Source organism: Alexandromys fortis, unplaced genomic scaffold (assembly GCF_014885135.2).
Source record: "Alexandromys fortis isolate MF-2015 unplaced genomic scaffold, M_Fortis_MF-2015_v1.1 scaffold_322, whole genome shotgun sequence".
Classification (NCBI taxonomy): Eukaryota; Metazoa; Chordata; class Mammalia; order Rodentia; family Cricetidae; genus Alexandromys; species Alexandromys fortis.
In genome coordinates this window covers 232,228-372,503 of record NW_026068222.1, presented here as the reverse complement: position 1 = coordinate 372,503, position 140,276 = coordinate 232,228, and the positions used below count along the sequence as shown (strand labels likewise).

The window sequence follows — 140,276 nt, the reverse complement described above, 5'->3', positions numbered from 1 at the left end:
TTTTTTTTTTTGTTTAAACAGAAAAAGGGGAAGTGATGTGGGAGTGTCATATCAATCTGTTGATTTCATTGGCTGAGCAATAAAGAAACTGCTGGCCCTGATAGGTTAAAAGATAGGTGGGCAGAATAAACAGGATAGAATTCTGGGCGGAAGAGGAAGTGAGGTCAGACTCTGCGCTGCTTCCAGAGGGACTGGACAGCCGCCATGCTCTGCTCTCCCAGGCAGCTGCAACCCACGATGGACTTAGGCTAGAATCTTCCCGGTAAGCGCACCTTGGGGTGCTTACACAGATGATTAGAAATGGGCTAGTCCAGGTGCGAGAATTAGCCTGTAAGGGCTAGAGTTCATGGGCCAAGCAGTTCTTAAATGAATACAGTTTGTGTGTTGTTATTTCGGGCGTGAGCTAGCCAAGCGGCTGGGGTGTTGGGGACACAGCCCCGCCGCCGCTCATATTTCAACAGAGCATGAGATCCAGTTGTGACAAGTGGATGGCTCAGTGCTATGACAATAGGCAGAACAGTGGGACTCTGGTGGTAAAATGTCACCCTCTCAGAATATAACTGCAAAGTTCACAGGAGTGGTATATAGAATCAGTGCTTACCCTACTAGAGTTTCTCATCCCTGAACCAATCTGTCAATTCTGAATGTAAAAGGGATGATAATTAACTCTTTTTAATTGATTTTTTATTGAGCTCTACATTTTTCTCTGCTCCCCTCCCTGCCTCTGTCTTCCACTTCAACCCTCTCCCAAGGTCCCCATGCTCCCAATTTACTCAGAATGTTTTGTTTTCTTTTCTACTTTCCATGTAGATTAGATCTATGTATGTCTCCCTTAGGGTCTTCATTGTTGTCTAGGTTCTCTGTGATTGTGAATTGTGTGCTGGTTTTATTTGCTTTATGTCTAAATTCCACTTATGAGTGAGCACATGTGATAATTGTATTTCTGGGTCTGGGTTACCTCACTCAAAATGATGTTTTCTAGCTCCATCCATTTGCCTGCAAAATTCGAGATATCGTTAGTTTTTATGCTGTGTAGTACTCCATTGTGTAAATAAACTACAATTTCCTTATCCATTCTTTGGTTGAGGGACATTTAGGTTGTTTTCAGGTTCTGACTATGACAAACAATGCTGCTATGAACATAGTTGAGCACATGTCCTGTGGCACCTTTGAGTATTCTTTAGATATATACCCAAATGTGGTATTGCTGGGTCTTGAGGAAGGTTGTTTTCTAATTTTCTGAGACATCGCAACACTGACATCGAAAGGAGCTATACCAGCTTGCATTCCCACCAGCAATGCAGAAGTGTTCCCTTTACCCCACAACCTCTCCAGCATAAGTTCTCATCAGTGTTTTTGATCTTGGACATTCTTACAGGTATAAGATGGAATCTCAGAGTTATTTTGATTTGCATTTCTCTGATGATTAAGGATGTTGAGCATTTTCTTAAGTGTCTTTCAGTCATTTTAGATTCCTTTGCTGAGAGTTATCTGTCTAGGTCTGTACTCCATTTTTTATTGGATTATTTATTCCTCTGATAACTAATTTCTTGAGTTCTTTGTATATTTTGGAGATCAGATCTCTGTCTGTTGTGGGGTTAGTGAAGATCTTTTCCCATTCTGTAGGCTGTCGTTTTATCTTGTTGACTGTGTTCTTTGCTTTACAGAAGCTTTTCAGTTTCAGGAGGTCCCATTTATTAATTGTTTCTCTCAGTGTCTCAGCTACTGGGGTTATATTTGGGAAGTGTTATTTTGTGCCAGTGTGTTCAAGTGTACTTTCCACTTTCTCTTCAATAAGGTTCATTGTGCTGGCTTTATGTTGAGGTCTTTGACCCATAATCAACTCTTTAGAATCTTTGTCTAGATACTGGCAGATGAGTTAGCAGTAAAATATTTTTCCATACAAACCTGTTGGTTGAGTTCAATCCCTGGAATCCATATAAGCACAATGGCGATGGCATAGACGCATCTCTACTCCCACAATCATCATAGCTTTCTCTTCCTCCCTCTCTTTCCCTCTCTCTTTCACACACACACACACACATACAAGTGTTAATGATAATGTTTTAAAACATCGGCTCCTAAATGATGCATGATTAATCAAAACTCAGGGTCAGAAAATGGGGTTCAGCCTGAAGATCCAAAAAGCAAAACAGCCAGCTGCTGGCTCTTACCTCGTCCTCAGTCTGAAATGGCAATCCTGTCTCCAGGAATCTCAGAATCAGACTGTGTTTTGAGAGCTGTTCCTCCCATTTTATAATCTTCTCTAAATCTGGATTTAAAGGTGTGCACCACTGTGATTAAAGGCATGCACTGCCCAGTTTCTATGGTAACTATTGTGGCTACAGGGATTAAAGGTGTGTAACCTGGTCTGTAAGGCTGACCAGTGGGACTGTTTTACTCAGGCAGTCTTTATTTATTAAAATACAATTGAAATGCCACTACATCTAAACCAAATGAATTTGGGTTTTGATCAGAAATCCTGGGCATGATTAGTAAAATAGTCGTTGCCATGAATACTAATTGAGGAGTTTTATACATCAATTACTTTAATTCTATGAAGATTACAGGAAGTAGGTATTATAATGGCACATGCTTCATAAGTGAAGAAAGGAAGACTTTGAGAAGTTGTATCAATGCCTAGTGATAAAAGGGCTTGCTTGGTAAGTCTGCTGGGAGCTGACAGTTGAAGGAAGTAAGCTATGCATTTCCTTCCTTCCCGTTGAGCTTTGTTTAATCTGAGATTTCATGTGCAGTCAGCGTTTTCTGCTTTCCAGGTCAGCAGCAGAAACTGAAGGTGTGATACTGTGAGGAAAGGAGCCGGTTGAGCTGTGGGAAATGGTGAGGAGGAAGTGGAATTTATTCTTCCTGCAGATTGCCTTTGGGGAGAGGATGCTTCAGTGAACTAAACTGAATCTCATAAAGTCAGATTTGTGAAAGAATTAAACTACATCACCTGATCTTCAAGTTGCATAAAGAGCCACACTGTTTAATGTAATTATTTTGATTGATATTTCTGTAAGCACATTATTATTGATAAGTGTCATCAATCATAAACATGTTAAAACATTCAGATAAACTAGTCCATTATTTTATGTATCCCCAAGTAAGATTATATAGCTATGATTTGTATATTGTATTTCCTACAATTATGTTGCAATCTATATCATAATAGATACTCAACTACCAATTAAAATTCCAAAGCCTGGAGAGATGATCCAGTGTATGTGAGCGCTTGTGCTCTTTCAGTGGACTCAGGTTTGATTCCCACATCCACTTGGAGTCTCAAAACCATCTGTAACTCCAGATGCAGGGGATCCAACACCCTCTTCCAGCCTGTGGCACACAGGTATCTATGCAGACAAAACAGCTATATACCCATAATACGTAAACTGAAAAGGAAGTATAAATAATATACCAAGTTAAAAGAGATTTTATTGTTACATCTATTTTTTAAATTTATTTCGTGAGAAACAGTAAGGTGTATTCTTGGGGCTGGAGAGGCGGCTCAGCTGCTAAGAGCATTTGAAGCTCTTGTAGAGGGCCTGGGCTTGGCTTCCAACAGCATCTGGTACTTCATGACCAGCTGTAACTCAGATTCCCGGGGATCAAATGGTCTCTTCTTGTCTCCTCAGGCACTTGGATACATGGAGTGCACTTACATGGAAACAAAACACTCATATACCTAGGATAAAAATAAATAAATAATTTTGAAAACCAAGATATTCACTGAAAACGGATTTAAATTGAAGTCTTTGTTAAATGCTTTGTTGCGAAAGTTATCTTTGATTAAATATACGCCATGCTTTCTACTATTGTGACTTGAAGTTCTCTAATGTGTTATAATAAAATTATTTCTAAAGAAGTGCCGATATATAGAAATAAATTCAGAAAGATAATGACAGATTGGTATATAAAAGCTCTTTAGATGAAAACTGTTTTAGATTTGAAAAATTTATGATTTATATTATTAGAGAAAACACTATTTGGGGGAAAAGAAGTCAAATTCATGTATTATGAAAAAATATTGCAGGTATGTTTTTCTTTCTGGGCAACAAAACAGGAACTGGATTCCCTTTCATTCTCCAATCCACCATGCTTCTCAACCAGGAAGCACCTCAGCCAGTCCACCCCACTTCTCTACCAGGGAGCACCTCAGCCAGTCCACCCCACTTCTCTACCAGGGAGCACCTCAGCCAGTCCGCCCCACTTCTCTACCAGGGAGCACCTCAGCCAGTCCGCCCCACTTCTCTACCAGGGAGCACCTCAGCCAGTCCACCCCACTTCTCTACCAGGGAGCACCTCAGCCAGTCCAGTCTGCCCCACTTCTCTACAAGGGAGCACCTCAGCCAGTCCGCCACGCTTCTCTATCAGGGAGCACCTCAGCCAGTCCAGTCCGCCCCACTTCTCTATCAGGGAGCAACCTCAGCCGGTCCAGTCTGCCCCACTTCTCTATCAGGGAGCATCTCAGCCAGTCCAGTCCGCCCCACTTCTCTATCAGGGAACACCTCAGCCAGTCCGCCCCACTTCTCTATCAGGGAGCACCTTAGCCAGTCTGCCACGCTTCTCTGTCATCAGTGAGCACCTTCGCAGAGTAACTGGTGTTCCATTGAGCTGATGATACAGTAGGTATCTACAAAGTGTTTTACTCCTATAGAGTTTTGATTTATTGCTAGCTTTTGTTCCTTTATCTAAGTGTCATTTTCCCCTATGTGTTTTCCCAAAATAAACTAAATTAAAATATAAATGGTATATTCAGGAATAGTAATAGGTTTTCCATTTGGTCGCCACCTCACATTTCAGCAGTTAAACCCCTCCCTGAACTCTTAGAAACTCCTCTGAAGGTAAACTTGTTTCGATCTAGACGATTTTGGAAACTCTGTGTGTGCTGAAGACTAACTTGCTTTCTTACTAATGAACAAACCAAGCATTACCCTTGCCTATCAAATTTAGTTATTTACATTCTGCATCTGTGTTACTTTATGATGTTGAGTTCTAATTCAGTAGGTTAGGGTTTGCCAAAATTAATGTTTGTGGTACTTCTATAACAGAATTCTTTTGTGTAAGACCTTTATGACAGAACTCTATGTATAAAGTACATTTGTGTCCTACAAATAAATTACTTTTTATTTGTAATGTCTTTCTTTAATAGGTTAGGAAAATCCCCTGGAAATTTAGATTTAGAAAACTCTTCTGAGATATAGAGCTATAACTAAACCAGTAATTAAGATGTTGTGGTACAAAGTCTTGGTTTGGCATCAGTGTTCAAAGGTTGTCCCCCGATCAGTAGCAGAATGTCCGTGGCATATTCTCATTATACTTTACTTTAAAAACCTACTGGATAAACAAATAGTATGATTTCAGAAACAAGATTAAATTATAGGTATGAAAATTAAAATGTGATTGAAAAAGTAAATGGTCCAATTACATTATTTTAAATGTCAATCTCATGATTTTTCTAAGATATCATGTTTTATTTTCATCATTTGCTAAATGGCTGAAGTGCGAACATGAAGGAATTCACCCAGATGTGGTCTCATTGTGCCTTGACTGCACCCTGGCATGCTGCAATAAAGCAAGAGGTCTTCTCTGTGAAGAATGCACTGCAGGTTTTCAGTGGAAGAAGCTGCCACACATTAGTAGCTTCAGGGTAAGAGCAGGCCACGGGCCAGCTGCCAAGAAGACAGCAAGGAAATATCCACTGCTAATATGGCATGTGGGCTTCCAGGGACATGCACAGATCTGTTTGATTATGTCCCTAATTTTTACAAGGACTAGTCTAGAGTTTACAAATCCTGATTCATATTTATGTCCCTTCTTCCCACATGGCCAACAGATAAAAGTGTTTCTTATTTATCAACTTATCTGTGAACTATGCCAATAGAATACAGATTATAAAATATAGAATATAGATTATATACAAAATTACCATCTAAACAAAGCATGAATTTGGTAATTTATATTGAACACTAAGAAATCAGAAAGCAAATAGGACAAATTCTAAGCATTCATGCTTCTCTATCTATTATTCTTCTGTTTTCCAAAGCCTGCTGGTAGAATAATAAAGTCATTCAAGTCAACCCAAAGATTTTTATATTCTATATCTTTTTAAATCTATGTTTTATATGATGTGACAGGCATTTTGGGAGACATGGAAGGTCTTCAGCAACTATTTTAATCCTTTAGTAATTTATTACCTAATAAAAATGTTAAAATATCAATTAAGATATATTATCAAATGCAGTGGGTTGTCAAAGGCAGAAACAATGTGCTGTGCAGCACAGTATGGGTTTCAGATTGTTGTGCTATTTTGCCTTATTTTAATTTGACAAGGAGCTGTGCCAAAACTGACATCTGGGCTTATTTTCAGTAGCAACTCATACTTAAATGAAAGAAACAGAAGTAAATAAAACAAAATAAGTTATTCTCAATGCTGTCAAAAACAACTATTCCAAGCACTCTTATTTGAGAGTAGTTATGCATTAGTTATATGGAAAATTCAGAATAGGAAGAGAAAATTTGTGAGCCTTATGAATTTTAATCCAATTATTTTAACGGCACATACTAACAGAAATCACATTGTTTTCCATCAATAGTAAATATCTATTGCTTTTAGAGGGTGGTAGATTTTAAATTTTCTTTTCTTTTTGATATTGTTATATAATTACATATTTCCTCTTTCCTTTCCTCCCTTAGAACTCCCCCATTCATCCTCTTTGTTTTTTTTAAACTCACAGTCTCCTTTTTCATTAATTCTTGTGACACAAACTCATTGATGCCATTGCCAGTCTAAGACTTGAAGCTCACACTAGAATGTCACTGGCCAAGGTATTCCACAGCTCTGAAAATAAATAACAAGATGGCTATCTGGGCATTGTATGCAGGTATGTGTAGGGCCTTGATAAAGAGTGCTGAAATTAGTAAGGATGTTAGTGATCTTCTAGCTTGACCCTTTTCTTTTTAAAGGGACGAAAAAACTCAGAAGAGTAAAAACATTATTCAGGGGCATCAAGCAATACATATAGAAGCCTGAACCAGGTTTCTTGGTGTTCTGAGTCCACCCAGTCCTTTCCATGGAGAACTTTAATGATTAAAAACATTGAAGGCTGAATTTTTAACATATATTTTGTATAAAAATTTTGATTTATAAATTTATAGAACAAGTTAAATCCCATTTTCATGTTAATTGTACAGAAAAGTAAATATAAAAAGCATTAAACCAGTATTGATGGTAATTTCTATTTAGTTATGATTTGAAATTTGAAAGTACAAATTGGTATATCTCCCTTTTCAAGACTGGGAGCCAAAATATACCATAAGATAGTTAAAACATGTTTCCTCAAAGAGGTGTGTGTGTGTGTGTGTGTGTGTGTGTGTGTGTGTGTAGCTCACTTATCACTCTAGATCAGCGTAATTGTGCAGAGAACACTGTAGTAGACAAGGCTGTTGCTTCATCCTTATCCCTATAATTATTACTTGGCTTAATTTCCTGAAGTTTTAGATGAGAAGCTAATTTCCTTTATTTTGTCCTGAATATAAATGAGATTATCATTTGCTTATATTTGATTATGATTAAAACTAATAACTATGTAAGTATGACTATATAATCTAGCTTTGATCAAATCACTTATCCAATAAGATAAATTTTGTAATATGATATATTTACCCATAATTCTGTTTGGTTCAAACAAGGAAACAAATATTATTTTGAATATCTTTAAAAGTACTCATGTTTTGTTTTGTTTTTGTTTTTATAAAACAGACCAGTACTGTTTCATCCCCCAGTGGACTTGACCATTCAATGAATGGTTGCTGATAAGACATGTATTTGCCTTAAATATAAAATTAACCCAGCAGTAGATGAAGTGAAGAGTAAGAACTTTTACATTGGAAGCTTTATATTACCCATTAGGTGTGGAAAATATAAAAATATATGAGGTATAAACAAAAAAACCTATTATGAGTTAGTGTAAGATCCATAAAAGAGAAATGTAGTAGTCCTGAGTCATGAGAAGTGAAAGAATTTGTTTGTGAGATCAGAATAGAAAGAGAAGCTTAAGAGAGCAGCAGACAGAACAGCAATAGAAGACCTGCAAGCAAGGCAACAGTGGACTATGGTTCTTTTTAAGAGGAAAAAACCTTGCTTTAGGTTTTACTATACAATAAAAGACTATCATGGCACTTCTGAATGTGTGTTATTTGACTGGTTAGAACATGGTGTTAGGGCAGCTCTTTGACATGACAACAGGTTAATTTTGATTGATTGCTTCAAATGAAGGGGTGACTGTCATGCTGTAGTGCTCCCCAAACTTATTTATTCCCCCACATTTTTCCATGACAAAGCAGCAAGGCCAAATCTTAGACATTAGAGCAAAGATCTTTTCTAGAAGTTCCCAAGGCTCAATGGGATAATATTACTGTCCTTATATACTGTTGCTAATCTGGCAGGCATGGGACATCAGGGAACAATGAAGGAGAAGTTGATTAAGAATAGCTAGCATAAACATCTGGCAGTCTGTCCTAATAGCCTTATGTGTCATGGTATTTCATAGTATTGTTTGGATTCATGTTGAAGCATCATCGGGACCTGGAAATGTTGGTCCTGAGAAGGAAACTTGACACGTTACAATAGTAAAAGCACAATATGAAGAAGAGCAACTCCTGGCAGGGGATTATTCAGGAGTGTCAGTCTCTAAACCAGCCATTTTGTGAAAGTATTTCTTTATTCTCTCCACCCCATCAATGTTTGTCCCTCTCAAGTTCTATCACTCTGGATTCAGTCTTTCTACCATACCCTGTACTGCCCCTGGCTTACCTGCACAGATACAGCATATCTCCTCTAGACATAGACAGCAGTTGGTAAATCATGACCACGTTGGTTTGTGGGGACTACAGACACTGATCAATCAGTTTGGTCCAGTAGTTCCTCAAAAGCATTTGAGATATAGTCACAAAACACAGCAGAAAGGGATGATGGGCAGAGGATGGAAGAACAACACCAGCTGTCCCTGTACCAAACCCCACACTCTATTACCAATCTCACAAATAAAAGAATTAATTGAATAACTTGTTTTGGTTAGCTGAATAAAAGAGAGAAATTAAGACTGATTGATTGGCAGGAACAACTTGGATGTCTGCTTTACTATAAATTGAGATACTGGTGTCAATTCATTTGAAAAGAAGGGAAATTATAGTCTTACCTGGGGTCATCCTTGTGGATTTCCAGTAATTTCCCTTGTGTCATGTTTCTCTCTAACCCTATAATGGCTCCCTCAATCAAGATAGCTCTCCTTTCTCTCCCCCTCTGTCCTTCCCCTTCTTGAGCATCCTATTCCCTCATGTTCTCTTCCTCCCTCCTTTTCTCCCTTTGCCATCTTCTTTCCCCTTCCCTTCTTCTTCCCTCTCCATACTCCCAATTTTTTTTTCAGGAGACATTGTTTGTGTCACCTTCCCAGGGGGATCCATGTGTGTCCCTGTTAGGGTTCTCTTTGTTACGTAGCTTCTCTAGGATTGTGGACTATAGCCTGGTAATCCTTTGCTTTATGTCTATTATCCACTTATGATATTATGGATACCATATTTGTCTATCTGGGTCTGGGTTACCTCACTCAGGATGCTTTTTTCTAGTTCTATCCTTCTGCAAGCAAATTTCAAGTTGTCATTGTTTTTTATTGCTGAGTAGCACTCCATTGTATAAATATATCATATTTTCTTTATCTATTCTTTGGTTGAAGAGCACCTAAGTTGTTTCCAGGTTCAGGATATTAAGAATAATGCTGCTATGAACACAGTTGAGCAAGTGTCCTTGTGATATGAGTGAGCATCCTTTGGGTATATGCCCAAGAGTGGTATTGCTAGATCTTAAGATAGATTGATTCCCAATTTTCTGAGAAACTACCACACTTCATTTCCAAAGTGGCTGTACGAGCTTGCACTCCCACCAGCAATGGAGGAATGTTTCTATTACTCTGCATCTTCTCCAGCTTAAGCTATCAGTGGTGTTCTTAGCCATTTTGACAGGGGTAAGATGAAATTTCAGAGTCATTTTGATTTGAATTTCCCTATAGCTAAGGATGTTGAGCAATTTCTTAAGTGTCTTTTAGACATTTGCATTTTTCTGTTGAGAATTCTCTGTTTAGATCTGTTCCCCATTTTGTTGGAGACAGTTGTGCAGATTGGGTAGTCTATAAGACCACTGTCAGTGGGACCTAGATCTGTCACTAGCATCTTGGAGCACATTCTCTTTGGAGGAAAACCTTGCTCAGCCTAGATATAGGGGAGAAGGCCTTGATCTTGCCTCAAAGTGAAGTGTCAGACTTTGTTTACTCCCCATGGGAAGACTTACCCTTTTCAAGAAGTGGATGGAGGAGTGGGGTGGGGGAAATCTGAGGGAAATGGGAAGAGGAGAGGGAGTGGGAATGAGGATAGCTATGTAAAATGAGAAAAGATTGTATTAAAAAAATTTTAATAAAAATTTAAAAATAAACAAATAAAGAAAGAAAAAGAAAAGAAGGCAAAATTATGCACAGAAAAATTAAAGACCTTCAGAGTAGGGAAGGTATTAAATTTGAGCAGAAGAGTTGACTGTAGGGACAAAGGATTTTCATGGGGTTTCAAAAGTAAATGAAAGACATAATGATAAGGTAGTGCTGCCCTGGGAAGAGCTGCATAGGCTATGTCTGTGGGCCAGCTGATAGTGGGGTGTGTTTTCAAAGAGATAGAATTGACTGAGGTCAAAATGTACTCAGTATTACAGATCCTCAATAGCATGTTTTGTAAGCAATTGTTCAAGGACTTAGAATCTTTGTAGTGATACCATTGTGATATGTCCAGGTAGAATTTCATTAGAGGTGAGAATTTTTATTTCATCGGTTCTTCACCTTGAGATGAGTAGGACTTTCTCACTTTTAGGTTGCTGTGGAGTTGAATATTGGTTAACGTGAATATTTATGAAACCAGTACCTTAGAGTCAGAATTTATTACTGAGTATGTTAGGAAAACTATCGAGAACAGAGAAAACTTCTCTGTCTTCTACAATAATACACATTGGAGCTTGACGTTCAAACTTAACATGGGAAAGAATCAGGTCACAAATGAATATGTGGCTATAAGCTGACGTCAGACAGTCATATTTTAAAAGTTACTATGCTATTTGATGGGTGACTAGGGCCATTTTATTTGATAAGCATTGAAGAATCTCTTTTTAGTGATGGTATAAGTTTGTGTTGAGTTATATCCATTTAAAGGGTGTAACTGTGTGTTCCTATTCCTGTTAATTGGAAAGCTGAGACAGGCAGCACCTTCAGAAGCCACTTGCTTAAGAAAAACATTAGATTGGTTAGGAGTTTATGAGATATTTTGGGTGACAAGACATTAGAGAAGTTTAAGGGAGTCATAAAGCCCTAGAAGCAAAGTGGTTGTTAGGAGTAACTTAAGAACATAGGAAAGATATCAGGCTATTTGCACGAGTAGAAAAAATGATCACACAGACACCAGGATTGAGATCCACTTTTATTTTAATGAGAGACATAATCCATACTTTTACTGAAGTTCCAGAAACTCTAATACCTCATCCCAAGTGAAATCCACAAGATCACCCTGAAGAAAGAGATCAAGAATGAAATCTCTAAGTTGGGTAACAGTGATCTCTTTAGTGTTAGAAGGAAAATATGAGGGAAGATTCCGGAGGACAATATCAAAAAAGTGGTGAGCATGATGGATAGAGCTTGATGATGGATTCATGAGCTTGAGACTTAGTGATCGGTTTTCGTCACAACTGCTGATAACAGGCAGGCTCAAGTTGGTGGAAGTTGGTTCAGATAGTCTTCAGAAGTCTCTCATCCTGTGAAAGAACCTTGAGATATTACTTAATCCTCTAATCTAAGGAGAATTTTTCCTTTAGTGAAAAGAGATCTGGTTGAAGATTACCCTAGGTCTCTACTTGATCTTGTTCCTGCAAGTATTGTTTTAGTTCGCTGTCATCCTGAATTTACTACTAAATATCACTTCTAACAACTATATTGCTTATTGGGATAGGTCACACTTTTGTCACTAATGGCTTTGATGGTTAGTTCCAGAGATGTCCCATACAGCACAAGTCAATGTGTTCCACAGTTCAATTAAAAAAATCTATCTCAAGAAATGTCCTTTTATATGGGACCCTAAAAGGGCTGAGAGATATTTGTGGGGGGATAGATATATGACTTGAGAAGTACTACTGTGAAAAAAAAAACTATTATCCAGGACCATTAAGACTATTATATTACCTGAATACAGAGCTCTTTAATATTTGTTATTTCAAGAAAGAACATGAAACCGTGGATATAAGGGACATCTAAACATATAGAAAAGACTTTAAAGAACAGATCAAGCTGTAACGCAGCATTCAGTTGAGAGTATTGTTCATGGACCATGAATCTTCATCCCATAGTTTGCACATTTAAATCACATCACAAATGAACACAAGGCATTTCATTTCAGACACTGTACTGTCTCCAAGGGACTTGAGACAAGGGACTTCTTGGTTCTAAAACCAACAGTGAGAGAGTAAGAACATTGGATACAGAGACTAGATTTTCCAAGGATAAACTTACCAATCTGTGACCTCAGATGAACAAATTCAGTCTCAGGAGGGCTGGCCAAAAGAGAAAAGAAAGGTGAGTAGAGAACAAAGTAAAACAACAGATGCAAATTTACTGAAGACAACTTGGCATGGTCTGCTGAGTTACATTTTGGGAACTGATATTGAAATGAGAAACAGAAACATTTCTTTTTCCCTTGTGTGCTAAGTAGTTAGGCCACTTTGACCTAGCCATCCATATCTTATCAGAGAGTTGTCATATTTTTTCAGGAATTCTCAATGTCCAGGGAAAGAAGGTACTTCTACAAACAGGCCTATGATTGAAGGTCTGCCTTACTGTTTTGAGCTATCTCATGGTCCCAAGAAAGACATTAAAAAATGAAATGCCGTTGTTAACAATATGAACCCAGATGCCAGTTATGCATAGCAGTGTGCCCAATTGTTTAAGATAGATAATCTTTTAATGTGCTTATAAAATACACATGAACAGAGGATAAATTATAAAATAAATAATTCAGTATTTTAAAAATTAAAAATTTTATACTCCATTACCAAAGTGAAGTAAACTTCAATGATCAAAAAATAAATATATCTAGAAAATCTCGCTATGTATCTAGACTTCATATTAGGTAATTCAAAAACCAATAAAGAAATAACACACTCACATAAAACTAGAAAAAAATGGGTCTGGGTCACCTCACTCAAAATGATGTTTTCTAGCTCCATCCATTTGCCTGAAAAATTCAAGGTGTTGTTGTTTTATTCTGCTGTGTAGTACTCCGTTGTGTAAATGTACCACATTTTCCTTATCCACTCTTCAGTCAAGATGCATTTAGGTTGTTTTCAGGTTCTGACTATGACAAACAATGCTGCTATGAACATAAGTGAGCACATGTTTTTGTGGCATGATTGAGCATTATTTGGATATATACCTAAAAGTGGTATTGCTGGGTCTTGAGGAAGGTTGTTTTCTAATTTTCTGAGACATCTCCACACTGACATCCAAAAGGTTTGTACTAGTTTGCACTCCCACCAGCAATGCAGGAGTGTACCCTTTACCCCACAATGTCTCTAGCATAAGCTGTTATCAATGTTTTTGATCTTGGCCATTCTTACAGGTGTAAATGGAATCTCAGAGTTGTTTTGATTTGCATTTTTCTGATGACTAAGGATGTTGAGCATTTCCTTACGTGTCTTTCAGCCATTTAGATTCCTCTGTTGAGAGTTCTCTGTTTAGGTGAGCACTCCATTTTTTATTGAATTATTTGTTCTTTTGATGACTAATTTGAGTCATTTGAGTTCTTTGTATATTTTGGAAAACAGACCTCTGTCTGATGTGGGGTTAGTGAAATATCACATGTACCCACTCATAAGTGGTTTTTAAACATAAAAAAAGAAAACCAACCCACAAATCACAATCTCAGAGAACCTAGACAGCAATGACAATTCTAAGAGAGATATATGTAGATCTAACCTACACAAGAAGTAGAACAAAAGAAGATCTCCTAAGTAAATTAGGAGTATGGGGACCTTGGGAGAGTGTTGAAGGGTAGGGGAGAGATAGGGAGGGGAGCAGATAAAAATGTAGCGCTCAATAAGAATCAATAAAAAATTAGAAAACAATTTGAACCAATAAAAAATATAAACATCATGTTTTAGAGTGTAATTAAAGTGAAACAGAAATTTTAGTTTTGAATGAAGTTAAAAATAGAAAATCTTATATAGACAGAGAACATTTTAAATCAATGGTCTTTTTTTCATTAGAAACTAGAGATGGTAGCCAATTGTACTCAGAGCAATGGGAGAGAAGAGAATAGTAAATATGAAAACAGAAAGCAATGCTTTAAAAATAGAGGTTCAAATGTGTCTCAGTCCCCAGAGCACGTGCCTAGCCTGCTTGAGGCCCTGGGATGATGTCTACCACTGAATGATCTGGGGACAAAGCTGCACAAGTGTAATCCTCACTTTTGGAAGGTAGGGTACAGAAGATGTTCCTCAAGGTTATCTATGAATACATAGCAAGTTGGGGAAAAACTTTATCTTGTTCTCAAAAGACCAGAATGAGACAAATAAAAAGAAAATTTCAGTGCAAATGTATTATTTGCACACAGATCAAACTGTGCCTACACTTGAGGGGCTCTCCCACTTGGATGGTGATTTCACTCTGCTACCACTGCGAATCAAAGTACAGTGAGTTGCAAGGACAGTCTGGCCAGACTCATGCCCACCATGTCAGTTGCCACCTCAAACTGGTGGACCTGATATCACGTGTCTTTCCACTTCTCACTGCATGAAGGGCAGCAGCTTGCTACTTTTCTGATGGCTCTGGGACTCGGATTGGATTTTCAAGCTAATGAGCTTCAGATGAGCTCTGGGCTTAAGCCAGTGTTATAATGGGGTGAAACTCTTGGAGCCCTTGGCAAGAGAGGGAATGAGCTGTGCTTTGGCAAGGACTTGAATCTTTAAGGGCCAGATGGTATCTTGTGGCAGACGATTTGCAAGCTAAACTCAAGGATCTTGACCATTCTGAGACATGTTCTGCATAATCCCTGCAATCTTGAATATGACAGATTTTACCCCAGTGGGTAACCTAGGTTATCGGTGAAGTTATCCTTAAAGTGCAAGTGTAGTTACTTGAATCTGATCAGATCACACGTACTTTTAGAAGTAAAATATGCCCCCAAGGAGAAAAGAAACAGATTTTCCACTACAGGGTCTGGTGTGGCACCGCTAGCCTGGGAGTTGTGAGGAGTGTCTGACAAGGAGTGAAGCTGGCCTCTATCTGCTGAGTGCAGCTCCACCCTGACCATCAACAAGGAAAAAAGGAACACAAGAGAACAAATTCTGCCACAAACCTGAATCATTCTGAGACTGATTTTTCTCTTGAGTTTCTAGTAAAAAATGTAATCTCACTGAAACTGGCCTGTCAGACCCGGAAACCCAGAGAAGTCATCCATGCCATAAGTTCAGGTGCCTCAAAACTATGAAATACTTCCTGATCAACTAAGTTGGTGAAACTTTTAAAATTTTCCTATGGAAAACTAAGATAGAGCCCTAAAATATTAACAAACTAACTACAGAAAAAAAGGAAAAATAATAATACATTGCCAATAAATAAAGAATATAACACCATGGTCAAAAGAGGTTCAGTTTGCATTTGCTAAGTTTGCATTAGAAAAGGAAAAATCAACACAATTTTTTATGTTAACAGACTAAAGAAAGTCTCAACATTGAGAATGAAAAGTAAACACAAGGTTCCACCCTTCCCAAGATGCTCTTTGCAGTTGGTTGCTGCTGGGAAAAGGAAAATTTGTTGTCTCCAATGCTTGTCAGGTATATCAACCACAACCCTGGGAAGGCCGCATGCCCAGGAGAAGTTAGCCATCAGAAAATGGTTTCCATATGTGTGTGCTTTGCTTTGTTTGGGTGTTTTTTGTCTTGCTCGGTCTTTTCGTTTCTTTGTATTGTATTACATTGTTTTTGACAGAGAGAGACATGAAGTTGTATGGAGAGGAAGAGAATACAGGAGGAGCTGGGGAAAGGGAAGAGATATGATCGAAATACACTGTCTAAAAAAACTAAACAAAGAAAAAGCTATCAGATCATATCAATTAAAGTTTAAAATAACAATATTTAACATTCATTCATATCACAACTCTGGAAGAGCAAGACTAGAAGGGCATTTCTCATTGTAACCAAAAGCATGTGCACACACTTAAAGTCAATTTGGTGCCTAATAACAAATACTGAATATTATCCCACTACCAGGGAGACCTAGACAGTCTCAGCTCTGAGGATAATGAAACATTTGTGAAAGGTCACATCCACTGCAATGGACAGATAAAGGAGATGCAATGAGTAGAGCTAGCAAACTAGACTATTCCTAACTATAGTTATAGACATCATTGTTCATAGAGAAAACCCTAGAAATTCTCACCAAAAGGTAACTGTAATTGAAAATCTAGTTTAGCACAGTTATAGAATATAAAGAAACATGCAGAAATTGTTACTTGATGCACAGCACTGAGATGGAAAATGGACTTGGGCAAATAATTCCACACAAAGCGATAAAGAATACTATAAATATTCTTACAGGATGTTCTCAGAGAAGTAGTTATGAATTTATATGTAAGGATTATCTGCATACAAAGATTAGAGTGCTTGAGGGAAGCAAAGGGTACCTGGTTAAGAGGGCTGACTCAGCCAAAGACTGAGTTAAGGCCTTTAAGAAAGTAAGTCTGTCTCTTTCAAGTGGGTCTACATTGTCAAATCAATCCAGACAAAAATTCCAGAAAATTTTTCATACAGATTAATAAGCTGATAATGTTTTTGTTAACAGAAAAGATACCTATGATAATTTTGAAGTAAAAAAACTAGATTTGGAAACCTTTTATTTCTTTCAAACAAACACAGATTAAATAACATCACCAATTGGAACAAGGGTAAGCACATATATAGATCAAAACAGAAGAACATGGAAGAACATAGAAGCTAACACACACATATATATAGTCAATTGATCTCTGACATAAATGTCAAGGAAGTCAATGAAGAAAATACTTTCAATATTATATTCTATGTATAGAGAAACACTCAACTTTTAATTCACATTATTCTTGAGAGTCTAATTCAAAATTGTTCACTGAGTGACCTAAGGCTAAATACTAGAAGTAAAATACTATTGGAAGGAAATGTAAGAGTTAAGTTCCATGACTACAGATAAAAGTTTAACACAATAAATATTAAAAGTACCCACCAAAAAGAAAAATGATTAACAAGACTTTATAAAAGTTGTTAAAATCTGTTCCTAAATGACACCACAATTTTTAAAAAGCTTTATTAGATTATAAAAATGTTATTAATTCATGTGTTGATTATGAACTTAGAAATAGTTTACTATAGCTAAGTAATAAGAAGGTAAATGGCTCAATCTGAAATTAAGCATAATATGTGAATTGATCATTAGAAAATGCCCGTTATCTAAGAGACCCCTACACCATGCACTATACCAGTGTTCACGAAAAGAATGCAAATCAAATTACAGTGAAGATGTCTCCTCACTTGCAGAATGACTGAAAGGGGTATAATGGGGAAAAGTAGGGGCTAAAAAAAATGTTTTAAGTCATGATTTTGTTGATTGTTACATAAATAATTGCATTTTTCAAAACTCATCAAACTCTGCTATTAAATGAATATATTTTCTTTTAGGGATAACAGTGTTACAAATAAAAATAAAATATAAATTATGATTAGGTATAATATATGACATAATAATGTAATAAGTATATTTAATACATAAAATTTAATTTAAAAGATCTTATTGGGCCATATGGTACAAAAATGTATTGAAGCACATATTTGATGTTATTAAGTTAACTTACTAAAATGATCAAAAATAGAAATGAACTGGTAAGGAAATGAACGAGAAAATTGACTATGATATAATACAATTATATGTCAAATCATGTGCATCTATGTGTACATTTTTCCAGGGGAAAGAATATAACTAAAATGTATTGTATGAAAAAATTGACAAAAATTGAAAACTTCCAATGAAATTTAAGTGGCAAATATTAAGAGTTGAAAACTTTCTGATATTTAAATATATTAATATTTTGATACATTATTTACTTAGTATTAAATATATAAAGTGCTTTTTTCTGTGGCAAAACTTAACTTTAAGTATATTTATGTTAGCAAATAGCAACTACGGAAGGGTACAAACAAACAAAGTGTGCATGATATCAGGATGGAGGTCTTTACAGTGGGTCTATCTATCAATCGGTTCAAATTAAACAGTCGATTAAAAACTAGCAAAAAATATGAACAACATTTTACAAAAATAAAAATCCCATAGAACACAAGCACAGAAAGCACTCTGGCCATTGTATAAATGGAAATGAACCGCTGTGTTATTTAATATTCCCAGACTGGCAGATTAAGTAAAGACACATACTTCCGAGTTTGAAGATATTATACAAAAATAACAACTCTCTTATACATAGACGGAGAAAACATAAATTAAAAATAATTTAAGATATGTGAGGATTTTCAAAACCCATTTCCTGTAATCTGTTGAAAATAGTCTCATGCCATGCACATGCATATTTATCATGGCATTTTTTGTAAGAGCAGCAAATTGACAACAGAGTGAACAGAGGATAAATAATGACCATCCGTCACGCTTGTGCCATGGATACAAATATAATTTAAAGTGAGTAAACCAAGTGTCACATTTTTTCATGTAGGGATAGATAGATAGATAGATAGATAGATAGATAGATAGATAGATAGATAGATAGATAGATACATACATACATACATACATACATACATACATACATTAGATAGAGATAGATAGATAGATAGATAGATAGATAGATAGATAGATAGATACATACATACATACATACTTACATACATACATGAGATATAGATAGATAGATAGATAGATAGATAGATAGATAGATAGATGATAGATAGATAGATAGATAGATAGATAGATAGATAGATAGATAGACAGATAGATGATAGATAGACAGACAGACAGACAGACAGATAGATAGATAGACAGATAGATGATAGATAGATAGACAGGCAGATAGATAGATGATAGATAGATAGATAGATAGATAGATAGGCAGATAGATGATAGAGCAAGCTCAAATTTTTCATAATATAAGCTTAAAACATAAAAATGTATTTTTCTAAACTTTTGCTAATAGTAGTTTTTAAAATAGAAAGATATCTTTCTTTATTTATAAAATAGAAAGATATCTAAAATCACCTGATAAATATTGAACACTGAAGCTTCCTTTGTGTTATTGATTGAAACTGTCAATGTTCTGTTCTGTGTAATTAGTCTGATCATAATTTTATGAGGGATAGATTTTTTAAGATTGAATCCATATCTAAGAATTGATCAAACTACGGCATAGTTGAACTTGTCATGCCAACCGTCTTCAAAGTCAATACCGATCACTACATTATTGTCATGTATAGACTGTGAAAGTGGAACAAATTCTTGGCTCAACTCAATTCCACAGCCAGCCAGCTCCTTTGAGGTTCATGAATAATGTTATTTCTGAAACTTTCCTCTGACCAGCTTCCAAAGGTAAAACTATAGAGCTGGCAGAGCTTGCCCATAGTGAGTTAACAGCAAGAATAGAAAAATTCAGAGAGGGGAAATTGGTGGACTCTAACAGTCACAGGGGAAGAAACAATATAGCAACTGGAAAATTCTATGACAAATATTATATTCTTATCTATTATGCATCCGCTGACATTTGAACACTTTTATAATGAATGGATGCTTTTAAACAAACACTCTGTGGCAAATTTTCATTTCTTTCTATATGATTACAGTTAATTACTATAATTTGGATGAATCAGAAGTATGACTGTTAAGTGGCTGGAGGGGGCACTGTACTTGTGTGAGCATTTAAAACATGTAGACAAAAAAAAATGAGATTTAGGTTTATTATTTTCCTTAGCCAGTTCCCACACTGTCACATGGAACTCAAGAATGCACCAATTGGTCATCAACAGAGAAGAGTGAAATAACACACTCCACATATTTAACAGAGCAGAATTCTGAATAGCCTCTAAACTTTTGCTTTTAAGTAGTGCCCTTTGGCTCCTGCTGCTAGAAAAAGAAGCAAATAGCCTTGTAATTGTGAAGGCAAGATGTTCTTTCAAAGTAGGCTTTTCCAAATTAGACAGAAATTGTAAAGGATTCTTCTAGAACGTTTGAAATAGTGTCTAAGTCAGGGAACAGCAGTGTGAGAGAGGGGATCAAATGAGATCCAAAATGGAAGAGACTAAGATCATCTTGCCCATGAATATCACCTGCTGGTGGATATGTAGTGAGCTACACAGTGAGAACACAGGGGAGAAACTGGAAGTCAGAACCTACTGCAAAGAATGGCAATGCTGTTCGGGAATGGTTGGGTGAGGGTGAATAGACTTGAGAGCAAGCTGGGTACACTGTATGCCTTCAAGTACTCAAAGTACTGGGTTGGACATGAAGTCATTGTCATATCTGTTTTGACTTGGTTGAATTTATTTGTTGTATTTATTTATTAAGACAAGTTCTTTTTATTCTGAAGTATAGTCTAGGCTAACCTTAAAACCAAGATCTTTCTGCTCCAGGCTTTCAGCTGCTGGGAATACAGCTATGTGCCACTACATCATACCTCCCAAGTTCACTGTTCATACACTGATGGCAGCGCTTCTTAAAAAATATTGTTTTATGCCACCATCACTCTAGGCAACTCTTAGAAACTTTCATCTCCTTTAGAATTCTCTACAGATTTTTGAAAAAAGGCAATCTTATTAATGGCTAGCCCAGAAAAGAGAGAGAGAGAGAGAGAGAGAGAGAGAGAGAGAGAAGGAGGGAGGAAGGAATTTTAAAAAATCCTATAGCATGGAGACCAAAGCTACTCAGTAGACAAAGGTAGACCAGGATACACTTTCTAACCCAAAGAGATAAAAATATAGCCACTTAGAAGGAAGAGAGTGTATGCATGTTATAGTCAGTATAGTCAATACTCTTGCTACTCACCATGCTGTGTTCATAAGTAGATGTTGAAGAAGTAAATGTGCAATAATGAAAGAACACAATGCTCCTGATGCTCCATGGTGAGCAAATTAATTCTAGTGACTTCTGCCACTTCCTTCTCAAGAATCTAAAAACCCTGTCTCCTATTCACCATCTCATGGTAGCACTGGAAATGACTGAGAATGACTAAAAGCCTAGACAAGAATGTTGACATCTTAGGTGCTGGCAAAAAGAAGTAGTGATATGGAAGCTGTGCTCCTGATGATCAAAGCCAGAAGATAGAATCAAGGTGAGGGAGACAAACGTGAACCTGGTGATGCATTCATCACCCTGTGGACCTGGGAGGAATACAAACTTCAAGGAGACTGCATGGGTGTTCTGCAGAATATTTTTCATATCACCTCAACTGGTGTGCTTCTAACAACATTAGAATTTTCTCCTTCTGAATGTCATCTCCTAACAGTTCCACAACCTGACAAAAAAAAAAAAAACTCCATGCTTGGAACAATGTGTTAGCATATAGGCCTTGAGAGACATGTACCCCTCCACAAAAGGCACACCGAAGGAAAAGACAAGTTAGCAGAGAGGTCCTAGGCATAGAGCCTTGTAAACTAAACAAAAGGAAAATAAAGTTCATGGGTCTTATTGTTTTAGAAAGTAAGAAACTGAGAAGGTTTGAATTAAGTATTTGAGCACTATAAAATAAAATAAGAAAGTTTTAAGGATGTGTTTAAAAACAAAACCAAAAATAGAGGAATCATTTTGAGGGTTCAATCATCTACTAAATCTACCTATCTTTATAAGCATCTGGGTATCAAATAAATAACCATAGGTTCAACCGTGAATTCAGTGAACACACTCTTACCTAGGTCTGAGCCAGATGTCTCTCTATAGCAACTAACTTTAATATACCTTCATTCTAACAAGAGGGTTCTCACAGCATTGAGGTCTCTAAGACAAGGTCAATCAGTAGTCTATTATAATGCAACAAGCTACTCCCAAATATTAGTGCTTGAAAATAACGAAATGCCTGAAGTCCAAATACAGTATAGATACGTGAATCTAGATTAGAACCTTTCATGAGCTTGTAGTCAATATGTTTGTGGATTAGTCATCTATGGACATGCAATAAATGGTTATTGGCATGAAATCCAGTTTTCTTGCCAAATATACATGCACAGAGTGTGACAGATAGCTTTCTCTGGAACAGGTGATCCAAGAAGAGTAGGAAGGGACCCATGATATCTTACTTTATACACAAACCACTATTTTCATGGTATCCTGTTACCTAGAATTAAGTCACAAAGTCTAGGTGCAATAAGGTAAGGAATATTTGGACATTGATGATTAGCAGCTGGTCACAACGATAACTTTTGAGAATGAACTCCATATCCCTGAACTGGGAAATCAATAATTTGTAATATACTCACAGTACACGGGAGTCCGCTGGAAATATTCCTAAAAGAGAAAAGAAAGTAACGTAAGAACTTTTGGTTCATAGGACCTGATGGGAAAAAAAATACACCTAAGTTTTTTCTATACCTCTTTTCCTTTACTGATGAATCTTAGGTTGCTTCATCTCATACCAATAGATTATCATTACCCTATCACTTTCGTATTTCTCATATTGATAACCACAACAAACACAACACACACACACACATATTTTCTCTCTGCCTACACATAACTTTAAAAGAAACAAGGCCTAGAATTTTTCTTACCTGTCCACGAATATATCTATTTCCTAAACAGAGGCACATCACTGATATCTATTGAGGCAGAGTTTACGTGGAAACAATCTCTATTCATTGCACTTGAAAAAGCCTAGACAGTACTAAAAACCAAAACCAAAATCAGTCTCCATTATTTACAACTCTTCTATAGGAGATGTACCTGTACAATGGGTTTCTCTATTTTTCTCATCATGTTGCATGTATAAAAATGTGTTGTTTTAGCTTCCAAAGATTCCATCACTAACAATGGAAAAGATGAGATGTTTCCAACAAATTTAAAGAAAGGAGAGAGAATGCTCCATGATCATTATCTATTCCATTACACGTTTTATGAAATGGAAGTGGCTAAAATTAGTGTTTCCTTTAATTAAAATTAAAGTAATTATATTCTGTCCTAACCCCCTTTAAAATTTGAAATACCAAAGAGAAAACTATTAATCTTCTAAAGCATTATCCTACAATTTTGTGTGTTCTCAGAGATATTCAAAGTTTCTCAGTCACAAAATTTCAGAGAAGTCTTGACTTTTGATTAATAAAACTAAGTGTGAAGCATCATATACAAGAAACTGTAATTAGAAGTTGTGTCAATCAACACCAGTGTATTAGCATGGGGTTGTTATGTGCATAGAAAGATGTTGTCTTCATCTATATTCTCACAAAATTACCACCCAAATACAGAAAACTATAGCAAGATTCTCTTCTGTAAGAGAGAGGAAATATTAGCCAAGACCTGGAAATTTAAGACTGATTTTCTGATAATAAAAAGCAGAACTGATTCTATAGAACCCAACATTGAGGCCAGACAAAAGTGGGTGAGTTTAAGTGACTATTTCATGACTTGCCTCAAAGTTTTCTAAGCAATGTTCATTACTGAGAAAAATATATTCCTTCCTCAATTATTCCTCACACTGTCATTTCATCTGTCAATATTATTAATTGCGGTTTATGAAAATATTCTGTTCTAATTTGCTTCGTAGGTCATCAATTTGTGTGTTGTTTGCTGACAAACTTGTCATTTCTTTTTGTTTCCTGTCAGCCATCCTGTTAGTTGAAGTGTAGAAACACAATTAGTTTTTTCTAAATTTTCTAAATTTCTAATTCACATTGCTAAAGTTTATTCCATAGTTGTGAAACTATGGAAATTAATCCTTCCATGGGTTGAGTTCTTTTCCAAATTCTTTATAGTAAGAATGAAAGGGTGATACAGAAAATATATAATAACACAACTTGGGCTCCAGCTGTTACAATGGATAGATACTGTGAGTGACAAAAAAGGATAGACACAGATAATGCACTGGAATCTGTGCCTACTAACGAACCATATATCTTGATATTGGCCATCACCAGAACTTGGAAATAATGAGGAAGGCACATGGTTTTTGCCAGCTATGGTGATGCATGCACTTGTAATCCTCATACTCCAGAGGATAAGGCGCAAGGCCAGTTTGAGGCCAGCCTAGTCTATAAAGGAAGATTCTGTTTCAAAAAAGTAAACAAACAAATATTTTACCAAAGTTAGAATAATCTGGGGGCTGATGGTAATGGAAGTCACCAACTTCCTTTCCTTCTCTTACCAAGAAAACAATTAAGACACAGTTAGGGTACTGATACCCGATCCTGAGAACATAGGAAATGCTAAATAATTACAATGGGAAAATAGGAGTGTCTTCTTTTTCTTTAAGTTTGCATTAAAAGATTTTATTTTGGAGGCAATGCATATATCAATGAATTCATGTTCCACATCTATAATTACTCCTCCATCAGATAGCAGGATTTACACAAAGATGAATTTCATAACAACTGGGGTGTATATAATTGCTAGAAATAGATCATTTGGAGCCATCACTAACCATGCAAAGGAGTCACCATGATGGAAAGGGTGCATTAATGTCCCTTACAGTGCATAGAGTGTTTAGTAGTACTGAAAAACTGTTTATATTTTAAAATAGAAAGGCACAGTGGCCCTGGAGAAAAGATATATATTGGGAATTTGTTTCAGAAATGAAAATGCCCTAATCTTTCCTTTATGTACCCACAACAAAAAAGAATTCTATACAATACTTAAGTTTTTTAAATTATAAGATAAGATCTGATATTGTTTACTCTACTCATTGAGTAATCTTAACTTGATATAATTTTCATCTTAACTTAATTGCTTGTCTTTTAAGAAGCTAGTATCAGAACCTATCTGTAGGTTCTATTCTTCAATTTAAGAAATTCTGTGCAATGAAACTCAAAATTCGGATACCATGTTCAAGTAAGAGGAGAAGCCAAGAAAGAGAACTCTTCTCTAAAAATACCAAGTTCTTTTGTAAAAAGAAATATTCTGTTTCTTCTTGGACAAAACCTAACAAGCCGGGTAAAACCGGCAGATGTGTCAGACACAAACACATGTGCAACCACTTGTCTGTAAGCCACATGTAATGTTTGGTGCCAGAAGACCAACATGCCACACAGCTCCCCTTGCACTTCCTGAGGTGTAGCTACAAATTAAATGCAGGCTGAAGGAGTAATTGTGTCTTTGCCTGGAATAGGGCCTTGAGGGAGAACACAGGGACATCTTTAATGTTGTAAGATGCCAGTGTGAGCCTGACGTTGTGACAATATCATTCACCTGATGATATCATTATCAGTATCAGCTAGGATGGGCGTCAGTGTGATTGCTGAAGGAACAAGAGTCACAAAAGGTCCAAAGATGGGTGAGCCGGTCAGGACATAATATCTTTCCACTAAAATTATCAAGAAATGTTTTATTACTAACTAAATGATTAGCATTTATTTCATTTGAATTTTGATTTTGTTTTGTGTGTTTTTCTATAGTTGTTTTGCTATCTTCTTTTGCCATCAATTCCCAAATAATCTCCTTTGTTTTGTAGTGCTGTACAGATGTACATATTCTTTTAAATGAAATTCTTTCCCCTGAAAGCGAGCAGGAGAGAAAAAAACGCACAGCAGACAACATTATCCCTCTCTTACTAAAGAAAATGTAACAAAACACAACGAGGAGGAGATTTTTCCTCACTTAAAACATTTTTCCTGAGAAGAGCATTGTGTGTAAGGTCAGTGCAAGGATTTATTGGCATGCCTTAGCTGATGTGATCCATTGCCCAGCGTTATGCATTATCTGTCTCCAGATTATATTCTAATAAAAGGGGAAATAGAATGATCACTTTTTAAGACCACATTATCTTATTCAATCTGTGGAAGTGTTCATGCATATTGAAGAGAGAATTTAGAATCCCCAAAGTTTTAATGCACCCATATTAAATAAAGAATAATCTCCTTTTTTCTGATGGGTTTAATGTGGGAAGAAGAAAGACTGAAATACAAAGAAAGAAAAACCAATTACATAAGCTGCACTGTCCTTAATATAGAACATGTCCACTTACTCTTAAAAAGCACATTTTGATACACCCTGAAAAATTATATCCAAGAAAACACATATACAAATAGCAGAATCATTTTACTGCAGTCCTATTTTCTTTTTGATATAAAAAGAAGATGTATAAAAGGCATGTGTGTGTGTATATATATATATATATTTTACATATATATGTAAAATGAATATGCCTTTATTCCCAAGTAAAAGATAATGACCTGTTATTTGCTGTTTTTGTCTTTGTGAAGACTAAGATAGAAATATTACTTAAATCACATTTAAAATTTTATATTTCATCTTAATTTGGTTAATAAGACCAATTTGGTTAAATCTACTTACATCACATCTTACCTACTTTTTTGACAATTAATATATTTATATCATTTCTTAATCCATTTTTATCATGTATTATAATGAGAGCCACTTTAAGTTATAATAATACTAGGCAGACTTTTGTGTACAAGTAATTAGGGTAAACAATAGTTTAGCACAAACTGGACCTTACATGTCTGTACCACTGGAATATATGATGAAAGCTTTAGTAGCACTGGCTTGCTTTTTGTTTTGTTGTGTTTGAAAATAAAAAAAAAAAGAAAATTTAGTTAAAAATAGCATTAACAATTGTGATAGTGCTGAAGTTAAATATTCTTGAAAGCAAACCTGAGAGTAAGCTGGAAGCTGAAAAAGCTTAATTATTCCAGTCCTAAAGGACTCAGCATCATTTCTCACAGAGGCACTCCAGTCATGTGTGACTGTGTTCCCAACATATAAATCTATATTATTAATCTTCGGATTTCTGAGATGAAATTAGGATTAAACACCTATCAACCACAAACCTTTCCTTAATCACTATCAGATGTTTATAAGATAAACTTTATGAAAACCCATTTGCTTTTACTCATCATTTTATTCTGTATAATTCAAGCTGTCACGAAGAGATACCCACTTCGTGGACAGAAGTGTTCCCATGCTGCCGTTTGACCTGAGAGGGTGGTGGCCAAAGACTGAGCAGATACTGACTTCACATGGCCTCCAGGAGGACTGTTTGAGGTTGAGGAAGAGCATAGGGAGAGACTGTATTTTGACTAGTACTATTATGGTATTCACTCTAAACATGCATCCAATGTTGGGTGATAAACTTAGCAAGCAGGTACACACCTAGAAATAGACATTTACAGTAAAGTTACTATATTCACATAGTCTGATTAGGAGGGAGCTTTTTATTTTAAAACGTTAAAATGAAGTACAGCTTTTGACACTGGAAAGATTTGGGTATCCAAATGATTCTTCCAGCTGAAATTTAGAAGACCACTTAAAATTTTGACAAACAGGAGCTGGAGAGTTGGCACAGAGGTTAAGAGAGCTTGCTGCTCCTGCGGAGGACCTGAGTTCTGATGCCAGGACCCACACTAGCAGTTTCAGAGCAATCCAGCATGGCCTTGGAGCCTCTGCATCATTTTGTGCATACCCATACAGAAACAAACATAAGTAAAAATCAAAACATCTTTAAAATATACTGCTGAATAAACAAGCATCCCCTGCAGGAAAAGAAATCTAGCCACGTATAGCTGCGGTGTGTTTGGAAAACGATACAGAACTTATTCTTAAGCCTTCAGCCAAGTGCTCTGAATCCTACATGGAGTCAGAAAAGCTTCTGGAGGTTAAATTATTATCAGGGATCAAAGGCTCGTGCTGTCTAAAGTCAATAATTCTCAAGGGGTGGGGAGAGAAGCGGACAAAACATGGCAAATCTGGAACAACTAGGACATGAACATTGATAACTTATTTCACTGTTTTTTTTTTCTTTTTTTTTTTTAATTATCCCTGAGAAAGTTCATCTTTATGTTAGGAAAGATTTAGTAGCAGAAGACTAATGTATTCTACTAAATAGTTTTTCATATAATCCACAAATATTTATTCAGCATCTGTTATATTCTAAATTTGATATTTTCATTCAAAACCCAGGAGCAGGATTAAGAGAAGTGAATAGCAGGGACACAGAAGGAGCCTTGCACAGGGTACTGACTCTGGTTTGTCCCTAAGGAAATTTTTGGAGCCCAGATATTGGCATCAGACATATGACAGACTCTTTAGGATTCAAAGCTTTGTTAGGAAAACTGGAGGACAGTTTTTTTTTTCCTTGCTGTGATTAAAGATCTGGCAGAAAGCAAGTGAAGAAGGAAGGCTTCCACTGTGTTCACAGATTGGAAAGGTGCAGTCCGTCTCCCTGGAGAGTGCATGACAGCGAGTGTGTAACGCTGCTCATACAGCTGAGTATTCAGTCTGGCCCCTAGCCCCTGAGATGATGCCACCAACTTCAGGAAGCGTTTTCCTTCTTCATTTAACCCTCCCTGGAAACATCTTCAGAGGCATGTCCAAATATGTATCTTACTAAAGCTAAATTCAAGATTTATTTACCTAATTAAAATTAACCATCATAACAGCACAACTAGAAATTTTTCTCAACTGCCTATTAAAATCTATGTGATTGAGTGACAACCCCAGAAAGCTAAAACCATCACTGTGTCTCTGTCTTTCCCCTCCCCTCTCTCTCTCTTTCTTTCCTTCTTTAAATTTTTTCTATGTTATTCTTTTCTATATTATTTCTCCAATATTATTACTGCTTGTTAGCTATTATTTTCAGTCTGGACCTCATTTAGCTGACAAAAACCCTCCTTAACTTGTAAATTATTTGCACAAGACAAGCAACATTTACTTAGAGAGCAAGTTGCTGCTTTTGATGTGGTGATCTTGATTGATTCTAGGGAATTTAGAGATAAGCTACATCACTTACATGGTTATTCAAATACTCTTCTTTTATGTTTATGCCAACATCTGAAACCACAAAAATTAGAATACACTGCAAAAACTCCAAGCATCTTTGAAGAGTCAGAGCTAACTGGATGGCTTCTTTCTATTCCATGTGGTCACATGTAGTCACATTTGGCTCTCCATGAGTATGTGGTCAACTGTCAGGTTGACTGATGGAGAAAGGACATTGGTTAATTATAATAAAGGAACTGCCTTGGCCCATTTTATTGGTTAGAACATAGGTGGGTGGAGTACACAGAAGAGAATGCTGGGAGAAAGAAGCTGAGTCAGGGAGTCGCCATGGTTCTCCCACTCCAGACAGATGCAGGTTAAGATCCTCCCTGGTAAGCCACCTCGTGGGCTACACAGAATATTAGAAATAGGTTAGAACAATATGTAAGAGCTAGCCAATAAGAGGCTGGAACTAGTCGGGCCAGGCAGTGTTTAAAAGAATACAGTTTCCGTGTAATTATTTCGGGGCATAACCTAGCCATGCGGGTGGCCGGGTGCCGGGGACGCAGCCCTGCCGCTCCTATCACTACAGTTGACCAGGGACTGTCCTGTCCCAAATGGCTTCACTTATATAGATGTATCTGGTTGGAGCAGTTAGCAGAGGCACTAAGCTCAGCCCCATCCATGTGTTCAGGGATGTGTTCACAGCCTACATCACATATTCTGATGCTCAATGGAATGAAGTAATGAAGACAATCCCAGAGTCAGTATGGAAAGGAAGAATGAAAGAAAGAAAGAAAGAAAGAAAGAAAGAAAGAAAGAAAGAAAGAAAGAGAAAGAAAGAAAGAAAGAAAGAGAGAGAGAGAAAGAAAAAGAAAGAAAAGAAAAAGAAAGAAAGAAAGAAAGAAAGAAAGAAAGAAAGAAAGAAAGAAAGAAAGAAAGAAAGAAAGAGGGCACAGATGGTTAGGACCGTGACTCTTTGGTGCCATTAATGTAAAATTGTGTCCCATTGTGATGAAAATAATCTTTTTGTGACTGTGAAGAATCTACAATAATTCAGTGACTCTTAGCCAAAGACACATAAGACAGAACACAGTCACCTTGGTGAAGTTCTTATGGGTAGAGAAGAAAAAATTCTAAAGGAAGAACACTTGAACTATAATTCTATCATAAGGAAAGAATGGTGTATTTATAAAGCCTATTCCTAAGAAAACTAATCTACCCTGTTCTGGGGAAATATGAACTTTCTTGATAATTAAAGGGGTACATTAATTGGTCTGTAGTACCACCGATTTCACTGTATGACACTCACAGGTGCTTATAACTTATAGGTAGAAGTACTGGTGAGGTAGAAGAGAGACAATATGGCAAATTCTTGACTTGCTGAAGTTTCTAGGGAGGTTATTAAAATAATGCCAGAGTATCATGATCAAAGTATGTCCACAAAATTTTTGATGGCATTTCTTTTACGTGGTAAAGTTCTACTTCCCTATCTTGAGAGTGAGCTGGATATACACACTCACTTCTGAGCAATGTTACACAGCAAGAGTGAAGGACTGTCTCCATGGGAGGCATCTTGTGTTAAGCATTGGCATCTCCTCTTGGGTTACACATTCCAGCTGACATCATCAGGACTCTCAGGCTTCTACAGAGCAGCTACTGGCTTGACTAAAGTCTCCAGCCAGCAAACAACAACTGATTGTCATGAAGTTCAGCCCTCCATCCAGCCAAAGTTCCCAGGGACTGTGGCACTAATTTAAGAATAACCTTATGAGCTGGACTGGGTGGTGGTGGCACCCATCTTTAATTCCAGCACTCGGGAGGCAGAGACAGGCAGATCTCCATGAGTTCAAGACCAGCCTACAAGAGCTAGTTCCCAGACAGGCCCCAAAGGTACAGAGAAACCCTGTTTTGGGTTTTGTAAAAAACAAAACAAACAAACAAAAACAGAATAGCCATATGAAAAGCTCAGAACCACAACTATCCAGTCTTGCCATTCCAGCAAAAAGCTATATGAGAATATAAACACTTCTGTTTGAAGTGTCTATGCTCTCTGATCATTTGTAACCCAATAATAAACAAAGAATATAGAGGATAGCTGCTAGTATCATTAATCACAAATTCACAAAGTAAAGTGGATCTTCTAAAAGTGCTGAAAATAAAGCTCCCTTAATGGTTCAGGTACAAACTGCAGATGTTGCTAACATCTTCCCCTAAGAGCAAGTCCACTGATCACAAAGGTAAGTTTTCACTCCACAGAAGTAAGAGAAGAAAGATAGGCTGGGGCAGAAGCTCAGCGGTAGGGCACTTGCACCTGGCATGTCGGAAACCCTAAATTTGGTATCCACACAGATACCAAATACCAAATAGAGAAAAGGAGCTTTTCCATGAAGTTCATCCTAACTACCAGAGCTTTGCATGGAGTTCTTGATCTAAATAGCTGGAAAAAAAGAAGGCATCACTTCTGTGTGTGTGTGTGTGTGCGCGCGTGCGTGCGTGCGTGCGTGTGTGTGTGTGTGTGTGTGGTGTACACAAACATGTAGGAGTAGGTGTTTCATTTATCTCTTGGTTTGTGCAAGTTTCAGGACTCCCTGCAAATATAAAAATTTGAGGATGTTCAAGTTCCTTGTATAAGATGCACAGAATTTTTATACAACATATACATTATCCTCATGTACCCTTGTAGTTATTTTGTTACTTATAATACTTGACACAACAAAAATTATATATAAATCATTGTTATACTATACTACTTAGGAAAAATAGCAATAAAAATGTCTGAACATGTTCATAATAATGCAATTCTTTTCAAATAGTTTTAATTCAAGTTTTGAGTGAGTACCTAATAAAGCAACCACAGGTATGGAGGGATTATCATATGCATGTGTCATGCAGAGAGAGAGAGACAGACACAGACATACAGACACACACCACCACCAACAACAACAACACACCTTTATAGCTTCCAGAGAGGCTAAAACATTATTGAGATGATAGTTCGTTCTAAGTGTATTCTCATTTTATTGTCAGTAATATGCAAATATTATATAAAATACTAGAGATGTTTCTTTAAATTAATTGGCAGATCTAGTAAAGGATTGGATAAAATGCCAAGTCAAGCTAAGGCCCTGTAAAATGTGAAGCAATGAAACATTATTCCAAGAAAAGTTGGGCTCTAATAGCAGGAGAAATTCTTTGGGTTCAAAGTAAGACACATTGGAATAGCCACGTATCATCCCTTGTTCCAGTTTTGTAGGTCTGAACCCTTTTTCCTTTATTGAAGAAGGAAGTTTTGCCAGAGTATGAAATGTGGAATTGGATAACAGCTGATAAACTGTGAAATAATTTAACCACTTGGAATATAAAAAATAAAAAAAACCATAGTTATCATTCCCATGACAGCTTAAGGAAGTCTAGTGTGTGTTTTGTGAAAATTACTTTAGAAGGTAAAATTGTAGCTGGTTTAATATAATGAGTATTACATAAAAAATGTGCAATGATTGTTGGTCTATGCCAAATTCATTATATGATATTATTTAATTTTCACTTTGAATATCTGAGGAGGCAGGTATTTAAAATATTGCTGTTAGCAAACTTAAAATCATTACTACTAACTCTATTTTACGTATAAAGTAACTGAGGCTTAAAGAGCTTTAGTGTTCAGTCCTGATTATATGAGAATGCTCCCTTTTCACTGCGTCACTATTCACAAGACAGATCACTGGAAATGCTGAATTACTATTAAAAACCACTGCTAAATTCTTATGAACGATTGAGAGATTTCACCCATAGAAATACTTAAGCTGCAATGATTTCAAATGAGAAAATCGGAGAATGTTGCTATTTTATTTGTATTTTCTGAGTTATTAGCAGTACTCATCATTTATTTTTTATGTTTCCCTTCCCCCTCTCCTCCCTACACAAAATTTCCAGTACTCTCTTTGTCCCAAGTCTAAGGGTGTGGAAGACATTCTTTGTGTAACCTTGAAGTGCTATTATTTCCATCTGAAGTACTATTATTCTCATTCAAAGCACTGGGCCCCAGTGGTCTCATGTCTAAACAATAGTATTCAGCATCCTGGAGACTATAAACTGTGCCCCATCATGATTGCAAAGGATGTCATTGTACAGTCCTCGCTTTTACCTACCTCCCTAAACAGATGGCTTTCCCATCCACTTCAACTGCTCTGCTACACGTACACAAAGACAGCAATGCGCAGAGTCCTTGGTTCTGCACAGGAATATCAGCGACATCTGCTGTTTGCCTCTACGCAATCCCCTTTATGTAAGGTTCACCGGTAGCCTGAGGGAGTTCCACTAGCAATCTGAACATCCTTTCACCTCCACAAAATGAAAGTGTGCTCTGCTCTCCTGGGACCATGAACAAAATGCCTTTGAGAGAGCTCCTATCATGTTGTCATGATTATTAGGTGCAGGGAGCAGGGCTGCTCCTCAGCCCCAGAAGGAGCCCAGTTCTCTCCCCCAGTAGACGCTACAGCTCTTGATGAAAATAGTTTTGGGTAGGTCTTCTCTCACAAGGTATTATGGAATTTCTAAGGAGTCAGTAATTCTAAACTTACATTCAGATGGATATGTATATAAGAAATAAAGATCGAAAACTTAGTGTTTAAGGGGACCAGAAGCACATTAGAAATGGTGGTGAAAATGGAAAGGATAACAGCACAAGCTGTGGCAGAAGTCAGATGAAGTGGGACAAGTTCTCCTTAGTGAGAAATACCGATGTCTGTGGGAAGGGGCGAGGTACGTGCTCAGGGGAGTCAATGCGAGCAACAAGCTTCAAAGGATTTCCTAGTGAGTAAGGTTCAAGGACAGAGGCATTCTTCTTCCCAACAAGGAGAGGAGTTTTGTCATATTAAGTTCATCACTGCTTTTATTTTAAATTAAATGGCCTTATAACTTATGCTCCACTATATTTCCGCCATTAGTAAACTGGGGTCTAGTTGGTTAGTAGATTTAAATCCAGAAGTAAGAAGCTGTAGAAATTCCCATCAATGGCTTGGCAAAGGACTTAACATATTGTTAAGCACTTGATATTAAAACAGCAGTGGAGTGGTGTAGTGACTGGCAAGGCCAATGATTTTTCTCCCCGGCCCACCCCCTCCCCCATCCACCCTCTCTAGTTGCTATAACAGAACACAGTTGTATTTAAGTGAACAGTTCTAGCTAAAAGACCATATTGTGCAATTTTCTTACAAAATGATTGAACTGTAACATGAAATAAACAGAAGGTATGTGTGAGATTATGGGAAAGTATAGATCACCTCCAAGAACTCTAATGACATCAGAGTAGCAACAAAAGGGGAGACAGTGTTCCTAATAGCCCAGTAGGTCATCACAACAGCAAGGTCACCTTGCTTACCTCTGACTTCTCTATGACTACATTAAGACTTGCCTTGCTTTGTGTATTTTTGTCTTTTTTTGTTTTGTTTTGTTTGAGATAGGGTTCTGTGTTGCTTTGGAGCCTGTCCTGGAACTAGCTCTGTAAATCAGGTTGGCCTTAGACTCACAGAGATCCTCCAGCCTCTGTCTCTTAAGTGTTTGGATTAAAGGTGTGCGCCACCACCGCCTGGCACCCGCTATTCTTTACTTTGGAGTTTTCCCAGTTTGTGTATCAAACTCTTAATATGCCCAAAATGGGGATGTTACATTGAATAATTATTAGCTGGAGATATTGCTTAACATTCAATATTAAGTTGGAGTTGAAGTGAACAATGATGCAAAAAATTCAAATAACTTTAAAGTTATAAGTGAAGTTTATCATTAAATTTGGTCTATGAATATCAAATACACTTATTTAAAAGTTGAACTAGGAAGAATGGACCAATGTTAAGTGACAACAGATAAAAATTATCATGAATTTCTCCACGTTTCCAATATTTCATGTCAAAAAAACAAGTGATGTTCTATAAAAAATGTAAGTGCTCAAATGTAACAGAAATATAGGAAGCCATTTTAATTTACCATTTACACTAAAGTGTATATAATTTTCTTTAAAACATATTGCTAAGGAAATATGCTACTTCCAAAAGTAATATTCTTGAGAATAACTCTAATGGTAATATGATATACGCAATATTAATATTAGAGAGTAAATTGTGGAAAAGCATATATGCTTGTTAGAAACACTTTCTAAAATAATTCTACATTTGGTTTCAGCATCCCTGGTCTACTTTCCATGTGGGATACCATGTATCCTTTAGAAAATGTCTTGTGAATGCGAAAAAGAAAATGGCATCAGTGGTAAGATGTAGACACTGATGTAGGAACTGATATAGGCACTGATGTAGGCAGGTTCAATTACTGTCAGAGAGTGGAGAGAGGAGAAATGAGCCTCACACAGAAACTCTCCTGGCCTCCAAAGGGAACAAACCCATACTGGAACATCTTTCTAGTCAGATTGCCACTCATGTTCACTTTAGTCTGTATTAGTAAGTGTTCACAATTTCCCTAAACCTATAGTTTCTATCAGGAAAGAGTCTCTTGGGACTGGAGATTCCTTAATAGTTTAGAGAACCTTCCAGACAACTTTCATTCTGTTTTCAGCATCAACACGAAACTACTTAGAACTGCCTAAAACTCTAGTTTCAAGGGATCTGACACCCTCTTCTGGCAGCCTTGGACACATACAGACATAGACATAACCCAGACAAGATCCACACAATTACACAGACAGACAAATATTTTTGAAGAGTTAATCACAAATGTCTGTCTTCAGGCCTCATGTTTGGCCTAAATTCCATTATCTTCACGTGGGTGTCAAGTAGATATCAATTAAATATGAAGCATAACTTTTATTCCCTGCCCAGTTCCCACCTCACAGACTGGTATGCACTCTGACATGGAAGTGCCATGGTCAGATGTCACCCTAATAACAGTTTCTTTTCTACCTCTTTATTCTCTCTCTCTCTCTCTCTCTCTCTCTCTCTCTCTCTCTCTCTCTCTCTCTCTTCTCTTCTCTTCTCTTCTCCTCTTCTCTTCTTTCTCTTTCTTCTCTTTTCCTGCTCCTCACTCTTTGCCATCCCTCACTACCAAATAGATTTATTTCTGCAAAGTAAGGAAAACAAAAATTCGCCTCTTCCTTTTCATGGTCTTTGCCAACAACCACGATTAACCACCGCCACGAAGATCTGTGCCCCACCCACCGGGTGTCCTTTACCTGGATCTCATTGCGCCAGTCTCACCCCCTTTCCCCTGCAGAAGACTAAAACCCAGAGCTGACAGAATTACCCTTTCACTCCTTAGAAGTCCCCGACGATAATCCACTACAGACCGCCTTTGGATTTTCCCCTCTTCTCATTTATTTCAATGCTCTTATACTCTAACAACAAGAAATTCTTTTTTTTTTCAAACATGATATACATGGGGCTTCTGACTTGTCGGGGACTGTGTATGGGGGTGCACCCTTTACTGTCTGTCTGACACCTCTTATGTCTTGCACATCTATTAGGGATCTTGTCTCTTTTGATAAACTTTACTTTTCTTCCTACCCCTACAAGTATGTGTGTTATTTAAGAGTTTGTTTTATGTATGTTTTCCCATCTTTAGTACATAATACCTGCGTTTTACACAATAGGTGCTTGATTTTCAGAGTTTGGAAAAATACAGAATATTTTTGTTTTATTCTCAAGATAATTACTTGGAATGTGTAAGTACTCAAACCTGGGAGCTAGTGATAATACTGTGAGATTTTTATATCACATATTAAGCACACTATAGTCCTTAATAGTCACTATAAATTTTAATTAAAATGTAATCCTTTCCCAGATAATTAGACTTGTAATTGGCAAAATAATCAAATTTTGACAGATCAACAGCTTTCATGCATATATATGTTAAAAGACAATGATATAATTTTTACAGCAATAGAGCTTTTGAAATTCCTTCTCTCATAAATATACAGTCACTTTAGTTTTCTAAGATAGGAAAGCTGCTCTAAAGAAGCAATGAGACTTTACTTACTGTCATTAAAGTGGTAAATCTTAAATAATTTAGAGAGTTATTTTCCCTTTATATATCAAGTTGTTTATAGATTACAAGCACCCTTTTGAAAAAATTTAAATATTAAAAAAGTCTATCACACGACTTTAGTCTTCCTAAATAATTCACTCTAGTATGAGAAAATAATCTGAAATTGTTGCCAAAAATAACAGCAAAAACTACAGAGCTCTTCTGAGTTCAGATTCCTCTCTGCTTCTGGATCCAGGAGCTGTCTTTGGAGTTAGGAGGGGAGGGAGGACATGGCTGGATCTCCGGGAAGTTAAAAGGAAGAATAGGGGTTAATGTGATCAAATTACACTGCATGCATGCACGGAATTATCAAAGTAAAAATACTAAGATGAAATCCGAGGCAGTCACGTTGTACAGTTGTGCAGTCTCTGGAACTGCCGATGTGCTCCTGAAGGGTCTTCCCCAGTGACCTCACACTGCAACAGGCGCAGCCTGTCCAGCAGCAACCCCACAAGGAGCCTCCTTCCAGCATTCGAATTAGAATCGACTTGGATCTCTTTTGCCTTTGATTTTATTTTAATATTTTTATTTTTTGAAAATTCCATGCACACATGCAGCGTAGTTTGATCACATCAACCTCTATTCTTCCTTTTAACTTCTCCCAGATCCAGCCATGTCCTTTTACCCCTCCTTACTTCTGGTCCTTTTTTCTTCTTTTTTAATGACTCTCTGAGTCTGGTTTGTGCTGCCTGCATATTCATAGACATAGGACCATCAACTGGAGCATACCAGGTGCCACACCCTTAAAGAAAGGAAAGCCTGCATTTCCTCCCCTCCACAGCAAGGGATCGGGACTCCAGAACCTCTCGCTCATCCCTGATGGAAGATGGAACAGCTGTATTCCGTGTAGGAGTCACAACTTCAGTGAGGGCTTTGTACGTCAATCCTTTAATGCCCACAAGGCACTGCTGCACTTTACTCTGGCCCCTGAAATCTTGCTTTCTTCTCTTCTACGTGTGTGCATACATGTACATATGTGTGTGCCTTTCAGTCATGTATGTGTATGTATGTGGAGGCCAGAGGACAACTGTGGGTATCATTCTTCAGGGTCAATCATTAGACCGGAACTCACTAGATTAGGCTGGTCAGAAAGTCACAGGAATTAGCCCATCTCCACCTCCTGAGCACTGGAATTATATATGTGAAGGGCAACACCCCAGGTTTTCTGCATGAGTTCTCGGGATCGAACCTGTCTTCATCCTCTCATGGTGAGTACTGTACCAGCTGAGACGGCTCGTCTCCTCAGTGCCATTTTTGGTTCTTGATTCCAGCTTTTTGCAATTATTTTTCAGAGAAGCCATGTACTCTTGTTTTAAATCCTTAAAAATTATTTAATTACAGAATATTTGTTTGAACTTTCCAGAGAAACAGAGAAAATAATAGGCTTCTATAAACCCATGACCTAAGTTTGAAAGGACCTAACTTCCAATTTTAATAATTCAAACTCCATTTCTATTTTTATTCTTACATATTGGCTTTTTATCATCTTCCACCTAAGTAGTAATATACAAAATCCTAGAATGTCTTATTATAGATGCCTCTCAGTGTAATTACTAGTGATTCGGCATGCTTTAAAGAACAAGTGAATAATCCAAGTTTGCGAAACTGCAGTGTCCAGAGCAGGACTCACTCCATGAACATTCTCTCTGCAGCTGCCTTACTCTGCTTCTGTGATAGTGGAGCAGCCCCAAACAACACATAAATGAGAGAGCGTGACCACATTCCCACATAACCTTATTTACTAAGCTGGGGGCAGCAGGACCTGGCCCACAGGTTGCAGTCTGCCGACGTCTACAGCAGGCATCTGATACTGTGCAGTTCAGTCCCACTAAACAGCTACTCAAAACACAGATACATACAGAATAAAAATATAAATATTATTTGCAATGGCTTTTAAAAATCTCTCTGGAAAAGATCAAAATTGTCCTTAGTAGCTACTGCATTTTTATTTTACAAGGTTATAATTTATATGCATAATAATGCAGATAAAGATAAGATTCTTCCTATTTTGCAAGTGAACATAACCATATGACTATAGTCCAGGCATTTTTTATTATTTTGTTATATATGTGCCTCTGTGTGTGTGTGTGTGTGTGTGTGTGTGTATCGACTGACAAACAAGGCCAAGAAACGGTCTCCTATCTCCTAAAACTGTAGTTACAGACATAAGTCAACCACTGAGTGGATCCTAAGAATCAAATATGGGTCCTCTGCAAGAGCAGCCAGTACTCTTAACCTCTGAGCCATATATCCAGCTCCATCTAACATGTTTATAGTAAGAGAGAAGCTAGGTAGCTTCTGGAACCTTCTTTTAAAGAAAGTTACCATATACATATACCTGTTAATGCTTTTCCTTCTACAATCTATAGCCCTCAGCTTTTGGTACCAGAACTATCTTTTCACCCACCTGAACCTGTGACCCTAACAATGGAGAAGGAAGCTGAAAGCAGCCCAGAGCTTTGGGGATTGTGTATAGGAGGGCCCTACTAGCAACGTTTTCTCTTGAGCACCTATCTTCATATTATTCTTGAAGACAAATTAAACCCTAATATTATTAGCCACACTTGAATCTTTGCTAGCCCTTCAGGTCTCGCAGAGTAGGCAATAAGGCAATACAGTTCCAACCAGTCAGCTTCAGCGTCCTGGTCCTAACTGATTCCCTACCTTATCACTAGAGTCTACATTCTCACTTTTTTTTATAAAGAACATTTTGGAAAAATCAACCATTATTTATGTACGTTAAGAAATGTATAAAAAAATTAAGAAAATCTACGACTGCTCGCAGCAAAGCCTTGAAATAGTTCCAGAAATGAAATCATTTCTAGTTTCCTAAACATGGTCAAAATTAATGTTTACAAGCAGACTCATGCAAATACCAAAACTCTGTGTTTTGCTCAAACTGTTCATGTCTGCTACTCTGGAGAATGCTTCTGTTTAGCTCTACTGGCAGAAGCTATCTGTACACAGGTGCCTGTGGTTGTTGTTCACACTGCTGTGGTTCCAGCTGGAAAAGGAGACTGCAGCCTGAGAAATCTGAATAGTTACCAAGGCATGGAAACCGTGTATCCCAGACCTCTCTGAGTTTCCTATCAAATACCTGGTTAGACAGAGCTCCTGGATTCCGAGGAGGTCATTTCACACCATTTTATATAAAGCGCTTTTATTTACTAGATCCTGGACTATGACCAGAGTTGCATTCTAAAGGGAATTGCAATCTCAATTTAAATGTAATTTAAGAAAAGAGAAAGATAAGCAGATACCATTAATATTTCTACAAGGAAAAGCTAATGGGTAAAATGAAACAGAATGTTAATATTGCTTATCACTGACTATTGAGGTTACAGGCAATTCATTTCTTCCTTTTATTTTCCAAATATCCTGCAATGTGTATCACCCAATTTCCTGAAATACTTTATTAAATAAACAAAATAGATATGAGAATTAAAAATATTAAGAAAATTATTGTGGCAAAAAATATCCTCCAGCAATTCTCAATTATCTGTATTATAGGAATACAGCAGAGCTACAGTTGCCTTCCGAGGTCAAGTGAATGCATTCTACTCATTGTAACCTTGAGGCTCCTCTCAGCTTCCTCCTCTGAGCAGTGGTACCTGGCCCTCAGAGCTGAGGAGAAACTGCAGACTGACGTGAGAGCTCCTGGACTTCAGTTTTTGCCTGATGAGTAATCACTGCACATCAGTGTGATAGCAGATATTCAACGCTCTGCGTGTGGTGTGGGGAGCAAAGATGAATAAGACAATCGAGTGGTAAGAATCATATACAATAGTGACAGTGTGATGTTCTCCACTAAAGAGGTGCAAGAAGTGCAGTGGCAAGTTTTTACAAGTTGTGCAAGGCAGAATATTCCAATGTAATGAAATAAAAAAATATTCTGATAAAGAAAATAAAAATGGCTGCGCGGTGGTGGCACATGCCCTTAATCCCAGCACTCAGGAGGCAGAACCAGGAGGATCTCTCTGAGTTCAAGGCCAGCCTGGTCTACAGAGAAAGTTCCAGGATAGACTTCAAAGCTACACAGGGAAACTCTGTCTCAAAAAAAACTAATAATAATAATAATAATAATAATAATAATAATAATAATAATAAAATGCCAAATTCCAGAGCTCCTTATTCCAACTATGTGACCCAAGATACAAATTTTCTTTGTATTACAGGTTCAATATTTTTCAACTAGATATTCCTGTCTAAGAAATCTGCTTCTATAAATTGATGCAACACTTTGTGCAAAAACTAATCTAATTTCTTCAATAGCTATAGATTGAAGTTTATAAGCATGCATGCACACTTATGTGCTTACACGGGTATGGAATAAAACATAAAAATATCATATTTGATCTTAGTTCATTTGCAGAATACAAAAACAGTTATTTTCTTTCCCATTTTTTTCTGTTGAGGAAATGAGTTACAAAATGAAAAAGGAAGTTTTCTAAAGTCATATGACTATGTACTTGAGTGACTTTGGATATTTTACATAAACAATGGCGTATAAAGTGTGTTTTAGAACGAGAGCCAACCATGAGCAAGGTACAGAAGGAGATAAGCAAGAAAGCATGAGAGAGGCCGCAGTGACCCTAGAAATAGTAAACTCTAGATCCATGAGTTGAAGTTTCTATGCATTCCATGACATTGATCAGAATTCTTAACTATTATAATTGCCTACAAAATAAGACCGATAAAACGTTCCTTTCGGGGTTGATACAGAGATCAAATAGCATAATGCATGAGACCTGTTTAGCAGTGTCGGACAGGTGGTAGACCGATATTTTATCAATTGTTGCTATTATTATTGCTGTGCAAATGGCATAGACTGACCAGATCAAGTGCATGGGGAGATGAGAAACAGACAATGATCGACTCCAATGCCATTTATAACCCAGTCTTGAAGAGTCCCAGGTACCTGGCCATGAAGTTTGGAATCCTATAAACAGTTTGAGAATTCATCTCCAGCCAGCATTAACTGTTGAAATTTCTTGAACATTCACTTGGCAATTGGGTCGAAAATGGTACTGCATGGGGATCAGGGGGTAAGATATAAAAACATATATAAACAAGTCCATATTCACAAGCACTGATACTAACTACCCAGTTATCAGAATACTGAAAATTCTAGAAGGAAAAATTCATTATTAAATTCTAGAAGTGTCAGTCTCTATAGGACTGAAATTATGTATGAAAGAAATTTTAAGCATGAAATGTCTGAACTGCCTTTATTCCTTTAACATTCAAAGGTTAATAATCATATCAGTTACCCATATTGGCTGCAGGAATGTTCTGAGTTATTAAATATTCTGAGTTATTAAAGATACAACCAGAAAAGAAAAAGACAAAAAATATGAACTGAATTTTTAAGTTTGAATTCAACTCAATTGAACACTTACAAGCTAATAATACAAATCAAGCACATTTGCCAAATAAACATATGTTGAACATGGAACATGAATTTTCTGTTTTCTTAAGGGCTTCATCTCTATAGTACAATCACATAATTATCATTTTGTTGCATTTTTAGTTGCATAAACAGAGGCTCTAAGAAATTAAGCAACTTGTCCCCATACACAAAGATTGTAAACAGCTCAAGACAAGAGTGGAAATTGACATTTATCCCTGTATTGTTTGCTGAACACTGACAACACTGTCACCAGCACCACTGCAGCCCTCAGCACAGCTCAGGAACTGGCACCACTCTTGCCACCACTGAGCGGACACTATCACCTGTGGTAAGCACAACCAGAGTCACAAACTCTGTTACCATCACCACGAATGACAATTACCATGAATGCCCACCACCATCAAACCCTAGAAGTACCAAAACTGCCCTATACCTCCATCACTGCCTTGTCAGCATCATCTATCTCCTTGCCAACAGGTGTTTCTTCCCTTAGAAAGACTAGCTTCTGGGGTTATACGTAGGAGGTGGTCTCCTGTGCCCATGTGGTGCAGACTACTTCCCACTTTCTCTTAATCAGGTTCAGTGTGGTCAGATTTATATTGAGATCTTTAATCCATTTGGACTTGAGTTTTGTGCATGGTGACAAATATGGATCTATTTTCATTCTTCTGCAGGTTGGCATCCAGTTATGCCAGCACCATTTGTTGAAGATGCTCTCTTTTTAGCTCCCTTGTCAAAAATCGGGTGTTCATGGGTTTGTGGGCTAAGAGCCGGGTCTTCGATTTGATTCCATTGGTCAACGTCTCTGTTTTTATGTCAACACCAAGCTGTTTTCATTACTGTAGCTCTGTAATATATAAAGAGCTCAAGAAACTGGACATGAAATTCTAATTAACCCAATTAAAAAATGGGTACTGAACTGAAAAGAGAATTCTCAGCAGACGAAGTTCAAATCGCCAAAAGACACTTAAGGTCATGTTCAACCTCTTTAGCAATCAGGGAAATGCAAATCAAAACAACTCTGAGATACCATCTTACACGTGTCAGAATAGCTAAAATCAAAAACACCAATGATAGCCTATGCTGGAGAGGATGTGGAGCAACAAGAACATTCATCCATTGCTGGTGGGAATGCAGTCTTGTGCAACCACTTTGGAAATCAGTGTGGTGGTTTCTCAGGAAATTAGGAATTAATCTACCTCAGGATCCAGCAATACCACTCTTGGGAATATACCCAAGAAATGCCCTATCATACTACAAAAGCATTTGTTCAACTATGTTCAAAACAGCATTATTTGTAATTGCCAGATCCTGGAAACAACCTAGATGCCCCTCAATGGAAGAATGGATAAAGAAAGTGTGGAACACATACACATTAGAGTAAAAAATAATGACATTTTGAATTTTACATGCAAATGTATGGAAATAGAAAACACTATCCTGAATGAAATAACTCAGACCCAAAAAGATGAATATGGTATGTACTCACTCATTAGTGGACTCTAGCCCTAAACCAAGGACATTAAGCCTATAGTTCTCAAGCCTAGAGAAGCCAAATAACAAGGTGAACCCAAAGAAAAACATATAGATCCTCCTGGAAATTGGAAGCAAACAAGATTGCTGGACAAAAGTTGGTAGCATGGAGTGGGGGTGGAGTTGGGGGAAGGGGAGACGGGGAGAAAGAGGGGAAAAGGGAAAGACTGGAGAGTGCTTGGGGGAGTGGGAGGGTGGAGATGGAGGAAGGACAGATATAGGAGCCAAGAAGAAGATACCTACATTAAGGGAGCCATTTTAGGGTTGGCAAGAGACTTGTCTCTTGAGGGGTTCCCAGGTGTCCATGGGTTTGTCCCCAGCTAGTTTCTTGGGCAGCAGAGGAGAGGGTGCCTGAACTGGCCTTGCCCCACTATCACACTGATGATTATCTCGAATATCACCATAGAATCTTCTTCTGGTGATGGATGGAGATAGAGACAAAGTCCCTCATCAGAGCAACGGACTGAGCCCCCAAGATTCAGCTGAAGAGCAGAAGGAGGGCAAAGATGAGCAAGGAAGTCTGGACTGCGAGGGGTTAGTCCACTCACTGAGACTCACTGTGCCTGTTCTAATGGGAGCTCACCAAATCCAGCTGGACCGGGACTGAATGAGCATGCAATCAAACCAGACTCTCTGAATGTGGCTGAAAATGGGGGCTGACTGAGAAGCCATTGATAAAGGCACTGGGACGTGTTTCTACTGCATGTACTGATTTTGGGACCCTAGTCTATTTGTCTATTTGGATGCAAAGCTTCCTAGGACTGGATGGGAGGGGGCTTGGGCTTCCCACAGGGCGGGGTTCCCTGCCTTCTCTTAAGGGGGGAGGAGGAGAGAGAAGGGTAAGTGGGGGAGTGGGAGGGAGAATGGAAGGAGGGGAGGAAATGTAAATTTTTTGAATAGAAAAATTTTAAAAAAAGACTAGCTTATTTAAAGCCAAGGCTTCTTTCATGAAAATTAAATTCTGTTGATTAAGCCCCCAAGAATAAATTTCTTTCCCAGCTTCCTGCAATTGTCCTCACTATATCTACCTATAGATCATTGCTAAATTATTTTTAAGATTAAACAAACAACAGAATCAATCTTATTTCATGTAGTCATACATCATTAAATCTTATAGAATAAAACATATTTAAAAATCATTAAATCTTACAGAATAAAACATATTTACAAATTCATGCAGTGTATAAAGCAATGCGTATATCTGAGGGAAATAGGCAGACTGTGCTGCTGCTTTAAAGTTTAACTACAAATCAGCATGTAAAACATGCGACCTCTAGAGAAATTCTGAAGCTCATGTCTGTTGCACAGCATTAGTACCTGAGTTCGGGTTTCGTCCCCTGAACCACGTAAAAGCTTAGGCCTATTTGTTTACAGTGGCCATCCCCATGCATGGGAGTGATAAACCAGAGGAATCAGGAATCGTAAGGCTTGCCAAGCAGTCAGTTTAGCAGATTCTGTATTCCAGATTCATCGAGAGACAGAGACGATCTTCAATAATTAAGGTGAAGTACTAAAAATGCACCCAGTGTCACACATTGACCTCCATGACCAAACACACACAAACACTCTTAGGGTGGGGGGCACCCACATACACAAGAAAAAAATGCAGACAAAACACACACACACACAAGGTGGGGGCACACACATACACCACATAAAAACGCAGACAAAACACACACATTCTCACTCACACACAGGGTGGGGACACACACATACACCACATAAAAACACAGACAAAACACAGACATACACACACATGAAGAAAGAAATACAGCATCTCAGGGTCCACTCCTAAGGTATGAGGGCGAGACCGCATTGCATCAACATGTCCAAGTAGTTTACAGCACTTCAAACCTAACATAGGATCACCCCTACCTCCCTTTGCTAAAGCAAAACTTCTGTCCATAGCAGCAGGTGGTTTTTGTACAGCTCCTTGTGTGACACCTTAATTCAGACTCATAAAAAACATAAACATTTCCTTTTGAATAATACTTTTAGAATAGAGACAGTTTCAAGAAGGTGGGTATCTAGCTTGTCCATCCCTGAGGGATAAAATTATAAGGAACCTTGCTTTAAGAAAGGGGAAGGCAGAATCCATCAAATAGAAATTTTGAAACCCGGGGGTAAAAAAAAAATTCATTTAAAAAGGTTTAAGTAACGAGGTGAAACAAGACAACAAGACACCAGATAGAACGTGTTCTTTAAGCAGAGCAGTACTGAGGAGGATGCTGGAAAATACTGCCCCTTTGAGGTGGAGAAGGCAAAGCTGGGAGAAGCTGTGGCCGAAGTGTCAGCAGCAGGTAAAGAGGCTCTGAAGGCACGATTTCACTCTCTCTCCCGATAGCAACAGCCGTCTGTAATCAACTTATTTCCTGTAATCAGCTTTGAAGAATAGCAACCTGGGTGACCCGAGTAGTCCAGCATCACCCCAGGGATGAAATCCATGATCCTTCCTAGTCCCATCCCACACACAACCCTCTCCTTAACACCGGAGGTTTCTCTGCTTTTTTGCAAGTTCTGCCTCTGAAAAATCTGTACACCTTTGGCACCTTCTCTGAAAACCTCTATAATTAAAATCTATTCTTGAAATATTTATAGATGCCTATCATGGGCCTCTCCTGCTATTTAGAATCATAAAATTGTGTTATTTGTTTTTAATTAAGAAAGCGGGCCTGTGGGAAATGAAGCAGACAGTCTGACCCTGTACCTGCCCTTAAGTTCCATGTGCTTCTTTCTCCCTGTGCTCTCCTACCAGTCAGCACTGGAATTGAGGGGACAGGTGATCCCCATTCTTGCCTTAATTGAAACACTGCCATCCAGTATGTGGACGAATTAATCAGCCTGCAGTCGCATCTTGGTTACTTTGTCAAAATATCTAACACATCCGGCAGCTGCCTGTGCACCTGTACAACCGTAATGAAATATGCCTGCACCATAGAATTAAGATAAGACAATGCTGTAGATGCTTGGTAAAATGAAACAGTGCCGGGTAAGTGTTCAATAAAGAAAAGCTGATTGAACCCTGAGTTTTTCACTATAATACAGAGAGTTAAGAACTATAGCTAGTAACGACAATTTAAGGTTTTACTGTAACTCTGCGGGAAGTTGTTTATTCCTCTTAGCACTCTGACAAGATAGCCTGACAATGTAAGCTAAAAGGTTAGTATCATGCAAGAGTTTTCACTACTAATATAACTTAATACAAAATATCCCCGGAAGTACAGAAAATTGTGGCTACTCATCCCACACCTCCTATCTTCCAAATTCCCAAGAACAGACCAAATACAAGCTAAATTACAGAAAACCTTTTACAGAGATACACATGCCAACACAGGCACAATCCCAAAATGAGTAGATTCCTGGCCAAATGGTATCTCTAAATCAGGGGTCGGTGACAAGCACCTAGGTGCGTGTGCGGGGCTCAGCTCAGGGACAAGCTTCCCTGACACATAGAGCAACATTGCCATGCTGGCCTCTCAACTGTCTGTCAGCAATCTCCGTGAACGCATCGGTGTCTGAAATTAAACACCGCTCATTCCCCCTACTAGCATGTAAGCCGTAGCTGCTCAATTATTCATGTTTGTTTTAAATGAATGGACGCATGCATTTATTTTCGCAGATTTTTTTTCCCCTGGATCCTGGGTTTCTCTCTGGAATTCTCTTTATAAAACAGGAAGCATCTATTTCCCACCTTCATCAGACATGGACTAATTAGTTTCCATTACTGCTCAGAGTGGATGGTCTGCCTATGCCTCCTACTACCGTTATATATTCACTGAGTTAACAGTTAACCCAAGGAAAGTTTATATTAAGTATAATTAAGAAAGACATTTCCAGGTTCACGTAGAATGTGTCGTTGGGCTTTGCTTTGGTTAGGGTTTTGCTTTCTGATGTCAGGGAATGCATTCTGCTGAGACATATGACTGTGCAGCCCCCTGTGAGATTCGCCTTCTTCATTCAAAAAAAAAAAAAAAAAAAAAAAAAAAAAAAAAAAAAAAAAAAAAGCCCGAAAAGCAAAGCCGACTTTCTTTCAGAAAAAGCATGATCTATCAGGTCAAAGTTCAAATTATTTCAAGGGAAAAAAATTATTTTTCACCAAGGTGAATTATTATTCTTGCTGTCATCTGAAGTCTGTAAATCTGAAGGGTAATTACATACAGGATAATCACCAGCTGCTGTGCGCGGAAGGAGGCTGGAAAGAAAACGCTACATGTCCTTATTGAGGCTGTGGGCTTCCCGAGGGTGGGAAGAGCATATTATACTATTTGTATCCCACAGGAGTGGCTGGCCCAGTATATGACAAACCGGAGAAATAATAAATATGCTTTTAATGTAAGGAAGCTTTGCCTATTAGGAAACTACAGACTAGGTCTCTGAGAGGAACTTTTTGTCTAGATATCTTGTAAAAAGAGAACAAACTCACAGAAAACAAGCTAGAAAAAAGGTTCAATGAGTGCAATACTCACTGTTGGAGGATTTAGTCCAGAGTCCCAGTGCCCACCTGCCCAGCAGCTCGTGCCTATACCCCCAGTGATGAAGAGCAGGTTTGAGCAGATCCCAGGGGTTCACTCGTTAACTGACCGGCAAGCTCTTTTTCTTATGCGTGGCAAGACTCCACACTCCGGGAAATGAAAATTGGGGATTTTAAAGGCAGGTGGAGTTTGTCTCTAAAGCAGTTAGTTCTTCAGTCTCCAAACACGTAAGACAAGATTGATAACTGACTCTCCCTAAACTCACAGCTGCCTAAAGGACAAAATGTTTAAAGAGGGACAGGAGGAGAACAGAAACCTCCCATAAAGCTACAACATTTTGAAGTCAAAAGTAATCAGTGATAATTCCAGAAATGTAGGATTATCAGTTGTAAGGTGCTATTCCAGAACAGCCCTTTGATAAACTTCTTTCATTCAAAGGTGTATTTACAAATAAATATAAGCCATCCTGTTTGAAAAGCAGCAGCTCGGCACAAATTAAGCTTGTGCCACCTTAGATTCTGACCATCAAGAAGAAATCTATTTTTCTCTGCAGTCCAGTTCAGACATATAGAAGTGAGACTGAACTTTAAAGGAACCATACCCATGCTTCCCCAAAACAACACCCCATCCTGCTATGTTCTATTCTATTTCACTGCATCGGCTGTACGAAAAAGCAATAGCTCTCAGAAGGTCAGCAGCACTATGCAAAGCCTTCTTAACTGTTTGTCCCCACATCCACCTCTGCCCTCTGGAGACCACATAGAAAATAATTTGGAAGCATTAAGACAATAACAGACTTATACTTCTGTGATTTCAGGTGCATCCAACAGGTGCGTAGCAATTTTGGTATTAATAACGTAGCAGGAAAAGTCAGTTTAAACCCCTTGAGAGACCAAAGTCTCATCCCCGATCCCACTCCAACTATGTTGCCTTCTCTGAAATCTGGCTATAATGACTTCTTGCTGTAATGACTTCTTGCTTCTCCATTATTATTTCTGACACAATTAGCCCCCCAATTAGTCGAGGTACCTTTGCTTACATCACATGTGGTCTGAGGCTTTCTGACCATGATTTTTGCTAATTCTTAAACACTGTTTTATCTGAGTCATGTTAATGCCGTGGCTTTACTGAAACAAGTTCAATCTGCTCTCAGAATACTACTGTTTGTTACCAATAAGGTAACATGCCCAAGGATCAATCAATCACAACAACAACAACTAGCAACAACAATTAGCAATCTCTGTAGTTGTTGGATCACTCGGTGCCAGGGCAGTGCCACTTCCTCTTACCAACTGCTTCCCTAATTCATTGATATTTTAGTGGTTTGAGCTATGAAAGGAGAATTCTCAACATTTGAACCCCAGCAGTTGTTATAGGAGATGCGTAAACAATTTTAATAATTTCTGTGCTGTTTGTACCCAAAGAAGGCAAATAAGCTATCAAAAAGAATTCTTAAAAGAAGGTCTGATTAGATGTCGGCTGGCTAGCAGCAGCTAGGAAATCAGAGAGCCAGTGAGGACGGATGTTAAAACACGTAGTCAAGATTTGCATCTAAATTATGAATTTAGAGGGTCTCTTTTAATTTTTATATTAGCACAAATTAATTAAAAAGAGAACGTTTCACGTACAGATTTTGTTTATGTCACTCCGTATGTTTCTTTGCAAACCTCCTTCTCAACCGAATGTCCAGCCCCTTTCCTTGTCACATTTCATACTCTTAACAATATTATTACCACTTAGAGCCCGGAAATGAAGGTGAAGACTCTTCCCCTACAGTGGCATGTTGCTTTAGGTTTGAATGCAATGCGTGATGAGTCACACTCAGACCTCTAGGTCACCAGACTGATGTGGCAGGGAAAGGGAGGGGGCATATAGAAGCGGGAGCCTGCAAAGAGGACCCCCAAGGAAAAGCTGTTTGCCCCTGGACCCTGTCTTCCACTGGGACAATGAAAGTCCCAAACTATGCAAATTAAGGGCCCCTGTAGTCTTGCTGGGTTAAAGAGTCAGGGTTCAAATTAGGAAAGAAGCACACACACTCTTGACTAGAGTCACTGATCTCCCAGGATGGGGGAGCAGCAAGAACTGTAGCCCTTTGCAAAGACACCTGCATCTCTGTTACCCGGAACTGACCAAGCGCTTAACCTCTGAGTGCCTAGGAAAGTGTTTTGTGCTGCTCTCTGCCTCCCCGTCCTCACCCCCATCCTATTATTACTATTCCTTTTGCTTAGGTGTGTTGGTAACCTCGACGGTTACAGCCACCTTACATTCCTGGGACACACAGGTAGCTGCTTTTCCTTGAACAGTCTGGGAAAAAGTGTCTGCTCCTGCCTGGCTGCACTCAGCTCCGGACATCAGGAGGTGGAGGGCAGCCCCCCATTGGAAGCAACTTGCCTACCTCCCAGGGTGTGCCTGACAGTTCCGCTGAGCCCCACCTGGAAGGTGGAATCGGGTTGTCCCGGGCTCCTGCTGGCTTTAGCGGACACCAAGTCAGGCACCTCAGACTCTTTTCTTCTCTGTCACCCATCCTAAGATACTTCACCAGCATCATCTTCTTCGGTGAAGAGACTGTGTCCCCCAAATCCAACCTGCACCCTAGATTGCCCCTGTCCAAATCCAGAGGGGTCCAGGGCTTGCTGGAACCTCTGGTCTTTTCTTACCCTCTGCCTCCGGGCTCCTTACTCAGCACTCCAGGTCTTGGTCAGCTGTTTTCTCACGCCCCCGCCCCAATTTTACTACCGCGCCCCACTACATACCTCACTCTCTTCTGGGTCTCTGGTGCGGTGCCCTGAGTGACCACTCTCGGAACTACGGGGCCACTCTCACTGGGATAGGGTTCTTTGGGAAACTCACCTCCCTATGGAATTTGCATCCGCCGGGGAAGGGGCTGGACTCCCAGAAAGCTGTCTCCAGGGACGGGTTACGATCTCTCTGCCCAATCTGACGACCCCCTAGTTATTCCCTATTCAAGGTCTAACTGGGGTCCCTTCCCTGTTTTCCTGGGCTCCCAGCGCAGGGGTATCGGGAACTCTTGGGGGGTGGAGCAACAGCGGCGAGTGAAGCCCCTCTCCCGCCGGGGCGCGGGGGGGCTGGAGGAGCAGGAGCGGCTGCTAGCCCCTCCCTCCGAGGGCTGGAGGGACTGACGTGTAGGGAGGGTCCGGGCGGGGCCGGCTCTGCGAGCGTCCGTCCCCCTCCTCCGCGAGCGGGGAGGAAGGCGGGGGTGGTGCGCACCGAAAAGGACTTAAGTCGGAGAAGTTTGCGCACAGCCTCATCTCCGGGCGAGCAGAGGCAGGCTCCGCTAAGGTGAGCCTCCCGCGCTTTGGGGAGCAGAGAGCAATGGGGAAAGGACCCTTGCCTTGAGCCTAGCTTACAACCTTGGGCTTTGAACCTATCCCTTCAAGGGTTTAAAGTGCCTGGAAATTGGGAGGGGAGCAAGAGAGTGCTCAAGACTAACCCAATTTGCTCTCACATTAACCTAGGAAAGCCAGCCCCCCAGGACCCTGGGTGGGCTGCACCTTGCAGCTTGCAGACCCTCCTGGTTGGACAGGTGCGCACTTCCGCACCTCACCCTGAGACTGGCATTCTCTGCCAGGGGATGCCCAGTGAAGCCTGAATTCCTGAGACGCCTGAGCTGCCCAGACACCCAGTGAGAGAATTCCTGGTAAGATGGGTTTGGGGCGGGAGTGAGTGGGATTTAAAGATTTGGGGGTCTCAGAAATAGCTAGAGGAGTGGTGAGATTGATACTTTGTTTTTTTTTATTGCTAAATTGTAATTTGATTGTGATGTTAAGGTCTCTTGTAGCGTCTCTGTTGTTTAGGCTCGGCTGCTTCACTATACCTTGATTAAAGAAAAAAAACAGGTGTCTTGGAAGGTGTTATAGCTTACAGTTTTGTGTTGAGAAGCTCTCTGATTCCAAGTGAGTTTTATAATATTATTCATATGAATTTTCTTTCAAAAGTTTTAGTCTTCATTTTATTGAGTTTAACAATTTCTAGACTTAAAGTCGTGGTTTTTCCCTAAGAGGTGTTTAGTAACTAGTAGAGGACATCGGCATCTAGAAAATGTGTTGCGTTGTTCTCGGTCTTAGAACAGTCTTGAAATTGACTACAGGAGTGAATGAGGTTGCTTGTTTGGTCATGTTTTTTTTTTCTTTTTTACAAAGAATTACTTTCCAACAATCATTTATGCATAGCAGCCATTCTTCACACCTATTAGGGAAATCTGCCGTGTACATAGTTTCCAGAAGAGCCCTCTTTTTCATGACGCTCTTTCCAAGCCGGGGTGAAAGACATCAAGAAACATTTCAACAAATTAATTCCTCTTCTCAAAACAGTCGCTTTCCTTGAGGTGCAAGGAAATGCAAAGTCAGAAATCAACAATGCAATTAGATTTGTCACTTATCATGCCAGTTTTGTTTCGGGAATCTACCTAAAAGTTCTATATGATAGCTTTAATCCAATAGGATACAGAAACAGAAAAGGGGGGCAGGGTCTGCAGGAATCCACGACCACCTTTGTGGTGTAAGTGGCTCTGAGAAAACCCATCTAATCAAGAATATTTGTTGAAATTATTGGGCAACCAAGACTAAAATGTTCAAAATAAGCTAAAGGTTGACCACGTTCCTGAAGCTCATGTTAAATGTCCGAGTGTCCAAGTTTCAGTGTTTGAAATGATTACAGAAGACAAGCCAATTGACTTGCCGTTCAAGACAAAGTGGGGATGCTTTTTATGCTTTGACATTTCTTAAAGACAATTTGTACTAGCTTGTTGCTGGCCTAATAATTTCAGTAGTTAAAGAATTCATCTTTAACAAGTTGGAATTGCTGGTTTCATATACTTTTGTTATGAAAGGAACTAGGATACCCGGGTTCGCAAAGCCTTCCAGTTTGCCAGTAACCACATTCATTTCTATTCTAACAGTCCCATCTGGGATTTGTTTTGGTTCATTAATGACTCTAATCTACAGTTAATTTTTAGAACTAAAACTATGAGAATAGCATTTACCATGTTGTTAAAAATGTTTATTGCTTATTAACCACACCAACACATTGAAAACAGTAAACTGATCCACAAGAGCATATAACAGCCTTGCAATTGTACTGTTTCATGATGCTTAAATGTAAATTTAAATATATATATATATATATATGGTTCCTATTTCCCATTATCTTGTAGTTTTGGAAGACAGCAGATGAATAAAGATAGCCTTTACGTCAAGCAATTATTAGTATTAAAATGCTGTGGCATCTCTGTTCTTCATGAACACCTCATAGACTTTCTCAATGTTGGCTTGAATAAAAATGCTGTCTCTTGTTGGTGTTTATTACAGTAAAGGTAAAGTGATGATAAGGTCCAGTGATGTCTCCCTGATAAGTTGAACTGCTGTTCTCAACTTGAGCCACAAATTAGAATCCCTGAGAGAATTTTTGTTTAATAAAATAAAGGTGGGGGAAGCATGCCAGACCCTACCCAACCTAATTAAACTAGAATATCTGGGGAAGAGGTCTGTCTATTGATTTATATCTTTAGGGGATTATAACATGTAACCATGACTGATAAGAATCAGCCGATACAGTTTTCCATAAGATTTGATAGAATCTATTAATGTTGGAGGGTCTTAGAGACCATATATGCCACTTACTGAATTGCTGGTCTGATCTTGGATTTCATAGATTAATGAATGTTGAAATTTCTTGGTGAAAATAAAAATCATTTGTTATAGTGTCTGTCTATTCTTTCTTTCCATGTATGTGATGCATATAACTTGGTTTTCTAATCAGAAGAAAGATTTTATTCCTTGATATTAGATGTTTAAATACTAACAGATTCCAGGAAAATATGTTTTCCCAAAAAACAAGCTATCTGCCCATCCAGAAAATGCTTTAGTGAACTGCAACGTGAACTCTATCTCCAGAAAATATTAAAAAATAATGCTTTACAATTTGATTTCCTTTTGCTAAGATTTATATGATGCATGGTGTGCAAATATACACCTTTTGAAAGGTAAGAAGGAAAAAATTAAAAGCCATCATTTCTGGCATACCAGGTAACATTCTGGGTGCCAATTGTGTTCTAGTATTTTCATACAAATTAATTTTGTAAAATTCATAATAAAATTCTGAGGTTAAAGAAAACCTCTGCCCTGATTTTATATATGAGAAAATTGAAGTTCTATTATGCCCATAAACTTTCTTAATGCCAGAAGTTAAGTAAGCTAAAGATGTGCTCAAATCCATACCTTCTTATTCTGAGTTCAACTGTATCACTAAAGCACACCTTAAATGAATATTTATATTGTTAAAAAATTTAAAGACAGCATCTATTTGCAAGTGACAAAAGGTAAGAGAAAGATTCCAGCACAGCTGTGCTCGGGCAGGACTCCTGGCTCCTCAGTGTTCAGCTGCACGGATCGGGCAAGTAATTCAACCTTTTTAGTTATAAAGGCTAAATCTATTTAAAGGATTTTTTAATGTGGATTAAATGAATTAATATTTGTAAAGCATTTAGGTAGTTGCTTTGTGCATAGTAGGTTCTATGTAAGTGTTATATTTTAAATGTAATTTATTCATAAACATTTTGATTATTTACTAAATGCCAAGTATTGATTCAAGTCTGACAGTACATTTAAAAAAATCATATCTTTGTCCTAAAGGAATTTTTTTCATCTATAGCAAATAAGCGTACATAAATAGAATGATTATGCCACTCAGAAATTGGCATTTCTTCTATAATAAGGATAATTAAAAGCATGGTTTGCTACGGCAATTACGTGATTTTCAATTGTTGATTTGATCTTCCAGTGCTTTCGCTGATGAAAAACCAAATGGTAATATTTTGTATTGGTAAAAATGATCCTGGGTTGTTTTAGATTTCACCAATACACAAAAATCGCACACTTCTGGCTTCCGTGTATGAGGCTGGAAAACTGATCTATGATGAGTGTATGGATCTTGAAACTTTGCATTTTTCAAGTATATTGTGGTGTTGGAGCATTCAGGAAGAATCAGTAGAAAATGCCATTGCTTCATATTCCTTAAGTGCAATTTTCTTAAGTCAGTCTCCTCGAAGCAATGTGTATGTGTGGATTTAGAATATAGTTCTGTTTTTATTCCTGAAGGGAAAAATATTTTTTAGGAAAGGAAATATTTATCAAAGGGCACAGTAAATGTCCCTGGTACCAAGCTGGTTTGGAAGCCCACTCTCCTCCAAATTTGCTTGCTAGTCTGTGCTTGCAGCTCCACTCCACTGCTTGACACCTGTAGGCACCCGAGGGCACTTGCGGCATAAGACGTGGCCATAATTAAAGAAATAATGGACACTCGTGTCCTGTGTATAAGAACAGTTTAGCATCTGTAAACATGAGTTAATTCTCAAAAAAAAAATAAATAAAGTACCTGATTCAGTGCAATGCAATCAATATTTCTGTAATCAATATTTAACTGTATTGTGGCACTAGAATTTCTTTTTGGCAATGCATGCCTCTTTCGTGTCTTATCAAGTCTCAAGGGTACTTTGAATTTCTGATGGATGCTATGCTTTTTCCCCAGCTCCACAGCCACCCCTTTTATGGCCATTATCAAAATATCTTAATATCCTCCCAATATTCAGCCACGTTTCAGTCCCCGTGTGTTGAATTCACAACACAAGATTGCAAGCTTTTGTCTTGTCAGCCTCTGTTCATAATTATTCAGTGGTTGCCGAGGATGTAGCCCCCCTTCAGAATATTACTTAAGATACTTCATGACATAACCCCATCTGACATTTTTTCCGTCAATGAGAGGGAGAAAAATCTCAGCAGCTCCTTAATTCCAGTTCTGGAGCTGCAGTTTGACTAGAAAAATTGACTCCAGGTTTAGAGTCTATGCTTCACCTTCAACCTTTTGCCCTTATCTGACAACCTTGGTTTATATTCTATTTCTTCAAAGCTGGTGTGGTGGTGGTAGTGGTGTGTGTGTGTGTGTGTGTGTGTGTGTGTGTGTGTGTGTGTCCATTTATATATTGGTTCAGTTGAAGACTCTTTTGCCTTGGTTTGTTTCTCCTGACAGTTCTTGTCTTAGAGCTATGCGTGATTTGTCTGGGGCTTCGAAATCCAGCATTTCAGATCTAACCTGCTCATCCTTCAGAGAAGGTTAATTCTCTACCCCACCCAAATAACACAACAAATTTTTGCCTTGATAGGATCACTCATATTTCAATACTCAATAAATAGTTACTAAATTCTTATTATGTTTTAGTCAGAGGCTACTATGATAAATTACAGTCCCTGATTTGAGGGAACTAGACAGACAAACTAACAAATGCATTGCCATAGATGACCTTGGTGCTCTGCAGTGGGAAGCAGGGATACTTCTTAGGGTAGTGGTCCTCTTAAAGAGGACACGAGTTGGTGCTGAAATGATCACACATAAAAAGCCGAAAAAGGAAGGGACAACATTAGTTGTGCTGCACAAAAGAGATTATATATATACACACATATATAATACACATGTATATATATACATATATATGTATATATAAAATATATATATATATTAAAAATAAAAAGCTTGAAACAGCATGTTATTTAAGAAACTGCAGATATGTGGTTTGCAGGCCACCGATAACATACCAACCAGCTAATGTGCCTGCTGAACTAAAGGGATTGCATTTTATTCTAAAGACAAGGGGTTAAAAAAAATAATGTAAGGGACAACAATGATCAAACTTCCCATTTGAATGATCACTCTGATGAAAAAATAGAAAAATTAGATTGAAAGTGGGATGGATACAAATTAATGGAAAGTCTGGAGCCTTATTGCCGTAACAGAAAGAGAAATAATCAGGGCCACTTGAGATACAATAGTACAAAACAGTATGGAAATTATTTTAAAGATAGTATTTTAAGTATTTAGTCAACGATAAATTTGGAGGTGAGATGAATGAAAGTACTGCTTAATTGTATGAGGAATTTTAGCTTTCCTTCACAGATAACAACAGACCTATGGCGTCAACCACCTAGCATAGACGAGAAGTATTTGGAAACAAAAAGATATAGAATTGAATTTGCAGGGGGAGGAAGAAACATGATATATTTTGTTTTATGTACATGGTGGTGTTCCATAGAAGTAAATATGGACATTCATGCCTCAAAAGACTATGATACTAAATTTAAAAAATAGAATAACTTCAGTACAGTTTTAGCAGCTAACAGTAGAAAGGAGGTAAAAGAAAGAGGAAAGAAAAAAATCAAAGATAGGAAATTAAAATGAAAAGCTAAACATTTAAAGCATAGCCTTTGGGGACACCAAATTTTCAGGGACAAATGGAAATCAAGCCTTCCAAAGACATGGGAGGCTAGATGCGCAGGAAATCACAGAGCCAGTGGCTCCACAGCAGACAGAAAGAAAACCACCAGGTCTGCAGTGACCAGGAGACAGAGGAGGAAGAACGCCATCACAGGCTGCAGCCTGGGGTGCCTGCTTCAAGGGATGGAAAAGGAGGCATGAGCTGTACAGTCATCTCAGTTAGTTTGAAAAGCACTTATCTCTCATTTTTAAAAACTGTACAACCTCAAGTTTCGCTTAAGTGCTGCTTCGTTCTTCGAGTCTTCTCTGACAGCCACTGACCCCTCAAACAAAATGTAGTATTACGGCCATCTGTCAGTCTTTCAGAGACTCCACAGACTGTGTGTTGGGGATGACCTGTGTGTGTGTGTGTGTGTCTGTGTGTGTGTGTCCACACATACAATATGTGTATAGCATGTTTCCTTTTATTCAATATATTCTCTTTTGACATTAATTCTCTGAAACAAACTTTCTAAATCTCTTTATTCCAGTAGCACACTGGGGGAAAGACCAATAAGGGCTTTATAAATTCTAGTCCTCTAGGAACTCTAGCATTTCAGCGTGCACAAACTCTTTTCAGACTGTTTATATACTTAGAAGTTGTATAACTAAGTTTTTAGGATAAATGTGTCAATTTTCGGATGATAAGATGAATCTATTCTAGCTGCTTTGTGACTTGTTTCTTTTTTGGTTATGAATGCATGTTAACTTTCCTTCCTTCCATTCAGATTATGCAGGACAGTCCTCCATTTGTTTCATCTCCCCAGCAAATCCAGAGAGCTATCTATGTTCATTCTGGGATACGTTAAAATTTATTTAAACTTAGCTATCATGATGCTGGGATTTTTTTTTCCTGAAGTGATTTTTGTCACAGTGAAGTTTGAAGTTTTATTTTAAAGAATTAATTTGTGATTGTCCCGGAACTTTCAGATACTTCCTCCAAATCAATAATCTGTTTTCATTTTGGGGCTTATTACACACATTTTCCCTGTTCCTCAGGGAATAGGTCGAGCACCACGACAGACAGCCAAACATGCAGAACCATATCCAGTGCCCCTTACCCCTCTAAATCACAAAGGGAAGAGGACAGCCATTGCATATGGGGTCTGCAGACTTCGCTGACTGCACCCACACTGAACACAGCTTTTGAAAATCAAATCTGTACCAAATATGGGCAAGCTGCTTTTCCCTGTCACTATTCCGTAAACAATCCAGCCAAGTGCATATTTAAATAGCACCTATAGTAGCTGGAGTGAGGGCTCAACAGTTAAGAGCACATACTGCTCCTTCAGAGAACTGAGTTCAATTCTGAGCACACATGTCAGACGACTCACAGCTGCCTATAACTCTAGCTCTAGGGGGATCTGATGCGACTGGCCTTGACAGGAACCTGGTCTCACATGTGCATGCTACTGGCATATGCACGTACACATAATTAAAAATAAAAAGAATTCTTAAAATAGCATTTATATTATAGTTGTTATTACACGTAGTCCAGAATGACAGGAGGGTGTTTGGATTACAATTAAATACTATGCTATTTTATATATGGAAACTAATTGTCCACAATTTTTGATCCTGAAACCAATCTATCATGAATTCTGAAGGACAATTATAGCTCTGCTTCTTGTCGTAGGATGAAGCTAATTGGGTGCTGTTTATACCTTTGTGGGCAAGGGTGTTCTTATTTTCCCAGTACAGACCAGAACCAGAAACAACTCCCACTAAACAGAAGATTTATCTTCTTTAATCTAAGTCCTCCAAGTTTGGAAGATACAACAAAATAGTAACTAAAGTTCATGGTGGCCCACTGAGTACTGGATACAACACTATTCAGTCACTTCTCAGGACACCCTTATATATCCTGTGTCCTTAAAGAATATTATAAAGCCCAGTCCATTGATGAGGAAGCAGGATTAGACACTTGCCAAAATTCATGGATCCCTGAATATGGCAGAGCTACAACTCAAAACTAATGTTGACTAACCAACTCCAACTAATGGCAATTGATGGTGACTTTGAGACCTTAAAAAACTATAATTAGAATATTAATCATTGCAGTGGTCAAGCTTTTGCAAGAGATGGAATGAGGAGCCCACCTCCACAGGCATGACTACTGGTCTACCTGAAGACTGTAATCCCAGCACTCCACCCAATGGGATTACAGACATACTATGACTGTATTTACCCCAAATCCCAGCTTGGAATAGTCCAAGTTCTGCCTATATTTATGGAATGTTCTAGATGCCTAAATATATTAGCAGGGCATTCCTTGACAGCAATGAAAATATGAAATGTAATATCGATTTTGAATTTCAGGCTTTTATTATTTAACCAAGTCCCTTTTTAAGTAATCATCAAATGAATTTACTAATTATTAACAGCAATTTGATGACCACAAAAGATGAAAACTCTTTATACTTCCCTGAAGCTCAAAATAACAAATGCTTATCCTGTTTATACAACGGGGGAAATGGCCACTTTATAACAATTAGTAGTGATAACTAAGGAAAAGCTTGGCTATTTGAGGAGCTTTTCTCTCTAGAGTGCTCCTCGTGAAGTCATCGCAGTCAACAAGGGCAAAAGAAAAGACAAGTTGTATTGCTGCCAAATTTAATTGTAAATGGACTCAATTCATATACTAATTAACCCAACATTTTAGCCCAATGGAAATAATTTTTCTATTATTATGTGGGACAGGTGGAAGTCTGGCAAGTGTAAGGGTGTCCTGAAGAAAATATTGATGTTTATGAGCATTTGGATGGAATCTCTTTAGTCTAAGATTCAAAGAAGTTCATGGCACAGAGCACAAAGTAATGCAAATTGCTTCAGCACCTTGCCTGGGCCTACTACAAGGCTAAAAGGTCAGGACAATATTAGAACACTTTTTCATCCCTAACATCACATAGACTGCAAAAATGGCATTAAGGCCAAACCCCAATGAAGCAAATGATCATAGCTCGGGGGCCAATTCAGGAAAAATAAGAATTTACTAGGTTGCTTTTTTTCCCATTGAAAATAAAAATAATTTTATTGCATCCCATGAGGAAAATATATATTCTTACAAATTAGATATGTTATCTTAGTGAATATAAGGTCAATGAGAAGCTTGGCTTTTCTTTTTATCTACTAAAATATTAATATCTAGGCACATTTGAGGAGTAGCAGCTTGATGTCCAATTTTAATGTTATGATCACATTGAGCTGCATTTTAATATGTTAAAACGACACTTCTGCCTTTAAGGTGGACCCAATATGTTTTCTTGGTAATTAATATTTGACCTTTATTAAATTAGGAATCCAATGCTTTCATTGGGGAAAACGACAGCAGAAGTGTCATAGTCCCGTCCTCCCCCCCCCCCAGCAGAAGATGGTATTTCTGTCTGTCGGGAGAATCCCATCCTTTGAATCCATGTCCAGCGCTCTCTGAGGGACGGATAGAGTAACTGGAAGGCATAAGCATTTGCAGGAATCCTCCTGCTCCACTGCATCCCCAGATGAGCATAGAATGAAACACGTGAGAAGGAGTGACCTATCTCGGTTGTTCCATCTAGTCTCCTGGTAGGTCCAGTACTTTCAACTCACACAGTAAGCCTGTGTGGCCCAGATGTATAACTTCCCAAAGAAAAGCCTTCCCGAGTCTCTCTTTTAGTCTCATTTTATACTTTTCCACGCTCAAATCAGCTACTTTTTAAAATTCATTTTACATATCAACAACAGTCCCCCTCCCTTCCCTGTTCCTGCTCTCCCCTATCACTATAAACTTACCAACTACTATTTTTTTTACCTTGTTCCCACAAATCTTGCTTTCTTCATGTAGGGAAAACTGTACTTAACTCTCTTCAGGGAAAAAAAAATATATATATATAGTCAGCAATAATGATGTTTTCTTTGTGTTGTAAGTCTGAGTGTTAATTTCAAATGTTAATCTTTATACTATAGCTAAAGATATTAAAGACTTAGTAATCAATGTAAAACTAACTAAAAGGAAAAAGTATTCTATCACTATAACCAACTTTTAAATGATAGGTTTTCAAACTTAAGGATGATTTTAGAGCAGTTAAGAACTTGTAAGACACTACGTACACAGAATGGGGATATTAATTAAAGTATCTCAATAAAACGATAATGATAACTATATCTACCACTTACATAGAGCTCTCTGTGAGCCGCTAACATTTTGTGCTTTTTATTGATTTTAATGCATTTGATATTTACAGTATCCACCTAAGGTAAGTGCCATTAGCGCACATTCCACACAAGAAGAAACCGAGGGAGCAGGACGGCCACACATAGGATTTGAAAATGGTTCCAAGGAAATACAAAGCGTAAGTAAATCAGAAAATAAAAATGTACTTACTATTAAGTTTATAACAGCCAAGTTTATCATTGTAATGTAAAATGTCTTTTACTTTTGCATTTTGTTTGTCTTTAAACAACAGATCCATGAATTTCTGTCTTGGAAAATATATAGAAATAATAAAAATTTTCCTTATTTTCCATATTTTCCTCTCCAGCTCTCCTGCTTAGACCCAGGCCTGTAGCATCCCACTGTGCACTGTGCTTTACCCAAAGTGGAAACTGTCCTTTTCCAGCTTGGCAATTTCATTCATAAAAAGCAAAATCAAATGAAAGCAAGTTGGTTTAATTATTTCAAAGATGCAACTTCTATCAAAAATATAAAGCACAACTCAATATAACACGATTTTTAAAAGAACCCTAAAACTACATTTTACTTATTTCCATGAAAACTAGTCAGAAACCCATGGTATCTGTGGTTTTAATGATGTGGAGGGGGAAATAAATGTGTGGGCACAAAATAGCAAATGAAAATACATTGAATTTTAATTAGTCTAAAAATGGTCAATTTTCCTATTCACTCAGAGATGATAAACTTTCCAAGTTCTATTTTGGAGAGTGACAACTCTTTTCCATGTTCCCTGAACAGTCTCATTTCCCTATCTGATGACTGCCTAGGCACTTTGTGTACTTGGACAAAACAGGGGTGGGGGTAGCAATAGAATGGGGACAGTCCATTCTGAAACTCAAAGGAAACTGGATGTCCTTCAGCCATGCTCGGGCTACTGTCTCATGCAAGTGATTTTGTTTACTATGCCATTTTTCTTGTTTCCTTACCATACTTGCATTTATACTCGTTTCAACTCTTGGACATTTAGCTCTCTTACACATTTCTTGTATTCTCTATTGTAAAATGGGCTTAATTTGAGATTTTCCCCTAGTGTGACAGCTCAATTATAAAATAGTAAAATAAAAACTATTGAAGTAGAACATACCTATTTTACATCAAATTATTCAATTTCCTCAAGAATTAGGAAATTATTGGGTTATTGTTAAGAAATTATTAAGATTCCAATAGTGCAGGAGGGTTCACCTCTCAGTCTTACTCCATCATCAGAAACTGCTCACTTGCAAGAGACATTCTTAAAATGAAAAGGATGTGGTTTCAGACTTAGCCACAAGTGCTGGTGGGTAGGAAGGGGGTTTGGGAGACAAATCACCTTGAGGAGGCTGAACAGGCAGCTGGCAATGCAAACATGGTGGGAGAGAAGTTGGAGGCTTGCATTTCATACATTAAATCGTTCATTAGTGTGATTTCTCCTTCCTGTCACAGGGTTTCTAAGCAGAGATCCAGAACAGATACTGTGTGTTACAATTCAGTTTCAGATATATGTTTGCCAACAATATATGGGCACACATTGTCTCAGTTTGATTGTACAATAGCCTGGAAATGGATATACTTTTTATCTCCAGTTCACAGATACTAGGAAATTTAAAGAAGCCAATAAGAATAAGTTAAAATTAAGAGGTTAATTCTCATCATTAGTAATGTGCCAGTGCAGTTTTGACTGATATAAGTGCTTACTACAACAGTTCTTGGAAGAATTATACTGTATTCACGCAGTAGGCACAAGTGGTCTCACTTTTCCCAATTAAGGTCAGACAGTTATAAAGATTTCAGATGAGAAGAAAGATCATATAACTAAAAGCAGAGGCAGGATCTGAACCCAGACTCAACACATCATACTATAGTCTGAATCCCTACCCTGCACTCCTAGTAAAAACCAGAGCTTATATGCTTGATCATATCTACTTGGTGCTGAGTCTGTGGCTATTCAGGGTCCCATGTGGCTTTTAATTGAAAATAGTTGTTCTCAAATGTGGTGTTTAACCCCTGGCAGAATTTCCCTGTCTGGAAGAAAATGAGAAGAAGTTCAAAGACAACGTCAAGAACTTCCCTAACTACTAAAGCCTTTCCCTACAAAGGACTCCCCTTTGTTCTGCGAACATAAACTTGCTTTTGCAGAGCAATAATGTGCCTTTTTAATCTAATGAGTTTCGGAATGGCTGATAATTATTTTAAACATACTAATTAAAAATTTGTCAGTCCTATTCCCTCTGCCTCATACTTGGGACAATTGGAGAGAATGGCATAACTCATATACTATAAGATTCTTACCTCTAAAAAAAAGTAGAAAACATGTAAGAATGAAAAGAGTTATCAAAATATATTTCACAGGTTTCCCTAAGACTTAAGCTTTATGCTTAAAGTTCATATACTTTCTGGTTTTGAAAGGCAGTTAAGGGAACCAGTATATAGCTGGAAAAGAATGACACTATCCATGTCCAATAGACTGTCATAGAATATACATATACAAAACACCTGAACTCCAGCTGAGTACTATACATACAGCCATGCAGTGTCTCACACTCTCCTTTGATAAGCACTTACCACTGTGGAAAGAAGCGCTACTCCAGTAGCCATGGTGGTGTCATCTTGAGAATACATAATGATAATTATACATATACATACATATGTATATACACACACATATAGCTTGTCAGCAGTGTTTGGCCTTTCTTACGCACAGATTTCTGAATATTTGATCTGTGTGTGTGTGTGTTTGTGTGTGCGCATGAATGCGTGCATGTATGTGTGTGTGTTTTTCTTTTCTATTGTGGTAGATATCAAACCTAGAGATAAATAACATATCAGAATAGCACCCCTTATATATTCTTGTTATTATTTTGATCCTCATCTTACAATTAAGAAATGTATAGTTCAGATTAAAAGGTGAGCTGAAACACCTCATCTAGTTAGGTGAGGGAGTAAAGTCTTTACTCTTTTAGGTCATATTCCAATTCTCTTAATCATCTTCTCACAGTTCTGCAGGCATCACAACCTTTGTTTCCACGGTAGCCCTGTCACAGTCCTGCTGATGTTGATCTCAGATTCACATGGTTTGAGTTTGCCTCCAGCATTCTGAAAATGTACACCTTATATGTCCTTGTACATATGGGCCAACCATGAGAGCTTTTCAGTAGAAAAACAGAAGAAATCTAAAATGACTAATTGTACATATCAGAATAGTCAGGGGAGCTTTAAAGCAGACTCACAAAAATTGTACGAGCTCATCAGATGACATAAGGAAGACTCTTCCGTGCATAAAGAACGTTGTAGCTGGAGGGCATAGCTTTAGTGAGAAAATAGAACTCAAACGTGAACAATGGCTTGGTATCTGTAAAAGAAGGTTCAGTGGATGCCCAGGGCAAACCGGATACGTTTGCCTAAAGTGCAGATCCTAAGTTTTCTCATGAATCTTTGGTTTGTCGTTAAGTTACCTATACCGTGACCTGATATATCAGGAGTACAGCACCATTTTAATTGTTGATAGGAGGTTTAAAAAGTTGCATACACTCCTTAAGTCAAACACACTTTTTTCCACCCTAGTACTAAAGAATACAAGGCTTCTGTCTTTTTAATAAGAAAGCAGAAGTGTGCTGTAGCTCAGTCCTCAGAAGAAACAAATGAGGAAGGAAACCAATTCCTTTTCCTTTCTTCCATGGGGCTTGTTTTTCTCGTAATGTAGCAGTCTAGTTCTTGTTCAAGTTCTTTGGACATCTGGGACTTAAATAGTGACTTCTAATATATTCAAATACAGATTCATATAGAGTATACACTTTGTTGTGAGAATGAGTATCTTAAGCTTAAATTTTTCAGCATATAAATTATGTTTCATACCTTCTTGTGATTTGAATGCAAAATGCAGCAAAGAAATTGTCACATGGTGTGTCAACCACCAGATAGGGATAATAGCAAGACTGGGTCCCCAGGGACTGTCAGCATTATACTAGAGAAAGACACCAGTGTGAAGTGTGAACCAGGCAAAAGGAGAGAACTTGAAAATTTTCAGCCATTATACTAATTTATGAAAATGGCTTTGAAATATTTATGCTAAAAGACAAAAATATTTCTTCAAAGATTAACTTTGTTCCATTTAAAGTAGTGAGTAGCCATTTTCAAATGCTTTTTCAAGTGCCTGGGTACTTTGCCAATACCTCCCCCCAGCACTAAAACATGAAATAGAGGAGACATTATGGCCTCTGTCTTTGTGACTACAGGTCCATTGCAGAGGGTGGAAACAATGTGGATCAGATAATAGTTTATATTTTTAATATAAATCCTTTTGCTAAACCACAAAAGGGCAAAGGCCTTAGCCTGTCTACCAAAAGACTGTGGAAGACACTTCCTGATAGACATCTGAAAAAATGGACGCAGCCCAGTTGCTGGAAGGGACTGGTGAGCAGATGACTTAGTCTTTAGCAGATGGGGTGGGAATAGAAGAGATTGTCTCATCAGCATCCAATAATTAGGACATTATTCACTTTGGTCCTGGTAAAAGATTCTATGGAAACTTGCCTAACTTTCACTAAATTTTAAAGTTTTAATTTGTTAACAGTCTTGCAATGCTTTCAACAACTTCCTTTTTATCCTTTTTACGTGGAGGTTGATGCTTCAGGCAAAGATTTTAATACACATCTGATGTTTTAACCTCCCAAATAATCTCAAACTACCGATCTCCTCATTGCACCAGAGAAGCAGTTCTAAATCTTAAATCCAGAATAGCATCACATGAAGAGTTTGTCAAATATCAGAATGGGAGCCCCGTTCCCAGGGTATCTGATCTTGGCTAAGGTCGGCTGATAACCACAGTTTTAATATCTGGTATGTTACTATGTCTTCTCAGTGTTCCTGGTCAAGCTATGACATTCACAAATAACCCCCAGGCGTGTGTGTGTTTCAACCTGAATTTCTCCCTGCCTTCCAATAGCTCTAGAGATTTCAGGTTGACTGCTAGACCCACTTCTCCAGGCCCAGTTTTTCCTTTGACAGTGAGAAGGTCAGCAAAATACTGATATAATGTAGTTGCCTCTGAAGGAAGCCTGCCTGGGGTAGGTTGCTTTGTCATTACTCAAGCTTCTAGCATTTCCTTTTCTTCCAGAATTTCCATTCCTTCTTTTCCATGTGTCTAAATTCATATCAGGAACAAATAAGTTAACTTAAGAAGAAATTGCCACTTGTTCTACTTAAATATTGATTAATATAATTTAGAACCTATATTTAAAAGACTGCAAAGTACAAGCAGATACAGGAAACTGAACTGCTCACTGTCTACATCTTTCCTGAGCTTCAGGGAGGTACAGAAGGAAGAAAAAACAGTTCTATTTACTTCAAATGAGCATTCATCTAGATCTTGAAAGATGAAATTTTCAAGGAATAGTCATATTCTCTCTCTAAAACAAATAGCAGTGTAAATGATTTTCTTTTAAATGGCAAAGAGAAATAGGCCGTGCCGAGCCATGGCGTGAGAAAGGGGAGCACAGCATAACATCATGACTTCCTTTGAAACTGCGGCTGCTGACGGAATCCTTACATGAAAAGCAAGAATTACTTTATTTTTTACTAAAACTAGATGTAGGGCAGTTGTTACAGGAGTTCCTGTGCCTTTTGTCTGTTTATTCTCTTTGTAACTGGTTTAATAATTGAAATAGTTGAAGTGATCGCAGAAAAGTCCAGGTCTAAATAATCTAAGGTTTCCGTTGGCCTATTTAGGTTATCCACGGTCTTCGGCAGGGTGGTACAGTGACAGAAGAAAGACAGACCACATATCCCAGCAACTGCATGAAACTGAAGGCAGGCAGAAAGTATACACATAAACACATACATAAATAAATAATCATTAAAATAAGATGTTGAAAAGTGAGGGATTTGTTTTATGAAGGGTCAACATGCCATGAAGCTGAGGATAGAATACCAATGGGATTTGTGCAGAAAGGGGGAAGTTAATAAGACAGAATAAGTGTCTAGATACATATTGGAGTTTAGCATGTTATATTGGAGTTTAGCATATTATCAGATAAAACCATTGGGAAAATAACAGACAATTATCAAAAAATACCTTCTACAATATCACAAATGAATGCTTTTTGTAGGAGAAATATAAGAGAATGTTTTTATAAGCCAAGATCATAGCATTCTAAGCAAAACACAAAAATGATGACTGTATTCTAATGATGATTATGTCTTAAAGAATATTTCCTATGCATCAAGCAGACAGATTTCATTTTAAATCACATACAAACACACACACACACACACACACACACACACACCATTCTAAGACCTTACAATCTTTGCCTTAATTTTAGCACTCAAGAAACAAAAACTGTTCCTTTCTTCTTATGTTTTCATTAGCTCCACTTAACCGTTCTGTAACACATGCACACATCTGAACACTTCTCTGTAAAACACAGGCATTTGCAAGTCTTACTTGCCAACTGTAAGAAGTATACTAGTAAGTATTGCTTTTATCTTCACTTGTATATACACAATCTGAGAATTAGCAACATCAGGGAACTCCCATAATCATTCTCAGAAATGAAGCAAAACAGAAATTTTAACTCAGATCTGCTTGAATGAGATAAATTATCAAACATAGGGAGGGGGTAAGAAGAGCACCTATAAACTTAAAAAAAGGAAAAAATATTTTAAATGGGAAAAGTTGTAAGCAGGGAATTGCAAAAGATGAGAGAAATAGTCAAAGTTATTATAGTAAAGGACCTGACCTCTTTAGTTATTAGGGAGACACAGAAAATAATGTTACTGACCCAATATTTCTACTTATTGTCTCCTTAAGAAAATTGTGAATCTTTTGTCCCTGTCTTTTAGTGTCTCTAGAATGTTCTTTCTATTATTATCTGTAATTCTTCAAAAGTGAATGTTGCCTACACACAAAGAGAGGACCCTGAAATGTATTATGAAGATACTGAACAGCACTAGAAAGATGTCCCTTGCATATTAAGAAAAGAAATTCCAAGAATTATATATCTAAATGGAGAAATTATTCTGCTTACAGTGTCATACATTATATGTGCAAAAGTACACGGAATGTTAGAGTTGCTAATTAGCTGTACTTCTAAGAAGTTATATTAATGACCTAGTGTCAGCCTACTTAATGTGTTCAAGTACAAGGTAAAGTTCCCCTTAACTTACATTGAAAATATAAATTTTTAAAATTATGTTAGAAGAATTATAAACAAGATATTTTAAAATAAAACCCATTTTTAAAATGATGAGCACAAAGCCAGGTCTTGGGGTGCAATGAGATCATGCTCTGCAGATCTAGACTCTGCTCTCGTACTGACAGCAAAGCGCCGAGCATAAAATCCCATTTCTATGTTCACCATCCATGCCTGCTTTGCTATATTAAAGCAGCCTTGCCCTATTCTTGACAAAATCAAATTTCTGTTAAGTACATAGTTAACTTCCAGCTAACTAGTGGATTTAGGAAGTCATCCGTGCCATGCCCAAGCCCTTTTCTCTGTATGTTTCCTCTCTGTTAAAGGTAAATTTTATCCTTTTCACACAGTTGAAAAAGACCCCAGTGAATATGTCATGTTTTAACTAAAATGGAGCACAAATAAGATTTAAAAATAAAAACAGAAAGCAAAAACAAAATAAAAAATACCCTATGTCTACCAGCCAGCCCAAGTCTAGTTTGCTTGCCATTAAATTCTTGTTTACCAAAGCTCTTTTTTAAAGATATGACTATGGAATATATATTAGTTTGTCGTTTCTGTTTGTTTGAATAAACTTGATAAGCACTATGCTGTGCTTGATCTGTGATTCTCTGATATTATTACTTGCCTACATCAATAAACATTTTACAAAGTTTTGGATTCGATATCTTTCCTTGGACAACTGCCTGAAAGGATTTGCAAAGAACCGGAAGACAGGCACCATCCAAACTATTGCCTTGAATGCTATTCCATAAATGGCTTTTCCCACATGTAAAACTCATTTATTCTGAGGTACCAACCCTGTTCTACCCCACTACTCCAAATGACCCCAGGAGTGTGTGGCCTGCCATTCCCTCAGTCACTTTAGGGATAATGAGTTCACCTTCCGCTCGCTTCCCCACAGCCCCTCAGAGGCCTGAGTTAACTGGGCTTGCTCTGTTTTGCAGCACGAACATAGTGGGGCATAGCTGAAACCTGGTCACATCAAAATCCTCTTCTGACAGCTTAGGCTCCCGACCACTTACTAGTTCCCTCAGGGATTCCCCAGCTCGATGTAGCATTCTGACAAAGGAGCAGTCCCTACTGTTTATACAGAAAATCCTATCACCCATCCTAGGGAGGTGGAGTTTTGACGTTTCCCATAGCCAGCACCTCCAGACTGCTTGGCGCAGTAGTTAACAGTAGGGACTGTGATGGCAGAGATTCTCAGGTCAAACATTCCGCCCTATTTACTGACAAAGTGGCCTACAGGAAGCAGTAGTTTCCTCGTTAAGTAGGGCTATTAGTTCCTGCCTCTCTGGATCACCGTGCCACTGCAGCAGGCTCTGGGTGCGTTGACAGTGCAGAGTAAATGACCAAACATTCCGGAGAAGTGTGTAATACATAACAGTGTCCCACATGTCCATGTGTTACACGTATGACTTGACAAATGGGATATCCACTGGCTCTGCTTTTATAATTTTGATGTGTTTTATTCCTGAAGAGGAGACCTCCATTTGTAAACACAGGCATATATATATATATTTGGCTTAAACAAGGAACAATATGGCCGATTGGTCTCAAAGTTTCTTGCCAACCAGCTATTGATGCATTCTGTGCCCTGTTATCCTGCAGTACCGCCCCCCACACACTCCCTTAGGTCTGAGATTCTGCTTTAACATTAGCAGGGTCACCTTTCATCATGAACCACTTGTACTCTCTAACTTCTGTCTCATTTACCTTCCCCCAGCCTAGACCCCTCTTCTCTTAGAAAGGCATGTATACCCAGCATGCCTCTAAATCTTCAAAATAAAGCACAGATTGCCTGAAAGTGTTGAACACTTCAGTCAGTTTCTAAGGAGTGGGAGTTCACGATAAATAGACTGTTGAGTAAACAATGCTTCAAATAAAGGTTATTTTACAATAAAACCTAATTTGTGCACCAACTTTCATAGTTATTTATTAAAATACACACCCAACGTCTTATAAATGAAAACCTACATGAAGCATTGAAACAAAGTCTCATGGGAATTCATCAAACCCCATGAAAACACACACTATGTAAAACGTAAATTACAGTATAAAGGTTTATCTTTTGACCCTGGCAAGTTTCAAAGCTGATATTAAGGTCCAAATTTTTTGAACAAGCTAACATAACAAAAACAAAAATGGTTGGCTCATTTTCTTATGATTTTGGTGTTACAGCTCTGCTTCGAGAAAGACACCAGTGCCTCATCTAGGTACAGTAAGAATAAGTGCTACACTAAAAGCTTGGCTGTGGGCACACAAGTGTGGCGTAGTAGACTCAGTCCTGAATCTCCCCAGTTGACCCTGGATCACAAATGTGTCTCCTTGAGCCATCATACATAATGTAGATGTTGTTAAAGGGCTCTGCCAACCCTGTTGGAGGTCCCACTTTATTCTTCATTAGCATTACATTAATCTTCTTCTAAGCTTCTAGGGAAAATAAGAACCCACAAGAGTAGCTTTTTTCCTTTCTGCAACATGAATTTATACACTTAGCACCATAAAATGCTAAGGAACCCTGTTGACAATCTTACTCAAACCTCCACCTGCCCAGAGATCCTCCTCAGAGCTTCCAGGTTGTTCCCTTCCCGAACAACTCTCTAACAAACTCACACTGCAGCCCTTCAGAGACCAACTTTCACTCTCCTCCCAGGGTACCAGTGAACATCTTATCAATGATGTACCTCCACCAGGAATGAAATTTGATAAGAAAGGAGATACCAAATTTAAGAGGGAAAATAAACCTTAGTTTTGTGAAAGTACATTTCACTTTAAAACTTTCTCCTTCTGAAATAATACCATATGTGTCGAAAGTAAAAGCAAACCAAGGTTCTGGGTTCCATCAGGCAAACAAAAAAGCATATTCCTTTGTCGTCTCTGTTCCTTAGAACAAATGTGTGTGCATCTTCTCTAGTGAGAATGAACTTCAGTGGTTGTCAGACATCCAAACTGAACATGGTCTATCCTGTGCAGCTTCCATGTCTAATGTATCAGAGGTGGATTGCATAGGAAATGATAGGAGACTTCTATTCAAGCTCCTTCCTCATCATATTTTCTAATCACCTGTTTTATAAAATTTACATTTTTATTCAATAAAGCACACTATTAATATAACACAGCAATACTTCGTGTAACGAGATAATGACAAAAGATAAATAAATGCAATTATCATTAGTACAAAAACTGTAGAACAAACATAATTAAAACTATGTTTCAAGCCAGGGAGTTAGAATGAAATATACCAGATCAGTTCACAAAGATTGCCTTTTAACCTTGGTTTGTTTTAAGGCAGGTGTACGTGCATACCAGAGAAGTTTAATTGTATAGGTGCATACTAGTGGAGTTTAATTGTGTATGTGCATACCAGTAGAGTTTAATCTGTGCCACTCATTACCTCTACTGAGTACCTGCTAGGTCTGAGGTCTTGAGAGGGTGTGTTATCTATTTTAATTTCATGGCCACTCTGTAAGTTACTCTACTCATCTTGTAGAGGAAATTAAAAGTTTGGGAGGCAAATTAACAATGGCCAAGATCACTTAGCCTTAGCTTATGTCTTCACAGAAGTCAGGTCTTCGTATTCACTCTGACTTTCTTTGTTTGGGGTATAAATACTTAAATTTAGTGGCCTTTTTTTATTGGCACTAATGACTATTTTACTAACTGCTAGTTGAATTTTTTCTCGCTTGTGTTGTTTGTATGCACAGACTGTTTGTAACTTTCTATTCCATCTGTCCAGGAAATATCCCACCCCCGGACCACCCCCAAAAATAAATAAAATAAAATTTTCTAAGATGTGTTTTCCCAAAACGACAGGTGACAGTATCTAAGTCCTCCCTACAACCTTTGACAAAACGCTCTTCATTTTTACCCCAATACCTATAAATGAACCTGTTATTGTGGCCATGGAATAGATCTAAACAACTGGCTCTGAAAAGCCCCGTGAAGGACGGTTGTGCTGTTAATATTCTTGTTTGACCATTTTAGTAGTGTTCTGAATATGTAACTCTCATTGCCACAACATAAGAAACTTTTAATAGTAAAAGGAGCACAATTTGTTATCAAAGAGTCCACAGGGTTTTGACTCTGTAGTTGATTGCCAGGGAGAAGCAGACAAGATGTCCAGCAGGTGGCACAGCGTCAACACTCAGTGTCCTTGTGTTCAGAGACAGATCCTTAAAGTTGGCTGAAAGTCTCAGAACAGATTTGCTTTATAATAGAGTATTTAAATATTTACCCAAGGTATTTAGTTTATTTTTAAATTTTATTTTAGGATCCAACAATTTTGAATTCAAGTATCTTTGGGGCTTAAATGTTAATTTGTGATCCACTTTTGTCTGCCTGCTATAGATTTATACTATGTATATATATTTAGCTTTTTCCCTCTTTTTTAAGTAAAAAAAAGCATATAAAACTTGAAAATATGACTTTAAATACTACAGAATTTTTAGTAAACATCTTGTAAATTTGCAGAACCAAGATTACTGCCATAGAACTGGGGGTAACTAGCACCACTGGTATCTTTTCAGCATCTGAATTGTACTCACAGCTAGGCAGACAACAGAAGCTCAGATCCACCAGTCATTCAGACAATTCAGATGAAAGCCACAGCGCAATGTAACTATTTGAATGTTTTCTGTAGGTACTTTGTTATCCTCCCCACACCAGTGTGTGTGTGTGTGTGTGTGTGTGTGTGTGTGTGTGTGTGTGTGTTTAATCTAAGTGGAAACCGTGTTTAATTCTAAAGGTAGTCCCTCAGCTTTGATTACATTGGCAGCTTTACAAATCTTTTTGTCTCCAGATTTACGTGTAAAAGAAAAATAGCATCATATGGTAGTGAACTGCAAATGACTAAATGTCGTATATTGAGAAAAAACAGAAAGGATTTCAGCTCACACTTTGACATCTGTGGTATTTACTGAGAACAGGGCAAAGGATTACTGTCACTGTTGTGGAGCAAACCACTGCACTCAACTATGTTGCTAACATGACCTCTTCAAAAGATAAGACATTGAGTGACTGACGATATATCACTCAGTTTAAAGACCTTTGCTGTAGCAACATATGGCCATGGTAGAGAATGTAACTGCCTTTGAAATTTGTGTCCAAGTACTGATTACTGCCTATCAATCAGAGTCAGTGACAACACTGGGCTGCAGTGTCTTTGGTTTTCATAAGCTCCACATTGTAAGGACTTCATCATGTCTTTGAGCTACACTTGGTTTCTATAGCCCGCTGGACTGGGCTGGTTCTCAGATCAGGCCTTTAGTTCTCATTTTAGTTTTTAACCTTGATTATAATTCTTATCCTAATATTTTTCTCTCAGGGAACTTTCTATGAAAAATGATACCCCCATTCTTAGCCTCAAGAGTAGCCTTAGGATCTGGGATCATCTTCTAAAACTAGATAGTGACAAACTAAGCGGGTAACAAATTAATAATGCTCAAAAAAAAATCCTCTCTTTTCTATCCAATACACACACTCTATTTCCCTAGTGGAAAAGTGGTACAGAATTGATAACCATGAGAATCACTTGAAATGCGATATACTGTTCATAACTATCAAAAAGGGGGGTCTGGAAAAAGTGATTCAGTGGATAAAAAGCAGCACAAGATTGGGGACCTGAGTTCAGACCCCCAGCCCACACGTAGAAGCCTGTCTTAGTAAGATACATCTGTAATCACTGTATGTTGGGGAGAAGAAACTGAAGGGTCCCTGGGGCTCTCTGGCTATTCAGCCTTGCCATAAAGGTCTAGTCTCTAAGAATGGTCTAGTCTCTAAGAATGGTCTAGTCTCTAAGGATGGTCTAGTCTCTCTCTAAGAATGGTCTAGTCTCTCTCTAAGAATGGTCTAGTCTCTAAGAATGGTCTAGTCTCTAAGCTTCTATTTGAACGAAGACTTTATTGGCCATATCCATTTATTCAAACAACCAAAAGCACTGTCTTCGTCCCACAGTTAGAGCACAGTGAATTGAAGTACTGTATAGAGCATCGTGAGCACCAAGAACTTCAAAGACAAGTGGGTTCTATTAACTGAGTACATGATCTTCAGGCTGGATGTTCTGTCTACCAGCTAGAATGTGCAGGCTCAAACAGGCTGTGAATAACCTGAATAACATTTCTAGAAATTTCCAGATGCCCTAACACTATTCCTGAAGAGTTCAGCCCATGAGGTAAGACCCAGGAGCATTATATAACATAAAAACAACAACAACAAACAAACCTTTCCCTTGAGGAGGAGCCCTTGTGAGAGTTAGTAAACTAATGATGTCCTGAGATGTAATCTTAATAGCTCCAAAGGTATTGTGGGCAAACGTTTCGGGCACATAGTGTTTTCTTCAGGGTTTACTGTCTGTGTCTGTGCACTTACAGCATCTCATTCGATATAACTGGAAGTGAAATCAAACTTGCATGTTTAGTGATGTGTGTTGCCATTTTACATGCTTTAGCTGATGAGGAAAAACTCACAAGAGTGTACTGAGGAGGATTCTTGTTTGCACTCCAGTCCTCAACTTTGTAAGCACTGAGTGTGTGGTCATGTGAGGTCAGTCTCAGAACAGCAGCAAAACTCCAGTGTAACTTTAGGGAGTGGACGGTTATTACTGTTTAGACTTTTTAAAAGCTAAAAACACTGTGTCAAAAAAAAATCCAGCAAAAATAATTGGAAATAAAAGCAAAGCAATTCTAGACTCAGAAGTCCCATGAAGTCATCTCTATCCCTTTTGCCAGCAAAAGGTCTTTTTAAAACATGTTCTCAGGATCCTTGCCAGTCTCAGCATCAGCTGCCCCAACAATGGGGCATCCGTCATCTCCCTGGCAAAACCCCTCCAAGTTTAGCAAGCCAATGGCCTTTGACCTGAATTTCTCAGGAAATATAATCCCAGCAGTAGGAGTACACTGCATTTGATTTCTGTTAAATTCAGTCGCTTAACAAATTTACTTTGTTGGATCTTCTGAATCTGGAGGCAGAATTTGCATAGGTTAGTTTAAATTCTTTTAATATGCACTATTTTAAGTCACTTTTCCTTCCTAAATCTTAATTTAACAAAACCAGCCCTCTCCAGTGAGCAGGAGGCTGAAAACACTCCCCAAAGGTAGCCACATAAGGGTCGTGTTTTATTAAAGAACCAATGAGGTTTCTTTAGTCCTGGTAAAAGTATCAATAGGATCGGCCTGTGTACGGACTGGATCTCCGAGTTACAGAGACATTATGAATTCCCTGGGTGATTTATTTTATTTTTTTCCATTTTACCAATTTAACACATAGCGGATCCAACTGTGTCCAGGACAGCATCATAAGGGGGAAAGTCAGGCAGCAAGGCTCTGCCGCATGTTCTCTGCCCTCCTTGAAGTCTGAGGGGAGTGTAGGACAGCTAGCAGGAAAAATGAGCTCATATTCAGCCTGGGAAAGCTGCAACAGAGCCCTTCCTCCTGCTCTGCATGAAATGAGCCCCAAGCAGCGTGAAATCCCTGACCGCAGGTGTGGAGACGCGCTGTGACATAAATATCTTTGCTGCTTAGCAGTTGGAGGATGGCTGTGGGAAGATTTGTCACGAGCTTCCCTAGCCAAGTGTGGCTTTCTAAAGAAATGGTCAGTTTTGGTCCATGACTGCCAAGGCTTGAATCCCACTCCAACTCCCAAATAAAGGACTCATAAAGCAGAGACAGAGCAAGGTGCAGGTAAGGAGGGCTCAGGACTTCTTATCCAGAGAAGAAAAGGAAGGGGAAAAGGCAGACAGCAAACTGGAGTGGTTGAAAGTAAGCATTTAAATTCTTTTGTGGGCAAAAATAAAAACACTTTCATCAACAAATGCATAGGTAAAGGCTAAATTATATGTATAGGACAAAATTAATAAGAAAATACAAATACACACTATAAAGCAATTGAGAATGTAAGGAGAAGTCTGAATAAAAAATTTCCCACTCCCCTCCCAATGAATGGGACACATAAATTAATGTAGTAAATATACTATAATTGCTTATTGATCCAGAAAACTTACTTTATTTCATCTTTTTTTTTTTAGTTGTAACAGCCAACCTTACCTCAGGTTATGCCACACAATTACAATTTTTTAACATTTTCTTCATTTTGGTTGGTATTGGGTAATTTTTCTTAGTTTACTCATTTCTGGATCATTTTGTGTTTACTTTATTATGAGTGTAAGCAGGATTCTATATTAGTTTTTTTTTTTTTTTGATTTTTCGAGACAGGGTTTCTCTGAAGTTTTTGGAGCCTGTCCTGGAACTAGCTCTTGTAGACCAGACTGGTCTCGAACTCACAGAGATCCTCCTGCCTCTGCCTCCCAAGTGCTGGGATTAAAGGCATGCGCCACCACTGCCCGGCTTCTATATTAGTTTTAATAAAATTAAAAGTTATTGTGTATTTTAAGGAGAATAGATCCCAAAAATGTTCATTGTTATAATTGATATTTTCTTTTTAAATTTTCTTGTAGATTTTCTGATTTCCATTTGTTTTATTTGTTATTCCACATATTCCATTGTTTAATTTTAATTTTCCCAAAATATTAAAGGCAGGAACCCTCCAGCAATTATTTAGTACTATAAGTGTAAATAGATCTTTAATAGGGAAAACCACAAATAATAACAACAAATGTGGGAACAAGTCATCCCCCTCCACCTTCAGACCCTCAGTTTCAATTCTCATGCTCTTTGATCCATATATATATATATATATATATATATATATATATATATATTCAGTACTCATTTTGATGTTTCATTCACAAAGCTAGAATTTGGTTTTGTCCCTCTGGAGCTTATAATCAAAAGTGGTATTACTGGGTCTTGAGGAAGGTTGTTTCCTAATTTTTTGAGAATTCGCCACACTGACATCCAAAGGGGCTGTACCAGCCTGCACTCCCACCAGCAATGCAGAAGTGTTCCCTTTACCCCACAACTTCTGCAGTATAAGTTGTCATCAGAGTTTTTGATCTTGGCCATTTTTACAGATGTAAGATAGAATCTCAGAGTTGTCTTGATTTGCATTTCTCTTATAACTAAGGATGTTAAATAGGAAAAGATTTCCTATTCTTCACTAATCACATCAGACAGAGGTCTGATCTCCAAAATATACAAGGAATTCAAGAAATTGGTCAGCAAAAGAACAAATAATCTAATAAAAAATGGAGTACAGACCTAAACAGAGAACTCTTAACAGAGGAATCTAAAATGGAAAGACACTTTAAGGAAATGTTCAACACCCCCCAATTCTTAATTACCCCAACCTTTTAAGAAATTCTTCTTTACAGAATAAAGTTTCACTTAACATCCTGATAATGCTATGTTAATGAGTTCTTAATTACAACTATGTCAATTCTAATTAATTCAAAAATAAATACATTAAAGGTAAGAGTTAAGCATCCCACCTGTAACCACACAATGCTAACTTAAATATAAATGTAAAAAAAATCAATTTGTACATTTCCACTTTATTTTCAGGAGAAACTTTTCTCCAATGACATTCAAATAACTTTCAGGAAATCCGTGAGTTTTCTTTGATGAGACTCATTTGGGGACCTTCACAATTTCAAGGTCAGCAGATCTTAAGCAAAGAATGCTTACTTCTTCTAAGAGGTTCATGAGGGTTATTCATGTGGATGTCTATGCTAGGGACCACTGAAGAATCACTAGCCTAACTAAAGAATCGTTATTCTTCTAGAATTGGATTTTCCACCAATCAGACATTTAGGAAGTTTAAAATCATCCAAGGGATGTATGCAAAGTATAGGGAGTTGTATAAGATGCTTTTAGTAGCATCAGTAATCCCATTTGTCTCTGTAGATTGAGAGGCTGTGTCCCCTATGCCCATGGACAGTCCTAATTTTCCCAATCAGAAACTTTGCCCTGCAACACCTGTGTGACTAATCGCCATCTGGGCTCTCTGGAGCCTTGCTTAGAGCAGAGCATGTCACACATCTCTAGTGAATTTTAAAATACGACACTTGTGGATGATCTTCAACATTCTGTATTTTAAGGAAATTATAGACCTCCTGTCCAATATGTTACATTAATCCACCAAAATAAATTTGACCCAGCACTTTTGTATGCTGGGGCATTAAAGTTAAATTAAAAGGTGGAAATAATCATGTAATGAATGTAGTTTCCAACAACGAAGACAAAATGCTGGTCAACCTGCTGAGTGTTCAGATAACCTGGCAGTCAGGAAAGAAGATGTAGTCTTGATTATTTTTATTTGTAAAAACAATAAAGTGGAAGTGTTTTGATTTTATAAATTCAAAATCTCTGTCTGCACAGGCTTCCTATTGGGAATCCCTTCACCTCTCTGTGTGCTTCCTTGCTTCCATAATACAGCATGATTGTGTTACCCTACTTCCTAATTGAGAATAATATAAAAGAGTTGTTGTCCGAACTTAACTTTTAAAATAAAAATAATAGTCAAAAGGCCTTTTAGTATACATGTGTTCAATTTGGCTACCCAACTTGCTGAGAGAACCTGCTGTAAAGGGGACACTGATAAAGAGCCTTGGAAACAAGGCCTGTGTTTACCCTGTAAAGATACAGAAACGCTTATTTATGAGTCAAAGGGTAGCACAAATTGAACTGTTATTTGAAATACGAAGGGGAAATTTGCACTTTATTGTGCCAGCTTCCCAGGGACTATTCAAAATGGAATGGCAATCACTGATGTGCTCAGACCTATGTCTACTTTCTATTACCCCATTTATTCATTGTGCAAAAACTAACACCTAACGTTTTACTTCCTTAAAACTGTGCCTTGGATCTATATTTTAATAAGCATCATATGACTCCCAGATATAGGACATTAAAGCATGAAATTAGAAAACAAATTAAAACATCCCTGATACACATCAGATAAGTGTTTTAAAATTGAATGAGGCAAAAATTTTTCTATTTTATTTAAAAAGGGATTATTAACTCTACAATAAAAAATTGACTATGTTAACAAGAAATATAATGTGTTAGATCCCTAGAGTCATAAATACACCGCATAATAGATATTTTTAAAATATGAGAACCCATTATGAAAATTTTTACTTGTGAGATTTTTAGTATCAGAATATTTCTGCTTCAAAAGGCACTAATCACATTATCAAACTATCTAATTAGATTAGAAACTGGCTTTCTACCACCTATTAATTGGGAATTTTTCCTAAATTCTACTTTGATATTGTGGCTCAGATTTACAAAAATAAAATCAATTTTTAGGTTTTAAAAAGTAATCTGTAGGGGTTATGCTTCATGATGGAGCGCTTTTCCTGCAAGGGCCACGCACTCTGTTCAGTTTTCAGCCTTGACAAATAGATAGATTGATGATAGATAGATAGATAGATAGATAGATAGATAGATAGATGATAGATAGATGATTGATAGATAGATAGATAGATAGATAGATAGATAGATAGATAGATAGATAGATGATAGATGGATAGATATAGTCACTGTTAGAAAAAATGAAAAAAGAAATCTATTTTCCAGGACTTTCTTTTGTTGTTGTTGTTGTTGTTGAGCCAGGACATGATGTTGCCTCTGGTCTCAGGCTCACTATGGAGACACTTAAATGTTTTTCTGAGACACTCTATGTTCCTGCACAAAAGTGGGGTGAATATGAAGCAAACACATGAATGTCATAGCCCTTGTGAAAGGTGACATCTAGAATGAGATGGGCATTCACATTATATTATCAGAAAGAAAACTCAAAGCAAAATTTTAAGATTATAAGTGTCTGAAAAGGAAGTGCATTAACAGCTTGACAACTGTATTCTCTGTGTCAAAGTGAGCAGTGCTGTGGACCCACAGGCCCGGCATAGTCACTGAAAATGTTCAGCTTAGTAACATGTAGTAATATGGCAGAGTCATCTATATTTCCCAACCATCTGTCTATAAACTGAACAAAAGGGCCAGAAACTAACTGAAAAGACATTGATTTTTCTCCATCTTTGCTAATTTTTTCTTCTGAAAGTGTTGCCATCGACATAGACAATAAAACTTTTTTTAAAACATGTCAGTTATACTTGGCTCTTTACTTAATTGCATACATTTTCCGTAGCAACATGGGGAGATTTATAGAACACAAGACAAGGTGAATGAGTTGAAGACATCCCAAATTGTTCTTGGCTATGCCTTAAATGAACTTAGTTCTCTGTATAAACTTCTCAAGTCCTTTGTGATCTGCTTTATTTACTCAAAGGGAAAATTTGGAAGGAACTGTAGAAGTAATTACCTTTAGCTATAAAAATGTAAAATGTTCACCATTTTAAGATAATTTCTTTACACTTTAAAGTTTCTGCAAACGGGCCAGTTAGCAGGTGAATGCTCCTTCAGCTAAGCCTGAGACGTGAGGTCTGTGTCCAGGGACACATAGTAGATGATTTCACTACAGTGAACAACCTAAGGTCCAAATCTACGCCTAAATATGATAACCTTGCAGTGTGTTCTGAGCAGTTAATTCTTGAATTATTACATATACAAAACCTTAAACTCTGTAAATGGATGCCAACCACAAAACACAGAGCTCTTTAGTGGAAGATTCTAATGAGTTCACAGTGGAGTTGTGGGTCACATAAAAAACCACGCAAATGTGCTACCTACTTATTTTTATTACAAACTTGGAATTCACATTTTAAAGGATTAAATGAAAGCCATTTTACGTTGTAACAAGGGGCAATGTTCCATATATCAAATTGATTTCAGCAAAAATTTTAAGACTAATAAGTAAAAATGTTAGGCAGACCGCTACTCTAACTCTCACTAATGATGGAAATTACAAGCACCCCCATATTCACATGCCATTACTTTGCAGAAATAAGAACTTTCAATTATAGTACAACCCCACTGTCTTATTTTAGAGGTTTTATGAATACTGAAATAATTCTTTCAGACTCATTTAGATAGAATTTTATAACACACTAATCTGTGGTTAAATTGAAATAAAAAATAAACAAAATAATATGTTTTAATGCACCCTAAAACATCATATTCAGACCGACATTTTCTGAGTTGCTTTTAAACTCAAAGCTGTCCGTGGTCATTTTTTCCGCTTAACATTGAACTCGGATTGCAAAATATATCTATACTTTAGAGATTTCTTTCTTTAATTCTAATTTTTATGTTTTAAAAGAAAACTATTTTTTTTCATTTACATACCAATCCAAGTTCCCACCCCCCCCTGCTCCCAATCTCTCCATTGACACCCCCAACCCTCATCTACTACTCAGAGAGGGTAAGGCACATTGCTCTGGGGAAGGTCTAAGGCCCTTCCTCCTATAGCTGAGCAAAGTATCCAAGGAGAAAAGGTTCCCAAAAAACAAGTACAAACAGTATGGATAAATCCTGATCCCACCGACAGCAGCCCCTCAGTCTGCCCCAGCCATGCAACTGTCAGCCACATTCAGAGGGACTAGTTTGGTCCTATGCTGTTTCCTTCCCTGGCCGGTTGGAGTTAGTGAGCTCCCATTAGCTCAAATAGACTGTTTCAGTGGATGAACCCATCATGGTCATGGTCTTGACCTCTTTTCATATTATCATTTCTTCCACTCGTCAGCTGGACTTTGGGAGCTCAGTCCAGTACTCTGATGAGGGTCTCTGCCTCTATTTGCATCAGTAGCTAGATGAAAGTTCTATGGTGATATTAAAGATATTCATCAGTCTGACTACAGGACAAGGCCAGTTTAGCCCCTTCTCCTCTATTGCTTAAAGTCTTAGCTGGGGTCTTCCTTGTGGATTCTTGGAAATTTCTCGAGAGGCAGGTTTCTTGCTAACCCCATAATGTCTCCCTCAATCAAGATATCTCTTTGCTTGCTCTCCCTCTCTGTTCATTCTATGAAAACATGTCTGTAGTTGTTAATTTTTTACTCCTTTGGCTCTTTTGGGGGCCAGATACTCATTTTCCAAATAAACACACAGAGGCTTATTCTTCCTTATGAATGCCTGACCTTAGCTTGGCTTGTTTCTAGCCAGCTCTTCTTATCTTAAATTATCCTATCTTTTGCTTCTGGACTTTTGTCTTTTCTATTTCTGTATATTTTTCTTTACTTATTTCTCTATGACTTGCTGTGTAGCAGGGTGGCTGGCCCCTGATGTCCATCTCTCCTTGTTCTATTTTGCTCCTTCTCCCTAATTTCTCCTTCTATTTATTCTCACTTCCTGCCAGCCCTATCCATCCTTTCTCCTGCCTTGCTATTGGCTGTTCTGCTCATTATTAAACCATCAAGTGTCTTAAACAGGCAAAGTAACACAGTTTCACAGAGTTAAACAAATGCAGCATAAAAGTGTAGGCGGCACTGCTCATTCCTTTCTGGGAACTCAAACTCTAAATAATTACATAGAAATCTGTATTAATTGAAATATTGTTTAGCCAGTAACTTACATGTATTGCTGGCTAACTCTTATATCTTAAATTAACCTATTTCTATTAATCTGTGTATTGCCCATGGCTGTGGTTTACCCATTAAAGCTCCATCCAGCTTCTGTCTCCAGTGGTACTACAGGGCTTCTCACTGACTTCGCCTTCGTTCTCCCAGCATTCAGTTTAGTTTCCCCCACCTAGCTCTATTCTGCTCTATCACAAGCCATAGCAGTTTCTTTATTCATTAACCAATAAAAGAAACATTTCTCTTTAAATAAAAAAGGAGTGTTTTAAATTTAACATAGTAAAATTACATATAACAAAGCAGGTATCAAGCAAGAATTACAATTACAATATTTATATCTCCTTATCTTTTATCATAACTAAGAAAAACTATAACTATCTATTCTTCAACTCCATCAAAGACTCCAAAAGGATATAATATTACCTAAGTAAACAGGAAGTGCACTGTAAGCAACTCTAAAATTCTAGAATTGACAGAGAGAGTTCACTGCTTGGACAGTCACCCAAAGGTCTTCTGTAACTTTGTGGGCACCCATATGCAGTCTACTGGCTGATCTTTCTATGAAGTAGGAAATTTCAAAGACAGTTCCACCTATATTGGCAGTTTTTCAGTTACTTTGTTCTGTGTCCTGCAGAATGTCCTGCAGACTCTTTCGTGAAGCAGGAACCCTGAAGGACAGTCTCACCTTTAGGCAAGTTCAGCAGTCATTTCTCTGTGGGTCCTGCATGTCCAGTTCATACAACATAACATCATGCAGTTCAGGCCAGAGCAGTTTCTTGCCTAAATGGCTAACAAACTTCATGAGGAACCTCTTCAATGCACGTCATCCTCTTGAAGTAGATTGGTACTGCCAGGAGCAGATGTGTCTCATGTCATAAAAAGTCCCAAATTATTAAACATTTTAAATGCCATATTCTGTTAGTCTTTGAAAGATCTAAAGAATATCTATCCATCTGAAATATATCTCTGTACATCTAGAAAACCTAACTAACCTGACTACAAGCTTGACTATTATAGATGATTCTATTAATCTATATTTCTTAATTATACATTTTTAAATGAGCTGTACAAACACAATACCTTAATCAAGAGCAGAAATATATACATGTAACAAAATTGACCTTAAATTTGTATCAATAAAGCAATATCCATGCCAATGCAAATCTCTATAGCATAAAAGAATGCAACACATCTTTGCATCATTAAAACAAATATTCCCCAGCATAAACAAATGTAACACAACTTAAATTAATATTCTATAACATATGTCAATAGTTTGTATATATATTATTTCATCAGAATCAAACACTTTAATCAATGTATGAAAAGAATATATGCAAATAAAGCATGTACACCTAAGCAGATGCTGGACATGTACCAATGTAATGACAGCTATACATAATTGCCCCTGTAGTGTATTGTATAGGTTTCATCCATCATTACTAATCAAGTGACATTTTGCAACTTGGCTCTTAGATTTCTATCTAGCCTTAAACATATGGTAAGCCATGAGAAAGCTTTTTTTTTTTGATGTAATTTTCTTTTCCTATAAACAGGTCCATATCTGCTGCCTCCCATTAATGGTTCTCATGATGCACATCTGAGATCACACATGTGAAGTCCATTACAAAACATAATAAAAATGTAAAGTTTAAAATAGTTCATCAGTGAGAATGCTAGTCTTCATATAAACCCTACTTTGCCCTTTTGAGTCTCTACCTATATAAGTCATCTGTCCTTGTCGTGTAAGGGACTCAGACAAGTGGGAATGAGCATGGTGTCTGCTCTGGAAAAGTACTGGGACTCTACACTTGAAATTTCAATATATGTTGTAATAACAAGAAAGTCATCCACTCACACAGAGAGTTAACGGCTTTTTCTCATTGTGTGGAAATCGGATATGTCACTACTAAAAAGTGGATCTTCTTTGTCTTGGCCACAACTAGAATAGCAAATTCTTTTATTAGAACAAAATCTCATCTTAAACAAATAATTCAATTAGCAAAATGAATGGAGATTAGATCCCCACATTGTCAGTCTCATTTCCCCTGTTTTTGAGGCAAAATAAAGTATCTCATGCTTTGTTTTAATGACTAAACAAGAAACTGGCTTATGGGTAGAGGTCAAGTGCAACTTCATAAAAAACCTTGATCTCTGAGTCTATTAAAGATCATAACACCACATAAAAGATTAGGAAGTGGTTACTTGAGCAGTTACAAGAACTGGGGAATGGCAAGTTTCAAGGGTCTTAGATATCAGCTAATAAAACCCTTTCATTTTATAGATGAGAAGTGGAGGGTTGTATTAGCTAGCCTAAGATGACAGATCACAGAGGACAGGAAAGCCTCAACAAGACTATGAGTCAATGTCATTATGAATATCATTATATGTGATTCTCAAATCATATACAATCTTTAAATCTTCATCTAATTTCACTTACAAATTCTGCTGAATGGATTTTCAGAACACTAAACTGCTTTCCCCACATCCTCAGACACAGAATTGGTGATAAGACTCCATGAATGATTTCCACAGATCTGAAAGAGAAGAGTGGGAACACTGCGAGTTATTTATTTCCCTGTTAATCTGTCAATGGGAAATTCTTTGTTCAGTTGCATCCAGAATGTATAATGCTCCTAGGACAGGTCATGTATTTCTCATTCATCTCCTTTAAACCCCTCTGTGCTTCATTTTCTTTGTTTGTAAAATGGATGCTAACAGGACCTACTGCATCTTTGCTGTGAAGGTTAAATAGGACTGCAAATCTAAAGTGCTCAAACATTAAGTACCCATAATGTAAGATACTATTATTCCATGGTTATCATGTTGTTTTTTTTCTAAACCATATCCTCAGTGTCAGCTATTGTCTTAGTTCTATAAGATCTTATTTATTATTTGTTTGTTCTTCTTCTATAAGATTTTAAAAGCTTTCCATATCTCTGGCTATTATGGGACCTCTCTCTGAATCATTACATTCTTACTCCAAAAGAGAAATGGAGTAGGCCCCAGTGATAGCAGATTCCAGTGTCTGATACTAAATATGTATTGGCATGCCAAGTGTTTCATGGAGCTATCTTCTTGAAGTTTACATTTACGGCACAAGATTGTCATTATGATGCCCATTTTTCAGATGAGAAAATAAAGCTCCATCTAACTGATGCTACCTCAGCTACATAGCTACACAGATGGTAGCACTATGGCACTGTAGCAGGGATTCAGAATTGTTCATTCTAGGCTGACATCTGACAAGTGTTACTGTTTTTTTTTTTTTGAGAACCAACATTATTCAATATATTTTATAATAATTGTAGAATTGTTAAGAATAAAACTCCATATTTTTGATACATGTAAATATAAAAACAGAAGAAATAGCCAATTGTCCTGTATTGTTACTTTCAGGAGTGGATGCTATGCCAAAAACTTAATTACTTTAAACACTTATTAACATAAAGCATCACATTGCCCTGTCCTGAAAATAGAAATTGTTTTCACATTGCCAGAACATTTGACTATATTAAGTGCCATTTGGTATTTCTTACATACCAGTTTTCTTTGAAGTGTCTTGAGAGAAGTCGGGTTCATCTATAAGTGACAGGCAATGTATCAGGAGAGCATTAACAGTCAATTCTGGTGTTCCCACAGTCTCCAGTTTGTGTGTGATATTCTGTTATGCTATATAACCGGCTCTACTTTGTCAGAGATAGCAACTCCTATGGACAGCAACCATTGCTGGGGTGGGGAAGGAGCTTGTAAACCATTTGTGTTGCTGTTTATGAGGAAAAAGATTTCATGAGAATGATTTAGGACCATGTAATCCTCTTCAGAATCCTGTGATATTCTTGAGTGTGCAAGGGGCAGGTGTGGGATAACTGCGTGAGGCCCTTCAATAACAGCCCAAGAGTATTTGTTTTGCAGACACAATTACCTTTTAATTAGACATTTTAGGTTGTCAACACAAGTCATAATAATTCATGCCATCAAAAAACTATAATTATCTTAAGTATTGTAAGATCTCCTACTAAATTTAATTCAGCAAGAGTGTATCCCCCACGTGGGTACCCACCACATGGTTGCTGATCCCATGTAATTTTACAAAGGTCTCATGAAAGTTTCTAAGGTTCTGAATCACTTGTATTTCATATAGTAACAATCAAATGGAAGACTTTCCTAACAAAAAACTAATGTGAGGCACTAGGAAAAATAAAAACATGGGCTTGAACTTCTCAGATGAGCACCTTCATCTCTCTAGAATGCAAGTGACTTCCTCTAAAACTGTGTACCTGACATCATAGTGGCTAGAAGTCACATAGCATGAGACCTGGTTGCACTAACTCTCCAAGCAAGCTTTACTTCCTTTCCATAATCCCTACGAGGCATGCTCAGCTGTGCCTATAGAAAGAAGAGTGATCAATATTCAGCCTGTATCCTACCCGTCCCCCAAAAGGTTACAATTCATGGGTCTACAGAATATTGAACATGACTGGTTTTAAGATAAAGGACTATTTCAACCAGAAGACATTTAAAATAGGGACATATACAACTATTCTCAATTAGGGAGATCTGTTTGCACCCCTTCCTACAAGCTTTTATATAAGCAGTGCATGACTGTCCCCCAAACAGATCTTTTTCTTTGCTGAGTTCAATCTGTTGTTTATCCTATTTCATTTCATTCCAGATATTTGATATTCATCCCTAGAATTTTCTTTTAGTACTTCATTAATTTTTCCATGTCTCCTGAAATTCCCTATCATTTTATTTGCAATAGCTACCATTCATCACCATGCTACTAGCTCATTTGTGTTTAATAATGACTTTACAGTATTGACAGGTGAAGTCCAACAATTGCTCTCCATTGGGTCTGCTTCTAATTGTTCTTCACAACTGTAAAGTATGAGTTATAGTTTCCCACCTCTTAACATTTAGTAATTATTTATTGTGATTGATTCTTACCAAAAAAGTCTATATCAGTAGGATCAGTAAATTCTTGGTGAATTACTCGTTATCAAAATACTTGCAAACCTAAAAACAGAAGCTATCCATTTCCAAGGACCGGAAATTTAATTAAAAATCTTCTAAATAGTAATTTATCCTACTCTCTTAAGGAATATCTTAAGGAATTTATATTACACCTTGAGTGTACTGAACATTTGTCAAGTATATATAAGATATAGAAATGGTTGTGAAACCATGCAGGCAAATTCCTCCCCAGTCTTAGCAGCAGCTACTGTTTGTTATTCTAAACTCTCTAGTTACCATTGTGATTTTCTAACTCATTTGCCACACAGAGAGCTTTTGCTCTATCTGCAGTGTTTCATACTTACCTTTGGTCTCTCTCAGACTTCAGGTTCCACCTCCTAAGTAGCCTCTCCCTCCTCCAGGCTTCCTCTTCCCCAACTCATACTCCAAGATTCTCATGCCGTTCCATGTCTTCAGAGGCTCCCCAGATTTTCTGATCCAGACTTAGGGATGAAGAATTTGATTATGTAAGCCACACAATATTCAGATATGTTTTTACTAGTATGTCCTAAACGATTAGACAAAATGCCGTTAGGAAAGCCTTCTGTCTCACTAGAAGATATCCCTTTGCCCAAGCAGACCAAGGTTGAGTCTTCACAGAACTGCCGCAGAGATCCTTAGGTGGTACTGGGGGATGACCTCCATTAAGGAACAGACAGACACTTAGTATTCCCCGGGAACCTTTACCCCAGGAATTTGGGACAGATAAAGCTACTTCAAACCAGGACAATATGAAGCAGAAAAATGCTATGTCATGTTCCCTAGGAACGTGTGCAATACCCACTGAACCAATACCTTGAGTTTGGGCCTAGAAACCAATGTACCCATAAAGTTTTCACCCACTCTTGAAAAGCCCTTGTTTCCACTCATGAAGCAGAATTTAAATCCTCTGATCTTCTTGTTTCCTGGGCAACTTTTAAGAGTTTCTATGTTTTTGTGTCTATAAAGTAGAGCAGATATGTTGTTACAATTTCCTTATTCTTTTTTTCTTCCCCATGAAAATTACAAACTAAACTGTTTGCCTTCCATGTCAGAATGCTGTTACTATGCAAATGTAGCTATGATTACCAAATTATCATTTATATCCCACTCACCATCTTGTAATCAAAGCTTCCAGTGAAATAGAGATGGTTATTTAGTTACATTGCCTCGTTTAGAACACCCCGTTGGAGAATCATGGAACTCTTAACATGGCCTAATCGCTTATCAAATCTCAGAGTTCCAGTAGTTTATCTGGGGGTAGGGGAAACTGTTATAATTAAGTGCAGTATCCTTGATATTATATTATATCTTAAATATTATAAATTAAGTAACACCCAAGTCAACCCCAAACTGATTTCTTAAAAATGAACATGAATTCTAAAATATATTTCTTAAAGATATTTGTCATTAAAAACTTTAACCTTTTATTAAAATAACACTAAACACAATGATAAATGATTCATATGTCATAAATTACTCAACTGTAAAATTTTTGTATGTATTTCTTACCGCTTACCTATTGCAATGGTTTAATCTATAAATGAAGATCAAACCTTTTTACATGAAGTATGACCTTTATCTGTTGGTGCCAATATGCATTTTCTGTTTGCCTATGATCATTGTTTATATTTTTAAGTAACAAATATAAACAATGTAGTCTTCTCCATTTCTGTCATTATTAGACTTCATCGGGTAGATGAGCTGAATGAGTCCCCTTAGGATATCTCAGGAGAAACAACAGACATGTTCTGTTCTTTCCTAACAGTGTGAAGTTATTTTGTTTTCGGAAATTTAAATTAGTTTGTTGTGCTAAATGGGGAAACAATAAAGTTTTCCCTAATGATGAAAGAAAGGGAATGACAGTTGAGGACATTGAACCCTTAGAACATGTAACGCTTGGGTTTTAAAACATGGAGGTGTGATATAAAAGTAGGACAGAGAGTAGGGCATTAGAAAATCATGAAGATGGACATAAGTTACCATAGACACCATGAGTGTCTGCCCAATAAGGCAGAGTGGAGAGAAAAGACAGTGTTTAATAAAGGAAGTATTTGATTAAAAAAATTCTATTATTTTTTTTAAATATTTATTTATTATGTATACAATATTCTGTCTGTATGCCTGCAGGCCAGAAGAGGGTGCCGGACCTCTTTACAGATGGTTGTGAGCCACCATGTGGTTGCTGGGAATTGAACTCAGGACCTTTGGAAGAGCAGGCAATGCTCTTAACCAATGAGGGCTGCTGAGAAGCCAAGGACAATGCCACTGGGTTTGGATCCTACTTCATGTTCTGGCTTTGTGGGAACCTAGCCAGTTTGGATGTCCACCTTCCTAGACCAAGATGGAGCGGGGAGGACTTTGGACTTTCCACAGGGCAGGGAACCCTGACTGCCCCTCAGACTGGAGAGGGAGGGGGAGAGGAGGGGGGGGGGGGGGGGGGGGGGGGGGGGGGGGGGGAAAAGGGAGACGGGGAGGGAAATGGGAGGCGGGGAGGAGGCAGAAATCTTTTTTTTTTTCAATAAAAAATTATATTTAAAAAAAATTCTATTATCAACTGAGTACCAAATATTGCTGACATTTGATAGTACAACTATCTTCCAGTCTGTTAGAGGTTCTTTATTTCAGAGTCATGGGTTTCTTTATTTCCAGTATGCATATTACAAAATGTCATTATTTTGAACTATAATTAAATCTTGTAATAGTGACATATATATTAAGTGAGGCGAATATGAGGTGGGAGGAGATTTTTGTTTTGTTGTGTTTATTTGTTTTTATTTTTCCCCATTATAGAAAATTTCTAATGGATTCAACTAGTGATAAGAATTAAAATGGGAACTTTGGACCATTTTCTGTAATTTTACTCATTGTGATCTGACTTCATTCATGCTTCGTTGAGAGATATTTTTAGGTATCAAAATTATCTTTCATTGGCCACTGAGATTTATTCTCCTTTATGCTTTTATAATGACAATTGTGAACTGCATTTTAACACCTAATCACCATCAGGGCTCTTTTAAGGAATGCAATTAAAAAGCCAATTCAACATTCCTTCTTAAATATTGATAATTAGTCCTAATTCATCTTTTAGAGCAGCATGCTCATGATAGCAGCAATAAACCTTTTGCGGTAGAGTATGGTTCACACTAAAATGGATTCCCATTGGCTAAGGTGTTTTCTTTTAATGTATGAGTTATCCTTACAAAGGACTGCTCTCAGATAGGTTATAAAAATAATTCCAATAACCCCACTTAAAATCAAATAAGTTCAACTTTCTCTGTTCTCATCTTCAGTTTCCTTTTTCTTAGTTTAATTTCTTAAATACTTTCTTATTTATGAATAATAATTTCATATAAGAATACTATATGTATTTACATCATTTCCACTCCCCTATTCCCCTTCCAGTTTCTAGTGTTCCCCTCCCCTACTCACTCTCAAATTATTGACTTCTTTACTTACTATTTTTATACACATATGACATCCTTTCTTATTCTGAGCTCTATAGATCTAACACAGGGAGCCTTCCTTCAAGGAACACTAAAGAAAATAGTGCAAGGCAATATAGTTCATAATCTCATCTCTTCTGTTTTAGAAAGCAATTTCTATTGAGAATTATCTGTTTAGTTCAGTACCCCATCACTCATAAGTGGATACTAGTCATAAAAAAAGGACATTGAGCCTATTGTTCATGATCCTAGAGAAGCTAAGTAATAAAAGTGAACCCAAAGAAAAGCATATATAGAACCACCTAGAAATTGGAAGCAAGCAATATTGCCTGGCAAAATTGGAAGCATGGGGGAAGGGGTAGAAGGAAGGGGAGAAGGGGAAGAAAAGGGGACAAGGGGAGGGCTGAGGAGAACTTGAGGTAATAGGATAGTTGAGATGGAGGAAGGACAGATATGAGAGCAAGGAAAGAGATATCTTGATTAAGGGAGCCATTATGGGGTTAGCAAGAAACCTGGCTCTAGAAAAATTCCAAGTAATCCACAAGGATGACCCCAGCTAAGACCTTAAGCAACAGAGGAGAGGGGGCCTGAACTAGCCTTGTCCTGTAGTCAGACAGATGATTATCTTAAATATCACCATAGAACCTTCATCCAACAACAAGTGGAAACAGAGGCAGAGACCCACATAGGAGCACTGGACTGAGCTCCCAATGTCCAGTTGAAGAGTGGAAGGAATGAGAATATGAGCAAAGAGGTCAAGACCATGAGGAGTAATCCACCGAGACAGTTTGTCTAAGCTAATGGGAGCTCACCAGCTCCAACTGGACTGAGAATGAACAAGCGTAGGACCAAACTAGTCCCTCTGAATATGGTTGACAGGTGGGGCAGACTGACAATCACTAACAGTGGCACTGGCATTTGTCTCTGCTACATGTACTAGCTTTTGGGGATGCTATTCTCTTTGGATGCAAACCTTACTCAGCCTAGATGGAGTGGGGAGGGCATTGGACTTTCCACAAGGCAAAGTGCCTTACCCTTTCTTAGGATTAGAGGTGGGTGGGATGGGAGGGTGCATGGAAGGAATGGGAGGAGGGGAGGAAGTGGGAACTTGAATTGGCTTTTGTTAAATAATAAATAATAAAAAATTTCTAGCTTTATGAAAATTTGAAAATAAAACTGGTTACAATCTTACCACCTGAAGAAGTTACAATATTGTTTTCATAGTCCTACTGTGAAATCCTATGTGATATATTCTCTCTGTCCTCCCTCTGTGTGTGTGTGTGGTTCTGCCTTTCTAGCTCCCTTGATTGTTATTCATTACTCCTTTGCTTTTCCCCACCTTCTCCCTCCTGCTCGTCCTCCCTCTCTTCCCAGTTCTCTTTCTTCCTCTGATGAAAGTACCAATAGATATGTGGATATAAGGAAAATATATTACATGAACAAGTTATTACCATCTTTCTTCCTAAACATGTGCAGTAGCATTTTGTATTTTTGATACTATTGCATAAGAAAAGTAGACCACACCTTACAATAGACTCATTTAGGATAATCACTCTTCTATTAATCTCTTTTTAAATAAATATTGAGTCTCATTTAAATGTAAAGACATCTCTTTAGAACTGATTTAATTATTCTCTTCTATAATTTTATGAGGGAACTAATTTCTAAGTAGAACTTCAAAATGTGCCTTTGGGTGTTGTTAGAGATTACATTTTTGTTCCCAGCTGCCGAGACTCAAAATAACCACATGGAAACTGTATTATTTAAAGTGCTGCTTGATCAACAGCCTAAGTACATTGCTAGCTAGCGCTTATATCTTTGCTTAACCCATTTCCATTATTTTATATTTTACCATTAGACTTGTGGCCTACCTACCAACAAAGTTCTGGCTGGCAGCTTGAGTCTTCCTCCTCTAATGGATTCATGGCTTCTGGCGACTCTGCCTTCTTTCTCCCAGCATTCAGTTTAGTTTTTCTGCCTAACTCCACTCTGTCCTATTACAGGCCAAGGCAGCTTCTTTATTCATTAGTCAATAAAAGCAACACATAGACAGAAGGACCTCCCATACCAGTTGGGGGCAGAGGAAGTGACTCAAGTAATGAAGTACAAGCATAGGGGCTTTAATTAATATCTCTAGAATCCACTTTAAGATCTTAGAAGTGCAGGTATGGCAGAGTGCTCTGGAAATTCCACTGACAGGGAGGTGGACAGAGGTAACTCCCTTGGTTCACAACCCAGCTAACTGAGCCTATCTGACAAGTTCCAGGCCAGAAACAGTAATAGACCTTGTGTGACCTCTGGCCTCCAAAAACATGTCATTGGTTTTGTTTACCATTTTTGAAATAAACCATGAGATTAAGTGGTTTATCTTTCTGTAATTGGTGATTATCTGTGCATTGGTGGGTGGGTAAATAGAACAGTATACTATACAGTCAGATTTTCTGTTCCTTATAAATACCAAATTTGCTATGTAATACAGAGCTCCTTGAAAATCATTTTTCCGTTATTAAAAGACACACTGTAACTGAACTGCAATTAACCTGCTGACATGACAGAGAACCTCCAAAGCATTTAACAACACATTAATTAATGGCACTATAAGGAAATTACTCAATTTTTTTTATATTTGAAAATTCTTCTAAGTTATGAATTCGTTTGAAATGGATTCTGCCCTTATGCCTTTCTAAATTATTTCAATATTCATCTTGCCAGCGTTTATTTAAACTGAATTTAAATTTATAATTCACGTAGTTTATGTGGAAGTATTTGGCTGGCTCTGTTTCCCACATGAGAAATCAGGGTGTAGGCATGAATGTTACTACTCATTCTTTAAGAAAACAGCTTGGTCACTTCAGCTAAAAGTTCAATCGCAATATGGAAATTGACTAAAGCCATTGCTTTAGATCGAAGCCCCTCAGATCAGAGCTTCAGATATTAGCTGTTTAGATCATGGGAGGAAACCACTGATTTGGTGAAAGTTGTTCACATCACCGTGTTTAATATTTAGAGGTCCAACTTGATCAGCCGTGCCTATGCCATTAATCTCACTTAATCTCCTGGTTTGTTAAAGCAACCCAGTTAACTTTACAAAATCTTTGCAAGTGTTTGAGCAATCAGGCAAAAAAAAAAAAAATTTAAGTGATTTAAATTTCTAGAAAATGAGTCATTAAATAAAAAGAAAGTTTAGGTTGGTCCCTAGTTTCTCATTCAGAGAATTTATGGATAATTGAACAAGTCTCTGGTATGGAAAATACAAAAGTGTAGAGGAAAATAGCAGTTCTGACTTACTACCATTGTGGTATGGCAAAGACAGTTAAAAACTCACAGTCATATGTCTCTCTTATTTTGTTAGCCCCCCCAAAAAACACCATTTTGAATAATGGGAATAATCACACTTAAGTGATTAGGAGGGGTGCCGGACATACATAGGTATATTAAAAAGCAATTATCTGAGAGGAGCTCGAATCAAGTAAAACTGTCAGGGTATATGGCACATATGCAAAATGGCAAAGATTGTTTAGTTAAATAAGTTTCCTACATACTCAAAAGTCTGCTTCTCTAGACTTGTTTGCATCATATGAGAGGTTTCTGCTCAGGCAAAGTTAGTCTCTTCAACCTAGTATTCTTCAATTAGCCTCTCTCTTATCTCCACATCCTGTTTGTAGTTTTCCTTTCTTGTAGGTCTTTGCTTTTCACAACCCTGCTTAGTTTTCCTATTATATGTCAAAACATAAACCCTACTCTGGTCCTCTTAATCAGAAATTGCCTGGATCTGTATTTTCAGTGCTGATGAATGTTTAGTTCAGTCTATATTTTAGTTATTGTTCACATCATAATTTAAAATGCATACCACCTCCCTAATTCTCCAAAGTGTCTCACCCAGCTCACCCACGTTCATCATAATGCCTTAGAATATAAGCATGCATGTGTCTACTTTACTAAGTGGATCAATCAATACTAATGAACAATAGTCAGAATATAAGGTGGCATTTCAAAATGATACTTTGTAGTTTCCCTTTATTGTTGCACTATTATGTAAATTGAGTAAAACTTACTCTTTTAGAGAAGCAAGTACATGACACACACTTTTTAGACTCCAATTTAAATATGTAAGCGAAACAATGGGTGGAGTGTTAGAGGTAATTATACCATTTAAGACACAATCATAATCTCTCACCCCTAATAAAAATACAATATCCACTCAAATACTATTCATTAAAATGTAGCATATATTAAAATGTTCACCTCTTTATCATCTTTGTAGGTATCTGCAAGTTCATGAGAATCTGTTGGATATTTGTGACAGAGCAGTCTGTTCTAACTCTTGGGCTCTTGAGCAGGGGCAGTGAGCTCTTGAATGGTGTACTCATTCTTTGCTGTGGAAGAACTTTACTCTCAATAGAAACCTGAAGTTTAAAGAAACATATTTATAAAAAAAAATACTTGTCATTCTCAAATTACTTTAGGAGTTAACCTAATGTTATTTATCTTTCACAAACCACAGATTTTGTTTACTGATGGCCAGAGAAATGAGTTCTTCCTGATAGCCCCATTGCAATATTCACCAGTTTCCACTGTTGAACATACTATTCAAGTCAGCTGATGGTTCTCGATTTCTTAGAATTCCTGTATTTCAGTTATGAAATGCAAAGTTGTTATATAAGTTTAATCTTCATATTTATTGTTATATTTAAGCTTCAAAAAATGCATTGTATATGTATTATTTGTTTTATGTGTATACCAACTGCAATAATTAGCCTTTTAGATTAGTAATAAAAAATATTGAAATTATCTCAGTGAAAAAAGTTTTAATGGCCTGATTTGAATATCTGGTGAACATTCTAGTAAGTATTGTATTTTGTTTCCTATTGCTTGTTTTATAGCATAATACACATGGTTTGCTAAACTTGAGAAATAATAATAAATTATACTAGTTAGTGCTATTATAAAGTTAGTGCTAAAATTGTACCTATATACTTCTTGATATTCTAAAATGTATTTCATGACCTGGTTATCTTATTAATACACATTTCCCCTGGCTCCCTGCCCCCATATGGTCAGTTATATATCTTTCCTTCTCTCTTATAACCTGTATTAAACTGTTTCATTCAACTTAAAACATTTTAAATCGAGGAAATCTCGTTTGAGCTGAAAAAAACGTTAATAGATATGACCAGAAATTTTTAATAGTGTCTTAAGGACACCACTCTGGTTAACAGAAGGGACAAATGTAACATGTACCTGCAAGTATGTCATGGGCATAATATTCTTGTTTCCATATATTATATTTAGTGTGTCTAAAGAGGGAATGATGTAAAGATATTTGATCTATATATATTTTTAAATCTTTGTTACTTTTATATATTTCTAGGAGAAGGGGGAACCTTCGCAAACCGAGGTTGAGGTTCCATTTGGTGAACCGGTTCACTCTGCTGCTCCTGCTTCTTCTCGTAAGTGGAGAAAAGTATTCCATTTGTGTTAATAAGTGTGCAGAGTAGAGAAGAGTGTCTGAGTGTTGATGAACTGACAATTGCAAGGAATCCAAAACTTGGTTTCTTCAAACTGTCATTTTTCCTCACATTTGTTAACAAGTCTTTCCTTTGAACTTCTGATCATTTTAAATATCATCATAGTTTAACTAGACAATTGAATTCCACTTGTTTGGGAAAGTCAGTAAGAAACTGAGTCACCTCCATAGTACAGAAAGTTGAGAATTTTCCTGAATCTTTGTGTGGTTTTCAAATGTGAGTTTGAATTGTGGCTTCTGAACTCTTCTATACTTTTAAAACATTCAAATTCCGCCGAGTAGTTGTGGCACATGCCACAAAAAGAAAAGAAAAAAGAAAGGGAAAAAAAGAAAAAAGTCTAAATTCCATCAGTCTAGTGACTGATTTCCGATATATTTCTGATCAAAACTAAGACTCTTCAGTATTTGAGGAACCACTGGCACATTATATAACTTCATGTTGCTTTATTCATAAAGATTTAGCTAGTTAGAAGTGTAATTACTTTAGAAGACACTATCAGTGTCTGTTTGTATCAACATGCCATCACATGACCTTCAGTATTATCTAAAGCGGAGATGAGCAAATGAAGGCCATATTAGAACAACATTGGAGGCTGAATCACAGTTGCCAATAAATATCATTTAAAATCTCCTACTCTGTACCCAAGCAGGGTTTGAAATGGGTTCCAGAACATCATTTATCTATTCTTTAACATATAGTGGCAGGTTTGCAAGTCCACCTAGACTCCTTCACCTGTATAAGTAAAGAAAAAAAATACTGCCTTTTGGTAAAGATGAATCTAATTTGAAAGGGAATGTTTGTAGATCAAATAAATGTTTATGGGAATGTCTAGCAATCATTTTGTACCTCTTAGTTTAATAATCTGCCAAAGTAGCACATTGTTTAAAATTAGTGAAAATTTCTTTAGCAAAATATAATTTTATAAAATTAACCCAATACTTGTACATTCAGGTTACTTCATATCATAAATCTAAACAAGTTCCTCAATGAGAGTGTTGAAAAGGTAGACAGTTTAATTTTGTTTATAAATGCCTAACCCTTACATAACATTTATGAATGTAGAAGTATGGTATTTATTGATCTTAAAGCACATGATTTGGGGCATAATTTTATTTCATAGTATTTTCATTATTTAAAGCAACTTTTAAATTTAAATATGTTTTGAAAATATTCTTTCCCTCCCTGGAAGGACTTAGAGAAGAAATAGGTATGATTTTTTTAAAAATTTGATACACCAATTCCTTTCAAACAGCTTATTTATTATTGATACACCTCAGAAATAAATTTAAGTAAAATACTCTTAATTATCCTAAACCATCACTTTTTACATAACATTCACAGATTAATGTGAAAAACTACTCACAATATATTTATTAAATTCTACCAACTCATTTCCCAGTTTGTCCTTAAAATAGATATTTTTTTGTCTTTGGCCAAGCACCTTCCTGTGGTCTCTTCTACATCAATCACACAGTGATTGCCACTCCCTATGGGCATAGGACAGTGCTGGTCAGCAGGGAGCACTCAGACAATGCTGGGAGGAAGGCACTGGCAACTGTGACAATACCGAGGAAAACACAGACAGAAACAAGATTCTTGCAGAAGAATTTTAATTTTTGTCATTCTTTGTCTGCGTAGTTGTGTCCCCCCAGAAAATAGAACACCAAACAGGCATCTGATCACAGTAGGAAAACAGGGTCAACACACTAGAGCACTGCGCCTCATCCTTAGTTATACAGAAAAACGTAACTCAAAACCATAAGTAATTGTAACATATACACTCAGTAATAAGGATATTGGCATGGAAATCTTATTAATTATGCCAATTTCTAAACCTTGCTAATATTCTTTCTTACAATTACTACTTTAATTGTTCTAATTTATGGGTTATAATGGGATCATTTCATATGTTAAAGTTAGTAATGACTCAAATAGGCTGTTTAACACTTTCCTCTCAATTAAATGTTTAGAAAGTCAATGAATGCATAGTCTTTTGTGAGCAATTGTGCCTGATACAATTACATGCAGTGCTGTCTTCAGCACAGTAGCACGGATCCAGAGCAAAAACTAAGCAGAAGTGAACTGTTTTGAACATTCTAGGCTGAACAGACTCTGTTACAATCGTTCTAGAAACCACTGGTAACCCCTCAAAAAAAAAAAAAAAACTGATTGTCCCACATCAAATTAGGAGTTACCTTAACATGTAGTCATTTTATTTGAGGTATTTTCTTTCGTCCTTCATGTTCAGTATGAATTAAACCTTCTAGAATGTACGCTCCATGGGGGCAGAAACCATGCTAGTGAATTTGCTGCTGAATTTTGAGAACCTACTACAGGACCTGGCGTAAGGGAGACATTTAGAGTATTTACTGCAAAAATACAAGAGTGTAATGCCTCACCTGCTGACTGCTCTGTGGCAGCTCGGTTGTGATATGTGTGATGATACCTTCTGCAATCCTCTGAATGACACCGCATATATGACAGCTGAACTGCTACCTAGAACAACAATTAAGGTGTCGGGAGGCAGATCGGTCAGGCGGGTTATGTAACGCGCTCATGTCTCCTTGCCACCTTTGTAAGCATGGCATCGTGATAGCGTAAGCACAATATTTAAAATTAGTAGAATCTCTTCACATCTTCCATATTGCCTGATTGTTTCATGGTATCACTGCTGGCTTTATTTTTCCTTCTTACTGTTGGAAATAATGCTATCTCATTAGTAATTTGTTTGCATGCAATTATTAGAAAAGTTTAATTAACAATATGAAAGTTGTAAATATATTGTTTTAAGCAGTACTAATTTCATGATTAGAAATGTCATATATTTCTATCTGCATTTACACATTTCTATCTGCCTATCTATCCATCCATCCATCTGTCAATGGAGTACCCAAGGTGCGTGTAATTTTAGGAAGAAAGTCATTGAGAGATTCAGGAACCACTGGGAACATCCCACCTTCAGTGTTCAAGCAAGGACCAGACCAGGAGCAGGTCCAGAATGCCGTGGTTCATCTGACAACAGAGGTTCTGATTTTATTCTTTCAGTGTTGAAACAACCTCTACTGAACCAAGCTCCAAACCAAGTTCACTGGAGTTTGTTTCAGTATTGGAAGAATGGTGAGTGTGAGTGGACGCCAATCAGCACAACCACTCCCGGCTCCTGCTTCCATGCCATCCCCACTCCTCTTGACCGGTGTCAGGAGCATGCGCAGCACTGGGGTTTTAGACTGTACGCTCCACGGGAGCAGGATCCACACCTGTTTGCTTCAACACTGCATCCTTAGTAATGCTTGGCTTGTCATTTTCAGTAAATAGTCACACATACACACATGTTCAAAAACACAACTTATAAGAACCTAAGACCTGTGGCAGTGATGAAATGGAAAACAAAGTCAACTTGTTCTGAACCCTGATGTACCAATATAAACATTTAAGTATTACCTTTGCTTTCCTCACTGAACATGAATGACTGGGTGCAGGTCAAATGCTCGTGGAGCCAACATGAAGAGCTTAAAGTCTATTATTTGGATTGTTCTGAAGGATAAATGAGGCAAATTTTGGCAGAGCATACGATCTAAACCTGAGCAAAATAATTACAAAAGGGAAGCATATTTATTCCACCATTTCTACGTTTTTAAAAATGTGAGCTATGATTCTTAAGATTCCAAAAGATGGAAAAGTTGGCTTAATAATGGAAATGTTTCAGAAATAAAATTATTTGCTTTGATGATGTGTAAACTTTCCAAAGACAATGGAATTAAAATAGGAGATGATCAAGGTGTGTGTGAGTGTGTGTGGTTGCCCTATATTCTTAGTAGCAAATAGATATTGGTACGAATATAAATGGATAAAATATGAATGTGAAATGTAATACATTTAGTATAGAATATTTCTTTGGAATTATGCATAAATGTTGCTTATAAAATAAAAAAGTTTTTATACTTTTAAAATCATCACTTTTATTTACATGTTACTTTATAACCTACTTTACACAGAGCCCAACTCCAGCTGTTCAGGCCCCTGCCAATCTCAGTGAACCCAGCCCTACTAATGAGGCATTTCTGCGCACCATTGGGCGCAAGAAGCTGCTGGAAGCCCAGTACGGCTGCTATGACAGAATTCAGGAGCTGCCCCCTTATGAAGGAGAAGGTAAGAGAAGTCATGTGAACCTATATGTGAAAGATCATGTAAGAGCGTTTCTTCCTAAGGTCTACAGTGATGGAGAGCTGGAGCAGAACAGGTTCTCAGTCCCCGCATTAGGATGTGCTTGTCTCTTTTGTGCAGCAGAAATGATTTCCCCCTGCTTCCTCTAACATCATTTTAGCTGTCATTTGCCCTCCCGACAGAATTACAACAATAACACAGCACTCACACCTAATAAGCAGGAACAATACAGGACTGAAGGATGGCGGGGAAATGGAAAGAGATGAGCAGAGACTGCCTGAGGCAGAACCTGGTCAACCCCTGTCTTGTTTGGATTAATTAGGCACATCTTTCCTTCGATGTCAATTCATTGACAACCTCTGTTATCTTTTCTCTCTTGCTACCCCACCCCCAGTCCCATGGGGAATAAGAAGAAAAAAGAGTTTGCCTCCGGGAGCATTGTTAATCTATGTCCTTCTTCTCTGAAACAGCCTAAATATTTTCAGGGCTAAGTGTAGTCTACTGCTGTGGAAATCCCAGAGAAAAATAAAAATGAAGAATGTTTGTTAGCCAAACTTAAAATGGCCTTTTAATTCTCTTCCTTGTCTCTGAAACACTTAAATTCAATTAAGACTTTTGCATAACTTTAAACACTATAAAACAAAGCTACTTAGCAAGGGAGAAATGATTAAGTATACTCTACTAATGTACAGGTTTTTTTAAGTAATAACTAAACAAAAAGTTTATTAGATGCATCATACTGATGTATTTTACTAAATTAGAAAATATCCTCATCTCTATGTAAATTTATTTCAGATTTTTGAGGAATTAATTTGTGTCATGAATTTTGATAAATAATGCCCTCACCGAGTTTTTCTTCAAACTGCAATGCTGAACGTTCCTTGACTTGCATGTTACAACTTAAATTCAGCTTCTTGGGTAAACACTTTTTAAAAGGTTAATTTTCTATAAGTAAAAACTTATAAACATACCTCAGATCCCATTTGACGATTTCTGAGCAACACGTTATATTTCCTCATCAATTAAATAAATGGACAGAAATGCAACATTTAGGGTTCCTTCTTTTATAAGAAACCAACCTCAGAACTTCTTACAAAGCAAAAAAGAACCTGCCTGTCATCCAGTGAGATATTTCTCCACATATATTAAAATCATCTGAAAGTTTATTTCCAAAGTAAAAACGGCCCATTTGAAGTATGATTAGTCTTGATTGCAGTGGTAGGGTCAGCCCTCCTTATGAAGACAGCTTCTTCTACACAGTCCTGTCGTTAGGTCGCATCTTCCAATGGCAACTTCTCTCTAAACTCCCAGGCCTATATTGCAACCGTACCTGGGATGGGTGGCTGTGCTGGGATGACACGCCAGCTGGAGTGACGGCCTATCAGAACTGCCCAGACTACTTTCCAGACTTTGACGTGACTGGTAAGGTCTTAGTTTCACTTATGATTTTTGTTATCCAAATGCCCCTGAACTATGAAAGTTACATACAATATTTCACATTGACATCACCTTTCACATTGTAACGTATTTTCATACTATTATTATCCTTTTATACTTACAGTATTTAACACAAAACTGCGTTGACTCTAACTCAGCATATGATCTTGACATCCCTCAATTAAGAATTAAATATTTCTTAATCTTCATGCAAACTTGTACAAATTGTATATTCATAACTTTTAAGAGAAGACACGTTGATTTTTCAGGTCTTGATCCTGTCACATACATATTGTAGATGCCAACACAGAATGCTCAAGCAGAATGACAGTCTAGGAGGATCAGGTTCTAAATGACATGGGAGATTAAAGGGTTAATGTCACGTATTTTAATACTGTCATGCATAGAGATCTGAAATTTAAGTAGTTCCATAATCAATACTTAGAAATAGTACAGTGGCATATGGGTAGATTCTCACAGCCTCAGTCCAGAACTATACAGAAAAAAAAAATGTGAGTAGAAAATGGCATTGGGCAAATTGAATCTAATAAAAGATGAAGAAAATCCAGGCCTAGAAGTGATTAGGGGCTTGGCAGGCCAATTAACCCTACTGAACAGCTTGCTTTAGGAGCAGCATACAGCAGATGAGTTTGAGAAGGCAGACACCAAAGGGTTAGTGGGGGTAGTTACTTACTATGGGAACAGCCTGGTGAGAGCCAGAAAAATCATGCCCAGCCACCAAAGAAAAAGAAAGATCTGTCCCACTGAATTAAATCTAGAAGACGCTGAGAAGGATACATAAACTTCAGTTATAAAAGAGGTCCAGATGAGAAAACGAATCTAGATGGGATCAGCTAGAGACACAACATATCAGTTTCTAGAAAAAGATGAGATATTTTTGCAAAAGTCAAACCATTCTGATCCAGCCAAAGGTGTTTAAGTTTCTCTAGATCTCCATAAAATCAGATATGAACTTTTCTCTGAGACAATATTTGGAAAATACTTTAGGGGCTCTCTTCAAGGAAAGATCTCACTTATTAAAGCCAAAATCCTATCCAAGAACAATAGATATAATCAAAGTATAATTACAAGGGCTTCTTTTAAAAATAATGTGAAACAAAATAAAAAAAAAAGTGTAGGCCAGACACTTCCAGGAATCTCGTTCTGGAAGGTGCTGTATGACAGAGGATTCTGAGCTGCATTCCTGTAACTGAAACTACAACGCTGCAGGATGAGAATCCTTCAAGCCCTTATTATCTCTGTCCAACACATGGCGATTCATTTATCTTGATCTGCCACTTCATTTAAAGTGACTTGACTGGAAGAAAAAGGCTGTTCTGCAATTGAGAGTAGTAAGCCAGTTCAAAACTAGCAATGAGCTCTTGCCAAAGTAGCTATAAATATTAACTTAAAGGTAAGGTTTTGATAAGCAAAGTGGAGATTTCCAATCATAGGTCTGTCTTTTCAGTCTAGTTTTTAGATGTATCCATATTAGTTAGAGTCAAAATCACTTCTAAAGAAAAGCACATTTGTCTTCAACGCATTTCAACTCCTTATGATTTTTTGTTGACATAGGGCTCCATCTTAGTATCACAAAAACACTCCAGGGAAATGTCAAGAGGTTTCGTGTTTGAAGAAGTGCTTGGTATAAGACAGATGGGGGTGGGCTGAGGAGTCTCAATCAGCAAGTTTGTAAAGGCAGGAAGATGTGAGTTTTTTCCCCAACACCCACATTAAAATCTCATCACAGAGGCACACCCTCATATCCCAGTGCTGGGAAAGCAGAGGCAGAAAGATACGTCCACGTTATCCAAATTGGCGAGCTCCAGGTTCATTAGGAGATCATGTCTCAAAGCATAAGAGGGAAAACAATTAAGAAAATTTACAACACACCTACCTCTGTGCTCTGCACACACCGCACACACACACGAACATACACACACACACATACACAGCACAAAAGCAAATAGTGAACAAGTGAGTTCAGTATTGGATTCTGAAGAGGACATAGCTTACAGTAATATGGTAGAGAGTAAACAGGAGCATTTACCAAGGAGGCTTCTGAGACCCTGTACCTAGACTCACTCTATCACAGTAAATGCCAAAGTGGCAAGATGTCCCATGTTATCTCTATGTTTGTGTTCTACAATTTGATTCACTCTTAGGAATGGCTTGTGAGCTTTAGACTATTATTTTTCTTCTTTAGATCTGAGATATTAATGCACTACCATTCTGTTCCATTAACAGAGAAAGCTTCGAAATACTGTGATGAAAATGGAGAATGGTTCAGACACCCCGACAGCAATCGAACCTGGTCCAACTACACCCTGTGTAATGCTTTCACTTCTGAGAAACTGCATGTAAGCTCTGCTTGAATGTAAAATTAAGCCAGTGATGATAAAGATAATTCTTTATACACAGCTCATGATGGGATTTCCTTTGGTGCCAAGAATTAGGCAGCATTTTTAAGGGACTCACTAATATCTTCCTCCTCCTGAGAGAGTTCCATAACCTCCAGTTTTCAGAAATCAACAAGTTAAAGTTACATCCTTTTAACACACATGTTGGATATGATCTCAATTTTACTATTGCGTATGGTGAAGCTTCCCATTGATCCACTGATATATTGAGGGCAGTACAGGTAATTTCCAGACATGTTTACTCCAATTTGATAATACTTGTGCCTTACAGACTGTGAAATACTTCTAATAATATCTTGGCTTTAAAACTCTTATTTAAGTCCCTTGAGGAGGGAAACATATGCTATTTTGTCTTTAGTTACATTAAAAATCTGAAGATATTACTAAATCTACCACTAGCTCCTTTACTGTGAGGGCAGGGAGAAATGACATTGATATTCAGCTGTAAAGAAAATCTCTGAAGGATCCTGCTAGCTACCACATGGACCAATCATTTCCTTCAAAGAGAGACCTGTGCGTTAAGTCAGAAACTAAAAGCACTTCATGCTTTGTTTAGCTTTTGAAAAGTTCAGAAGCATATAAATGTTTTCATTTATTAAAACTGAAAAAAATAACAACAACAAAACCAAAGTAAATAAAGACCAGTTGACTAGTGGGACACCTTCAAGATCAGATGAGGTCAACAAAGTTTTTTGGCCCCTTTACAAAACATTTAACTATTCCACATCATAGATACATGTTTATTCTCTAATGGAGAACTAGTCACCTAATGAAGTTTGATGGAAGTGATATAACCATGTAGGGAATTTCATGAGTGCATGTTAATTAGGTTCATATGACTATGTTAGTTAGGGTTTTAGGAGCAATACAAATCAATAAACGACTCTCACTGCTGCTGTTTGACCTCAAACACTTACCACATGTAAGAAAGATATGGCTGTGAGAAGAAATACTCTCTTTCAGGTACCAGATGTGAAAAAAGAAACTATAATGTTCTGAATTTACTAAGGAAAATATTCTTTTGAGTAAGCTACCATAACAGCAAGAGAACAGAAATAAATTAATTGTGGTTATAAAAAGGATAGAATTAGCAAATTGCTTACAAGGAGAATGTTGGCTTCTTCAGCCAAGAAAACACTAATGGAAATTTTTCATTTTACTTAAATTGATATAGAAAGGTATTATCTCCTTGAATTTAGAGTTAAATAAAAGTGAAAAGCTCTGCTACCAACCTCCCTAATCTCTCTGAGTTGTTCTAAGTTTCAGGGTTCAGAGGAATCTGGAAAGATTATTCATCTACACTTAAGTGAATTTGACATACCTGTTGCTGAATACAAGACCTCAGGACGTAAAATCCACCTAGATTGCTTACTAAGATTAGGGATAATAACTTTTAATTTATTCAAAAATCACTTCTGCAATATTTTAAATGATTTTGTGTCAAGAAATTTTGTTCTTTGAAAGTAAAAGTGGTTCTTCGAAAGTTTGTTTCTATGTACACCATTAATATAGAATAAATAATTTCATCCTCTGAAATATTTGTTATAATTTTAAGATACATTTTAAGGTGTAAACCTTTATTGATTTATGCCTACATTTAGAAATAAAAACTACTGTTTCTCTCCAATTCACGGTTTATCTAGTTAAATGATTTTCCAACTCTTTCTGCTATAGAATGCATATGCCCTGTACTACCTGGCTCTTGTGGGTCATTCTTTGTCGATTGCTGCTTTGATTACTTCCCTGGGGATCTACCTGTTTTTCAAGTAAGCACATTTAAAATACTGCTTTGTTTTTGTTTTAGGGTCAACTTTATTTTGCATCTTTATTCTCAGCAAGACAATATCATAAGAAAGTTCTTTAAGTACCACCCTTCATTACTTTATTATTATCATCGTCATTTTTCGCTTACATAAATAACAGTAATTCTTGAAAGAGTAGAGTTATGGGGATTGTGGGAGCATGATAAATTAGCAAGAAAACTGAAATGAGCTAAACATACTTTGATCTCTTCTCTAAAGAGAGCAAGATCTAGTCTTATCATCCTCAAAGGCAATGTGTCTCCTTCCCATATTAATTTTGCAAACCCATAAAGGCCCTGTGATCATACAATAAAAATTCCTTTGACACAGCTAAGGTTCCATAGTGGACAGATGAGAAAAGATCCTCTATTTTCTTTTACTCACACATCCTCAAGTTCAAATGCAGCTAACCTAATTATGAGTTGTATGATAAGTGAATTTAACCAGAACATGTGTAGGACTGGCAATATATGAAAGCATCCTACTGAGAAGGAAGAGTGCATTCTGACTCTCTCTGTGACTTTGACTCAATCAAGTAAGGTCAAAGAAAGCTTCTGAAAGAACTTAGTTCATTGCCCAGTGCCAATTTATTGACCTTCTTAGTTGTTGTTCAAACAATAACTTTCTAAGATAATTGGGAACAAAATTCCAGTGAAGGATTTAACCTAAAGTTGTATCTATATACTTGGTTGTATTACTTATGATGAAGTTATTAACTTGGAAGAGAGAAAGTTTCACCATAGTGGGGAAATTTAGTATGATAATTTTGTATTTTATAGCATGAATCAATAGGATATGTGAGACATTAACATGTGGTAAGATTGTGACATGACAAATATTAGAAAATAATTCTCTAGAATAAAGGCAGGAGGTACTGCATTACCCTTTTATAAAAGTCCTATATTCTGGGATAGTATCTTTCACCTAAATGTTTACACTAGCTTCAGTATAAAATTTAGGCTCTTCTATATTTTGTTGCATAAAATAAGACTGCTGAGGAAAAATGAGAAGTCTGTTTGTTCTCTGTGAGGAAATAAGAGCTAAATACCTGAACAGAAGCTAAAATTCTAACATGGACATAAATAGGTGCTGTGGAAATTCTGTAGAATTCCCAGCTTGTGGAGAGGGTATTATTTATTTTGTTCATGTAAATATTTCCTCCTTAGAGATGCCTATCTCCAATAGTTGACAAATACAAAAGCCAAAATAGGTGAAATAGCCTAAGGATATTGTCTGGCAATATACATCTGCTATGACTTCACAGATAGGAGTCCAGAAAGATGAGATTTGAAAACACAATGGTTTTATTATAAAAAAAAATAAGCCATCACAGCATGATGTCTCTGCCTAACCTAATTCAAGTGGTGTACTTGTTCCTTTAATACATGAACAATTAAAGCAGAAAATATATGAGAAAAACACTTCAAAAATAATCTTACTATTTAAGGCATCATATTCTCTTTAAATGAATGTATATAAAAATCTTTTAAATAACTATATTTTGTATTATGAACTCTTGGAACTGGAAAGATGGCTCATGAGTAAAGCTTAGTGTGAAAGCAAGAGGACCTGAGCAGAGGTTCCCAGCACCCATGTAAAAATCCAGGTACAGCTCATCTGTAGCCCCAGCACTAAGGCATCAGGAGAGACATGGTTGCTAGAGGCTCAGTGTCCTCAGTGTCCACCCAATCTAACTGAAATGGCAAGCTCCAGACACAATGGGAGACTATGTCCCAAAAAGTAAAGATCAATCAGAGAAGACTCAAATATTAACCTCTGATCTCTACACTCATAAACACACAGTTGCATCCCCAACCCCTCCAGACTCAGAAATACACCTACATATATTTCAAATCAAAATAAGTTTGAAATGCTGTAAATTGAGGTTTCTCTGTCCCTCCGCATCCCACAGTCACTTCTAACTAATCACTCAGAGGCTTTGTATTAATTACAAACTGTTTGTCCTAAAGTTCAGGCTAATTACTAACTAGCCTTTACATTTAAATTAACAAATTTCTATTAATCTATGTATGGCTATGTTTTCCTGGCTTTAATCAGTCTTCTGGCATCATGCTTCTTAGGCTGCTGGTTCATTTCTATTCAAACTCTGCCCTTCTCTCTACCTATATTCAGTTTGGCTTTCCCGCCTAGCTATATTCTGCTTTGCTATAGGCCAAGGTGGCCTCTTTGTTAACCAATAAGAGCAACATATACTCACAGAGTAGAGAAGGGTTACCCCACAGTAAAAGCTTATATACACAATGAACCTTTATTAAAATAAAACATCCATAATTTATGCCTCATCTCCTGTGTTACCAGTGTAAATTTAAAGTAAGCCACATGTGCGTTCTTTATTGTAACACCACAGTAACACAGAAACTGAAAAAGTATCAGTATGGATAATCTGGTACCTAAATTATTGACTGACACAAAATAAATGCAATATAAGTGTTTGGTATAATTATCATTGCTATCATCAATATGGTACTAATAATGATGACTGTAGAATAACACAAATTCTGGAGAGCTTTTTTTGAGTTCCAAATCCAAATAATTCTCTATGTTTAAGGTATGTTACATGCATTTGAATATATAGTGACTTATAGAAAGAATAATAGAATGCTAATATGATTTTCATTAAAATATTACCCTGATAATACTAGAGATAATTAGCCCAAGGGGAGAGCACATCCTTAGCAAGATACTAATCCTCTACCAAAACAAGGATTCGAAAAATGGCCCCTAGCACTTTGAGCCATGGCTACATTTATTATTTTGTGTAATTATAATTTTGAACATTTTTTTATTCTTTCACTTTTCTTGTGGTTTTATTTTAAAAAAAAGAATTCAAAGGTGGGGGTTTAGCATCATGCCTTTTAATGAAAACTGTTGTGAGTCATGATGATTTATTTGTTGGCCATGGTGAAGAGCAACTGAGAAATAAAGAGACATCCCCAAATTAATCTCATGTTGTGATTGCTCTGCTGTGTTCTGATCATTATAACTGAAAATACACTTTTAATGCTAGCAATTGATTCTCTGTGTCTTGTTGCTTTATCAGTCCTCTTCTGTTTAATCTCTTGTTGTTTTTCTCCCAGGAGCCTGAGATGCCAAAGGGTGACAGTGCACAAGAACATGTTTCTCACTTACATTCTAAACTCTATCATTATCATCATCCACCTGGTTGAGGTAGTGCCCAACGGTGACCTGGTGCGACGGGATCCAGTAAGCACTATTGGGTTTTGATTTTAATTTTATAAATACCTATAAATATTAATACCTATGAATATTAAGCATAATGCCAAAGCGTGACTTAGTTAAAGTATAATCATAATTAATTCTGAAGTTGAGTTTTACATTAAGAAAGCCTATCAGTGATTCATGAAAGTAATTGTTACACGTTAAATGGGTGGGGATCTTTAAAACATAGGTAAGTAAGAATTATGCAATGAGTCATATGTTTTATGACAACCCAATAATTTATCAGTGACAATGATCTACTAATATCTATGGAAATAATACTGAGCACTTCTTGGGAATACAAATAATACTAGACGTCCCATATCAGTGGTTTCCAGTAAATCCCAGTTTGCCACTGATTATTATATATGGACAAAAAAAGTGATTGTTATGCTCCTAGGGTGTGCTTTTGCAGTCACCTCAGCTGTAAGCACTTGTGCATTGACTCAAATAAATCACACAAATATGGTCAAGTTCTATGTCTACACACTTGGAAAAGATCCATATTGACATAAAGAAATAAAAAAAAAACTTAGGGTCTACCAGACAGACATTCATGAAACTCATGTCATGTGCACCATTATTCTATGTATTATTGAGAACTTGTCATTTGGCTCTATCGCCTAGAACTGCCATGGATTCCTTTTCCCAAAATTTTCCTGAGGGTTGCTTATGAAATTCACACCTGTCTTTAACATTCTTTCTTTTTCTCTTAGATTGTGCTCCTCATAATACTTTCTAAATGTGTCTACACTTTAGTCAACTGGGGATATAGAAATATTAGCTAGTTACTATTTTCATGATGCTGAAACTCAGTTGCTATGAAGTCAATTACAAAACAGTTTAATGATATAATGATTACATTGCATATGAAATTGACAATATTTGATCCTTTCTGTTCTGAAACATTGACAGATGCAAATATTTCATCATAACACACATATGTGGACAATGCAGTGGGAACTGTCTCCACTCTTGCCCCAGAGTGCAGAGGGAAAGATGGACTCTAATAACAGTGAAGTGGTATGATGAGGACTGGCCTTCAAAAACTCGGGACTCTGTCTCCAGACACAACCAGCCTGGGACAAAACCACAAGGGGGGAGGGGGAGGGGGCTTGCTTTCTCCTATTTCATTCTCATCTACTAGTTTGTGTAGAGGGTCTCATTCACTGAGCTGAATCCAGAAACTGGCGATCAAGGAAACTTTAGTAGATGTAGACAGATGTCTATATGTTTCCAGAACAGTGGGAATGGGGAGGAGAGGGAACCAAAAAGCAGAAACTGGAACTATCTAGCATACAGAACTGGCCAGGGCATATTTTAACTTTTGTTTCTCTGCTTAACTGTATTATGTGAGCATCTGTAGATAGCCTCATTTTTCAAATCTGGCATTTGACAGTTATGCCAACCCAATGACAAAAAATGCGTGAAATCTGCCCAGAGCATGCATCCTGCATAACAGTGCATACCATGGGAAAGAAGCTTAATTTGGCTTCTAACGAAACCTACAGTGCTAATCACTTGCCATTTGGATATATTCAGAAATGCGTTGTGATTCTTCTTTAAAACCCCTGCCATCTGCTAATGGACACAAAGTCTCATCTTACCTGATTGTGTAATCAAATGGATTTTCCTGGATGACTTTTCTTTCTAAATTCCAACGGATTGAAATAAAATTAATCTCATTTATTTTAATGCTAACATTTCCAGTGAGAAGTGGATATTACTCTATATTTAAAGTTAGAAAACTAAAGTTCTGTGAAGGCAAATTTCTTTCCTGTTATGACTACTTGGAGATAGGATTCAAAACTAGCCCAATCTCATTCAATCCTATCTCTCTTTTCTATACTCTTGACGCTCTGTTATTTTCTTATGTTCTTAAAAAAAAGCAGTCTCATCCATTGCAATGATTCCCGTCATTAGCCATGCATAGTATGGTTAATTAATGAGCCAACTCCATCAAAGTAGAAGCAATGCACTAAGCATCTCTCAGGACTGTCTGAGTTTTGGCTTTTTCATTTCTCATTAAAGGGCGGTACTTCAGTTATTGAATAACCGACCACACTGCCCTGGGACTGGTGCTCTGTCACACTGTGAAGTACTTAAGCTCACAAAGAGATTTTCTCCCATCTGCTTAGCTTTCTCCCCTGCTGTTCTTAGCAAAGAGGACCCTCACAGTTTGTGGGATCTTGCTGACCTTATTATCGTCTTGAAACAGTCCAAAAAAGCTAGTCTCTACCCCATTACCAAGTTTGCTATGAAACTGTAGAAGCTAGTGCAAACTGAGCCATCAAATGAGAATAAAAAAACCAATAAACCAACAAAAAGCCTTGCTTGTTCTTAAGGAGTTGTCCTAGACCAAAAGAAGGATAATACTTTTAGGATTCCCCAAGAGCATAATATTGTTGTAAGCTCACAAGGTTTCTGCTAACTCTTACCAAGTGGCTAAGTCCTTGCATCTCCACGCTTGTCATTTCCAATGACTTTATTACACAACTTCTTGTTCATAATAGTCTCATTAACTGTCTTTGCTAAATGATTTCCCTCTCATAAGCTGTCTTAGTGGAAGACATGCCAAGGCATTCTTTCAGTCAAGCTGTTCTTAGCCATCACAAAATCATCTGTGTCTATCCTGTGGCTCCTCCATTGCCTAGAACCTTTATTGAAGCTGGTGAGCAAATGTTTGGAGGGCTGGCCTGGCCACTGCGCTGCTGACTTCCTGGGAAAATGTCAACAAAATCTTAGGAGAGCCAGAGAAATAAACAGGACACTTTCCAGTAGTGTATAGATAAGAGGTTGATTCTCTCACATGCCTTAGAACAAAAGAAAGGCATGAAAAACAAAAAGCTGGTTCTCCCACCAGTACCTTTTTAATCTAACAAACTCATTAGTTTAGCTATATAGGAATAAATAAAGAAAACACATGGTACACTATAACAAAGAATTAAGTGTTTACTGAACACTCAAGATTCGAACGCTAGTCTTCAGCCTGGGCAGAAATGATACTATTAGGCGACAATATGTCCTTCTGCTGTCTACTCCTTTGTCTCTAGGAATGAACCCGGGCTCACACAGCATACTGTGTTTTGCAGCCACACTTTGTAAGAGTCTGTAATACTTTAGCCTGTTTTGAAATGTGGCTGTTTTGATCATGACAAAAGAAAAGAACACAAATCTGAATATATTTCTCCATGGATCTAAAAGTGAAACTTCCTTTTGTCTAAGTCTAGACAAAATGAGAATGGGCTGCCAGTATCAGCTCAATTACATGGTGAATAGTGATGCCATAGTGTGTTTTCTTTCACAATCCCAAATGTCTATTTTATCCCTGAGAGAACGTGTGGAAACCCAAACCTCTCACCAAATCATTTAAATAGTATAGGCCAAAAGTCAATGATTATAATCTAAAGGTTAACTCACATCCATAAAGTGCACAGCCTACCCCTCTCCTAGAAGGAATAAATGAGGGGATTTGCTTCAGTACTTTCCCTATTTGAATAGTTGCTGCTTTTCAATGAGAATTGGCTAAATCAAACCCTCCATAAACAAGCAGCACCACTCAAAGAGGGAAGCAAAAATTGCTTCAGGAATCTTCTTAAACAGGCATACTTGAAATGTTTCTGGTCCTTGAAGCTATCTCTGGAAGACACAAGGTGAAATTTTATTATCTCACCTTGCAAATGTAGTTTATCACAAGTGTATTTATCAAAGCCCAATTTCTTGGAAATCATTTTTCATCCAGAAAATTGTTTCTGTGGTTCTAGTAGACCCCATCATTTAAGTATGAGTAAAGAAGACATGTCCCTATTGCCAGAGAATTGGGGATAATAAAGTAGATGGTAACATGGAGGGTTCATCTGTTTTTCCCAAACTCCATTTTTCTTGGCAGTAAATTTGCCCTGTCTAATGAGAAAGCCATGCCACCATATAAAGCCTAGGGACTATGTTCTCAATCGTACTAAGCTGTAGTAAAAAGGAGCCGGCTGTGTCCTGCCTGGCTCCTGGCTGCCCAGCACAACCCGCCATCCAGATCCCGTCTGCCCAGCTAGCTTAAACCCTGAAATAACAACACAGAAATTGTATTAATTATATTACTGCCTGACCCATTAGTTCTAGCCTCTTATTGGCTAACTTCCACATCTTGATTAACCCATTTCTATTAAATCTGTGTAGCACCATAAGGTCGTGGCCCACGGGGAAAGATTCTAACCTACGTCCGTCTCGGGCAGGAGAATCGTGGCGTCTGCCACACTAAGCCATATGCAGAATCATGTATTTAAAGTTACTTTAAGGTACTGATTTGAACTATCTCTCTTAAAAAAAACAACAACAATCCAAATAGTAGAAAATGAAGGTTTTCCCTCACCATAAAAAATAGAGACAAGGAGGGGAAAAAATGTGCGAATAAATAAATAGGAAAGAATATGCAACAGAAAAATCTTTTTGGAAGTGGGATGTTATTGACATTGTCAATCTACAAATATTTATTGAAACATCAGGTGAACATTATATAAATAGTCATAAACTGAAGAAAAGCTTATTCACCAGTACACTTTCCATTTCAAATAATATAGGGATATCTGTCTCCTTTTAAGAAGAACACAGTACTTAATTTTCAAAGACATTTTTCTCTCCTAAGCAAACTAAACCAGTGAAGGGACATATTTTCCATCTTTGTCCCTGTTCTCAAGCCAGTGACTCAGTGCCCAAAAGTTTTTCTATCCAATAACTAAAGTAATATATTAAAAAGAAGAATTTCATTCTTGATGAGAGAGGTCAGCTCATCTCATATGTCCCAAATGTGGTGGTACCCCTTCAATAAGATCTTTGATGCAGTTGTGAAGGAAAGAACATAGAACATCCCACTCAACAGTGGTGAATCTCTGTGGCTCTGTACCACCTTTTCCATCAAGGTAGTCACTTTCTCCCTCCAAAGTTTTTGATAGGTTTATTATTTCCTGTATTACTAAAGATATGATTCTTATTCCTTCACTTCTTCTATTTTGTTTTTTTTTTCAAGTTAAATTCAAAATAACTCATGCCATAAATAAGGGCTGAATAGATCCTCAGTTTACTGAGTGATGTGAAAATTGCCCATTGTCATTTAAGCATTTCATTTCCATAATACCTAAATTTTCACTTTTCTTGTTCTATCTGTTCTTTCAATGATCTCTATGTAGAGTCAAGAGGCAGCTTTTAAAGCATTGTTCTTTTTGCATCTGAACAAAGCTGCCAGGATACTTGTCATTTTCTAGAAAGAAATATCTGTCTGAACTTTCTGTCTGATTCTAAAGCGGACAATACAGGGAGATTGGTTCTTACTGGAAACCCTTTGCACTTTGCACCTCAAAAGCTGAGACAATCAGATTATATTTTTTATAGCATCTAATCTACGTAAAGACAAAAGAGTCCCAAGCTCGAAAATGGCATGATTTTCTTCTGACGTTCACTTGTCCACAACAGTTGAACCATCAGACCATACCAAAGCATCATCCTAAGAGGTTACAAAAAGGTCAAACTGAAAGAATTGTCTGCATCTAGACACTGGGTATTGGAAAGTCCATGGTGAACAAGACTGCTCCTTCCCAGCCAAAAGCTGGTGGTACAAGGCAGAACATATAAACGATGGAGAGATGACTGAAAAAAGAGACAGGAATGGCAAGTCCACATAGATTAAACTAAATGGGGTTACCTATTTCAATATCCTCTGGGAATGTAGACTGGAAACAAACAGATGTGATAGATTTGCTTGGATGCTATTATGGGAAGTCTACTCTGGCCTACTATTCTTCATTTTACTTAAACAGCAAAACCAGTTCTGTGGTGAAAAATATGTTGTTAAAATTTGGTTTATTCTTATCCAGCCATTATAATCATCATAAAGTGTTATAGTTTATATGTCTAATTTAAGAGAAAATGGTTATGGCTGAGTAGTTCCTATATTGCATAATATTTGAACAGAGCAATTACAGGACCCTAAAAGTAAAGGATATTCTTCTCAGAAAGGTGAGGAACTTAGGTGATATCTCTCTCTCTCTCTCTCTCTCTCTCTCTCTCTCTCTCTCTCTCTCTCTCTCTCTTTCTCTCTCTCTAGATAGATAGATAGATAGATAGATAGATAGATAGATAGATAGATAGATATGTTCAAAGGAATCCAAGAGTATTAGTAGATCTAAAATAACTCAACTGATATTTAAGTTACCAACAGTTCAAATGGGAATTTATGCTTTGGATTTAACTATGTAAAGTACCTATTCAAACAAACAAAATGAGAAAACTTCAAAGGAATATAACAGAATCTAGACTCTAAACCAGAGTCTACAACATCTCAATATTTATGATATCTAGAAATAGTTCAAAGGTACCAGATAAAAACACAATTTTAGACAATGTGGTGTACTGTCAAGAGAAAGGACAGCTGGGTTTGAATATTCACACCTGAGATCCCAACACTCAGGAGGCTGCAACAGAAAAGTTCCCGTGTATGTCAAGCCTGGCTGGCCTACAAGAAAGAAAGTAGAATTAAGGTCAACTGTTATTTAACCCAGATGTTAAATTATCAAACTATGTGCTGGTCACATGACTATGCTAAAATTGTGAGTGAATAATAAAAAGACAAGAAATCTTAACCAGAAAAGTTGAATTTACTAAAAATGAACTACATGGAAATCCTAGAACCAAAAAGAAGAGGAACTGAACTTTAAATATATGACATTAGATTAGCTTATGTGCAAGACAGAGACCACAAAGGAAAGACTCAGCAAAATCAATGCTTAATCAAGAGTAACTATCCAATCTGAAGAATATACATAAAATACCAGGGGAATGAGGAGTTCCGAGAGCATGTAAGTCACATACATAAAAATTCAAAATGCAGATATCATGCATACGATGAAGAGACAACAAAGAACTGGCTGGAAACGAAATGAAGCTAAAAATGCCAAAAAAAATCCTAAACTTTATGAAAGATAAATTCTCTTAAACAAAATTCACTTCTTGAACAAGGAATTCGGATTATTAGATAAAAAAGCCATAATTCTTGCTGCACATTCCCTAATTTCAGAAGATACCAAATACTGAAAATACACCACGTCCCATTTCTTTACTTTAGAAAGTCAATGCATGTAACAGGAAAAACCAGAACATTCTAAATCAAGTTCAAGACACCTTTATTAATTTAGTCATAAATATTTTAAATTGTCAATTTGACACCTGAAAGTTGTTTGTAAGTTTGTGGAAAAACAAGCCATAGTATATGTTTACTTAATAAAGGAAACTAGAAAATTGGGCTAATGGAAGTTAAGTGTGGACCACCAGAGAGTGTCTGTGTACAGTCAATGGAACATATGCAGGCCATTTTTTTTTTTTTTTTTTTTTTTTTTTTGGCAAATTGCTTTACAGTCAAGCAGCTCTTCTAGCATGGGCACAGGAGAAGATAACAGGATTTAGTTGGGTGTTTTATTTAGGGAGTGCCATCATCAGAGGGTACCTTTTCCAGATACTTAGAAAACATGACAAACATCCAAATGCAACCAACATAAAAGTTCAGGTCTGGAGAGTTTACCCCAGCATTGTACATTTTCTATGGATGTCAGCAGCCTGTTCCCTTCAGATACGTCCTGATCTTTACAAAGATTGCCAAGATTTTCAGTACTATTTTATTAAAATTAAAGCCCCTGAAAACTGTGTCCACTCTTATAGACAATTCTGGTTTATGTGTTAACTAATTATATTAATTAAGGGTTGAACAGTCAGCTGAGCTACTTGATGAGCCATATACAAAGTCATATTCATTTAAATTGAATAAGCATCTGTTGCTCACCTATATTTGAATATTATTGGATATAAGTAGTGGAGGAGTCAGACTATAAAGATGACTCAGTTGCATATGTAACAACGACTGAAGGCTCACTCAATATGTTAAATTAAATTTTAAAATTAACCTAAAAATTGAATCAACATAGATCACAGATCTTTGATATTTTCGCACATCAAGTTAAATGTTTAGAAATTGAATTATTTATTCATCTCTGCTGATTAAGTAAACATAGCTTCACCCTCCTGTTTTAGTATTAAAGTGAACTAATGAAAAGACATCTTCAGAAACTCCAAGGAGATGCAAATAAACATCCTGAATGCCTGGAGATCGCTTAAATGAGCAACAAAGTCTGTTTCTGTTTTAAATACAAGGCTTGGAAGAAGTAAAATTTGAATTTTTAGATCAGGAAAAGGCATTTTGGAGTTAGCACACTAGCCCATTTCAAATTTATTTTGAAACTCTTTGAATTTTATATAATAAGCCATTTAGTCTTAAATGTTTGCTATATTTCCCTAGGAACTTGTTTGTCCCTCAATAACTAAAGAAAGAGGAAAGAGATTCTTTGTATCACTCTATTTTGTTTTAATATTTTCATAAGGAATTGAAAAGTAAATTTATAGACAGCCACCTTTTTTAGTATAAAATAGTCCATATTGCATCCCCCCCCTCACCATACCCTCAAAAGTTCAAAAGCTAGAGTGTGAGCAGAGTGCTTTACAGTACCAACCAATGTGTTCAGCTTTGACACAATCTAATACTCCACTCCTTGCTGGTTGTCCACAAATTGAGTAGAGAATTTAATGTTCTTAAAACAAGCCCTTCTAGTTGGCTTTATTGATTCTTCTAAATGCCAGACTTTGTTATTTACCTGAGAAAACAACTGTTAAAATAATTTAATAGTCAGATTAACTAGAAAATATTTCTAGAAGTCATTGTGCATGATTACATTTATTTGTTTACTTGTCTGTCTTACCACCAGAAGGTCACTCCTCTGACCATAAGCATTGAACTCTGCAAGAATAGAACCTTTAAGGAATATATGATTATTATTTTTAATTTTCCTTTGATACATTTGTTATAAGGCAAAACAAAAAAGTCTTGATATGCTTATCAAGAAAGTAAGTATTAAATACATTTCTCTGAAGTAGTGGCTATTGTGCTATGGGCCAAGCATTCAGTATTAATAAATCAATAACATATGTATCAAATAAGATGTCTGTACATAAAACATATAAAACAAAAAAAGCAATGTAGTGGTTACTTGATGAAAAAGTTGTGACCAGGGTCTCAAAGAGCCCTCACCTTGTATTATGCCTAGGTGAACAACTTAATGCTTGCTAATTCAGTATTTATAATGACTTTCAGAAGGTAAATACTAAAAATAATGAAAATGAGCTTGGTTAAACATGAAACCTCAGCTACTCTGAATCATGTAGGCAAAAGGCCATCTCCACCTACTTATCTCTTCCCCTACAAGAGAAAAGTCACCACAGCCTCTAGGAATCCGGGAGAAGCTGGGATTTCAAAGAGTAATCTTCAAAAGCAATCTAGAATCTCAACTGAATTTCTAGTTTTACTGCTATGAATGTCGGTGCCATCGTAGTAGTACTTACTTAGTAAATACAAAACTGACGCATGAGTCAATCCACTAATCTTGGTAAGGAAGAGAATCTGATGGCAAGCACTGCAAGGTCAGAAGTGTTCTTTCCCAAACCATATATAGGTATTGCTTTAGATTTCCTGACATAGCCTATTTTCAACATTTTTATTCCTCTTGGTCTGAACCAGAGGTTGATTCTACCTTTGAAAGCTGAATAGCTACTTTTTTATGAACCAACCCGGTCTTCTCCTATGAATCCTGAAGGGAAAAGAAACATAGAAGAATACATATTGGCTCAACATATCGCTTCTCACCAACCAAATGAATTTTAACTCTTATGCATTCAATAGAAATTTACAAGCCCAGAAAGGTGCTTTGGATAAAAGTCACTTCATTTCATTGCTTTATGAAAAAAAAAAAAAAAAGATTGAAATCCAACTAGACTCAAAGGTACCACTAGGAGGAGCAATGTAATAAAATAGATATCATTCGATAAAATAATCGCTGGGCAAACAGCCACATCCTTTTATCTAAAATCAGAATGCTGAGTCTAGTTGTCATTGGCTTGTAGTTGTTAGAAGGTAATCAATGCTAGGTGCCCTCAGGTAGGGGTTCCTAACTAGACACATTTTGCTCCACAAAGAACATGTGGAAGCATCTGGAGCCATGATGCAATAGACATAGTTAGTTGAAGGGCAGAAAGACTGTTAACTGCCAACAAACCTAGGACAACCCTTCACAACAGCAACCAGTTATCTCGCTCAAAATGTCAATGTTGCCAAGATAAGGAACCCCACTCTAGAAATGACTAGGAAATAACAGGATATTCTGTTACGTGGTTTGTGGTTTTCTTATACAGATGGTTAAGAGATTTAAGTCTATACTGGTAGGCTTCCTAAGTCTTCTCTGAATAGTCATTGATCCTAATGTACAGAGAAGATTTGGCAAACACTTGGTTCCTAATATAAAACACAGGGTTACCTCTGAAACAGAAGCTGAGGTCAGCATGGGCTCCAGGTCCATACAAGATAACTTTCTCCCTGGTCATCTCCTCTTTATGGTTAAGAAGGCATGGCTGACAGACCCATCAGCTTGAGAAGCAGCACTTAAAATGTCTCGGGTTATTTACCTCATGGATCACAGGGTGAGAAAGTAGTACAGAAGTTTAATGTCAAACATTTGGATGAAACTTATTAGTTTCAGACACCTTGTAGGAAAATGAACTGCTCTAGTCTAGGTAAGTCTCCAGAATTTAATGGAGAAAAGAATATTCTGTGGCCTCAGCTTCATTGGCCAATGTGGCTATTTTCATACAGTACTTGTGACTAACATTCTGTCCCTTTAATTTCTAAATATAGAAGGCAGATGTTAACAAATACTCAGGGTAATTCTTGAGAGTTCAATGCAGATACGTTGGCTCATAATTGCACTCCTCACTTTATCACCAGATCTATAACCATGCCTTCCTCTAAGCTTCTTCATTTCTTTCTAACAGATAAGTTGCAAGGTTCTGCACTTCTTTCACCAATACATGATGGCTTGCAACTATTTCTGGATGCTCTGTGAGGGGATCTATCTTCACACTCTCATCGTCGTGGCTACGTTCGCAGAGGAGCAACGCCTGTGCTGGTATTACCTTCTTGGCTGGGGTATGTATTTCATACATTGACTTTTGAGCTGGATCCAGCTGGATTTGCATGTTGATAGCCTTCTTCTGGTCTTGATTTCAGGAGACACAGTCAGCATTCTAGTCTTTAGCACAGCCTCTCTCACATATTTCTGTCAGGTCTAGTTTACTTATTTATTTGAAATAAAATTGATGGAATTTTCTCCATAAGTGTGTTTCAGAAGTATCTCTCTGTCAAACTCAGAAAATACCCCATGAAAACAATCACTAGGTATAAATTTATTCTCACCTATGACAGTCAGACAGAGACACAGAAGGAACATTTACATTTTTCTTTCCATACTGGTGCTCTGTAAATTAATTATAAAGCTTGTTGGCATCTTTGGCTCAATAGAGATCTCTACTTAGCACTTTACCAACACAAAGAGAAAAGAAATGAGTTGTTTACCTGTATCAAAAAGGAAGGAATAATAAGTAAGTATTTATACAATACCTTAACCTTCCTTGATAAGTCAATATTTAAATCTTCTTTAGCATGAGCCAAGTAGAATCAAAGAATATTACACTCACAGTAGCCACAGAGAAGGGCACTGCTAATCAGTGCTGGCTAAGGCAGTAATCCCTTGTTCAGTATTCTCACCACAGAAAATAAAAAGTTTCAAAAGGAAGGATTTGCTTCTTATAGATAGGTATTTTGAAAGACAGAAAGTCAACTATTGGGGCCTGCCAAAGTCTGTTCTCAAATTCTACCCAATACACACACACGAAAATAAAATAAAATAAAAAATAAATAAAATAAAGAAAAAAAACCTAAACTAAAATCTACCACATTCCTTACCATTAAGAAACTCAGAAAGCCAAATACAACTCCCCGAAACAAATATGAGGCCACAGAGTAGCACATTTTTAAAGCAGACACCTTCATTTATATCCTGACACAGTTTTGTCTCTGCGTGAGAGGAAGACAAGTGAAGGGAAGCCCAAATAACTTCTCAAGAAAAACATTTCACAGGAATGTTAGAAGATGTAATGGAACAGAGAAAACTGTGTTGGGCAATATACGACTTCCTTTGGAAAATACTAAAACAGTAGCATATGTTCTAGGATTTACAATTTCAATAAAATAACGCACAATTCATATCTGAAAATACTCTTCAAAGTTGGGATACAGAAAATGTGCACCCCTCCAAAGCTGTTTTCTGGGAACTAAATTGTCCTTAGAGGACATCAAAGCCATCTGTGTGTAAAATGTTCCCAAATCCAGAATCTAAAATGGAATAGAACTCCAAGATTTGTGAGAGACATAATAAACCCTTCCTGTGGCTGAACAACCACAAAATCAAAGCAGGATTCTTCCCAGATGCCTTTTTCCTCATCCGTGTTGCTTCACGGGATATTCAGCATCTCAGATATCTAAGCAGAGCCATGCCTTCAGGTGGTTTTCTGCTCTGACTGATTCCCCTTCCTATAAAATGAAGAAAATCTTTCTAGTGGATTTCCATACTGAACAAATAGAATTCCTTTGATTTCCTTGTTTTAGGAAAGGAATCCATTAGAATAGTATTGTTCTTATTTTCGCTGTCATTGGTTAAAAAAAGGAAAGATTGCTATAAGTCCTGGGGACTAGAAGAGCAGAAACAGAGAAAAAAAAAAACTTTGTATTGAAAAAGCCACACTCGCCATAGGATGGTGTCAGGCCCCAAAAGTTAGATGTAGTGTCTCCCCCAATCACTAGGAAACATGCTTTTCTTTAAGTGGACTGGGCACATAGTCTCTGATTCCCAAATACCTATTTTTTTTGCTGTCTTAACCTAAGATATGTACTTCAAAAAAAATCCAGAGAATAATTTTGAGTCTTTGAATTCAAATGAGGAAATGGTCTGTTAGAAGCACTGTGAGCAGCACAATCATATGTTGTACTAATAGTCCAGCTCAAAATGATTTTTAAGCCCAACATGTAATCAGTGGTATGAATTATTTCATTTAAGCATTTAGAAACCAATATTATTTAATTTGAAAACCTTTTCACATAAGGTTTGAGACCTTCTCATTTTGTATCTCACTTACTAAAATTTGAAGGGTACCAGCTTAATTCTTTTCTGAGACATATTTCATAACCTGACTATAACAACAAACCTCTTTTTACAGATGTTTCAATCAAATCAAATAGTATTATCATGTACTAGGTACATCTGAGTATAAAAACAATCTTTTCCAAAGAAAAATTATTGCATTGAAATACATTCTTGGAAAAAAACATACTTTAACAATATATAATTTGGCTGGCTGAATAGATAGTATCTGAATTTTTCTGAAAATAAAGCTAAAGGGAGTTTTGTTTATCTTTACTAGTACTTTGATTTAGTCAAGGAAGAGGATACTACACTTCCTCTATAAGCCACAACCAGAACTTAGAGAGGTAGAAATACACTGGCTTCTCTGAAACACTTGCTTAAAAGGAAACAGGATCAATGTGCACAAAGTAAATAAAAAATAAAATACCCAAAAGAAATCATATGAATATTAAAGATTTCATAGTAATTAGCCTCCCACGATACATCCCTTAAGAATGACCCAAAATCTCACTATATGAGAGCATAATTCACACAGTGAAAGACTTGCTTGTTCCAGTTCACAGCAAAAACATCTTCAAAAACTTAACAGTGTTAGGAAGGATCATAATACAAGTTACAAGGTACCTGCTGTGCCTAGGAATTGGCAAAAGGCTTTTAATTGTCTGGATGTTCTTAGTCAAACTCCACAAGTCTGACTTGACCAAATAATCTGAATACAAACATATCAGGGGAATATCTTGATAGGCAGCTCAATTTGCCACCATCTTTGTGACAGTGCTACCATTATCCATACAATTGTAAGTAAGCTCTTGGCATAGGATCCAAGTTTGATTTGTGCTTTTCCCAATTTTAGGGTTCCCAGTGATACCCACCACTATCCATGCCGTTACTCGTGCTCTCTACTACAATGACAAGTAAGTGCACACCAGCTTTGACGTTAATGTGTCCCACAGTGAAAGCATGTTTGTACTGATGTGCGCCCTCGCTTCCTGCAGTTGCTGGCTGAGCGTCGAGACACACCTGCTCTACATCGTCCATGGACCCATCATGGTGGCTCTGGTGGTAAGGACCCGTTTCTCAATATATTGTTATCAGTGCCATCACTCAGCTTTGTGAATATATTTCTATGTAGCACATGTACTATAACTACAAAATAAGGTTAATTGAATGCCATTCTATCACATAGGAACAAATTATATTACTCAAAACAATGTTAATCTTAATCCCTAAGATAGTTTTCTTTTCTCATAGTAAGAAAAATAAAAAAATAAAAAATAAACACTCTCCAGTTTCTAAACCACACTCTGCACCTGCACTAAGGAGTAGTCAGTTAGAAACTGTGCTGCTTGGATTGCCATCCAGGCTGCGTCTCGGTCTCTCACTCAAGAAACATTTGATCGGCTCTGGGTTTGAGCTGACAAGGGCCTTCGTGACAGGAGTTCGGGACAGATTAGGCGCTGTCACATCGTCGTGCCCACAGCAGGAGACGGGGGCTGCATGCTCATTCTCATCTCCTTTTATTCCTTTATTCAGTTGAGGACTCCGGTCTAGATAATTCAATTACTATCAAAGGTCTCATTCTGGTCTACATGTTTTGCGCAATGGCAATTTCTATGCCAGGATTTAAAAATTCACTCTGAGCACTTACAATTAAATTATTTTAAAACTTTATTTTCAAAGCTAATCTTCAGAGCCAGAAAATCTGAGGTTCGGAAGATGTCGACTTGTTTTATTTGAAAAGTTCTCCCGCCTCTGGTCTGGCAGCCTATCTCGCATGACAATAATGGATTATTTGCTCATACAACTCTTTGCAGGTCAATTTCTTCTTTCTGCTCAACATCGTCCGTGTTCTTGTGACCAAGCTGAGGCAAACTCATCAGGCAGAAACCTACATGTACCTGAAAGCTGTGAAGGCTACCATGGTCCTTGTGCCCCTGCTGGGGATCCAGTTTGTTGTGTTTCCCTGGAGGCCCTCCAACAAGATTCTTGGGAAGATCTACGATTATTTCATGCACTTTCTGATTCATTTCCAGGTAAGGAAACCAACATGCATGTTTACTCCATTCTTTATTTTCCTACTAGGTTCATCTGATGAAAACCCATGATTGCCTTTGTTCTTAAAAGTCAAAACTCACAGCCTTCCCCTCAGCAGATGCAACTAAAACTTTTGAAGGAAAAGAGATTGTATATGACATTTGTTTCCCCTTTATTGATATCATAACCCTCTACTGGTCCCACCCAGGCAACTAATTGTATATCTAGAAGGTACTAAGCATGTCTTTCCTAAACCAATGTGGTTCTGGAGTGATGAGAGGAACACATTTACACAGAGCTGCCCATGCCTCCTGCTCCTTTAGCTCTCCTTGTCAGAATCTATCCAGGAGAGTTCTAGGACTGGACGGGAGCAGTGGACCTGGATTTCCTATAGAGGAGAGCACTGAGTGAGCCACCAGAGCAGTTCTGGGCTGCACAGTTAGCCAGCCTAGACAAGAGAACCTCATTTCCACTCACTCCGGAGCTTTGGGCCAGCTCACAGACTACTAAAGGCAACTGCTCGGCACTTTGAGAGTCAAGTCAGTTTGGCATGAAGAGGTTCTCGGGAAGAGGTTCTAAAACAGGATCTGAGGCAAGAGTTTTTCTCGCTCAATTGTAAATTTCAAATCCACTACCTTTTTTTCCAACTGCCAAGGCCTAATGTGAGGAGAAGGCCGAAGTTAATTAGGTTAAAAATAAATCCTGGGTGTTTCTTTAATAACCTAAGCTATTGAGATCACACTTAAACCTCAGCACAAGGCACCTTACGAGGATTAAGCAAGGCCCCAAATGAGTTTGGGTTTCTTAAAGACATATTCAGGACTAATTCACAGCTTCCTACTCAGACATGCAAAAGGTTTCTCTGATGGCCACAGCTTTTAATTCTTAAGTTACAAAACTTTCCAAATCCACCAAAGCCAGCACACTCACCAAAACTCTCCATATTAAACAGAGCAATAGATTAAGCAAATCCACTCGAGCCTTTCTCATTGCGAATCTTTACAAGAAACACGTTTCTCTACCGAGAGAAGGATTTTTAAATTTCTTGTGCTGAAGATTCGCCCCTGGTGTCATACGTGGTAGGCAAATGATCTACCACTGGGCAGGAAATAGTCTTCTCATGGAAATACTTTTGTGACTTATCACTGAGTGAAAGAGGTAGATCATTGTTTTCCCTGCCTTTCTGTTTCATCAAACCATGACCCGCTGTTGCAACGGTGGAATATTCCTCTCTAGACAGTCTATGTGTGTTGATTTCAGGAAATGGCATCAGGCAAATATAGAGAACTTCAAATACATTGTTTCTTTTCCTTTTAGGGGTTCTTTGTTGCAACTATCTACTGCTTCTTCAACCATGAGGTAAGCATGCATTTCCTGTAATGCTACCACTCATTTGTGTAAAGTCAGCATTTTACAGTTCCCTAAGGACCACAGTGCAATTTCTCCAGATCTCCTTTCTGCATAATCTCATAAGGGTTTGTAGTAACGGGTTAGTGGGGTTTTTCTACTATTTCAAGCTGAGTCTCGGCTACAGGTGCAGTTACACATAGGACACAAGGAGCGTGCTCTGTTCACACTTTCTTCAGTTGCATGCTGAGTGGGTCACCGTGCTCCACAGCAATGGCAAAAGCCATTCTGACTTCCCACAGAATGAGAAGCCATATACCTATTCTTTCTGGAAACTCACGCCTGGGCTGCAATAGTCCGTGTGTTTTCCTATTTTCCAGTTGCTTTATGCCATTTTAGACCATGTATTCAAATGTTTTGCAAAATGACCCTGAAGTTGAGACTGAAAAAGGATTCTCAAAACACATGCAGTGATTGCTGTCGTGGAGTAAAGCCTTATATGAATATCTGGTTCAGTGTACTGCAGAAACTGCACAACCAGGTTACTTAAGTAGTTTCAGCGAGAGTCCACTGTCCTCCAACAAAATATTGACTGACAGGTCAATTATAAAATATGAAAGGGGAGCTGCTGGAGCCCTAGAGGTTCTTCAGTGAGCCTCTGTGATCGCAAGGAGTACAATTCGAAAGTTCCACTCAAATTACACGTGATCAGTCTAAGCTCCAGAAAAAAAAAAAATGGTGTTACTGAGCCAATATCACAAATACAGTTGTGACAGCCATAACCAGAGTCCAGACTTTCTGACTCCCAGTTAAATTAACTAAATTTAAATAAGTTGTCTCTATATATGTGATCCTTCCCTAGAAAATGTACTCTACTTTCCCAACACCACATAGTTCTAATGCACAGGTATTCTATCATTGTAAATTAATTCCTGCTAAAAGTAATTCTACTAAAAGTAACTATGACAAATCATAGTTTGGTAAGATATGACCAAATACTATCCTGTAATATTTAGAAACATTTTCTAATCATTAACAATTGATAGTTAATAATAATAATACGTGCTGTATTATTTATTTAGATAATATATAGTGAGTATCAAAATACTTGCCTTCTTTGTTACCTGATGCCCATTTCCAAGTCCAACTTAGAAAGAAATTTATTTTTCATTTTTCACTGGTACATCTCCCTTTTTTACCCAAAAGTTTATTCCCCCATTTGGCAAAATGTAGTTGTGTACTCATGATTGCTAAGGGATGCACTAGGAGTCTAGGATAAAAATGAGATGGCCTTCTGTTTTTTGCTGATAGAGGAACCTCTAGCCCTCTTTTCATCCTTTGATAGTAAATACTAAAACATGAACATGGCTTCTATCATCCCATGGAGAATACTGCACCATGAGAATACTCTGTGAAAGGAGACTCCTGCATTTTGAGTTGTTTTTTTTTAGTACACAAAATAAACTTTTTCATCTAAAACATTATAAAAAACAGAGCTAATAGAAAAGTCAGTCAGAAGGGCCAGGCCTTATAAAGCACAAGAGGATTGCACTCATCTGTAAAAATGCTACAATATTTATTGCGTCTTAACTACAATGTCACTGGCAGTCTCAGACATAGAAAATAAACCCAAGGGGTATTCTTGACAGTTGAAATAGCTGGAATTTATTGCGTATGTTTTCTCTGTTTTTGAAACATTTCTATTTTCATTAAGATCATGTAGCTAGCGGAAGGTATAAGAGTGACATTTCTAATAATACAAAGATGGTATGCTAGGCCAAATATAGTATCACAGTCCACAAATATAGTATATCAGGCACTGGGTCTCAGCTGGCCATTTCTGCATACATTTCCCCTCTGTCACTGACCTCAAGCAAGGCACACTCATAGGAAGTTATTTCTACCCACATCTGGGACAGGTATGTCATGAGATTTTTGCCTGGCTGAGTATTGAGTTTTGGCAAAGATCCAAGGGAATAATAGGTCAACAGTGCAATGGTACAAATTGAAATTTTAATTCTGACTTAAAATGAACATGTTGCTTCAGTGATTACCATCATGGAAACCAAGCCTTATATAGAGGGTCCATGGACAGACTAAGAGCAGCAGGTAGGTAAGACTGTGACAAGGTGACAATGAAGAGGGAGACTGAACTCTTTCTTTCCATTGTTGGGGGGAAATCACACCTTTCATGCTTCAGCACATAAGTACAGGTGCTTATAATAAGCTTAACAAGGAAAAAGAGAGACACCCCAAGCATTCAAACCTAACCAAGAATATTTCAGTATAATGTGTGTCTCCCCAAGTACGGGAACCAAGCGAGGACAACTGTGTCTTCAGACCAACAGACCAAACTCTCGTTCTTCAAATTCAACAATAAATAAACTGATAAAAATCAATGAGAAAAATTAAAGTTATTTGTTCTTGTTGCTTTTTCACAATGAGCAATAAACATATATAATCCAGAATGCGATGTGTTATACTTGCCCCTTGACCTCTGTACGCATTTCTCCTGCTTTCCAGAAGTGACAAAAATTTCTGGATTGGGTTGGTTTTGCTTTGTGTCAAGATCACAGGTTGAGTGCCCTTATTCTCACCATCAAAGTACATTCAGTCCATGTACCAGACCCATCTGCTACTATAAGAGATAATCACTCCTATTAGACTGTAGCCATGCAGTGTCTGTTGCATGCTCCTCGGGGCCTACTTCCTATGTATACTTTATAAATGGAGGCGGATTGTCACCACTACACAAAAGGATAGCTAATAAACTTGGAATGCAGCTAGAGAAGGTGGCTGACTTCCTGTAATAACAATTTTTAAAATTAAAATTGGCGTCAAGTCTTTCAGCCTAAAGTTGAACTGGGTAATTCGGTATATGTGGATGTTCTAGTGGGGATTGTGAAATGGCAGGTAAGGCGAAAGCAAGAGGGGTTTTTTCCCCTCGTGGGGCACTTATGCCAACTATCACTACATTTGTAGCCATCTGCAATAGTACCTCTAAAACTTCAAGTAAGGTTTGGCTGTAAGAGAAACCTTGGTATTTAAGAGAAACTGAATCCATGGAAACTATTGGTTTCCTTTCTCCAAAGATACTGAACTGGCATCTCTCCTCATTTCTCAAGAATACATTGATGGTTTCTAGATTACAAACCTAACATCGAAGGGTTTCTCTACACTACACATAAAGGCAGGTTTCCCTTGGAACTCGGGTTCTGCCACATTGCAGCTCCCTGACTGTGCACACCTGGCATAGCCTAAGCCCTCTGTCCTGTGAGTGAACATGAACAGAAGTGCCCTTGGAAGGAGGCTATTGCGAGGGTTAATAAATTAATGCAAATCAAGTGATTACAATACGGTGCATGGCAATCAGTGAGTGGTAACTAACTGTTCTACGCCATCCCTTGTGCCTGTATGACTTTTATCAAGACGAACTCCAGCTGCATGGCATGCCCTAGCCGTCAGCATTTCAAGATTTGTCTCTCTGTCTGTTTAAGATATTAATGAATCTAAAATGCTACACCCAAACACGTATAACCACAGTTTGTCTGAGAAGTCCTGGATTTCAAATGATCTGACTTCTAAATTATTCTGATTGGCTTTTGTTTTGTTTTGTTGTTTTTGCTTTTTCTAAAAGAGACCAAAGTCTCGTTTTTAAAAGGTTTTCGCTGCCTTAGAGTTTTATCTGGAACTCCTCATTTGGAGCCTTGTTTGGTAAGAGTAAATCCACAACATGCGTTTATTATCATAAAATTTTAGGACTGTGTTGTCGTTTATGGATACATTTTCATGATTCACAAGTTAAGATTTGGATGAAATCATGTCTTAGCATGAATGGCAGCAAGTAAAAATTTTCCTAAGTCTTATCCTCTAATGAGACCTACCTACTACATAATAAGACCAGTCAACCTTCCTTCACAGGTGCTGGGAGCAAAGACTGAAAACTTTACCCCCAAACCAAAACAAAAACAAACAAAAAATGGCGACTAGTTTGCCTCTTGTTGCTCAGACTAGTAACTTGCTTCTTTGACTGGCATATTGTTATTCCAGGGTGGAATATTTTATAACTACAGTATAAACTCTGTTCTTAAAGCAGATCTACAATTTAACCTCCATTCGCCCCAAGAGTCAAGCATTTAAGCTGACAGTCATTAAAAGCAAGGATCCCTTTGTTCTTCCAGGTGCAAGTTGCCGTGAAACGCCATTGGGCAAAGCTCAAGATCCGGTGGAGGCAGCGCTGGGGAAGGCGCCGACGCCGCGCCAACAACCGCGTGGTCGCTGCTCCTCGCGTTACAGCCTTCGCTGAGCCTGGTGGCCTCCCCATTTACATCTGCCATCAGGAACCGAGAAATCCTCCAGTCAACAACAACCCAGTCCAACAGGGTACTGAAATGATTCCCTTGAACGTCATCCAGGAAGACCCTTCTGCCGTCCCCGAAGACTCTGCTTGAATGTGAAGCTACACCATTGTGATCCTCTGAGCCTTCATTTCCTGGGTGAAGATAGACCATGCATTTCAAGTGATTCCCCATCCTCCCAGGAGCTGAGCATATCATTCGTGAAGAATTATTAAGTGAATTTGTCCATAGTGATGTTTGAAGAAAGTTATTCTTGGTACTATTGCTTTGGAAGACTGTCTAGGAGCAGAGTCTCCCACTGCAACTTGGGAACTCTATCATTCATCTAGGACTGAGATGCCAGTGTCTAAGAATGAAGGCAAGGTTATTCAAAAAATGCCACTAAATTGACCTAGTTCAGATACAGGGTGCTCCTTGTTAATCTTGAGCCATTTATACCTTTGAGAAATTTAAAAAAAAAAATACACTCTATATATTTTTAATTTTAACACTAGACTTTGAATGAGACTCTTTCTAATTTGGCTATGGATCTAATTTTTAATTTTTTTATTTCAATCAATTCCTATATTACATTTTTACCATCCATACAATGTAACTGCACAAATAACATGACCTCTGAAAGATGATGTGACTTTTAAACATACAGACAGAGATGACCTGTGCACTGGGCAAGAAGATAGACTTTGAATAAAAGGGCATTTAGAGTGAATTTGCTGGAACTGTCCCATACTCAGATTGCTTTTGGATAATCCTGTCTACCAGGAAGACGCAAATGCTGTAAGAAAGGATCTCAATGTTGGATGGGCTTTGCTCACTGGCATGTATAAATTGGGAGGTCACCAAGAATCTATCACCAAATTTTTCACAAAACTGCCAAAAACATAATTCTCAATGAAAGAGAACACTCTTTAAAGAGAGTTTTCCACTTTCCTAAACTACAAGATTTATAAAGCAAATCACTCCAAGGTTTATAAAGCAGATTACCTCTTGCCCTCAGGTGCTATCTAGCAGTAAGAGATAGATTTGTTTATGGCTGGTAATTAAAAGACTCCGTACAAGTCCATTAGCTTTCTTACACCCAGCTTCAAAGCTTAACAAGATCTCTGCATTTTCTGGGAAAACTCAGAGTGGGGCTAATTACAAATTAGTTTCTAGTTGACCTCCTGTTTGCTGCTATCAGCAAAAGAGAGAGAAACACAACATAAGACTTCATGAGCCACATAACTATTCATCTTAGAACACAGAGCTTCTCGCCAAAACCCAGTATTAGGTTTCTGCATTTCTCTCTACTCCCCAGTATAATATTTTTAAAGATCCACGAATAAACCAATATCATTACCGATTTTTTGATCTGCAACAGCAGAGTTATCATTATTTAATTTATATGCTAAATGAGGAGTTTAAGTGAAACCCTCTGAATCTCGGCCCATCTATGACATCTTATATTATTGCCTTTCAGAAGTGATTTAGTTGTGTAAAAACAAAAATGACTGGCTCTGGTTACATATTTAGTGCACCCAGAGGAGACTTTGTTTCCCTAGTGACCGTGGACTTTGGATACTGAGAACGTGACTCCTTTTCTAAATGTAAGGGAGAATTGAAAGGAAGGTGTTTTCTTTCCAATTACAGTGTTACATGGTGATGTTCATATTTTTTGTTTACAAACATCAAACACATTGTATTTCAGGCAGCTCTGCTACAAATGTGATAATATATTGCTGGAATATTTGATATGTGATTGTGCTGATGTAGTAGGAGCTGATGAAATCAAACTCACTTATCACAGTATTGCATGTAATACCTAAATTGTGTGAAACGCTTCTGCTGTGTACATGTATAAATTAATACAGAGCATATTGAAAAGACAAAAATGTATATTTGCATATTTTTCTAGAGAAATATATTTTCATCTTTCATTCATTCATCTTGTCTCTGCTCATTCCATGCTTCCTTCATTTCAGCCATAAACTACCAACATCCCACCTTGTTGCTCTTCTGGGACGGAGAAGGATCATAAAGCATAGGTTAAATGATTTAGATGTATCAAAAGGTCCTTATCTTTATTAGTGTAACCACTTTCAGTCTAACCTAGTGATACAGTGCTCATATTCTTGATAGTATGAAACCATCCATAACTGTCAGTCTTTTATTAGACACATTTGGGAATTATAGCAAAGAAATCCAGGACAGGAAAGTATAAAATCCTTTTGTTATTATTATTCTGGAGCCAGACTTGCTCTGTCCAGCATCACCTCAGGACATTAGAATCGTTATGATTACAAGTTTCTAAAATGATTTAGGAAAAAGACACAGACTTAATAAAAGGTAACTAATTAAATATCATTAGAATGAATTAAGGCCACTGTTAGAAAGATTTTTTCAGATCCCGGAAGATATGGGAAAGCTGAGGATTATGTGAGCACTCCTGAACTAATAAGGAAAACAAGGGTGATATGTAGACATAGCACCCTAAACTGCTGCCTCTTGAGAGCTGGGAATTTTTTTGAGGAGGGAAACACAAAGATGCATTTCCCTGTATGGTCCAGAGAGCAGAAATAACCAACTTCAATACCCTTGAGATCTTGAAGAACAAAACTAATTTCCCACACCATAAATGTAATCCTTCTTGTGCAAGAGGTAGCTTAGATTTTGTAATATAAAATCATCTCCTTAGATTGTCTAATATAAAGTGGCTCAAAATTATCTTAGTGTACAAGAGACTATTATAATCCTGAGGGGGTGGAAGACATTGGAAAAGACATTAGAAAATGGTTATCACCATGAATCATTCATTACTCATTGGTACAAATGTTTCATATATCTCCCATCCTACCATAAGTCTAACATTTATTGTTTGTGATGGCTGTTTATTTTCTGTGTCGGGATATAAATCAAAACCTTCTAAATAACAACTCAGTCATTGATAGTCTGAGGGTGGGAAAACAAAATGGCCTGTGTTGTTATAGATGGCAGCTTAATGTGAGGTCTCCTTCCAAGCAGCATCAGAGAGTTCCAGACATCAGAAATGTTCTCCGAACAACATCTGCATAAGGTTTTACCTAGGACTCATTTCCTAAACACCAACGTGGAAAACACAGTCCTGCCATGGTAACATTATGGCTCACGATATATCACGTGACTTAACACTTTAGGGTTTAAAATGAGGTGATTCATAAAAAGTAGAGATCAAATACCACATTTGAAAAGTAATCATGTACATGCAGAAAAACTAGATTTATTCTTTAGAAAGAAAAAAAAAATCAGGAGTCTTACTCCTACCTCAGATTTAGGTAAAATGGATGTCATAGTTTGATAACAGGTGTGAAGCATGGGAAAATGACATGGAAACATAAAGAAAAATAACACTGTTATCACATTGGCAAAGGAAGTTAGGAAGCATTTCCTTTTTAAAAAAAATAATAATTTATTTTATTTTTCAGAAAGAAAAACTGTCTTTTTTTCATTTTACATACCAATCCCAGTTCCCACTTCCTCACCTCCTCCCATTCCCTCCACTTATTCCCCCCACCCCATCCCCCATCCACTCCTCAGAGATGGTAAGGCACACTGCTTTGAGGAAGGTCCAAGGCCCTCCCTACTATATATAGGCTGAGCAAGGTATCCATCCAAAGAGAATAGGTTCCAAAAAGTCAGTAAAAACAGTAGGGATAAATCCTGGTGCCATTGTCAGTGTCCCTGCAGTCTGCCCCAACCATACAGCTGTTACCCACATTCAGAAGGACTGGTTTGGACCTATGTTGGTTGCTTCCCTGTCCAGCTGGAGTTGGTGAGCTCCCACCAGCTCAGGTAGACTGTTTCAGTAGGTGTCCTCACCGTGGTTTGACCTGCTGCCAGTTGTGTGGTGCACTCCAGTAGGATTTGCTGAAGGAGGTGGAGACAGAAGGATCACAAGTTTGAGGCCAACTGGGTTACACAATTCTGAAGATTTTTTTTATTTATTTACATATTTATTTAATGTATAGAGGTGCTTTGTCTGCATGTATGCCTGCAGATGAGAAGGGGGAATCAATTTGTGAGCTGCCATTTGGGTTCTGGGAACTGAACTCAGGACTTCTGGAAGAGCAGCCAGTGATTTTAACCACTAATCTCTCCAGCCCCATATTACCAAATAAGAACTATAAAAACGTTCCTTGTTTGTTTGCAACAAGGAATTAATTTTCTTTCAACATCTCCAAATAATCACATGAAGTGTTGAAGAAAAGTACCCTCGAAAATATAACAATATTTTATCTGAAATTGTTTGTAATGCTATATCATCCCTCGCTTAGATTAACAATGTATTGAGGACTTCAGATTTTGTTTTAAGTGTTGGCCAACCAGTCCCTTATGGTCCTGATCAATGCCTGTTTTCTACTTAAAGAAATTCAATACATTCTATCTTAACTTTCCCAGAAGCCCTTCCACTGAAACTCAAACTGGGCGATCCCTCTTTCCCTATTGACCCACAATTCCACCTAATGTCACTGTCATCTCCAATGCTAAAGTGATCTATTATCTTTTAATTAGAAAAATTTGCCTCCAAAGCTCAGACTATGTTAGTTCAATAGAAATTCAATAAAGCCAGTTGAAATGCCTTTCATCAAAAAAAAAAAAATCACAAATAGACAAAGAACGATGTCTCAGTTCAACCCTGCCAGTCAGGCTAACTAAAGCTAATACACAGATCTCTCACACCTGTACCATGCTCTGAGGTACAGACTCAGCTATAAACTCCAAAAACATCTATGCAGACAAGTGGGTAGTTAGTCTATGTGCAGCAAGAATTTTGCTGGACGTGACTTATCTCCCGTGCCAATACACTGTGACCTTTGTGTACTATTGTGGGCAGATGGGCCCTGCAGGTCTTATATAGCTAATAAGATGCCAGGAAGATAAACATCATTCAAGGAAACACTGAACTCTATAAAACAAATCAATAACTACTAACTCTTCTACTTTTCATAACACCTGGTCCACGCCTTTTTCCCATTTTAATGATGAGAACACTGCATAAAGAGAACTTGAAGAACTTGTCCACACATCACAGTTGTCATTATACTAGTTACTTTCCTTGCTACTATAATCAAATGCCTGATAAGAGTAACCTCAGGAGAAAGGATCAATTTGGTTAATGGCCTAATAATGAATAAGATCGTTGAACTCAGTGGTTTAAGAAAAAGACACAAAGTTGGGATTGTCATGTATTTGGGGGCTGGGGAAGAGTTGGATGGGGAGGGTGTGAATATGATCTAAATAAGAAAATCTCAAAGAATAAATTTAAAGTATTATAATTTCTATAATCTTGACATCTTGACAGGGAAGAAACCACTGCAGAAAGTACACAGAACAGGAAATACACAAGATGTAGGGCAGATTTCAAAACCTCAAGGCATACCCCCATTGCCCCATTTCTTCCAGCAGAGCTCTCCTCCTAAAGGTTCTGCAGCTTCCACAACAATTCCTGAAAGTCGAGAATTAAAACATAAGCTCATGAAACATTCTTCCTCAGTCCTCAGTAGTGTCTGAGACAAGATTTGACAAAACTTCTTAACCCAAGATTTTAAACTTGGCATTTTTGCTGCTCAAATATAATTGTTCTATTTCTTCATATTTTTTTTTACCTTTAAAGGACACAAAAAAAAATTCCAAATGGTTAAAATAACAGAAGGGATTGTTTGTACTTCATATGGTTTGAGTCCAAAATTATCTTAATTTTTGATCTGTAGATTTAATTCGAATATAAAGGCTCTGGATGAAATGCATATGCAGCCTAAAAGTTTGCTTCTAAGACTAGAACAACACTGCAATGGGCAAACATGTATTCTACGCAAATATGAGGAACTGAGTTAAATCCTTAGCACCAATGTCAAAAGCCATTCATGGCCATAGATGCCTATCATCTCAACACTGGCTGGCAAGGGTTGGGGACAAGATTGATGGAGATCATTGACCCGTCAATCTAGCCGGAAAATAGTGAGTCCCAAGTACAGTGAGAGACCCTACCTCAAGGGAATACGGTGGAGAGTAATAGAGCAGAGCTCTAAGTATCCTCCTCTAATATCCAAATGTGTGTGAAATCCAAGCACACACAAACACACCTGAGTGCATGCACACACATTTTAAGTTTCCTTCTGTTCTCACAGTATTTGGTTGCAGCCTTTCTATTTGAATGTGACTTTTATGAACACATTTGGTGTCTTGTTAGGATTTCTATTGCCTTGAAGAGATGCAATGACCATGGTAACTCTTCTAAAGGAAAATATTTCATTGGAGCTTACTTACAGCTTCAAAGGTTTAGTTCATTATTTTCATGGTGGTGTGCAGGCAGACATTGTGCTGGAGAAGGAGATAACAGTTATCCTTCTTAATCCACAGGCAACAGGAGCAGCAGTACCACTGGCTTGGCTTGAGCATATATAAGACCTCAAGACCTGCCTCCACACTGACACAATTCCTCCAACGAGGCCCACCTCCTAATAGTGCAACTTCCTATTCAAACACATAAGTCTATGGAGGTCATACCTATTCAAAGTACTGCATTTGGGAAACAAAACATTTTGGGAAACTTTCCATAATCAATAAACACAAGGCACTTGCTGGAAGCTCGGGCCTAAGTAGGCAGGGCTACATTTTGTGCTGTTTGAGGCATTGTTGCAACCGAAATATATGGGGTGGTGAAAAATGGTGAATATCACTCACCCAATTAATACTGTGAATGGTCTTATTATATTAATTAATTAATTTTCTATTGCTGTAAATATACTATGACCAAGGTAACTTATAGAAAAAAAATTGATTTGGATCTTGCAGTTTCACAGAGCTGTAGCCCACAACCTATCACAGCAGAAAGCATAGCAGCAGGCACACAGGAATGGCACTGGAGCAGTAGCCAGGAGCTTACATCTTGAACCACAAATAAGAGTCAAAGAGAGCTAACTGGGAGTGATAATGGCTTTTGAAACCTCAAAGCACATCTCCAGTGACACAACTCCTCCAGGAAGCCAATATCTGCTAATCTCTCCTAAACGTTCCCATCAACTGAAGACAGGAATTTCAAATATATAAGCCAATGGAGGCTGTTATCATTTAAACCACAACATTCTTCTCTCTGACCCACATAGGCTTACGGCCATATCAAAATGTAAAATACATTTAGTGCAATTTCAAGTGTTCCCTTAATTTACAATCTGAATACATTTTAAAAGCCCATTCTCTCCTGAGACTTAAGGCAATTTGTTAATTGTAATGCCTGTAAAATAAAAAGGCAAAGTATATTTTATATTTATATATATATATTTATTTATATTTATATTTATATATATAGGCACAGAATATATATATATATATGCACAGAATATATATTACCATCCCAAAATACAGGAATGGGGGGGGGATAGTGAAGAAATACTGGACCAAAGCGAGACCAAAACCCAGCAGGGCAAATTCCAAAACCTACAACTCCATTTCTGATGTCAAAGGTTTAGATGACTCTGCCTTTCCAGTTTTGCTGGCTGCAATATGTTTCTCTCCCTTGAGCTGGTTGGTTCCACTCCCTGTGTGCAGCTCTCCTTGGCAAAGATCTTAAGGTTCTGGCATGTCCAACATCTTGGGGTCTCCAAGATGACCCAGGCTTCACATTCACAGCCTCATGCAATGACCTCTCATGCAGGGACTCCACTGCCACACCGTGTGTGGCCTCAGTGGCTTTCCCTACTCATGGAAAAAGATTTCACAACCCCTTTACTCTTGAATCTTTGACTACTCTAAAGCCAAGCTCATGTGAACAGCACCACCAAATTTGGTTGCTTACTTGGGATGGAGCCTGACTCTTCCCTGAATTACATTTCCAGAAATTGTCCTTTGCTGCTTTTTATGAAAAACATCCCAGGCCTTTCTTTTTAACAAATTTAGGTGGGTGAGATCTTCCCCTGAGGGCAACTGTCCCCTTATCCATACTATGTCAGACCTCTCTCTATCTCTTTCAGCAAAAGCCTTGGCTCCGGCGTTAAATTTCCTGGCGCTCTTTTTCACCTCAAACTACACAATTTGAATTTCTTTTGACTCTGTTCATCCTTTTCATTGTAGACCTGCATAAGAAAGATTGCTAATGACAACTCAACAAATCAACATTAGACTGGCTTGAAAACTTCTTTTACTATGTTGATCCTCCCAATCCAAGAGCAAGGGAGATCCTTCCATTATCTGGTGTCCTCTTCTATTTCTTTCTTCAAAGACCTAAAGTTCTTGTCAAATAGATCTTTCACTTCCTTGGTCAGGGTTACCCCAAGATATTTTATGCTCTTTGTGGCTATCATGAAAGGTGATGCTTCTCTGATTTCCCTCACTGTTTCTTTATCCTTAGTGTATAGGAAGGCAACTGATTTTTTGGAGTTCATCTTGTATCCTGCCACATTACTAAAGGTGTTTATCAGCTGTAGGAGTTCTTTGGTAGAGTTTTTGAAGGACACTGTTGCTAAGACAGAAAGGCAACCCACTGACTGGGAGAAAATCTTCACCAACCCCGCAACTAACAAAGGTCTGATCTCCAAAATATATAAAGAACTGAAGAAACTAGACCGTAAAAGGCTAATCAACCCAATTATAAAATGGGGCACTGAGCTGAACAGAGATCCCTCAACAGAAGAAGTTCAAATGGCCAAAAGACACCTAAGGTCATGCTCAACTTCCTTAGCGATCAGGGAAATGCAAATCAAGACAACTTTAAGATACCATCTTACACCTGTCAGAATGGCTAAAATCAAAAACACCAATGATAGCCTTTGCTGGAGAGGTTGTGGAGAAAGGGGTACACTCATCCATTGCTGGTGGGAATGCAAACTTGTGCAACCACT

The 140,276-nt window shown here is 37.5% G+C and overlaps 1 protein-coding gene across 1 annotated transcript; it reads left to right on the top strand.

Annotated features, from left to right (window-relative positions):
• The first annotated feature begins 57,793 nt into the window (after nucleotides 1–57,793).
• On the top strand, nucleotides 57,794–131,573 carry Calcr (calcitonin receptor). Its single transcript, XM_050130585.1, has 17 exons — nucleotides 57,794–57,958; nucleotides 58,779–58,883; nucleotides 62,000–62,107; nucleotides 76,447–76,640; nucleotides 97,345–97,423; nucleotides 101,497–101,650; nucleotides 102,977–103,087; nucleotides 105,350–105,462; nucleotides 107,197–107,288; nucleotides 110,423–110,549; nucleotides 111,480–111,587; nucleotides 121,479–121,632; nucleotides 124,539–124,599; nucleotides 124,681–124,747; nucleotides 125,500–125,718; nucleotides 127,037–127,078; nucleotides 131,248–131,573. Exons 1-17 carry the CDS (start codon nucleotides 57,794–57,796, stop codon nucleotides 131,515–131,517), a joined length of 2,169 nt encoding a protein of 722 aa, XP_049986542.1. The 3' UTR covers nucleotides 131,518–131,573.
• The last annotated feature ends 8,703 nt before the right edge of the window (nucleotides 131,574–140,276 follow it).

Bases quoted from the DNA above. Each gene is read 5' to 3' on its own strand.
- Calcr (XM_050130585.1), top strand. From the start codon at position 57,794: ATGCGCAGGAAATCACAGAGCCAGTGGCTCCACAGCAGACAGAAAGAA. The intron at 97,424-101,496 runs GTAAGTGGAGAA...TACTTTACACAG, and splicing joins TGCTGCTCCTGCTTCTTCTC to AGCCCAACTCCAGCTGTTCA. The intron at 121,633-124,538 runs GTATGTATTTCA...TCCCAATTTTAG, and splicing joins GTATTACCTTCTTGGCTGGG to GGTTCCCAGTGATACCCACC.